This window comes from Centropristis striata, chromosome 16 (genome assembly GCF_030273125.1).
Source record: "Centropristis striata isolate RG_2023a ecotype Rhode Island chromosome 16, C.striata_1.0, whole genome shotgun sequence".
Taxonomy (NCBI): Eukaryota; Metazoa; Chordata; class Actinopteri; order Perciformes; family Serranidae; genus Centropristis; species Centropristis striata.
Window position 1 is genome coordinate 4,450,283 of NC_081532.1, and position 144,179 is coordinate 4,594,461.

The 144,179-nt window shown below is 38.5% G+C and overlaps 1 protein-coding gene across 1 annotated transcript; it reads right to left on the reverse strand.

Moving 5' to 3' along the window:
• Window positions 1-6,021: 6,021 nt before the first annotated feature.
• Window positions 6,022-109,403, reverse strand: dph6 (diphthamine biosynthesis 6). The gene is made up of 15 exons (XM_059353995.1): window positions 109,278-109,403; window positions 107,421-107,512; window positions 106,358-106,542; window positions 74,463-74,536; window positions 70,995-71,113; window positions 57,982-58,043; window positions 56,396-56,490; window positions 56,135-56,228; window positions 54,053-54,203; window positions 51,604-51,729; window positions 48,672-48,801; window positions 47,627-47,801; window positions 25,045-25,293; window positions 14,078-14,465; window positions 6,022-6,452 (listed from the first exon to the last, which is right to left on the reverse strand). Exons 1-15 carry the CDS (start codon window positions 109,298-109,300, stop codon window positions 6,334-6,336), a joined length of 2,082 nt encoding a protein of 693 aa, XP_059209978.1. The 5' UTR covers window positions 109,301-109,403; the 3' UTR covers window positions 6,022-6,333.
• Window positions 109,404-144,179: the final 34,776 nt, after the last annotated feature.

Here is a 144,179-nt window from a genome sequence, read left to right on the forward strand (position 1 = left end):
TGAGATGCACCTATATTGATTGATTGATTGATTGATTGATTGATTGATTGATTGTCTTTATTTCAAACATGCAAGCAAGTAAAAAAAAAACAAAAAAAAAAACAAGTTTAAACATTAATAGATGAATAAATAAAAAAACAAAACCAAAAAGCAAAAAAAAAATTGAGAAGACAGACACTTTCTGCAAGCTCGAAAGGGAGTAGGAAGAAATAAAAAAACTTATCGAGTCCTACCCCTTAACAGGTCTCTATATCTATATACATATATATATATATGAATAATCAATATAGTCATATATTAATGGAAATACTGAATAAATGGAATAGAAAACTTGTCATCTTTTAAAGTGCACTGTTTCTGTTGACCACTAGAGGGAGGCAGACACCACTCAATAGCTTATGATCACATGCCAGTTCAGCAGATAGAACAAGTTTCATGTAGTCAGTGCTTTGCCCATGCAAAGACATGCTTTCACAATACGTCAGGGGACGAAAACAATACATTATGAAACGAAAAGGACTGAAATATGCAAACAAACAAAACCACAGTCACTGAGGCAAACAGACCACAATGTCAGGAGGCGTCTCGTGCAGCGAGGCCGAGCCGGGCTCCCCTACTGTAGCCTAGCGCTGTGGGGAAAGAGAGTCACACACATCAGCCTGGTTAGCCTGGAGGGAGAAACACACAGTTAAAGTCCATGTGCAAGGCCACAATGACAAGAGCCGCAGGCCGGTACACTGCTCACAAAGGACAATGTTAGCCACAATCGCCGGTTTGTTTGCAGAGCGGTGCAGGTCAGCTTGGTAGAAAATGTACATTTGACAAAACACATGAGAAAACTAAATGTCACCCTGTCTTTATTCATTTTGTGAGAAAACACAGCAGTGGAGACACAAAGAAATGTGTCTGCCATAGGCCATCACGTCGGCCATGATGAGGGTGTGATGATATACTTGTGGCTTTATGTGTCTGTATGAAAACACGCCGCCGAAAGACAGAATGTAATGTTTACAGCGTGATCGACAAGTGGTTGGTGTGAGGTGAATTTTAGTGGCGGAGCAGCTCCTCTGTGTTTACTGAGATGTTGAGGCTTGTGTTTTTGTGACATATAGCATGCTTGTAATTTAACCGTTGTTCAACTGAGGTAAACAACAACAACAACAACAACACAAGCAGTCAAAGCTCAATACAGCAATGTATTGTAATTGTGGTATTTTAACCCTTTGATGCACAACATGGGTCTAAAGCAGGGGTATCAAACTCAAATTACCTGGGGGCCGCTGGAGGCAGTATCAAAATTACCTAAAAAAAGACACAAAATTACTAAAAAAAGACACAAAACTACTAAAAAAAGACACAAAATGACAGAAAAAAACCTAAATTACTTTAAAAAAGAAACAAAATGACCAAAAAAAGACACAAAATTACAAAAAAAAGACATTAAATTACTAAAAAACGGCACAAAATAACCAAAAAAGACATATATATAAATATTACATATAATATATAATATTACAAAAAGACACAAAATGATTAAAAAGGACACAAAATGACAGAAAATAACCCTAAATGACTTTAAAAAGAAACAAAATGACCAAAAAAAGACACAAAATTAATTTAAAAAGACACAAAACTACCAAAAAAAGACACAAAATTATTTAAAAAAGGCACAAAATTACCAAAAATAAGTGATTAAAGCGACTTAAAGTGCCATTCATATAAAACTCACATTTAACTTTCATATCAAGGCGGGAGCCACAAAATATCGTCATGAGGGCCGCAGTTGGCCCGCGGGCCGCGAGTTTGAGACCCATGGTGTAAAGTGACCCGACTAAGTTTTTATATTCTATATCTTTGCAATAGACTAATTTCATCATTTAGTATTCCAGGTTTTCCTCAATTAACTTGTTTTTGATCATCATACATCCTAAATTTTTGTTTTCATTTCTTGCTTTTTGAATAAAAACCCTTTTTGTATCACTACGCTTCTAATGCACAAGGTCATTTTTGACTCGTGTGTAAACTTGATGTAATAATACAAAAAATATTTTTCTTCATAAAGTATGACAGGAAAAATGGTTATAATGATCTGTTGTAATAAAAAAATGTTGTGCATTAGAAGGTGTTTATATGTTGTTTATATGCATCAAAGGGTTAATAATAAAGCTAATTCTAGTGCCTATTTATAACAGAAATACATTTCCATGGACTTGCGTGATGTGTTTCTTCATTTTTATTGCTGAATTTCAAAAAACGTCTTCCCAGCCGTCCCTGTAAACCATTGTTTGTTTGTTTGTTTTTTCAGGGAAATCTGCTGAACGTGCATGTTTGCTCAGCACAGTCTTGTTTTGCAACACCTTGCTTGGCATTCAGACAGACAGAAATGAAAGCAACCAAGAAAATCGACAAAATAAAAACATTTTTAGCAGAATGACCCTTCAGCTATTTAGGTCATTGCAAAAGCTATGGCTATTAAACTGCTACATTTATTAAAAACACTGAACTATAAGCAAATAAATGTGGATTTGTGGTGGTTTCTGTATTGAAGTGTTCAAGTATAGTGGAAAAAAAAGTTTTTTACTACTTTATCAAAGAATACCAAAATCTTTATTATTTATTGGACAGCTACGCCATTCAACAGTTCTGAATCTCCCCTGATGGGGCCCTTTAAAACCAAACAGGTGATAATGAACACACGCTGTATATTTATGGGACATTGGCTTGCTGGCTCTCATAAATAATTACTTGTCAGACCAATGTGAGGGAGAAGAACAATTTTCTTCATTTCTATGTGTAGAGTGGCATTTGCAGCCTCGAGCGCAGTTTCCAAATTTATTTTTGACACATTTTTCTCTCCCTCTACACTCTAGCGATGATGTCATCCACTCTAGCCTCTCCATAGGGTAACATTGGGGGGATTTTTTTGGTGTGTTTTTGCCGAATAATTTGAAAACCGTTATAGTATTTAGTGTGCTTTTGCAAGCACACTCAATTATTGGCTTACGTTCTGGGTTATGAAGTGGAATAAACACAATCAGCAGTGATAAACAGTCAATGTTAATGATATGTTATTGCTCTGCACAGTGTTTTTTGGCAACACCTTGCTTGGCATTCAGACACACAGAAATGAAAGGAACCAAGAAAATCGACAAAAAAACAACATTTTTAGCAGAATGACCCTTCAGCTATTTGTGCCATTGTCAAATCTATGGCTATTAAACTGCTACATTTATTAAAAACACTGAACTATAGGCAAATAAATGTGGATTGGTGGTGGTTTCTGGATCGAAATGTTCAAGTACAGTTGAAATGAAACTTATTTACTACTTCTCTACTCTATCAAAGAATACCAATATCTTATTTTCTGAATCTCCCCTGATGGGGCCCTTTAAAACCAAACAGGTGAAAATTAACACACACTGTAATAATTACTTGTCAGACCAATGTAAGGGAGAAGAACAATTTTCCTATGTTTCTATGTATAAATAATTTCTGTAGAGTGGCATTTGCAGCGTCGAGTGCAGTCTCCAAATTTATTTTTGTCAATTTTTTCGCTTCCTAGCGATGATGTCATCCACTCTAGCCTCTCCATAGGGTAACATTGGGGGGATTTTTTTGGCGTGTTTTTGCCGAATAATTTGAAAACCGTTTGTGCTTTGACTTTTCTAAGGGTTTCGGCACTTGTCATGGCCGAGCCGGTCAATTTGATACCTTTTTATCTTAACTTTAAGAAAAAAGCCCGGTGAATAAAAAAAACACTGAACTATAAGCAAATAAACGTGGATTTGTGGTGGTTTCGGGATTGAAATGTTCAAGTACAGCTGAAATAAAAGTTATTTACTACTTCTCTACTTTATCAAAGAATACCAATATCTTAGTGCTTATTGGACAGCTACGCCATTCAACAGTTCTGAATCTCCCCTGATGGGGCCCTTTAAAACCAAACAGGTGAAAATTAACACACGCTGTATATTTATGGGGCATTGGCTTGCTGGCTCTCATAAATAATTGCTTGTTTGTGTTTCTTTTTTTCCTTCTCAACCCTCAATAAAAATCTTCAGGCTCTATTGGCTGCCTCTATTGTTCAATTTTTGATAACAACAATCAAAACAACACTGTGGTGGGTGAAGATCAATAGCCCACTCCACTCTGCCGCCATCACAGGCGCGATGAAGAGAATAGCCGGAGTGAAGATGCATTCCAACTCAGATCATCAATACGGTTCATGATCTTTGAGAAAAGAAATGTTCCAGGAGCAATGGTTAATAGTGTTATTTTCTTCCCATATCGTCACCATGTCTATTGACAGCCCAACACACACACACACACACACATAGAGCACACTCCTGCCCTGCAGCTGTGTGTTGTAGTGTCCCTCTCCTATTAACCAGGTTGCCTTAGAATCAATAGAAAACATAAAGAGGCTTAATCTTTTCAGGTGCTTGGCGCTGATTGCCTATTACACAATAATAACACACCTTGAATCCCGTGGAGCATGAGAGGCAGAAACAGAGTCACCTCATGCGCACACATTACACACACTGCCACAAAGTCAAGTCACACAGTAAATCTATAGGTTTACAACTGAACAGATGGTGTCAGCAGTGGCGCGAGGTCTTTATGAGGGGTGTTAGCTAACGTGGTGAGAGAAATTCCAGCAGAAACAGTGGGATATCAGGGGATACAGTTTATCGCCTGGTGGAATGAGACACTGCCGGTGTCCCCTTTTGTAGACTAAGGTCTCCGGTCTTCTGGTATGCAGCTTTAGGTTATAGAAGTTCCATAAGAGTCTTCTCCGGGGCAGGATAACAGCTGCTGCAGTATACAACTCCTGTATTAGTTGTAAATGTTGAGTGTGCTTGACTCTGGCCCGTGACTCACAAACTCTTAGAGTACAATTTATTTCTTTGTTTCTTAATTTGAACTGTTTACGCCCAAACTCTGACGGCTTTAGCAGACCAGTAAGAAGTAAGTGAGTAAGAAGAACAATTTTCCTACGTTTCTATGTATAAATTATTCCTGCAGAGTGGTATCTGCGGCCTTTTTGACAAATTTTTCTCTCCCTCTTCACTCTAGCAATGATGTCATCCACTCTAGCCCCTCCATAGGGTAACATTGGGGGGATTTTTTTGGCGTGTTTTTGCAGAATAATTTGAAAACCGTTTACATTAGATTACAATTTGAACTGTTTACACCCACACTCTAACTCTGACAGCTTTAGCAGACGAATGTGAGGGAGAAGAACAATTTTCCTGCGTTTCTATGTATAAATTATTTCTGTAGAGTGGTATAGACGGCCTTGAGCGCAGTTTCCAAAAATCTATTTTTGACAATTTTTTCTCTTCCTCTGCACTCTAGCCTCTCCATAAGGTAACATTGGGGGGATTTTTTGGCGTGTTTTTGCCGAATAATTTGAAAACCGTTTGCTGAAACCCTTAGAAAAGTCACAACACACTTGTCATGGCTGAGCCGGTCAATTTTATACCTTTTTTAATGTCTGTGTGAACAAAACTCTGGGAGGAGTAGTCGACCGAAAAAAACCACAGAAGAAACGGAAGAATAAGAACTAGGAAATTTTTTTATACATTTTGAGTGTGCTTGACTCTGGCCCATGACTCTACCCATACATTAGATTACAATTTGAACTGTTTACACCCAAACTATAACTCTGACAGCTTTAGCAGACCAATGTGAGGAAGAAGAACAATTTTCCTAAGTTTCTATGTATAAATTATTTCTGTAGAGTGACATTTGCAGCCTCGAGCGCAGTTTCCAAATTTATTTTTGACAAATTTTTCTCTCCCTCTGCACTCCAGCGATGATGTCATCCACTCTAACCTCTCCATAGGGTAACATGGGGGGATTTTTTGGCGTTTTTGCCGAAACCCTTGCCGAAAGTCAGAGCACACTTGTCATGGCCAAGCAGGTCGATTTGATACCTTTTTAGAGTATGTGCCCAAAACTCTGCGAGGAGTAGTCGACTGAAAAAAAACACAGAAGAAACGGAAGAATAAGAAGAAGCCCGGTGAATAGTTTATAGTGTGCTTTTTCAATTGGCTTAAGTTCTGGGATATGAAGTGGAATAAACACATCCTCAAATACCACACATCATCAAAAAACCACTATGAGACAGAGAAAGCTTTACATTTCAACAATCAGCAGTGATAAACAGTCACGTTAATGAGCAGTTATACAGTTTTTATTTTCCACATTCACTGACGTCGTGCTGTAAGTCATTAGGTGTTGGGCTGTCAGTGTTGCTCTTCCAGAAAGCCCTGCTGAATTCCAGTGCTGTGGATGACTGGAGTCTGGTTGTTGACTCTGGCTGTGTTTCTATAAACTGAGCCAGCAGGACAGGTGGAGGATCTGGGAGTCAGCAAAGTCCAGGACTGGAACTAGGGCAACGGACGGACTGGACTCTCCCAGAGAGTTTCTTAAACTTTCTTCAAGTCCTGGCAGGTAGAGGTGGGGAGGGGGATAAAAGGGGTGAAGGCACCAAAAAAAAAGAAAAGAGGAGGTGTTAGTTTCAAGAGAAATTGGACATTCAGTTCTCATATAGCCACCCCCACTCACTGCAAAAAAAGCCAACTTGTATTTTTTGCCTAAAACAGTGATTTAAGTTGGTAAAACTTGGAAATATAAATTATTGACATTTAGGGCAATAATGTAAGTTAGCACAACAAAGGAAGGCATTTGTCTGCTCAAAAACAAGTTTGTGGGTTGTTGTTACTTATATCTTTAAGTTGGGGTTCACAACAAGGGACAATAGTTCTGATAACTCTTATTTCTCTGTTGTGAAATGCGGGAAAGCGGTGAAATTCGGTCATTAGCAAAAGCTAGCGGCTAACTGATGCTAGCGGCTAACTGATGCTAGCGGCTAACTGATGCTAGCGGCGCTGCTTGTTACAGCTACAAGAGTAGCCATTAGCGTATCAATGCTAACTCAAAATTGTGGTCACAACATTAGCTGACATTTCATAGCGGCGTTACAATCGTGCCAATTCAGCACATTGCAGAAGTTAGCAGAAGTAAGGATTAAAAGTTACTACAATTTAAAATTATAAGTTAAAAAATCTGAATTCAGAGTTGAGCAAACTCAAAAACTAAACTTAAAACATTTAGTTTAATTGTCCAACTTAAAATTTTATCAAAGTTTGTTGCCTTGAAGTTTTGAGTTCACCCAACTTTTCTTTTTTTGCAGTGCTGGGGCCGACCCAGGACAGAGGCTGCACTTAACCCTTCGACCAGGGAACACGGGGCCTATTTACAAATTATTGGCATTCTTAAATCCTTGGCAGATTGTAGCCCCCCTGATTCAACTCCCTGCAGTGCAGACATATGGTCAGCAAGGACTGAACTCTAAGCTACCCCTCCCAACCTCAAACACAGTCATATACAACCAAACACATACACACTGAAGGAAGGGAGGGGGCCGGCCCTGCCATGCCCTTTTGGACAATTGAGCAGCTTGTTGGGGGGATCTAGTGCAATGGATCCTCTGCTCCTGTTGTGTTGGGATGTTAGGAAGCTGTGTTGGGACTACCTCTCAGTTTTTACTGGAGCTGAGAGATGTTGTTAGTGTGTGTGTGTGTGTGTGTGTGTGGCCGGACTACAGACGGCCAGTGGACATGTGAGAATTCATTGAGCGTCTCAGAGCCTGCTCTTGATGACAGCCTGTCTATTTAGCAACTGCCCGCTGGGATGTTGCCCATTCCCTCCTCTGCTTCATGCACTAATTGGTCACAAGTGTTCCTGTCTCATGCTTGACTGTCCAGGCTTATAACTACTGATTTAAAAAGGTATATTGTGTCACTTTTAGGCATTAAAATATCTAAAAATGACTTGACCTATGTACATATTTTTTTGCTGAGTTGTGTACTTACACTGCAAATTATTTGGTTCTTACCAAGATAAAATAACTTAGATTTAGAAGTGTTAGATAAGTGATCTTGTTTTAAGAGTTAATTTATTTTTTTAAGCTTTCAACATGCTTATTTCTAGATTTAACAATCTTACTTCAAGAAATCTTGTCAAGTGAAATTAGCTGTCCATGCAGCAAGATAATTTCCCTCAGATTTAGTGTTTTTATCTGGTTTTAGACACATCTTTTTGTAGTGTACATTACCCAATCAAACCTAGATAAAACCTTTAATTGAGGTAGAAGTTAGTTAGCGCTCCATGGGGTCATATCCATTTTCTGCATGCATTAATGTGGTAGTTATCTGCTAGAAGCTGACAGACACTGTTTTTTTTATCCCTTTTTCAAGCTACGTTTTTACAATACACATCCCGAATCTTGGTCATTTTTAACTATATATTTTAACCTGATGAAGTTAGTCATTACATGTCTGGATTTAAGTTTAGCAAAAGTAAAACAAGTTACGTGAAACTGCTTTTTAATCAGTTTTGTTTGGGGTTTTACAGGATGATTAAACTCCCGGTATAAACCTGAACCTGAACAACAAACACTGTAGGAATCCAAACCAGGAGAAGCTGTCTAGAATAAAGCCAATGGTGGTGAAGACAACAACTCCCATGATCCTCTGCTCCTTTATAGCATCACCAAACTCTGTTATTAGTTATTGTTTTAATTAAGAGACCCCTAGTGGCAGAAAAACTACATATTGTGCCTTTAAAAGCATCCTGGATTGGACTTTATGGCAGTTATGGCATTGTGTCACTTTTGTACCATCACTACTGCAAATAAATCTTTTTGAACATATGTCTCATATAATGTCGAACTCCCTGCAGTAAAAAAAAAAAAAGATGTTGTCTAAAACGTAAATAAACAATATGATAAATTGCTAATCCGTCGTGACAAATATTCAACTAAAAATTGTATAAAACAGTATCATTTACAGTATGGTTAGTTCAAACTGATAAACTTTTGTTTATGTAACTATAGACTCTGTATATAATTCTGAATTTGATGCATTCTGTTTTTCATATACAGTTGCAAGAAAAAGTATGTGAACACTTTGAAATTTGTCATAAATCGTGATCTGATCTGCATCTAAGTCCCAAGTCACTATGAATGTTCAATAAAAACATGAAATATTATAATTGTTTGCATGGTATTAGGTTAAGCACATTGTATTTGTCTATACGTAGGACTTAGATGCAGATCGGATCACATTTTATGACAAATGAATGCAGAAAACTAGTACATTTCAAAGTGTTCACATACTTTTCGTGCAACTGTATGTTTATACAGCGTCCCAACTTCTTTGGAATCCGTGCTGTAATTCCTGATTGTTATCTTGTGTCTTGGTGGACGAACACAAACTAATGCTCTTTTAACAGCATCTGCTAGTGCTGCAGTACCACTTTATGACATTTATGTGAACTTGTGGAGAGAGGAATGAGGACAGAGAGGTTACGCGAGCAGTTCAGCACTATTTAATAAGCCTCGTTCTCTTTCATTTGAAGCACACGCAGCATGCCAAACATCCTTACAAAGAGCCCACACACCCTAATTAGCTAATATGCACTACAGCTTAAAATACCCCCACTGAACACAGGCCTTTTTTGGAGGGCATTAAAAGCCTAAATATGTGTTATCAGAGCATGTGGTGCACCCTGGGAAGCAGGATCCTCTGGAGATCCTCTGGAGATCACAGACAGGATGGTTTTATTAAGAGAAGAAACACACCCTTCATCACACCTTGCGCACTCAGCCTGTTTTATGTCGGGATGTTTTAATCTTTGTATTAACAGATAGGAAATAATTGTGCTCTCTCTGTGTACACAGACATGCCTGCTTATGCATGAATGAGAGACATGAGGGGGGTGAAGGTGACTTAAGTGACCAGGCAATTTTGTGTTCTTTTGTCTTTGTGAGTGGAAAAGTGAGCAAAGACACTCACTGCTTTGCTAAAAAACCCTATAAATGCTTCTCACACAGAATCCTATGAACACTCACACACTCAATCCCCGACCCCCGGTCTCTCAGCCCCTCTTTGGGCTTCACAGGGAGCCTCATTGAGAGGACCAGTGGACAGAGGCTGCAAGATTCAAAAAGCCATCACATTAGCAATGGGATGGAACTAAACCATCTCCCCAAGAGGAGCAGCCATTATTCTGCTTCACGGCAAACACACAGGGAGCTGAAAAGGTCTGCGTTTTCAAAACCAAGCCATTACTAATGCCCCCAACACCCTTTTATGCTAAACATCAATAGCCATTTTTGTTCAAAGTGATTAATATATAAATATTGTAAGGCTAAGTGAATTGAAGGATGGCTGTAAGTGAAATCGGTGGTGAAACGGAGAGAAAAGGGGGTTTCTGAGTGGGATGCTTGATGCCTGCTGGGCTTATGGGGCTTTTAAGCAGTGGCCAAGGCCCAGAGCCAGTGGTTTTTAGTTGTGCTACACTGACTTCCAAACTGGTCAAATTAACCGGTAAACGAGGTGGTAATTAGCGTGTGTTGGCTCATGAAAATTGTTGGTTTAGTCCAAGAAGAATGAGCAAGGAGTAAGAGGAGCTGCAGCAGAGTGACGGAGAAACAGAAAAAAGCCTGAATTAAATAAAAAAGCAGCTGTAATTTGTAATTTTATATCACCAACAAATCACACAGCCACTTGTATGTGAGAGGGTTGCTTGTAGTGATGAGCCTGAAGCTGAAGATGCACCTCCACATGTGTCAAATTCTGCAACTAAAACAGAAACACTGTAGACTACCTTGCCAACACCAAACAGACGGACATAGAAATGAACATTGTTGAGCATTTAGTCGCTAACGATAAATATATATTTTTCTCAGGAATTTGTGGTGACCACAACAGAACTAAAAGGTGGATGAGAATTGAACTAACATTGATCAGATTGACACAAACATAACTTCCAATGAATGCAAATGTTGCTCTGTTGGATGTGTAAATAAGCAACTGCTTGCAAACAAGTAACAATCTCAGCTGACATTGGGTGAGACAGACAATCAGGCTCTCATTCACTCCTATGGGCAATTTAGAGTCATCAATTAAACCTAAGCTGCATGTTTTTGGACTGTGGGAGGAAGTCGGGGTACCCCTTGAGAACCCACGCTGACATGCAGAGATCATGCAAACTCTACACAACCGCTCTTACTGTGAGGCAAGAGTGTTAACCACTACACCACCGTGTGGCCCCATACCTTATAATACTGCAGGTTTAAGTATTGGAGTATTAAAATGCAAAGACATCGGTAATACTTGGTCATGTTTCGGAAACAGAAATACTTGGTTATGTTTAGGGAACAGAAATACCTGGTTATGTTTAGGTCCTAAAACTACCTGGTTTTGTTTCAGTAACTTCAGTAATTTGATTTTGATATTTCCTGTGTAAAATAATGGATTCCCTTAAAAAAAAAAAAGACCTTTTTCATGCCCTTCTGTAAAAGTTGATGTTCTAGTTGAGTTGTTGGGGCCCATCTTGAAGAAAACCTTTCTATCGTAAGTAACAAGTTGAGACAAGATGTTTAAAGGTTTCATTTGGAGCATATGTCATGTCTATCAGCTGTGAATCCTAACGCAAGTAACCCAAGGGTGGGGTTGGGGGTTGGGGGTTGGGGTGGATGCAGTCACATTTTGCTCCAGTGTTGTTGTCTGTCTGCGCGCTGACAGCAGCAGTTGTGAGGCTGTGACTGCTAGCGCCAGAGGTGTTACTTTTCCTCCTTTGACTTTTTGGATTCATCACCCGATGAGCACAGGCTGTGACCCATAAAAACGCCCATGGGTGAGCTTCCAGGCCTTGACTGTGCGTGCAGGGTAAGGTAACGGATTCCAGCTCAATGATGAGTCAGTAAATGGTTTTAGGGGAGCAGTGTGTGCAGCCTATAATCAAAGAAACATGCATTTCGTGGGTGAAGATTGACGTTGATTGTGCTCCAGTAAACCATTGACCCAGTAACATGGTTAATGGTTTCTATAATTCACATACTTTCTATAGAGGAAGTAGTAAATTTGAATTTGAATGATGCTAAAATACATACATGTAGCATTTATTTGACACGTCGACACCAATTTTATTAAACTCTGCATTCAATTTTGCATATAAAATTGATGTTTGAAATATTTTAACAAGATTGCTCCTCATTGCAAAACCCTCTGACTCTCCCATTGTGGATAATGACAGACGAGATAGATGACATGCATCATATATCATGAAACAATGCTGAATAACAATTATATAATTAGGTAACAAAACAAATAGCACAGTTCATCTGTCATGCATATCAACACGTATTCGAAACGGATCAACCTTTTCCCCATTCATCACTGGTTACCATAATTTCACGTCCTCAAGAAGATGAGTTATGTCAAAGCTAAAAATGACAGTAAGATGGCTGGTTTGGCACAGATTCAAAAATGTTAATTGACTGCTTCAGCGATGACTTGACAACTGAGCCGGTGTGATCGATGTGCTCGTCGCCCTTTTCCCTCCGAGAGAACATCTCTCAGGATAAAACAAATACCGTTCCACATTTGCCTTGACGAGAACCCTGATTCCTGGGAGCAGGAGATGGCGGCGTATAAAAGTGTAATGATGACAAAAGAGTGTGCCAGCTGCTTGGGTTACTGTACACAGTGCAGGCACAACAAATGGCTTACAATAATTAAACACAGGAAGAAGTGGAGATCCTCTGGAGAGACTGCTTCCTAGAATATCTTATGGAGTTTACTTAACCAATGTCAGCTCAAACTTTCTTTGAAAAGAAAGTGCAGAGAGACAGGCTGTCACTTTGTTTCCATGAATACAATGATGTGGAGCTTAACCTGCGAGAACAGTGTTGCTTTCAACAGAACAGCGTATTTAGAATTAATCCTCTTGATGAGTGTAAATATTAGATCAATTTAAAGCTCATGTGTTGTGTCTTCAGTGAGATGTGCAGTGCATCACGTCCTCATAGCTAAATGACAGAATAGGTTGTCAATGACTCTCAAAACAATAAATAATGACCTTAAACTCTGCTTCCATATGATTTTTTTACTCTACACTGCACATGTACATACACCTTTTATTGTGTTTATTATTGTTACTGTTATGGTTATTGTTGTAAGTATATGTGGGTTTAATTTTACTTTTTATTGTCTATTTTTTTTTTTTTTATCATTTTGTGAAAAAGAAACACATAAAACAGCAGAAGAATTGTTATGAATGAATGTATGCATAATGGAAGCATGCATCATTTTGTCACTTTTCCCTTGTGAACAAACGCCCTGCCGACCAAAACAAAACAATCAAAAAAGAAAAAAAAGGTTAATATTAGTTTGTAGTATGCTACAATAAAAACTAAGTTTAAAAAAAAAGTATCAGTTCTATTTAAAGTTGGAAAAAACAGGTATCCGTTTTAAACATGTAAGACATCAAAGTTGTCATTAAACAATCATGTGGTTAATGTTGTGAAACAGAATTACTCAGTTATGTTTAGGCACTAAAACTACCTGGGGTTTTTTTGGCAACAGAACTACTTGGTTATGTTTAGGGAAAATACATATTCAGTTATGTTTAGGTATTAAAACAACCTGGTTTTGTTTCAGAAACTGAACTATGTGGTTCTGTTAAGGGAACATAAAGACTCAGTTATGTTTTGTTACTAAAACTACCTGGTTTAGTTTCGACGATAGAAATACTCGGTTATGTTTCGGAAACAGAAATACTCGGTTATGTTTAGGTAATAAAACTACCTGGTTTTGTTTTGACAATAGAACTACTTGGTTATGTTTAGGGAACAGAAATACTTGGTTATGTTAAGAAAGAGACATTGTGACAATGTTATGTCATGTGACATCATGTAATGTAACAACGTTGTGACCACATAACAAAACCGGTTAACGGTTAAGTTAAAATAACTACATATCGATTTTTCGTTGCACACATCACATAAACACTAGTCTCTTGGGTTAAAATCTTGTGTTTTCCTGACTCATCCAATCACCCAACTTCCTTCCTCTGCTGACACTTTTGCCTTTGTACCCGTTATAATAACTACAGCCACTAGAGGTCGCCACCGAACAACAAACGTAAATATTGGTTGTAAAAAGATGCTTGCACAGAAGATTTATTTTGTGGGTGAGGTCGTTCTGGTCCAGTGACATACCTGTAACAACCTGCTGAGCCAGGGCGTGGTTGCACTTGTAGAAGACTCTGGCACACAGCGGCACCAGCTCAGCATCCATCTTCTTCATGGTTTTCTTGAACGTTTCACCAACTGCTTCTGTTACGTCCTTAACACCGACCACCTCCAGGTCATCGCCGGGCGCAGCCAGGGAAAGTGAAAGCGAAGCACTGCTCATATCAGCAGACATTACAGTGTGGCACTCTATGGACCCGCACGCCACCTTTGTAGTCACGTGACAGGAAGTCCTTTGGGTGGGGTCGTCTTGAACTGCAGTCACATGAAGCTCAACAGCTGCACCCTTCGGTAGGGCCGGTACCACTACCACCAGTAATGGTGCAGGTTTGGTCTCAGGCTCCCACAACGAATCCTGCAATGCAGACAGATGGAATTCAAATTAACTGGCTGGAAAACGATATAGCATGCTGTGCTACACACTGCAATCAAATGTATGGCCCTCCTGCTGGGATGCACGCTGCGCTTTCTGACCACAAACACTACTCAATCAACATTAAACATTATTGTAAAGCGCATCGTAAAATTCTACCACACAGCACTAAGACAGGCTCTTTACTTGACAGGCTGACAGGCTATCAATTAACATGAGATTGTGAGGTGACCCTCGGTAATGATAGTGTGTACAAACAATTCACAAAGAATCCATAGTGCTTGCAGCCACAAAATGCACAAATGCATTCACTTTGAGCTGTTTGCTAACATGACAGGTCCTATCCAAGATGACTTCTCACCTTTCTGAGAAGATCACTCACAACATGTGTATGGCAGCTGCACCACAAACATTTAGCGGAAAGCTGCATCAATTTTATCTATAGAGCCAAAAACTCTTTATTTTTTTTCTCCTGTGGACTGAGGGCCATTAGCAGTAACAAAATGTCTTGGAGCAGTGCTACAATGTGGCCCTCTAATAATACTTGGCTGTGGCTTCATCTGCTAATGGGAGAGAAATGAGTGTTTTATATAACCGTCATTTCAGTCGGAGTCGATAGGGCAAAAACACTTAACCCCCTTTTCAATTTGCTGGATCAATTTTCATCCACTTACACCCCACTTCGTAAGTGCAGAATAATAACAGGTTACTTACATTTTATTTTGATATTCACTCACAAAAAAAGAGAAATCATTGACAAGAGCAGACGACGGCCTCTTTGTCCCTCCAACAGACGAACCCGTCATGACCCAATCAGCCAGATTCACTGAAGCAGCACTTACCTTCAGATTAAACTTTAGCAAACGCTTAATTGTGTATCAACAGCTAACCTCTTGCCTTGGGAGAGTGAGACCAGAAAAAAAAGCAAGTGTCCTGAATGAGTACGTGTGCAGAGGTTAAGATTTCTTCACTCTGCTGATTTTCGAAGAGAGCCTAGCTTTGCAGTGATCAACAATCACAAGAGCAGAGAACAATAGCCGTGTCAGCACGGACCTCTTAGCATGTCAGACAAAGTGACAGCACATATACGTGTCCTATGCTTTGATAAATGTTATATTAGCACTTCTGGCACGGGCTAGGTATTCTGCCTGGAGGGAAGTGCTCCTGCACTTGTCAATAGTGATTGAACATGGGACAGAGAGTGGGAACTGGGGAGAGAAGTGACAGGACAGGGGGTCCTGCTCAGCCAGGCTTAAAGGCCACCCTGCAGGCCTTGGGTGCTGAGTTACTATACACCCAACCGACCATCCACAAGGAGATCAGGGGACTTCAGCAGTGCAGCTCCAGCCTCTGGCACAACTTTACTGTGACGGCACAGTTGCTGAGTTTTTGTCAGAGCTGTCGCACAAGGTTACATCAGTGCTTTCTTTTCTTTTTTTATTAATGTAGCCGCAAAAATGTTACGTTAGGTGGGAAGTTTGTTCAGCGGTTCCATGGAGCTCATAGACTGTATATAAATAATGGACGTAGTCACTGTGATGTCACCCGTTGGTTTGTGGCCCGTTGGAAGCATCGAGTTCAGAGTTACAGTCGTCGCCATCTTGTTTCGGATACGGGGAGAAGACCATATTTGGCCTCTCTACACCTCAACCTGACTGAGAGAAGCTGCTGCTAATTCATGTTAGCATTAATTGGAGCATTAACTGGGATGTTAGTTTTGGCTAGCAAAAAAACAAACACAAAATGTACGTTACTGACCTCAGAAAAATGAACGACTCCTTGGAGTGTCTGTTAGTCCAACCAAACGCTGAACAAGACATTTACTGAACAAAACACTGTCATTAAGTGAAAATACAGTGAAAGGGTCAAAGTTATGAGACCAAATTGGTAAACGTCCTTTTTTATATCTATATAACGTTATATATAACTTTATTGACACATTGCCGTGGATGCAAATTCTTCTGCTTCTCTTCTGATGACGGCTCGCCTTGTTAGTGACCTGTCAATCAAAGGTAGCCCCGCCCAAAATCATACGATTCTTTATCCTCTATTTCCTTCTAAATGGGGCCATTATTAGAACTATTAACATCAAATTTTCTTGAAGAAGATTTTTTACTAGTGATTGAGACCATAGTCTTGTCCTAAAAAAAATTTCTGAGGTAATAAATCAAGTGAGAAGTTTTCTCATTTTGCATTGAAATGAATGGACAGAAATGTTTTTGCAGCCAAACTCAGTGCCCCCTGCTGGAATTTTGGGTAGAATGCAGCTTAAAGCACTTCCTGGTTTGCCTCCCTGCTCAGACCCGGAGGTTGCCGCCTGGTGGAGCTAAATGTGCATTATTGTGCATCCATTGTGTGTGTGTGTGTGTGTGTGTGTGTGTGTGTGTTTGAGGCTTCAGTGTGGTAAGAACTCGATTACCCTGCCAGAGGAATGAGAGGGGGAACACTGGCTGACATCCCTACCTGACCAGAGATCATTTATTAAATTAATCCAATAAAACACAAACTTTGATATATGGTGGTGCTGAGTGCTTGAGTGGCAAGCTGAGAGGGCAGGCAGGTGGCAGAATGAGTGTGTGTGTGTGTGTAGAGGGCTCTGTTCCGCTCTACACCAGCCACTTAACACAATCCATCTCATTACTTCATCCCACTTCAGTTACAGGGCATGCAGCCATTGCCCCAGTGCTCCCTCACTCTGTACACTCTAAGAAAAGATTCAGGAGGTTAGTTAGTATGACTTAAAAACATGAGCTTTTTCAGCATAAAAAATACAATTTGTTACATGTCCATTGTTTTTATTAAGTTGATAATTTATTTCAAAAAGTGGATCAAAATTAAAAATGAAGAAAGATGTCTTAACTCAGAAATGTATCGATTTTAGATAAGCATTTGTGCCTTCACTTAACAAGGGAAAGTATTAAGGTAATGAAACTTAATATTGTATTACAATATGTCTGACTTAAGTGAAATGAGTTACTTATACTCAATAAAATTGAGGTAACAATTTGCATGGACTTTGCTGAGTAGAAAAAAGTAAAATAAAGGAGTTATAGCAACTTAAATAGAGTAATTTGACCACTTACGACTTACCGTCGTTATGCACTTTATGTGTTTTTTATGCACACTGTTCATTGCACCTTATTGTTTCACGGCACCAACATTTTTATACTGTATATTCATATTTATTCTGCACTGGAATTCTACTCCTTGATACATACTCCTTCTTTAGACACTTTATTTTAAATAACATTTTATTGTATTTTTATTGTATTTTTATATTTTTAAGTATTTTTAAGTTTTATTTTAAGTATATCTATCTATCTATCTAAATTGGTTCAACATAATTAAACTTGTAGAGGACAAAACAAATCATGTTGGTTGTACTAGACTTATTGAGTTAGTTCAGCTATAAAAGTCTCATTGGAAATACTCAATAATGTCTTAGTTGGAATGACTTAAAAAGATAAATGCAAATTGTTACAACATTTTTTTTTAAGTTGAGCCAGTGTCATTTTTTTAGAGTGTATGCAGCAGGTAAAGGCATGAAGTCTACTGTAGATGTGCTGTGCTCAGCTCTCTACACTGATGGGGTGTGACCTGCCTCTCCTTATGTTTGTTTTCTTTCTCCCCACTTTCCTCCCTCTAACTCCGGTCCGTGCGCCTGGAGCGTGCGGTGGGTTGGAGGGCCGAGAGGCGTGAAAGCCGAACGGTAAACACGGTAATAAGGAAGTGGTGTAAAGGCGGGGAACAGCGGGGAGCTGATGGGACTGCGCTGCTTAGCCAGTTCCCCTACATTTCCTGCCCAGCGGGACGCCTTCAGCATGTGGCTCTATGTCTCAGCACTTACTGTAGTGCTGTCAGTCTGCTATAATATCCCCTCCCATTCACCGCCTCATTCGCTCTCTTTTCTTAAGATTCCACTCTGAAGCTCGTCAGACTGTTTGTGTAAATGAAACACACAGGGCCATGTCAGTGGGGTGAGGGAGAGTTTAAGGCTACGGGGCCATTATAAAACCATAGACGTCAGAAGTCCCGAGTAAGCAGGAGAGGAATCATTTAAAAAGGCTTATACTGTGGTGTGCAGGGGAGAAAGTCTCCACGCTGCATATTCTGCTCTATTAAATGGAATGACTCACCAATCAGAATTTTAGTAAAAAACAATTTCTTAGAAAAATGTTTTCTCACGTTTGTACGAATATTTTGGGAGAGAATATATCAATCAATCAGACTTTATTTGTATAGCACTTTTCATACAAGAGAAATGTAACACAGAGTGCTTCACATAAAAAAGGACTACTACTACTACTACTAATAATAATAATAATAATAATAAAACATAGAAACAAGCAAACACCCTCCATCTCATTAAAAACAAAGCACAGACATCTCAACGTGGAGCAGTGAGGAAACACTGGAGGCAGGTTAGAAATTAATTAGATAAAATAAATAAAAATAAAGTAAGGTAAGATCAAATAAAATAAAATAAAAAACAAAAGTAAATAAAAATAACAATAAAAAGTTTTAAAAAAGCTAGATAAGAAGATGAAAACAATAAATAAATAATTAAAACAGTAGAGCATGATATATATATATAAAGACTAATAAATAGTAGCAAAAAATAAATAAATCAATAAATAAATAATAGAGAAGATGTTGTAACACTAAGATGCATGAGCAGAAAAAAATGTTTTAAAATGGTTCAAGTAAAAGCCAAATTAAAAAGACAAGTCTTAAGTTTGCTCTTAAAATAAAATAAAAGTAAATCAGATAAATAAATCAGATTAAAAAGACCATTAAGAGAGTTAAAAATCAGTAATCGATTCTGAAGCACACAGGCAGCCAATGCAGAGACTTTAAAATAGGTGTAATATGAGCTCTCTTTCTGGTATATATAATATACAATATAATAATAATAATAATATATAAGAATGTTTTTTATTAGCCTTAATACCAAAAACAATATTCAAACCTTATTTTCTGACATGCTTCCTGATTCTGCTATTGCTACACAAAGAGACTGAGTCTGTTTAACATTTATTGACTTATCACATCAACATCTCCCTGTTCATCAAAGCCTTCGCACACACACAGACAAACAGGCTCTTTGTGGTTTAATGCACCGTAAATACAATTTCACACTTGTAGCGACTCCAGTATGCTCCCAATTAACCCTGCAAGCTTCTTCATCCACCTGATTAGAGAAATTATCAACGCACAACAACAACATGGCCCTGTGGCTTCACAGACACCCTATCATCTCACTTCACAGGTCTCCTGTCTGGAAATACACTCAATAGTAAACCACTTATATTTATGTATATAAAAGTGTAATACTGCATAATCCAACATTACACAACTGGATTTCAATCAGCGTAAATAACTTAACCACATATTACATGTTTTTTTTCCCATCAGGATTCATTATAAGAACAGATGCATTTGGGGATTTTTTCAACTAATTTCTACTAATTCTATTACAAATTTATTCTAAGCAAAATGCTGTTTTAAGTACTTAATATGTCATACTTAATTCGTTTTTTTTTTGTCAATATAAGGCAGGGATGGGCAACTTAAATGCTGCAGGGGGCCACAGTTTTTCATGTTCACTACCACAGGGCCACATATAGGACCGTGCACTTAACCAGATATGATGAAACTGCAATTTTAAATATGTTTACAGTGCAGTAACTTAACATATTTCATGCTCAAATGCATGTATAGCAGTATAAATAGGAATACAAAAGGTTTGAAGCAAATACAAAATAACCACTCACTGTGATTTATTTTTTTTTCAGTGCAAGAACAGCAGAACAACATTAATTGCAAGAAGTAATTTTGTGCTTTTTTACGCTGCACTTTTAAGATTTCATGCTCAAATGCATGTAGTTGTACTGAGGGCCACTTCAAGTGAGAGTGCGGGCCGTTTTTAGTTTGTTTATGAGCCAAAATGCAAAAATAGATTGAAGAATTGAATAATAGAAAACGCAAATGTATAGTTATCGGCCGATATTTGCGTTTTTTCTTGTATTGGAATCGACCGATATGTGCAAGCATTTGCCGATCAATTATCCCATTTCACTGAGCCAGCACCAGGCAAGGCTCGGTGCAACATCTGCCATTCTCTGGTGAGCTGCTGCTGATACCGGAAAAAAGAAAAACACATCAAATATGTGGATCATCTGAGGCGCCACCACCTCCAGGCCTAGAACAACATACACATTGTTTGCTATCCAACTGTTAATATGTTTTGTTTGTTTTGTTAATAAATGTTTATTTTTTGTTTAAATTGAGACTTGTGTAACATTTGTTATCATTGTGTCATTTTTATCATGTAAATGGAGGGAGAAAAGGCAATATCGGCTTCAAGAATCGCCCTAAAAAAAGTCGCAGCACATATCGGGGATTGGTTAAGACTGAGGTCAAAATAATCGGTATCGGCATTAAAAAAATCCGTATCAGTCGACCACTAGTTTACAAATTGTCTTGCCCGTCTTCTTTTCTTGGTAACACTTTACAATAACCATCATTTATAAGTGGTGCATAGATAGTTTATTAATGTTAAATCATCATATATAAATGGCAAATGGATAGTTTATTAATGTAAGTTAATAGTTACTTTACCATTAACAAACAATTCAATTCTAATTAATAATGTTCATCAATGGACTTTTTATTAATGGTTTATAGTTGCACTCATAACATTTTAAACACTATTTTAAGCATTTGTTAACGATTTCCAAATTATTTATATAACTTTAAGAAAATGGTTGTAAAACTTCTATAAAGATTAAATCTGTAGACCTAATTGTAGTACTTTGTAAATGGTTAATATTTGGTTTATTAACCATCTATAAACATAATTTAGATGGTTATTGTAAAGCAGGAGTGTCAAACTCAAATACACAATGGGCCAAAATTTAAAACTTGAATAAAATCGTGGGCCAACATTGAACAAATAAACCTTTTAATATATACCAAACATGTTTTGCTTTAACATTAAATATGGAACCAGCAACGCTTATAAACATACAATATATAACTAAATAGTGCAGACATGCAAAATCAAATTTAAAATAAAAAACACATCAATGTCATTAATTTACAATAATAATATAATAATTTGGTATTGCCTGACGGGCCAAATAAAATTACACTGGGGGCCAAATTTGGCCCGAGGGCCAGAGTTTGACACCCCTGTTGTAAAGTGTTACCCTTTTCTTTTCTCTCTTTCAGTGAAAAACTTTGGTAACACTTTACAATAACCATCATTTATAAACGGTAAACAGATAGTTTATTAATGTTTAATCATCATTTATAAACCATATATAGATCATTTAGAATGGTAAATACATAACTGTATTAATGTTTCACTAACTAAATCATTTAAAATGGCTAACAGAAGGTATATTAATGTAAGTTTATAGTGTCTTTACCATTAACAAACATTTAAATTATGATTAATAGTTCATTAATGGATTCAGTTGCACTCATTTTAACATTTTTAACACCATATTAAGTATGTTAATGATTTTGAAATGATTCATAAACCTTTAAGAAATTGGTTAAAAACATTTAAAGATTAAATATGTATAGCACTTTGTAAATGGTTAATAATTGGTTTATAAACCATCTATAAACAGTACTTAGTTGGTTATTGTAAAGTGTTACCAAAACTTTATAGCTTTTGTTTTGAAAATAGCTTCATAAATGAATCTAACTTATGGAGCCAGCACAGTTTTTGTAAATGTGAACTCTTTCTGCTGATGCCAGCTGGCGAAGTGCTTTCTGTAGTCTGTGGGAGTTGTGTTATCAGTGTTTGACCCGAGTTAAACATTCTAATTACAGTCAGTTCAAATGAGCAGCAGTGCTTTGTATAATCCCCACCCCAGGGAGAGAGCATTTCACCTAGTTTAGGATGAAACAGTAAACCCCCCCTCCCTCCCACAGCCACTCTCCCTATCTTTCCTTGAAGTGGAAGAGAGGAGAAAGTGTAAGGGCCAAGCTGGAAGTCTCACCAAGACGATCTGCCTCACAGGCAGAAAGAGCGAGAGGTGAAGCTGCTAACCTCCGTCTCAGCTGGCTCGATTCTTCAGGGGACAACTCACCTGTTTACATACGGAGCTGTCAATTAGAGCTGGGAATCAGGTTCCTGGTGGGAATCACTGGGTCAGCTAAATGAATATTTTTGATTGTTCTGACACGGAGGCACAACAGATGGACGCTGTTGTCCATCTTCAGTGACCTTTGACCCCAACCGAGCCCCGTCACCTCCCAAAGCTTTGCCCTTGGTTCGCCTTGTTATCTAACGACGCATTCTGCATGCTAAACTGATGATATACTGTCAACGCTTTAAGGATTTTTATTCCACTGTGAGCTACGATAAGTTAAATCAATTCACAAATATACACTACGGGCCAAAAGTTTGGAAACAACTTAAACCTTGTTCTTTTTTTATTTTTATGTTATATTAGGGAATCCGACTATTCAAGCCCCATGAGGGTTTTTTGGGTTTTCCTGGCATGTCTCTATTTTATTTCAATATGTATATGGAATATATAAATTGTATTATTGTTGTTGTTGTTATTATGTTATTTTCTTTCTTTGAAAACTGTGCCAAATAAATAAATCAAATAAATCAAAAGTTTCTGTTCACAATGGCCTTCTTAAAAACCAGTATGGATTATTTGGATTTTTTAATGTGTTTACTGCATGATCAGACTTTACCTTTATTGAACTGAACCATTTTCCTCAATTTACCTTTAGGTATAGACTGATGTTACCAGACCATTGCTGAATATATGTTAACAACAGGAAAGAAGGGCTTAGTTTTAGGGTTGAAAAGATTTGGAAGAGTCACAACTTCAGTGCAAAAGTAAAAAAAAAAACAAATCACAGTTTGCATTTTTCACTTTAGCTCTTTGACTTTTGAGAGTTTGGATACAAAAATCCCAATAAATCTTGACTGTGTTCATATCTCTGACAAAAGAAACAAGAGTTCAGATTTATACATTAAGGAAAGAAGGATACACAAAGTCTAAGCAATAAAAACCCAAACACCTGATAATTATAGTAAAGGTGTGTTCTAATAAGTGACTCTTTATATAATAATCACATTTATTTTGTTGCAAAGTATAGCAATGAAACTATGATCTTTTTTGTACAAATTTGATCTTGCTTCCAAACTTTTGGCCTGTAGTGTACAATAAGGCACAATAAGTTAAATCAATTCACAAATGTACTCTTGACTGAGAGAAGCTGAATGAATGTAAGACTTCAAAAATTATAATTTGAAAGCTTTGAGAATATGATTGCTAGCCTTCAATAACAGTCTGAGAATTTTTTATTTGCTTCAAACCTTTTGTATTCCTATTTATACTGTTAAACATGCATTTGAGCATGAAATATGTTAAGTTACTGCACTGTAAACATATTTAAAATAGCAGTTTCATCATATCTGATGAAGTGCACGGTCCTATATGTGGCCCTGTGGTAGTGAACATGAAAAACTGTGGCCCCCTGCAGCAGTTAAGTTGCCCATCCCTGGTCTGGAGGGATGATGCTACTCAGAGATCCGGAGTTATGTAAATAACCTAAAGTTCTGATGATATTCCAAATTTGATCTTGCTTCCAAACTTTTGGCCTGTAGTGTACAATAAGGCACAATAAGTTAAATAAATTCACAAATATACTCTTGACTGAGGGAAGCTGAATGAATGTATGACTTCAAAAATTATAATTTGAAAGCTTTGAGAATATGATTGCTAGCCTTCAATAACACTCTGAGAATATTATATATATAGTGCTAGAGTTTTGTGGAGCTGACACAAAGTTGACATGCTCTCTCTAGTGTTTAACTCCTCTCTCCACTGAGCAGAGCCACATGTTGGAGGTGGGCTCCTGCTTGCTCCCCAAGGCCCAATTCCCATGGCTAGACAGATTACTGTGGGAGGAGAAGGGCTGCCAGGGGAGCCTGGTGCCCCTATTAGACGTATGGAGCAGGGGTTGTAAGCCGGGGCGGTGGAATGGAGGGAAAGGATGGAGGGAGGTGGCAGGAAAGAGGGGTGGAGAGGGGGATAAGCTGCTCTGAGAGTTGAACGGAGCTCCAAAATGGTGTGTGGGGGCAAAGGATTAGGGAAGCTCTGAGGAAGACATCTGCTTCTGTGCCAAGCTCCACATTATCAAAGACACCAGCGTTTCCCACATCATCAACTTTTCATGAGCGCGCTCACTGGTAAATATCAGTCGCGGCGGCTTGTGTCTCAAGGGGGGCAGAGAGGGGCGAGGAACTTTCCCTTATTTCACAACTATAAAACACGATTCTGAAAAAAAAAAAGGCCTCTGTGAAAAACTTGGGATACCATATCAAGTTTCTCTTCTTTTACTTATTCATCGACACATGGATCCCACTGTCTTTTAATGCATTAAATATGTGTTCATTATATGTGGGAGTAGTATCGTATTATAAGTATGATCAATATTTCCTCTGCATCTATAATAAAACAGGCAGTCACAGCTCTTCTTCTTAACCGCTGGTGTATATTTCATCAACAAAAAGACTGACCTCGTGTTGGCCTGCGGCCCTCAGCGTGCTCTCCCAGACAGCCCTGATGGTGGGGATGTCCTGGTGTCTGCTGGTGTAGCAGTGGGCCTGGACAACATGAGCTAGAGTCAGGCTGCTGATCACAGCCTCCAGAACCTTCTTCACGTAGCTGAAGGACAGATGGGCCTGTGTGCTGCTGCCAGCCTTCACCAGCTGCATGGTGCAGGGGACCAGAGCGATTTGTCCAGCACAGAAAACGGCTTCGTCCACCTGGAGAGAAGAGGAGAGAAGAACAGCACAGACATGTTGGCTTTATTATGGCCAAACTAAGCAGATCAGTCTACGGCCAAACTAGCAGCTTGGTGAGGCTGCATTTAGTTTAGTGTTGTAGGATACTAATATTTGCTGATTGGCTCTAAACCATGGGTCTCAAACTCGCGGCCCGCGGGCGAATTGCAGCCCTCGTGACGATATTTTGTGGTCCCAACCTTGGTATGAAAGTTTAATGTGAGTTTTATATGAATGGCACTTTACCTAGTTGTGTGTGGAAGGTCCCTTTAATAACTTTTTTGTAATTTTGTATCTTTTTTGGTAATTTTGTGTCTTTTTTTAATAATTGTGAGTCTTTTTTAGGTCATTTTGTGTCTTTTTGGGGTCATTTTGTGTCTTTTTTAATAATTCTGTGCATTTTTTGGTCATTTTGTGTCTTTTTTGGTAATTCTGTGCATTTTTTGGTCATTTTGTGTCTTTTTAAACAATTTAGTGTTTTTTCAGTCATTTAGTGTCGTTTTTTGGTCATTTTTATACTGCCTCCAGCAGCCCCCAGTTAATTTGATTTTGAGACCCCTGGTCTAAAGCCAAACTAGCAGCTTGATGAGCACCTAGTTTAGTGTAGTAGGAAACTAATATTTGCTGATTGGCTCTAAACATAAAATACAGCTGAGGCTCATAGGAATATCATCATCACCTCCACCAAGGAGGTTATGATTTCTGTTTGGTTTGTTTGTTTGTCAGCAAGATTACTGAAAAAATAAAAGCCAAATTTTCATGAAAATTGGTGCAAGGGTGAAGACCTTCGGCGGAGGTCTGTACTTTCCGAAGTGCCCCTCTACCTTTGTGGTAGGTTATAAACACCAAAGTAGCGGACAGATTTTGACCTTAATTACTTCATTGTGAGGGGAACATGAATATATCTACCAAATTTCATGTCAACCCAACCAAAATACATATTTCACGCATATGCAAAAATCATGGTGAGGAAAAGTCAGGAGATCACCAAAGTCATTAGGATTCATACCAGACCATAAATGTCTGTACAAATTTAATGGCAGTCAATCCAAACGTTGTTGAGGTATTTTAGTCTTAACCCAAATGTCTAATAGACAGATCAATGTTAAAATCCCTTTAGTGCTAAAAACATAAGTAGGCTACAGTTTTCTTAGGGCATTGCAACCCTATACTTCAATGCACTACCTTATTTATATCATACATTTACAAAAACACACTAAAGGGCTAAAGTTTCTTCTTTACTAGTCTACTCGGAACTTAATTACAGTTTTTAGAGAACAGTTCTGGTCGAGTAATGTTTATTAGTGACAATATGCAAAAGGAATACAGACTTACTGTGAAACAAAATTATTTTTATTGGCTTTAGGGCCAGAGAGCATCAATCGGCGTCATAATTGCCAATTAAAATACACATTCATTTGGTGACTTTTTATACGTATATAAATAAATGTGTATATAACCCCAACTTTTGTAATGTTTGCCTTTACACTGAAAGCCAGTAAACAAAAGAAAAGAAAGAATATCTAATGAGCACATCTGTTCAACCAGAAAACTAGATGTAAGAAACAAGTCTAAGATGAGTTTAATAAAAAATAAAAAAAAGTATAATATTCGTTAATAATGAGGTGCTATAATCAAATTAACATTAATTCCAAGAGTGTCTAAATAGCGGTGCATTAATTAACAAGTTTCACCTCTTATCACCAACAATTCTCATTTCACAAGCAGGTATTCTGTGAGAAACCTGCCAATGCATCTCCGTTGCAAGAGTGTTATATATAACCATAATTACCCATGTGATAATAAGCTCAATTTTCTGTTAAATACCTCTGTTAGAATTAAGCTTTTTGTATAATGAAAGCTGGTAAAAAATCCATCTGTTTAATGCACAGAGATGAGGAGGGATGAGGAGTGGCATTAAGGAGGTCAGGTCTTTAGAGACCCTGTGGCTCGCCACTGTTTGAGGTTGGATGGCATTAGTGCTGGACACTAGCTGCTGGTCAATGCAAATAGCTGTTGGTGACATGTTGATAATTGCTGGCCGATGCAGGGACCCTGGAGCACACGCGGATCTCCGGGGAGGATTAAGAAGGCCTGAATCAATTGATACATGGCCCGAGACAAGGTCCTTCACTGATTAGCAAAGACACAGCCAGGGGTATCATGTTTCACAGCCAGATTAGCAGAGTTAGCGTTAGCACCAGAGGTATTACTTAAGATTTAGCACCCTCTCAAGCAAACTTCCTCTAAACAACACTGTTTTAGTCTTCACAGGCCTTCACAGATTGGTCATGACCAGGCGGCAACCTCCAGGTCTGAGCAGGGAGGCAAACCAGGAAGTGCCATAAGCTGCATTCTACCGTAAATTCCAGCAGGGGGCGCTAAGTGTGGCTGCAAAAACATTTCTGTCCATTCATTTCAATGCAAAATGAGAAAACTTCTCACTTGATTTATTACCTCGGAAAACATTATGGTCTCAATCGCTAGTAAAAAATCGTCATCTAGACAATTTCATGTTAATAGTTCTAATAATGGCCCCATTTAGAAGAAAATAGAAGATAAAGAATCGTATGATTTAGGGCGTGGCTACCTTTGATTGACAGGTCACTAACAAGGCGAGCCTTCATCAGGAGAGAAGCAGAACAATGCGTATCCATGGCAACGTGTCAATAAAGTTATATGTAACGTTATATAGATATAAAAAAGGACATTTAGCGGTTTGGTCTCATAACTTTGACCCTTTCACTGTATTTTCACTTAATGACAGTTTATTTGAACGTTTTGTTCAGTAAAAATGTCTTGTTCAGCGTTTGGTTGGACTAACAGACACTCCAAGGAGTCGCTGCTCAGTTTTCTGAGGTAAGTAACGTACATTTTGTTTTTTGCTAGCCAAAAGGAACATCCCAGTTAATGCTAACATGAATTAGCAGCAGCTTCTCTCAGTCAGGTTGAGGTGTAGTGAGGCTGTAGTCAGTGATCAGATCCCTCTCGCTCCTCCACAGTCCAAGTATGGTCTGCTTCCTGTATCGGAAACAAGATGGCGACGCAAGATGGCTACGAGTGGCTAAAACGGGCCACAAACCAACGGGTGACGTCACGGTGACTATGTTCATTATTTATATACAGTCTTTGGTCATGACACAACTTGTTAAAAGGAAGAATATTTCCCCCCTTTGTATGTTTTTAATGGGACACTAGCAGAACAAGATGCTAGCCGCTAACTGTTTAGCTAGAGGGCAAACATGGTCATGGTTATTTCCATAATCAGATGGGTTTGCCATGATCCCCAGCTCCTGGGTTCACTTGTCAACTTTGATGAATCTTCAGCTTCCATCTCTGCTGCTCCAAATTACCGGGACAGTGCGGGAGACAAGAGATGGAGGGAAGACGGGAAGAGGGGAGTGAGTGAGTGAGGGGGAAGAAAGGGAAGAGATAAGGCCCTCGCTGCTTTCAACCGCTTGGATCAATCACCGGATCATTTACCTGCAAGCACAATCTGCCCGAGCGCCGGCATTACTATGTCTGCTGAACATAAAAGAAAGATTCCCACACATCAACAACAAATTGTCATTGGCATTCCATTTATGAGCCATCAAATGCCATCATATCCACTCCGACAAAGAAGGGCTCCATCAGGTTGGACGGGTGGCCAGAATCTCTTAACAAGCTCGTCCCCATGAAAAGAGCTCGCTCCACTTTGAATTCATAAAGGCCGGCTACCATTTGTCGATTTGAATATCAAAAGGGGCTAGCATGGGGCCCCTTGACTGTTAAAGGCAGACTCCCATAGCTTCTACCAAGCAGGTGTGTGATGATCAATTATTAAGGATCCCGCTCTGGTTACTCTTAGTGGGAGGTGGAATTGGGGATTTGGGGGTTTGTGGTGGTGGGGGCACATCTTTCTGTGGTGAACCTGGATGGGGGAGAGACAGTGGAGAAGGCAGAGCGAATACTATTTACATAAAATTAACAGTTCAAAAGAATGAGTTCACACACCAATCAAACTTGTTAATTGACTGTCAATGGTGTGTCCCTGAATATACAACACAACTACATTATTCATCTTAGGCCTTGACAGGGAAGACAGTCCAATTTGCATGGGCGTTCTAAACGTGATCAACAACCACAATGCCACATGCATTTTTAATAGGCCAGAGATGGGATCCTTTAATATTCATAAGGGTCAAACAATTGCATATGACATTAAACTTTCTATAACAAGGTAAGTATTTTTCAAATGCTAGCCATCGCAGTCTAAATGGCCCACAGAGAAAAGCGTGAATCAATACTACATGTTCCTGTTGGTTTATGTCTGTTCTGCTGCTTCTTAATAAAATCTGATATTTCCTGGCATAACTTTAAAGGGTTTAGGGACATTTTAAGCTTTATTTGCTGTGTTGTGGAGCAAAAAAGAAACATTTTTATCATGTTGTAGATTAGTTTTTCCATCAGAAACAACTTATGGTGTCTATATTTGGCAATTTGTATAAAATCATATTAAGATAAATATCAAAATAGTATCTAATTTTCAATATTTGATGAGATTAAGTAAAGAAAAAGATTAAAGATGATTAAAAAGTTAACAATTTTGTTAATGTTCTGCTGCTTCTTAATAAAATCTGATATTTCCTGGCATAACTTTAAAGGGTTTTAAAGGGGAATTTTTAAGCTTTATTTGCTGTGTTTTGGAGCAAAAATGAAACATTTTTATCATTACATTACTTGTCATTTTTTACATTATTATCAACATTATCATGTTGTAGATCTGTTTTTCATCACAAACAACTTATCGTTGTGTAACAATTTAGTCAACTAGTCTTTTTTCTTTCACAATTAATAAAAGGAATAGTAATTAATGAAAACATTTTAATTGCAACAACATCATATTATCTTTCTGATAATTTTGTCACAATGCATATCACATTATAGAGCCAATAAAACAATAATACAGCATGATATAGCAGGTCTAACAGTCCAAAAAGGAGCGCAACACACTCTTTTCTACTTAGCATTAACAAAGCCCTTTTTTGTTCATGCCTTATCAACCTTAATTTAATAGCTAAAACGCCAACACTTTGCTAATAAACTCAATGACATGTCAAAAGGTCACCGTCCCCACAGACGAGCTCTGCCTCCATCCGTGTGAGCTGCAGACAGTAACATATATGTAAATGTGCTCAGGAAGCGCCTGGCTGTGTCCGCTCCCAGCCCTTAACAGTGTCTCCTTTCAGCCTGGTGTGTCTGAGGTGTTTCTAATTGCACTTTTTTTTTGTCAGAGAGCTTCCAGAGATGACCAGACAGTGCTAGACTATATTCACATTGGTGTTGGAGCCCTCTGGGCCCCCATCGTGTTGAAGACGTCTCCGAGTGTCATTAGCAGGGCTTTTGGAATGGTATGGATGAACTGGGCCGGCCTGGATAAAATGACCTGGTATTGACGAACAGTCAGGTTTTTCTGCCTGGTTCCAAGGACAGAGAGAGGTGGAAAACTGCTCCAGCGCTCCTATCAGATATGCTAATGGTCACATTTCTCCCCATTGAGACCTCATGCATAATTTAACCAGGAAAATGATAATACAAAATGTGTAAAATAGGTTAGATTAATATGGTGTAACTTTTCCCTTATGCAAGGACACATGTAACCAAGCTAAAAGGGTAATGGCAGCACCGTGTCAGCTACAGGGTGGATAATTAAATGCAAAATGTAATTAATATTTGTAATATATCCATTCATGGTGATGTTTCTACATCTTTTAAGCGTTGTTTACAGCCTCACCGTGGAGAAAAAAGGGAAATGAGTGCACCAGGCTTTCCAACCCAGAGCTAAAACTTTTCAAATATTATTAATTAATATTTAATAAATATTAAAGTTGCATGCCTTTATTGAATAGTTTATAGTGAAAAAGTTAACAATTTAGCCAACTAGTCTTTTTTTCTTTCACAATTAATGAAAGGAATTGTAATTACTGAAAACGTTTTAATTGCAACAACATCATATTATCTTTCTGATAATATTGTTACAATGCATGTCACATTATAGAGCCAATAAAACAATAATACAGCATGATCAAGCAGGTCTAACAGTCCAAAAAGGAGCGCAACACACTCTTTTCTATGGGTGGGCAATTTGTATAAAATCCTATCAAGATAAATATCAAAATAGTATCTAATATTCAATATTTGATGATAATTTGATTGATAAAAGGGTAATGGCAGCACCCAGTCAGCTACAGGGTGGATAATTAAATGCAAAATGTAATTAATATTTGTAATATATCCATTCATGGTGATGTTTCTACATCTTTTAAGCGTTGTTTACAGCTTCACCGTGGAGAAAAAAGGGAAATAAGTGCACCAGGCTTTCCAACCCAGAGCTAAAACTTTTCAGATATTATTTTTGAAAGTTGCATGCCTTTATTAAATAGTTTATAGTGAATTTAGACAAAATGTTAAATAAGTTTGACATGTGTGAGAAGCACTGGGACAGAGTCAAACTATGCTGCATTTAAATGGTTTGTTCCATTCAAAACTTGATTCGATATGTAAACTATCATTTATTTTAAATGGGAGATTCTTCGGTTCACTTTTAATCCCTTATGGAACGTTCTTAATATGTGACAAATTTCTAAATTTCTGTCTCGACTCCTCTTTTCACATTAGTAATTTTCCTCTTTTCTTGAATATTTTAGGGTTGGCAAATAGCTCAAAATAGTTCAAAATGTGGGGATCAAAAAAACTGAGGTTGAAGTTTTGTTGAATGTATTTAAGTGCATATATTATTTCTGCTTTTTTGGCGGGGATTTGATATGCAACGGCTGTTTAATCCTTGTGTGGTGGATGGCAGTTTGTCAGGGATGTGTGCTGTGATTTCATCTTGAACTGGCTTCAAGTCTGTGGGGCTCTTTCAGCATTAGTGCATTCAAAGCAGATCACGTCTGGGAGTGGGAAATGATAAGAGATGGGCTCATGTTGTGCTGCGCCCTGAGGAAATCCTGCCTCTTCTGACACCTCATTTCTACAAATACAAACCTTTCAGGAGAACCACAACCGTCTTCCCTCTACAGAATCTCTCCCCATGTTAGGCTTCTCATTTAAGACTTCACGGGAAGGGGGGGAGGGAGATATTTGCCTTTTTTATTCCCTCCTCATTTTTTCCACTATCTATTTTTTTTCTTCCTGTTTGTGCTCCAGTTTGAGCCTAACCCCTGTATGCTCAACTGTCACACAAAATCAGTGTTACTTAAACAGCGACATAAATAGCCGTATGAAGTGCACAAAGAAAGGCAAGTATAGGGCATTTCTGAACGCGTTCTCTCAGGTCGGAAACTGCACATTTACTCCGAAAACAAACCATAAGCATGCGTTCAAAACACGATATTATCACGGCGACAAATTTAGACGTATGCAAAAAAATTACACAATTATAATAAGCCGTTGTTGAGGCAACGTGTGGTCAGTCTCAGACAGGGACACTGGCCTTTCCCCAACCCCCACCTTCTCTAAGCTTATGTGTATTTTTCTGTTGTGCCTGTATGTCTGCCCTCGACATGCCCACTCCACAGACACTGAAGCGTGTGGAAGAGTAACACTGTCATGTCAGCTCTGGTCAACTTTATGGTGGTCAGGAGCTGCCGCTCAGTCCGATAACCAAGGTCAGGGGAGCCTGACTGCTGCATGCTCAGGGAGACACATCTGAATGCCAACAGGCATGAATAAACAAATAAATAAATAAATCTTCCCAGCATCAAAAAAATCTACAATTTCCTGCAAGATAAAACTAGTTTTGATACAATTCTGCCAGGCTTTTGTATTTTGTTTTTGTGCAAATTTACCGTTGCTGTAATGATAATAAAATGAAAGAAATAGGGTCAAATAAAAGTGAACAAATACTCAGTGCTGATGTAATAAAATCCTGTCTGTAGCACTGTGCTACAGCAGAGCCGGGCTGTGGATGGAGAGTGATGGAGGGGCATGGTTTTTCATTGCGTTAGGCAAAATGCCCTGCTGCCTTCAACTGTCCCGACCTCACATTTTTTGACAAATTGGTTGTGAGGCTTTTACGACTGATGCACATATCGCAAAAATCATTTCTGCCAAGCTTCCTCTATGACCTGCCCGTGGGACATGACAAGACCCTCCACGCATCGCTCTATCAAACCGAATCTTTCCAGGACAATGCAAATTATGACAAATTCCATCATCCTGCATTATGCGCTTTCCTGCTAATCTCCCTAATTCGAGAGAATCTGGGAGGGTCTCGCTGTTTCAGCTGAGGGGCATGTTGTCTGATTGAATGATGCTGAAACTGCAACCCTCAACCCCCGTTCTCTCTCCCTTCCCAGCTGTGACCACCTCGTCTCTGCTGTCTTTTCATATTTTTCCTCTTTTTGAAGCCGCATCTCTCGGTCTGGCTGGTAATGGAGGCACAAACTTAACCTGGGTACAAGAGAATTATGTCAACACAAAGTGGCACAGCCATTAAAGCGTAACTGTCAGCAGGGGTGAAGTTAAGTAAGTAAGCCTGTGTGTGTGTGTGTGTGTGTGTGTGTGTGTCACAGAGTGTGTGTGAGCGATATGTGAAGGATGGGACCACAGTGTGAAATGTCTATTCTGCATGAGACAGTGTGAATGTCAAAAACAAATCAGCTCCAGAGACATGAAGCTGCTGCTCCAGAGAGAAAAGTCCTCTGTGAAACACATCCATGACATCCAGTAACACACACACACACACACACACACACACACAGAGAAGCCTCTTTCCCTGCCCAGCTGCTGCTCCGTAGCTTGTAATGGACACAAAATGTCGTTCAGTATTCACAAATAAAATATGAACACGAGACGAACAAAAAAAAACATGAAAGACAGACTGAAGAAGACGGTGCAGAAATGCAATGGGGAGCGAGAGAGGGTGCAGTACCGCCTGGTCTCAACAGATGGCAGTATGGCTGCATTAAAAAGGCAGCCGGAGCTTCAACAAGGCCGTTCTCACTAAGTCCACTCAAGCCATGGACAGGCTGGCGAGACAGCAGCGAAGAAGGCTTCTTGGATTTTCTTCTTTTCCTTTTTTTTTTTTTTTTTTTGGTGGAAAAAGTCAAAATGTTCGCATTAATATGCCACAAATTCCACCAGTGAGATGCATGAATATGGATGGAGGAATTTTTGAGAAAAAAAAAGACAAAAAACAGTATACAAATTGTTTGCTGTTAGTTTTTCATTGCAATATGTACAGAAATGCTGTTCTATATTTATTTCTTATTATAAAATACTGAAGAAAAATCCAATAGCTGAAATGTGTCAATAAAAAGAATAAAATAATATCAATAAAATCTAAAAAGAGATTTTTTTTTCCAGCTAAGAAATCCTTTTTTTCTATCTACTTTGGAATTATTGTATTATAGTGTTGTTTTATTTACTGTAAATGTGCACCAGAAAAAATAATATTCTCACTATAGCAAACTGAGAAAACAGAATATCCTTAAAATGAACTGAATCCCCACTGAAAAATAGAGCAAGTATTAATATTTGTGTCAGAGCATCAAATTCGACTCAATAAAATTTGACATGTGGAAAATATTGTGTACTCTATATTATATTGAATGAACTCTTACACTGAGCATCTCAACTACATTACATTACCCAGACTTACGGGGCCTGACATCCCCTTACATATTAAATCCATAATATCAATAATAAATATATATTAAAAGTGAACATGCTGATATGTCCGCAGAAAAAACAGGAGGCTGTATATTATTCATCTGCAGCAGTTTTTACCTCAGTAAAGTGTTCTTTGATGACAATGGCATTTGAAAAATGAATGACCCGGGTTAAAAGTTACTACTCAGAAGAATTGCTCCATGAGAAATTTATGATGAAGCGAGTGGCCAAAAGCAAATGGAATGTAAGCGCGAGCTCTCGTCTGACTCATCTGTAGTACAGCAAGAAAAAAAAAAAAAGAAAAACGGTTAATAAATGAAGACAAAATGGCAATGCTCACACACTGTTGCATGTGAATGTAATAATCATTCCTAACCAGAGGCGCTGCCTGCCACTTTTAATGCGTGTGCAACTTATGGGATCGCAGAAACATAGGAGAGCATTATAATTATAGAAATTATCTATAATAGCATTTTCCTAAAATACACAAAGTACAGTGCAGCAGTCAGTGGGTGAATCTGCTGCAGTAACAAGCTGAAATATAAACTGTGTGTGTGTTGGTAACATATCAATCACACACATTGGATTTTTTTTATTTGTTCAGGCTTTTGATTAGTTGATTTGGGGCTGCTATGGTTGTTTAATTGTTGTTGTTTTATATATATATATATATATATATATATATATATATATACACACACATATATAGTAGGTATACCACTTAACCATCACCTGTGATGCCTCAAGATATACAGGTGCATCTCAATGAATTAGAATTTATGTCAGTAATTCAATTCAAAAAGTGGAAATAACACATTATATAGATCCATCACACAGAATGAAACATTTCATGTCGTAAATTATTTAATTTCTTCTTTATGTAGCTTTGATTTAAAAAAAAAAAAAAGCTGTTGTTTTGGTCTTTTAAAACTTGTATGTACTTGCATTTTTTATTTTAATGTTATTTTCTTTTATTTTCTTCTTTTTAACTTATTTACCCTCTGTTAATGTGAAGCACTTTGTGACTTCTGTCTGCGAAAAGTGCTATATAAATAAAGTTTACTTATTTACATCTATTAATAAAATGCTAGACGGATGTATTCGCTTTGGTTTACATCAAAAATATGAAAGAATAATGCCGTTTTATTGTGCAAAAGTTAAATAAAAAATGATCCTACTGATAGATTCCTCTCATATTTCTGCTCTACTTGTTTGGAATGAAATATCTTGGCTTCGAGTAAAATGTTGAAAACTTTCGGGGGATATATTTCTCCCTAACGCTGTTCCCTATTAGACCCTGTATGTCACCACTCTAGTCTGAGTGGGAATCATCTCCCGTATTGTTCTGTCTGTATTTGCCACACATGTGTATATTACACAAGGAGCATCTTGCAGACCCTCCCTATCTGTCTGTGTGTTCCTGTGTGTGTGTGTGTGTGTGTGTGTGTGTGTGCAGGGCCCTGTCAGCTATGCCCTCTCGTCACTGCAGGGGGAAGAAACACACCCGGGCAGCTCTGAATATAGTGGCTAGTTACCATAGTAATGGGATGGTCATACGTCTCTCCTCTCTCAGACAGTGATGGGAGTGGACAGGACACGCCGCTATGCTTTTTATCTATGCATTTGGTATTCAGTTATTTCATTCCGCAAATAAAAAGCCAAGCCACCGCACCTCTCCTTTCCTCCGTATTCAAATGGAGGGGGTAAAATGGGAAGTAAATAGTTGGATATGGGGTAATAATTCACACATGGGACTACAAATAATGATGTGTTTTGACTGAGTGTTTGTGATTGCAATTGTAATAGCGTGAGTGTCTTGGCAGATATCTGCTGTGGTGGGATCTTTACATGACGCTTTTCAGATGCCTTCTTGATGTCTCTGAACCGTTCACCCCTCCGCTGCTCATCAGCTGTGACAAAGTGAGAAGAAAACAAGCGCACGCACGCACACACACACACACACACACACACACGTGGCAAGTGGTGATCTCGAATTAAAAAGCAAGAGTCTAGCATCTATTAAATAAAATCAGATTTATACAACACAACTGATTACGTCAACCTACATTCCATTAAATGTTATTGTATATTCCAGTTGTATATTAATTCATTAATTAAATAGTGCTTTTTTACACATAAAGTAGTCATGTAATTCTTCAAATCTGTAAAGGTGAAAGACTTGACTGGGGAGACACAAGTGACCTGTGTCTCTCGAGTCTTCACAGGTATATATATATATATATATACATATATATATATATATAAAATTAGAATTAGAATATCATAGAAAAGTTTATTTATGTCAGTAATTCAATTCAAGAAATGGAAATAACACATTATATAGATCCATTACACACAGAATGAAACATTTCATGTCTTCATTTATTTAATTTCTTCTTTATGTAGCTGTGATTTAAAAAAGGGTACCCCTTTTGTGATACAGCATTTATGTTCAATTAAACAAACGGTTTCAATAAAACTACTTGTGACATGTCATATGTAGCTTTGACTTTGAACATTTACCCTTATTTTGAGAGGAAAATATCTGGATATATATCATGTATCGATATTCAGTCTAAATATATCAACTAGCCCTAATAGAAAAGTTTATTTATGTCAGTAATTCAATTCAAACAGTGGAAATAACACATTATATAGAACCCTTACACACGGAATGAAACATTTCATGTCTTAATTTATTTAATTTCTTCTAATTATAATGATTATGTCTTACATTTAATGAAGACCTACAATTCAGTGTCTCAAAAAAAATTTAATATTACAAAAAAGCAATTTTAAAAAGTATGTTTAATATGAAAATGTTGGTTTCTGAAAAGTATGTCCATCTATATGACTCAATACTTGGTTGGGGCTATTTGACTTGAACTACTGGAAATGGAGTATTAATGGAGTATATTCTAATTCATTGAGATGCACCTGTATATATAAATATATAAATATTTACATGTATATCTAGTATGTATTCATCTCCACATCAGTCACTATGTAAAAGAGGAAGTGGGACGCTGGCTGTGGCTATCCTGTCCCTACTTCCCATGGCTTGTTGACATGAACCAAGGCAGTCAGGCACCAATAATACATGAAGAGCTGTTCAAAGGCAATTAGGATCAGTTGTCAGGGCCGGGCCCATTAATGAGTGGGAGTGTGGCAGGGGCCGGGGCAGAGGCACAGCGCCGGCGTACGCGGCGGCGTGAGACTCGATGCACTCTGACAGATCCAGTCCTTCCCCTGTCCTCGCCTGGTACAAGCTGATACCAGTCTGTCCCCACGTGGTGCTGCAGCAGCAGCACTGGCGCAAGATAATGCATTAAAAAAAAGAATGCACTGACTCCTGAAAATGACCACCGCCACGGCGGGTCAGCGTCTACGCGGTCACAGCAGGAGAGAAAAGGAGGGGAAACACGGGGCGCGTGGGATTGGGCTGGGAGGAACATAATTACCTCCTCGGCCGTCTACCGCTTCCCATAAAACTGCCCCCTCATCAGATTAAAAACCTAGTCTGTTGTGACCTCTCACACCAACCTGGTCTCACAGGAATCCGTGAAATAGCCACGGATTTGCTTAACTCAAAATTTGTGGAATAGCCACGGAATCACTCAAATTTCCGTGAAACTGACACGGATTTCGCTACAATGCAAGTTAATGACAGTCATATCCCGTGGCTATTCCAACATACAAAGTGATTATGTACATTCACTGAGTGAATATTTAGAAAATAAAACATATATTTCTCGCTAGAAATGTGATCAAAATTTATGCAGAAACTAAGTCAAAATATTGATTTTTTTCACTAAAAATGAGAGAACTGTCCGCCATGTTTTTTGTTCTGACCGCCGGGACCTTGAAAGTCACGTGACTTGGAACAAACCAATAGGAAAAAATATCCATGGAATAGCCACGGGATATGACTGTCATTAACCTGCATTGTAGCGAAATCCGTGTCAGTTTCACGGAAATTTAAGTGATTCCGTGGCTATTCCACGGATTTTGAGTTAAGCGAATCCGTGGCTATTTCACGGATTCCTGTGAGACCAGGTTCCTCACACATATGTGGGCACATTTACAGACACAAGTGCCCTACCGCGGTCCAATAGCAAGATCCCAGGACGGAGATATGACAATGTGTTAGGGTTGTCAAAAGTATCGGTACTCAAAAAACTATTGATACTAAAACGTTGTATACGGATACGATACTCATTTTCAAAAGTATCGATACCCCCAGTATACACAGTGTCAGTATACATAAGCATAGAGTTAATAAGTTTACGTAAATGTTGTTGACTGAAAAGTGTTATTTTCCCAGAATGAAGCAGAGAAAAGTCGACCCGCAACCAAACAGCAACACACACAGCCGAAAATATTGTTATTGTTTATTGTATTTATTTATTTTTTGCACTACCTCAGACCTGAAGCTTTTTATCATAGTTGCAGTTTCTTTTTGCACAACTGTTTTTTTATTATAAATATTTAACCTGTGGTTCTGTTAATTTTTACATGTTGCATTTTTCTTGTTAATAAAAATATATTTCTGTTAAATTTTTGGGGTCTTTGTTTTTATCCTTGTGGTATCGAAAATGGTATCGAATATTTTCCTGAGTATCGGTATCGAGCTGAAAATGTTAGTATCGTGACAACCCTACAATGTGTCACCGCAGATGTGTCCTGGGATGCAGAGCTGTATTAGTAAAGGGGGAAGGAAGTCCCCATTTTGCACACAAGACAAGTTGAAGTGTATGCATACATGTTGTGGGTAAACAGCCCTGCACGCTTGCAAACATTTGCCAGGAAATGTTTAGGTGCTGATGCTTTGAGATAACGTGTGCACGCTCAATCACCTTTGTCTTTGCATACATCTTTATCTATTTGCATGTCAATCAAAGCCATTTGAGAGCTGAATGCCTGTCTTGTCAGTTACAGTGAGTCACCTGTGACACATTTTAATGACCAAACCAGTTTACCTTGTCATACAGCCAGGGCTTATCACAAAGAGCACACAGGTGTATATGTGTGTGTGTGTGCTTAAAATCTGGCCTCGGGGCATACAGCCGACATGCCACTGCGGTAAGGTCTTACCGGGTTTGATCAGTGTGTTTTGTGTGTGTCCGGTTCAAGCGAAGACAGTTGACCCCAGTGTTTGGGTAGGATGAGTAAAAGCCTACAGAGACAGACTCGGGTGATGTACAAAGACAGGAACTGAATCGATGCTCGCTGGGGGGAAAGGCTGTGAGGTGAAGCTCGACTGTCAGTCAAAAAAACCTTTCTGACTCTCCGCAGACAAAAGGTTCAACTCATTGCACACAATTCAGGCATTCAGGGAAGGAAACAAGCAGCCTATTCTGCTCGTGCCTTCAGCGAAATGAAAAGAAAAAACAAATCTGTGTTAACATCCTCCTCCTGCAACTAGGAGCAAGTAACTACAAGTGAAGAACAGTGTAGTTTTGAGGAGCCTTCAGTCTCATGACTGCTCAAACCGCTGAGCCTTCAAGACCTCGTTTTTCATCGACTCAATTACTCGACAACTGTTCCCCTCCTGGTCCCGCCCCCTTCCTCCCTGCCTCATCTCCCCCTCCCTCCTTGCTTGGAAGTGATCATTTGTTCTTTATTAAAGTTGATAACATCCCTTGCATTGTCTGAGAGCGTGCACGCCGGAGAGCCGCCCCTACTGTTCTAGCCTCCAGCGCTTCGTATTATTGGTGCATTATTTCACGCATGCCCTCCTCTTTTATCAAGCGCTTTTGAAGTAATGTTAATAGACTAGAAAATTGAGACATTTATGAAGTATGGGCCGTGTTTATGAAAAAATCCATAAAGTATGACAGGGGAGAGGTGAGATAAAAGCAAGGTTTTAATAGATTATGGCAAACAGGGGAGAGGCGTCAGATGCTGACAGGCACCTCCTCCGAGATCCCTCATATTTTATGGGATTAATTTTGTTGTATTAGAAATGAAGTTAAATGTCCTAATTAATCTGTTCGTGCTGCATGAATACCTCCCTGAACGCGGATGCACGCACACACACTGTTTTTGGGCTAATTACTCTTCTGTGGTAATTGAGGTAGATGTAGTCTCTAGATGTAGACTGAGGAAGTTTGGGGAGGTGGGGTGGGGGGTGTTTGATGGGATGTGATGGAGGGGGCTGCTGAATTGTGCATGTTGGCTCTTTTACTGTAGTCAAACATTCTGGGTGAGAACAACAAACCGTAAAACTAAAGCACTTAGCTTAATTTCTGCCATTCATCACGAAATTTTTTGCTTTCTCACTCACCAAACTAGCTCTTATTTAGCTGTCAGACCTTTGATTGTTCACTATAAAGCAGGGCTGCTGTCTTCACAAAGTCATTGTGTACTATGTGTTTCCCTACTTCAGTTCTAATGGAAACAACTGGAACACATTCAGATGTTTCTATTAAAACACATATAGGTTAAAGGTATAATGTGCAGGATTTTCCTATTTAAAAAAACCCAATATAGAAGTAATATATCTTAATGATACTGATGTTAGAATAACAACTTGGTTGATATCTGATCAGGCGGCAATCTCCGTGTCTGAGCATGGAGGCAAACCAGGAAGTGCCTTAAGCCTGCAATCCACTGAAAATTCCAGTAGGGTGCGCTAAGTTTGGCTGCAGAAAAAATCTGCCCATTCTTTTCAGTGCAAAATTTGAAAACTTCTCACATGATTTATTACCTCAGAACATTTTTTCAGGACAACACTATGGTCTCAATAGCTAGTAAAAAATCACCTTCAAGACAATTTGATGTCAATAGTTCTAATAATGGCCGCATTTAGAAGAAAATAGAAGATAAAGAATCATATGATTTGGGGCGTGGCTAGCTTTGATTAACAGGTCAATAACAAGGCGAGCCGTCATCAGGAGAGAAGCAGAACAATGCGTATCCACGGCAACGTGTCAATAAAGTTATATATAACGTTATATAGATAAAAAAGAGGACTTTTACCGATTTGGTCTCATAACTTTGACCCTTTCACTGTATTTTCACTTAATGACAGTTTATTTGAACGTTTTGTTCAGTAAAAATGTCTTGTTCAGCATTTGGTTGGACTAACAAACACTCAATAAAAATCAAAATGCGGCTTCCAACAAGCAGACGAAACTTCTACCTACGTGCTCCTTTAGTTGTTCTTGCATGCTCTTTCTGGCCCTACATGGGTGGCCCAACTTCACTGTGACTTCAGCCTGACCTCTGAACTTTCCATCAAGAGGCCCAGCCAAAGTTCAGCTCATTGTTTTTAGACGTTAAGACTCCTGTAAGCAGATTATTCAAATTCTACCACCCGCCACAGCACACTCCTCCCTTTGACGGTAATTGGCAACGTCAGATCCACTTCCCTCCTGATGCCTCACAGTCCACTTTGACAATTTTCAAAATCCAATGCAAATCCTATCGCGGGCTTGTGCAAGACGGTCTTCCACAATATTGACTGTCACTCACAATTAGGGGAATGAGGCAAGGGGTTAGTGTTCTCCAGCAACCTGAGGCTAGTGCAGTCGGCTCCCAAAACACACCCCGCAGAATCTGATCAGTGAGTATAATTTCCTAGCAAATATCCCAGGGGTGAGCCACTTACCTTAACAGGAAAGAGGAGATGTTTAACAGCCATTCAACTGATCGTCTCCCTATTCAGACCTGGTTTGACTATTGTGTTTGCCTCTGTAAATGTGGCTCCAAAGGGAATGTGATGGAACAGGCAGCAATAATCTACATAGATGTGGAAAAGGGTCCTGCAGTTTGAGTCTCCAGTTGTTAACTCTGAATTCAGTAAATGATAGGTCAATTTTTTCCATCTGGCAAGTCATATGCGTAATCGTCTGTTATTAGTACAAATGGATTTCTGTGTAAAAAAAGTGGAACATTGCTGGCTAAAGACACCCATGCTCTTTCCCTGCTATTACCTTAATGCAACAGAATTGTTTAAAAGCTCCTTTTAGGAGAAAAAAACTGACAGAAAACACTGTAATAACTTTGATTTCTTTTAAAAGCAAGCCATTACTTTTGCTTTTGTTGTCATGATAGAATTTGTTTTGATATTCTGCAGCAAAAATACTTGATGTCTGAGAGCCTCTTTTGTTTTCAGCGAATTGATTGATGCATTAAAACGGCTGAATTTCTTATATCTTAATTAGATTATGCAAATGGTGTCTAAACAGTGAAATTTAAATTAGATCTTTGATAAATAAGACCGGCAAAACAAAACAATTAGTGGCAAGAACTCTGATACGGCTGCACTCACAAATGATACGTTAGACTCCAAGTAATGCATATTATGGTGAAAACAACCTCTAAACACATGTCAGTCAGGTATAGAACAACATGAAAACAGTGTAAAAACGATGCATACATGAAATCACTGTTTTTGTCTTTATAGCTTGCGGCTTTAACCTAAACTACCGGCATATCATACATTAGCATACAATACACCAAGAGGCCCGCAGCTTTGACATCATAAAGGTTAACTAATTCTTTAAATCAAGTCAGATCTGAATCTGTCAGCTTGCCAGGCCAAGTCGACAGTCAGTCAGCTCGCCGTTCCCGAGAGCTGAAGCTGAGAGACATGACAAGCCAGGCAGATAGATGAATAGATGGATGGAATTTGAAGGTCCAGCATCCATCACATGCCAATCCTTAATGCCATTCCTCTTTACCTCCACCAGTACCAACCACCCATCAACGTGGAGACCTAACCCAGTCAAATCCTGCAGGGCCAGAGTGCCACGTTCTGTCAGTAGCCATGTGCTGTCCCTCAAACCACTGGACACTTGTCAAAAGAATAAACTGGTCCCAGTAGAGCTGGACATTGATCAGTTTATCTCCTTATTCAAACGGTTAGCATTGCTGCACTTTGTCAGATTAACAAGAAAATAAACAGTTTAGTCTCAATTTAATTTTTTTCCTCAATTAAGTCATCCCTTCCTTCAAATACCTCATCACAAAACAAAAAAACCAATTCATCCTTTAATCATTTCAAGTTCGACCCCCCTCTTTTCCAACGCCCATATATAGCGTAACTGTATCCCAAATCGGACCTCCTTCGGCTAAGATTCTATCAAAATTTCACATTAACTACAAATATAAATGATCATGTTATGCTTCCAATTAATTAAATGGAGTGAAACTAAAGTATAACTTCTTATCTTTCAACCTGTACATTGATTTAACAGTGTACGTTAGCCTCTGGTTTACCAGAGTCGGCTAAAGGATGCTAACGGCGGTGAATTAGCCGTGCGCTAACTGTATCCCAAATCAGACAATTCGGCTGAGATTCTATCAATATTTCACATTAACTACTAATATAAATGATCATGTTATCCTTCCAATTAATTAAGTGGTGTAAAACTAGAGTATAACTTCTTATCTTTCAAAATGTACATTGTTTTAACCGTGTATGTTAGCCTCTGGTTTACCAGAGTCGGCTAAAGGACGCTAACGCCGGTGAATTAGCCGTGCGCTAACTATATCCCAAATCGGACAATTCGGCTGCGATTTTATCAAAATTTCACATTAACTACGAATATGATCATGTTATGCTTCCAATTATTTAAATGGTGTGAATTTATTTTCTTTCAGACTGTATATCGTTTTAACGTTAGCCTTGGGTTTACCAGAGTCGGCTAAAGGACGCTAATGCCGGTGAATTAGCTGTGCGTTAACTGTATCCCAAATCAGACACTTGGGTCTCCTTGCTGTAAAACAATGGGGGCTGCTGAGTTTTTCGGGGAAAATTGGATGTTTCTGGGTAAGCCAAATAAATAACACAGTTATCAAGCATCGTTATCAACACACCCGGACCGTACTTCTGTCCTTCACAATAAAATATAGTACAGTAAATATAAAGGTGTACTTTTAAGATCGTGCCCGGGCGTTTTTACTGCTTTCTCTCATCAGAGTTACTTTGGTATTGTAATAAGACATTTAATCTCCATGTATGTAAATGAAATTTCACACGTAGATTGTTAAATATGTATAAATCAACTATACCTACACTGGTGGTGGCGATTTTATTCGAAATGACGGTGAAAACACCTGAAAGTGCGACATTGCAGATGTGTCCGATTTGGGCTACAGTCTCTATAGCTGGATCCTTCTTTTAATTAATTACTTATTCTACAGACAGTAAACGTAGAGGGCTCCAGGTTATTTGGTCTCAGACAGCAGCTTTTCTGTCTCTGTTGTTGCCAGAGCCCTGTCGCCATGGTGTCACACGGCAACAGTCACCAAGGAAAATTGTCATTAAGACGGGAGTCAACGCGCTGGTGAGAGGAGGGGTGGCACTGCACGCTTGCTCACAGCAAGGGGGTAATTGTATCAATATGTAAAAATCTCTTGCTGTACTGACGAGTTGTTAATACATTTTTGATCAAATTAAGTCACTGTAGCGTGGAAGAGGAGCAGACACACTGAGAGGCGACGCAGGGGTCGTGTGAAGCGTGAGCAAGCAAACTCCTCTCATTGTTTTCTCAAATTGCTTTGGATATGAATGATCATTAGAGGAATGAGAGATTACGCTGTTTTCCAGAGGCAATAGCACATGCCTGCAGCTGACTTCGATTTCATGTCTCAATGAGACTCCATTGAGGAAATCAAACACTGCTGGCATGTTAAAAGCAAACCTGACTCTGTAGGTTACATCCCAGGAATCCAAACTGCACACGATCCTCTGAGCTTCAGTGACACACTGGTGAGATATGCCGTCAGCCTCTAAATGAATGGCTAATCCACACATGTTCTCACTCACAGACGGATTTGGCTGCAGGATCAAGGACAGTGTGGAGGAGATGGACACTATCCTTGTTGACAGTACCTTGACAAGTGTAATCCCATATAATACACACTGGGTAAACAAAACACCAAGCCAACCGTGCAACCACGGCCCACACTTCCTCTGCTCTGCCTTTGAATTTGACATTCTTCCTGGGTTTGAAACAATATGAAAGAAGTTCTATTCGTAGCTTTACAAACAAGTGGAAACAAAAAAATGGATACACAGTGCCCACTATAATGGGCATACATATTTACATGTATACATAAAAGTAGTAATGAGAACAAACTATCACACGTAACAACAATCACATGCATCTGCACGCATGCATCTATACATAAACAGAGAAAACAGAGACAAACACACAGCGCTGCACGTAATCTGAGACACTTCAATTGCTTTGTGAGAGTCGAGAGCAACACAAAGCATCATAAGAATCACCAGAGAGATTCATAATTCATCCGAGTAATCCTCAGTATTCACCCATTGATCTGTTACTTACCTTCATAAAGTGATACTTTCAATTGCTTTGCTAACAGTGACGCAGAAGGAGAAGAATGTTCATTGTTTCTGGCTCAGACACTCAGGCGAGGATTAAGGCGTTCAGTTTCACCATCGTTTGCAATTAGTTGCCAAACGAGTTATGTGAAGAACAGGGAGGAAATGAGCGGAAAGTTGTGAAAAGATAATAAGAAAATGTAAATAACTGGGTTGCCTGCAAAGCATATCCTTTGACAAGAGAAAAATGCTGACATTATTAGCTTAATATCTGATTAAATTATTAGGAGTTTAGTTTGTAATTATAGTCTGTTAAATTGTGAATTAGGGCTGGCAATATGAGCAAAATCTTCCATCCTGATACAGGTAATTTTATATTTTGATAAAGATATATATCAAAATATAGCCTGTTATCTGGTAATTCAATAAATAAATTGATGATATGAAAGAATCACATGGGAAAGCTTACAGTCAAGGAAAAAATTATTAGATCATTGTTTTTTTCAATTTCTTGTTCATTTTAATGCCTTGTACAACTAAAGGTACATTTATTTGGACAAATACAATGATAACAACAACAATAGCTCATAATAATTTAATTTAAGCGCTGATATCTAGACATTCTCCATGGTTTTATTGATAATAACCAAAATCATTATCAATAAAACAATGTTAAATGTCTAGATATCAGCTCTTAAATTAAACTCTTATGAGCTATTTTGTTGTTATCATTATATTTGTCCAAAAAATTGCACCTTTAGATGTACCAGGCATTAAAATGAACAAGAAATTGAAGAAGAAGGGTGGCCTAATCTTTTTTTTTTCTATGACTGTATATCACAGTAAAGCCTATTATCTGGTATTTCAATAAATATATTGACGATTTGAAAAAATCACATGGGAAATGTAATCTACTACTTTTTTTTCCTGTAATTTATATTCACACCTTTTGCTGCTGTGACAAGTGAATTTCCCCGTTGTTGGACCAATAAAGTATATCTAATCCAGGGGTCTGCAACCTTTACTACCAAAAGAGCCATTGTTTGCCAAAAAAAGAGAAAATATGTCGGAAGGGAGCCGCAAACCTTATTTTGAGCCTTACAATGAAGATAAAACAGCCTATTCAGTCTAAATTAGTCTACCAACATTACTAATAAGTAATAACGATAAGATTTCATTCTCAAATGCATGTGGTTGTACTGAGGGCCACTTCAAGTGAGGGTGCGGGCCGTATGTGGCCCCCGGGCCTCCAGTTGCCCATCCCTGATATATAGCTACATATTGCCCAGCCCTACTGTCAGCTCTTTCCCCCACTACCAGGAACACCAGCTCTCCCTGTTGTGGACCTCGGAGTCTTACCCTGAGGGCCTGACTGTAGGGCCCGATGTTGGCTGGGGCCCAGTGGGACAGGCTCTGGACGTGCAGGGCCTCCCTCTGGTGGAAGCAGCCCTCCTCCAGGGGCTCGGTCCAGTCGTGGAGCAGGCAGTCCATCAGCAGCAGCTGAGCGGCAGGTAGAGGAGCCTGGACACACACCCTGCAAGGGAAAGAGGAGAGAGAGCGGTTTGAACAGTGACAAGATGTTCCCGAAGACAAGACAGTAGTTCTCAACCTTTTTGAGTCGCGACTCCCAATTTAACATGCATGTTGTCTCACTGAACAGAATCACACAGTTCAGATCATACAAACTCAGTTGATACGACAAATTTTGGATAAATAATGAAGCAGACAACAACTAAAACATCTCTCTGTCTGTGCATTTATATATATATTTTTATATTTTATTGCTACTTTTATTCTAAGTCCTTTGCTATAAGTTTAAAGGTCCATTCTGACCTCCTGAGTGTGTAACAGTCAGCTTCAAGCCAGAGACTCCTTGGAAAGTAACAACTTGATACTTTGGGATTTGTCAGAAAAGACACAAAATGACCAAAAAACAATCAAATTGACTACAAAATGACACAAAATGACCAAAAAATTACATAAAATTAAGCCAAAAAGTGCTCAAATTGACCAAAAAAAGACAAAAAACGACCACAAAGACACATATTGACCAAAAAGACACAAAATTACAAAAAAAGACACAAAATGACCAAAAAGGCACAAAATTACCAAAAAAAAGACACAAAATGACAAAAAAAAAACACAAAATTACCAAAAAGGCACAAAATGACCAAAAAAAAGACACAAAATGAAAAAAAACACAAAATGACCAAAAAGACTAAAACACATGAACACTTTAACACAGTGGAGACAGAGCTGACTTCCAAAATGATTTGGGGACCCCCAGAAATCATCTCACGACCCCAATTGGGGGTTGAGAATAGCTGCCCTTGGAGAGAGGAATAGCTGTGTGTGTGTGTGTGTGTGTGTGTGTGTGTGTGTGTGTGTTTGTGTGTGCTTTTACCTGGCAGGAGGGTTTAGGCCAAAGTGCTTCTTATAGACTGTGTTGAGTGAAACAAAGTCTTCCATGGACCTCACATACAGGTGAACCAGGACGATGTCCTTCATCTTCCAGCCTCTGCTGTCCAACTCACCTGGACACAGGCAACACATAACACTGTAGTGTAACATATAGTAACATAACTACCAAAACCTTATGCATTTCATTAATCCTTTTTTTACTTCTCGAGGAATCACTGAGGGCAACCCCATAATGAACAACAACAGACAAACACTTGAAAAACATCAAAAACAGTTACAGAGTTATTGGTTATCATGGTTTTAAACTGGTCCATAGTTATAATTGTGTTAAATTTGAGTGAATTTTGTAAGATGTTGCAGGTAGATGCAGCAGAAAAACTGAAAGCAGTGTGGGAGTCTGGGATAATTACAGGTGCATCTCAATAAACTAGAATATCATAGAAAAGTTTATTTATGTCAGTAATTCAATTCAAAAAGAGGAAATAACACATTATATAGATACATTACACACAGAATGAAACATTTCATGTCTTAATTTATTTAATTTATTCTAATTATAATGATTATGGCTTACATTTAATGAAGACCTAAAATTCAGTACGAATATTACAAAAGACTTATTTTAAAAAGGAAATGTTGGCCTCTGAAAATATGACTCAATACTTAGTTGGGGATATTTGGCTTGAACTACTGGAAATTGATTTTTCCATAAGATTCTAATGTATTGAGATGTAACTGTAAATGAAAAGAAACCAATGCATATCTCGTCACATAGATAAAGGTGCTCATCCCACCTTGTTAAATGTTGTTTTGTACCACAAATAAGTGCTATTTAGCAGCATACTCCATATAAAAGTCAGGGCAAATTCTGATTTCTGGCTAATTTACAGCCTGTCATGTGTTTTAACTCCACAACGCTATGAATTGTGGGTATTTTCTTCACGCAAAGTCTGCAGAAATACAGACTTATGGAAAGTGCACATAAAGGGCCCAAAGTGTCTGCACGGAAAGCCCTCACATACTTTGACGATTTGACAGTAGAAGAGCACTAAGACCTCTCAGACGTCCCAGGAATGTGCCTCAACGTCTGTGAGTCTGTGAGAGTGGACATTTGTCTTGGGCTGCAACACTGCATACAAATTCACCATGTTTATTTGATACAGTCTATGGTTTACACGGACAAAATGGTAGGCTTGTGACCAAAAAGAAGTGCTGAATTTGTCCGTGTGCATCTTTGTTTGAAAACTGGTCACCAATTTCATGCAACTGGTTCTTTGGGACTCATGTTTTTGGTTTACCTCTATAAACTTTTTCTTGTTCTAGTATTTCTTTTGACATCTTGTTTTGAGGAGGTTAAGAGTTGTATCTACTCCCACTGCAACAGACAAGCTTGCCAGTGAACAAACACTTGTGCAGCCTAAGTCAGTTTGCAGGCATTTACTGGTGTCAAAATGTCAGCGTTGTAGAATTCTTATTTTAAATCTACTGAAATTGCATTAAAGCGGTAATGGTATTTGTCCCCTTCTATAAAGAGCAGTGTATCACAGTGTGTGTGTGTGCACATCGTAGGCTTTGGATGCAAACACAGGCACCAGGGCTCAAAGCGAAGCCTTTCTCCCTACAATCATTTGAAAGAGCTTCAAGTTTGTTTTTCCTTTGCCAACACTAGCGTCTCAGACTACTTCGCCCTCATACAAAGAGGTTGTTCATTAAATATTAACTTGTTTAATATTGTCTCTGCACTGTGAAGGCTGTTCAGCCGAGCACCACGATAAACATTAAATATGCTTTTCATCTTTCGCTCCTCTTTCTCCATCAAAAAAGAGAAAGAGAAAAAAAAGACTTGTACACTGTAAAAGCGTGCACTTTTAAACTTCTGCAGGGCAAAAACGATAACCCACCCAACATGACTGCACTGTGTGTGTGTGTGTGTGTGAGAGTGAGTGTGTTCTAAAAGAGGCTTAGTTTGGGTTAATTTGAAGTCTTTGTCCTTGTTTGGTGGCCATCTCGCCGTCCCAGTCTTGTGACGGACGGAGTCTCTGACACACAGGGTTTTGCCTGCTGGGTTGACATGCACTTTTGAATAAGGAGCGACTTCTCCAGCTCTGCTTCACCTCCTGGTGTGACTTTAGCTAACGCAGCAAGGAGAAAGAAAGAAAGAAAGAAAGAAAGAAAGACACCCAAGGGACATAGAAGTTTTCCCTATATAGTACGGGGGTGTTGTACAGTAAGAATCTGTTTTACTGAGCCACTTAACCAGTGGTGGTTCTACACAGGGGCCTCCAGGGGCCACTGCCCCTGTGAAGAAGCCCTTTGCCCCTGCTGTGGCCCCTGTGTCAAATTAATAACAAAACAATCAATTAATAACGATGATCGACGGAACAATTCTTACCTATTTTTTGTTCAAACAATATCTCATTGTACACGAAAGGAACCCAGAATGTGTACATTGTGTAATAGTTTAATTTTGCAATAAAAGATAAATATAAAGATCGTTCTCACTGTACTGCACTTTAAAAAAATAAATAATAATAATTGTGCACAAAAATTGAGAAATGTCATTGTCATTGTACAAAAATAACTGTTGTTGGTAAGTCTCATTTTGGGTTAGGGTTAGTCATGGAAAAAAATGATTAGACCACCCTTGTTTTCTTTTGATTAGAAAAATTTGCAGTATCACAGCTAAAATTATTGCCAAAACAGAAGTGAAAAGTGACAAACATGGCTGAAAATGTCCCTAGTAGAATTTAAGTTTAGTTTACTTGTGAGTGTCGTTCTGTGGGCCTTTTGCTTCTCCGATTTAAGACGGAATAAGAAGCATTTTTCAAGTAGTTTTTCCTGAGTATGTCCAGAGCTCTGCTGCCACATCATGTTTTTTTTTTGTTCACCAAGTGTTGCTTAACACTTTCCCTTACTTTGCAGCTGTGTGAAAGCTGCGGATGTCTGGCTCTGGATCCCGGGATCTTTGCTCTGGAGGCCGTTGATGCCAGAGATCCACTGATAGCCTCTGGAGCTTCTTGGTGAGCAGGATGGAGGGAGATCTGCAGGAAGAGATACATGAAGAGGAAGAGGGTGAGCTGCACTGTATTTTTCCACAAGTTCTTTGTGCAGGCAGCACTGGTTGGTCCAATGTTTTTAATGCATTGGTACCAACCAGATCATGATATCTTGTCAGGAATGTGGTGAAATAATGCTAAAGTCAGGCTACATTTTAATGAGCCGAGAATTAAGTTGGATAAAGCTACAATTTGCAATAACAATTATAAAACACACAGAAATACAAGAGTATTAATTGGAGGAAAACTAGCTAACTGTATCAAACCTTTCTAGCATGAATAACTGAGTTGAATTTGATCCAAAACCTATTTACACACAAAACACATTTAAATACAAAGATCACTGCGAAAATGAACTTCGTGCTATCTTTTTAATAATTTTGTCTTTTTTTTTTTTAAGAATTTTGTGTCTTTTTTGGTAATTATGTGTCTTTTTTTAAGTAATTTTGTGTCTTTTTAAATAATTATGCCTTTTTTTGTAATTTTATGTCTTTTTTAAGTAATTTTGTGTCTTTTTTTAAATAATTTTGTGTCTTTTTTGGTAATTCTGTGTCTTTTTTTGGTCATTTTGTGTCTTTCTTGGTCATTTTGTGTATTTTTTGGTCATTTTGTATCTTTTTCTGTCATTTTGTACCTTTTTTTGGTCATTTTGTGTCTTGTTTAAGTAATTTTGTGTCTTTTTCTGTCATTTTGTGTCTTTTTTTGGTCATGTTGATACTGCCCCCAGCAGCCCCCAGGTAATTTGAGTTCGAGACCCCTGCTTTACAGTTTAATCTCAAGTGAGTTAGTTTTACGATCATCAGGAAGTCTCATTGCGTACCTTCAAAATAAAAGCGTCAGCTATCAAAACAGGCTTTTGCATAGCACATATATATATATATGTACGTATATATCTTTTATTTTGCCCATGTATGCATGTTTTAATAAATACTGTAGTATGTATTCAAGAAAACCTTCATGACTTCTTAGGGACACATTTAAGAAGAAACTTATGAAGATGCTGGTGAATGAGGCCCTATGCAATCTGCTTCATTTACAACCAGGACATATGCTGCATGGGAGGTAATTCATGCATAGGTGGTTTATGTCAAAGGAGAAATGAATTCAGAGACTGTCACCAATACACTGCTGAAATGACATCTCTTGTCAAACAATCACTCAAAAATACTAGCATCATGATGCCGGCCGCATGACACAGATTCAGGAGGCACACAACACACACAAATATCTTCTGACACACACACACACACACACACACACACACACACACACACACACACACACACACAACACACACACACATAAATACACACTCAAGCATGTAATTCTGTGTCTTTTTTTGGTAATTTTGTGTCTTTTTTAAATAATTTTGTGTCTTTTTTAAGTAATTTAGTTTTTTTCTGTCATTTTGTGTCTTCTTTTGGTCACTTTGTGTCTTTCTTTAGTCATTTTGTGTCTTTCTTTAGTCATTTTGTGTCTTTTTTTGTAATTTTGTGTCTTTCTTTAGTCATTTTGTGTCTTTTTTTGTAATTTTGTGTCTCTTTTGGTCATTTTGTGTCTTTTTTGTCATTTTGTGTCTTTCTTTAGTCATTTTGTGTCTTTTTTTTGTAATTTTGTGTCTCTTTTGGTCATTTTGTGTCTTTTTTGTCATTTTGTGTCTTTTTTTAGTCATTTTGTGTCTTTATTGGTCATTTTGTGTCTTTTTTGTCATTTTGTGTTGGTTTTTTTTTTTGTAATTTTGTGTCTTTTTTGGTCATTTTGTGTCTATTTTTAATCATTTTGTGTCTTCTTTTTGTAATTTTGTGTCTTTTTTGGTCATTTTGTGTCTTTTTTTGGTCATTTTGTGTCTTTTTCTTAGTAATTTTGTGTCTTTTTTGGTCATTTTGTGTCCTTTTTTGGTCATTTTGATACTGCCTCTAGCGGCCCCAAGGTAATTTGAGTTTGAGACCCCTGCTTTACAGTTTAATCTCACGTGTTAGTTTGACGAAACTTAGGAAGATGCTGGTGAATGAGGCCCTATGCAATTTGCTTCATTTACAACCAGGACATATGCTACATGAGAGGTAATTCATGCATAGGTGGTTTATGTCAAAGGAGAAATGAATTCAGAGACTGTCACCAATACACTGCTGAAATGACATCTCTTGTCAAACAATCACTCAAAAATACTAGCATCATGATGCCGGCCGCATGACACAGATTCAGGAGGCACACAACACACACAAATATCTTCTGACACACACACACATAAATACACACTCAAGCATGCATGTCAGCACGTGCATGTCTCGCCATAAATGAATCTCACCGTGGCCCCGCTGACAACTAAGGTCACAATTTGATGTAAATTCTTGCTGGTTGTCTTGAGCTTGATCAGCATATTCCACCTCCTCAGTCATCTTGTCAATGGCGCTCTGGCAAGGACAACTACCATGGGGCAAAGCTCTCGCCACCACATCCTGCAATAAAGCACCACAGGGAATACATCAGGCCAAACGCCCACCAAAGAGAGCTGAGGCTTTTGCAAAGACAGACAAAACGCTGTATAATTAGCCAACCTTTTCAAGTACCCCATGCAGCAGGCTGTGTGTGTCAGTCTTTCATGACAAGGGCCCAGACACACATAACTTCAAGGTGAATGAATATGAAACAACATGCTAACATATTCGTGGTTCAGGCGAGTAGGGAGTGGTGTTTTCTGATACTGTAGATTCAATCATGCTGCCTGTCAGTCAAAACTCAACACTGGATGTGTGAGACATGTTTTGGATTTCACCGTTCTTTTTCTTCCTCCCTTCTGTTTACTTATACTTTGTCTGCTACTTCTTTAAATAACAAATCATTATCATTCTCTAAGGCATACATATTACCTGCCAAATCCTGCTGGGGCGTCACGCATTTGAATACATATTTCATATTTCCCTCAACGCCCCCCCCTCCCCTTCACCCTTCCCAACACTCATTCACCCCCCTCATCTGCTGTCAACCACATTACGCCATATGATAATCAAATTAATTATACTTCAGCCCCTCTCTCCTGGCCAGCATGAAAAATAGCTTGACTAGCATTAACGGAGGGCAAATGATGGTGGTCCATCCCCACCCCCTGAGCTCGGTGCGGTTTCCTCTAGTGCTGGTGTCACCGCGGATCTGTCACCCTGACGAGAAGAGCTTCAGAAGGCTGAACCAGGGCAGGTTCTCCCCTGGTTGCCCCCCCCTCCCCTCCTCCCCTTGCAGGGCCCTGGATCTCCCTGCTCTTCCCCCAGCAACCTAGGGGGGGCTACAGGGGCTGTGCATGTGTGTGTGTGTGTGTGTGTTTGTGTGATGGGGGGTGGGAAGTGAAAAAATATATAGCTGTAGGGAGTGAGGCTGCAGGGTCATGGAGGTTGTGGGATGGGGGTATGTTTTCTGTCCATAACAGTCCCAGCCCCCCACCCAGCATGCACATACAAACACACAACTCTTGCACACAAACAAACACAAAATCACACACATTTTATCGTGTGGCGTGCAAAGAAACGCACGTGCAAATGGCATGCTTTACCCTGGAGACATGTGGAGCTACAGGCGTGCAGCATCCCCCAGTGTAACCCTTATACCTCGCTGCAGCAAACACAACAGCATGCAAGCAGCACTTCCTGTCACCAGGAACACTCATCAACTAGTAGGTGTCTTATCAAACCGGACAATTTCAACCACAGTAATTAAAGCTTCTCATAAATGAGGTCAGGGTCTCCGTCGCAGAATTCTCGGAAGTGATTTGAGGATGATAAACTTGTCTGTTCTTGCAGGGGGAAGTGAAATGTTTTTTTCAAGTGTCACCCTTCTTGTCTGCGAAAAAAGCCCCCGTTCGGCTCCTTCTAATATACCGAAAGCCAATTCCTACTGCCGCCCCGCAACCCCCGCCTGTGTCCGCTTAGCCAGCTACCTGAATGCAAAGCGCCTTAATGTGAGCGGACATGTTTATTAAGCTGGGCCTAGTTTCAGGCTGCAGTGAATATTGCAGACGTCAAAGTAGGCCATGTGGGGCTAGAGGAGAGAGAGAGCGAGGGATGAAGGGAGACACCGAGAGCAAGAGTGTGCAAAAGAGAGAGAAAGAAAGAGAGAGAGAGAGAGAGAGCGAGAGAGAGAGAGAGAGAGAGAGAGAGGCCCTCTGGAGGTTGATCTGAACCCTGCCCTACAGTGCTGTGTTTCTCTTCTGCTCGACAAAGTTATCAGACACCAAAAGGTTTTGTTCTTGTATTTGTTTTGCCCTCAGAGAGCTTTTGAAGTAATCAGCCCCACAGTGACTCAAACTTTTGTTGTGAAATGATTGATTCAGCATTGAACAACATTGATCCCATTTATGAAACGAGTTATACTCATGGATTCCCTCAGAAGTTTGACTCACGGCGTCTTTGTTCTCGGTGTGTAACTTGGAGAAGTGCAGGTAGCCAACTGGAGCAAAGGCATCTGCTGAGTGGATCACCGTCTCCGCTGCATCGCTGCACACACACACACACACATACACACACACACACACACACACACACACACACATACATGCATGCACAGGAAAAAACTTTTATGCACAGTAGTGCTGGCAAAGATAAAACATCACTTTCCAAACTTACCAAAAAAAAGTGGAGTAACTTTATATTTCTTTACTCACATAACTATTTTCTTTTTGAAGAGGGGGCAATCAAGGGTGAAGGTTTCATATTCGCCTCCTTCTCCACAAATATGAACTCCATACTTCTGGGAGAGCTAATCAGTGAAGCAAAACACCTCATTAAAATACTTCAAAACTCCTGTATTTCTTTTGAATCTTGGACTCTATAAAGACGAGGACGTAGCCACCATGACACCAGCCACTGGTTTGTGGATTACTGTTTTGATGTAATCATTTTGGCTGTTTTTTTTATACAATTAACTTTCATAAACTGAAAACAAACTCATTTTCTTGTAGACTTCTTTTTGCAGCCAGTAGAGTCGCCCCCTGCTGGCCACTAGAAAGAATGCAGGTTAATGGCAATTGGCTTCACTTTCCAAATTCAGAGGCTACGTCCACTTCTTTTATACAGTACAGTCATGGAAAAAATTACTAGACCACCCTTGTTTTCTTCAATTTCTTGTTCATTTTAATGCCTGGTACAACTAAAAGTACATTTGTTTGGACAAATATAATGATAACAAAAAAAATAGCTGATAAGAGCTTAATTTAAGAGCTGATATCTAGACATTTTTCATGGTTTTATTGATAATAACCAAAATCATTATCAAGAAAACCATGGAAAATGTCTAGATATCAGCTCTTAAATTAAACTCTAATCAGCTATTGTTGTCGTTATTATATTTGTCAAAAAAAAAATACTTTTAGTTGTACCAGGCATTAAAATGAACAAGAAATTGAAGAAAAAAATGGTCTAATATTTTTTTCCATGACTGTAAGTATGATTTGAACACCCTACATAATGTCATTTTACACTCGATTTCTGTAATTTTACCAAATATTTAAATTTATAGTCTTGAAAAACCACAGAATAGATTAACATCGTGCTACTAATATTAACAAGTGTCTAATGTTGAAGTTCAAAGTGCATCATTTTTGACATAAGTTCACAAAAGAAAAAAAACAGTGATTAAAAAAAAATAGCAATTGTACCAGAATATGATCTGTGTGACTGGGATATTATGTCAAAATAGACACAAAAAGCACTAAGAATATAATCATTCTAAAACTAAAAGTGAAAAGAGTGATTCAAGATTTTTGAAGACTTTGAACAACTTTGAATATGAACATCAGGTACCCTGACTATAAGCAAATACTGAACACATAGAAATACACTATAAAGTCTAACTGCAGGGTAAAACTGAGAAAAACTGTCCAGCCAATTGGGTTATATGTGGATAAGTGATATGACACTTATTTCTACATGTACTGATGATGTAATTTTTATGCTTGAGAATCATGATGATTTATTTGACCTTTGACCCCAAAAATGTAGTTACTGCACTCTGGTTTTGCTGTAAAAGCTTCTGATAGTGCAGTAACTACAATGTTGTTGTCTTCTTTCAGCTTTTATATTTTGTTTTCAGTGAATAAACATTTTCAAATTGGTTTTGGCTAGGTATCGATATTTTTGGAAATGAGTATCGTGTCCGGATACGACGTTTTAGTATCGATACTTTTTTGAGTATCGATATTTTTGACAACCCTAGTCAAGAGTGTAAACAGAGTATGTAGCAGTGTGTGACCTGTTTCAGATAGGGCTCCATGTCAGCCAGAGGTTTTCCTAAGTGCTTCTCTGGATCCAGGCCTGGCACCCATGTGGGAAACACACACAGGAGACATACGAACATACACACAGTGATACACAAAGACAGAAACACACACAAAAACACAATTTCACACAGACACACGTATGGAGAGAGAGAAAGGGAGAGAGAGAGAGAGAGGTCTGATCAGGAACAGAGAACAGTGATTGAAGATGACAGGCAGGGAGGTTTACGGGCAGTCGCACAAACACACACGTAAACCTGCACCCTGGATCTATTTGTTTGACTTTGCAAGTAGTGTACACAGATCTCTCCGGGTAAGGGCAACAGTTTTCAATTGCTGGCCGCAGACCCCCCACGCCCCCTCGCCCGCCGCCCCCTCATCTAGTTCCCTTTGAGAACATAAACTCTGGAAAGAGATCTTGTTTATTTGCCTTTTTCCCTCCCCTTCCCCTGAAATGGTGCATGGAAGTGACTCACAGGCATGGGAGAGAAAAGAAGGAGGAGAAACAAGGTTGGAGGAGAGCTTTTGTATGTGCCACACTCCAAAAATACAAACTCACTCCCCACACAAAAAAAACAAGTAAAACCAGCCGACGAACAAACCGAGCAGACCTCCAGAAAAAAAAGAAAAACAGCTTGTGTGTGCTATTATACCTTCCTGCTGTTTTAATAAGATATCTAAATCTAGACCATGACCTTACACAAAGATCAGGATTTGATCAGTCTTATTCAGGGATTATTGTACACTACAGGCCAAAAGTTTGGAAGTAAGATCAAATTTGTACAAAAAAAAAATTGTTTCATTGCTATACTTTGCAACAAAATAAACGTGATTATTATATAAAGAGTCACTTATTAGAACATATTTTTACTATAATCATCAAGTCTTTGGGTTTTTATTGCTTAGACTTTGTGTATCCTTCTTTCCTTAATGTATAAATCCAAACTGTTGTTTCTTTACTCAGCTGCTTCAGTTTGAGACATTTCTGTGGTAGTTTGTCAGAGATATGAACACAGCTGAGATTTATTGGGATTTTTGTATCCAAACTCTCAAAACCCACAGAGCTTAAGCAAATAATGCAAACTGTGATTTTTTTTTTCTTTTGAACTGAAGTTGTGACTCTTCTAAATCTTCTCAACCCTTAAACTCATCTCCTCTCCTGTCTCCTTGTCTCCTCTCTCATCTCCTCTCTTGTCTCCTCTCGTTTCCTCTCCTCGTCTCATCTCCTGTCTCGTCTCCTCTCCTGTCCCCCTGTCTCCACTCATCTCCTCTCTTGTCTCCTTGTCTCCTCTCATCTCCTCTCGTTTCCTCGCCTCTCCTTGTCTCCTCTCCGGTCTCCTCTCCGGTCTCCTTGTCTCTTCTCTCATATCCTCTCTTGTCTCCTTGTCTCCTCTCTTGTCTCCTCTCGTTTCCTCTCCTCTCCTGTCTCCTTGTCTCCTCTCCTTACCTTTGAACTGAATTTGTGACTCTTCCAAATCTTCTCAATCCTAAAACTAAGCCCTTCTGTTCTTTTCTTAACATTTGTTCAGCAATGGTCTGCTAACATCAGGAGGAAAATGGTTCAATTCAATAAAGGTAAAGTCTGATTATGTAGTAAACACATCCAAAATCCAAATAATCCATACTGGTTTTTAAGAAAGCTATCATTAAAAAGAAAATTTAAGTTGCTTCCAAACTTTTGGCCTGTAGTGTACATATTAACAGGAATAAAACAGTGTACTTTAACAGTAAACACATTACTCAGCTTGTTGGGCATTGAATGGTTTTACTCCTTTGTGACACTAAATCAATCTTTTGTATTTCAGACTCTTGTCCCTCATGCCACCGCTCTGACCCCCGACTCACCCATAAACAACTCCTGTCACAAAGAAAGTGCAGCCCGTTATTTCCAACTGTACATTCTCAACTGTTCCGACAAAAAACAAAAGCTCCCAGAACCAGGTGCTTTCTACAAAGAATAGAACAGTAAAAAAATAACAGGACATGAATGTAAAACGCTACATTTTAGGAAATTCCAAACCATGTAGCTGCCACTATGTTCAACGGAAACCCTGATCGTTATCTGAAAGATATGAGAGCAAAGTTACTGGAACCAAACAATTAAATCTTATTAGTCACTGACGATTGCTTGCCTTATTCTCCAATATTTCCCAATCCCTTGGGAAGGAGGCAAACCAGGAAGTGCCTTAAGCTTCATTCTACCGAAAATTCCAGCATGGGGCGCTAAGTTTGGCTGCAAAAACATTTCTGTGCATTTATTTCAATGCAAAATTAGAAAAACTTCTCACTTGATTTATTACCTCTTTTTGACAGTCTTTTTGTAAATTTGTGGTGGACTCTGCTAACACATCCATGTGCTCTTATTTTGAAAGCTACATGTGTTTGCTTTTATTTTGAAGGCGGGTCAGGAACACATTCCTACCATAACGCCTTATGGTGTGTTTAATTTACACTTAAAGTCGGAACTTGTAGTTCGGAACAACGTTGAAAATTCTGACATTCGTGTAGACCTTGCCACACCATTAGCTGTAGCACACGATTGCCTGCCTTATCCTCCAATATTTCCCAATCCCTTTTTCTGGAGCTGCCTCTTAATTGATTGACATAATCATTAACAAGTTACTGATGACCTATAAGGAGTGATGTGCAGTTGTGACAGTAATGTCATCGCAATCGAGGAAAAAAAATAGTTGAATTGTCCCTAATAATTTCTCTGAAAAGCCAATATAGCTGCTCTATTCTGCAGAAACATTCCTGTCCATTAATTTCAATGCAAAATTAGAAAATTTCTCACTTGATTTATTACCTCTTTTTGACAGTCTTCTTGTAAATTCTGTGGTGGACTCTGCTAACACATCCATGTGCTCTTATTTTGAAAGCTACATGTGTTTGCTTTTATTTTGAAGGCGGGTCTAACACGTTCCTACCGTAACGCCTTATGGTGTGTTTAATTTCCACTGAAAGTCGGAACTTGTAACGTCCAAAATACTGACATTCGTGTAGACCTTGAATGCACCATTAGCTGTAGCACACGATTGCTTGCCTTATTCTCCAATATTTCCCAATCCCTTGGGAAGGAGGCAAACAAGGAAGTGCCTTAAGCTGCATTCTACCAAAAATTCCTGCAGGGGGTACTGAGTTTGGCTGCAAAAACATTTCCATCTATTAATTTCAATGCAAAATTAGAAAACTTCTCACTTGATTTGTTACCTATTTTTGACAATCTGTGGTGGACTCTGCTAAAACATCCATGTGCTCTTATTTGGAAAGCTACATGTGTTTACTTTTATTTTGAAGTTCCTACCATAACGCCTTATGGTGTGTTGAATTTCCACTGAAAGTCGGAACTTGTAACGTCGAAAATTCTGACATTCGTGTAGAACTTGAACGCACCATTAACTGTAGCACACGATTGTTTGCCTTATTCTAATAATTTTGCTATTTTTAAGCAAAATACACCTAATTTATGTACTTTTTTTCTTGTTTTTGTGAGGTGGCTTTTTGCAGTGTTTTGCATTCGTGTAGACCTTGAACGCACCATTAGCTGTAGCACACGATTGCTTGCCTTATCCTCCAATATTTCCCAATCCCTTTTTCTGGAGCTGCCTCTTAATTGATTGACATAATCATTAACAAGTTACTGATGACCTATAAGGAGTGATGTGCAGTTGTGACAGTAATGTCATCGCAATTGAGAAAAAAAAAAAGTTGAATTGTCCCTAATAATTTCTCTGGAAAATCCAATATAGCTGCTCTATTCTGAGGTGTCACGTGATGGCGCTCATCGGCACGTTCATGTGTTTAATTAAAGGAAAGGAAAGTTAATCGTAATGTGAGAATCTCTCCTCTCTCATGGCCTGACAACCTCAAAGGTTAACGTGTCACGCGTGGCCCCCATGGGGAGCGATGGATGGGAGACAAGGGTGAGGGGACGAGGAGGAAGGACGCCGTATCCCATCCCGGGTTCATCTTAATCCCAGCTGTGTCTCTCCGCCGGGCCTCGGTGGTCCGGCACTGCGGGGGAGACACGGAGGGAGGGATGGAGGGTAGAGAGAAAGTGTGGAGGGAGAGAATGAGCAGGCCCTTATTCTCTTCCCAGGGGATCTGTGGTCTTAATTAGTGTGAGAATATCTAATCTCAACATCCTCTCATCTTAACCCTGCCACAAAGGTAATAAGGCAGGAGAGGAGAGAAAAAAAAAAAAAAGCATTAAAATTCAATCCCATTTAAATATCCTCTTTAATTAGTCATGCCTTTTAACAAATTTTAATAATTGGCTCCAAATTGCTGAGGGGATGCCACGTTTTTTAATATGTTCATTAACTTCCCCTGCTCTTAAATAATATATGATACATGATTTGATATTTACAAGGAGGGAAGAGGACGACGGGAATCTAGGAGGACAGGAGTGAGTGAAAAAATGATACCGAGACGGCATTAACGTGGAGGCATTTCTCCCAAGACCACTTAGCACTTGTATGAGTGTTTTCTTAATTGATGTTCCTGACTGACTTAAGGTTACCGAAACCGTTTGGAAACGAGGACAGGTGGAATGAGCTCGTACTCGTACAATACGCGCTCTGAGAAGTCTTTTGAGTAGCCACTGGTGTGAGCCTTCAGCGATCTAACACCACTCATTTACATGATCTTCACATCTCTGTCTCCTCTGAACCTGTTTTACAACTTGACCTAAACCCAATTACCTAACCTCATTATGCCACATTAAACCCAAATAAGCCCACTAGAAGCTGCCATTAGTCTGCCGCCAGAGACAGCAAGACCGCACTTTGGAGAGAGAGGAGCTTCCCTAAGAGAGACCGAGAGGAATGGCTCTCCTTTAAAAGGGCTTTTTACCTCGTATTATCCTATAAAACTCCAATTAAATTCAGTGAACTTTAAAACCAGGGAGCCCAGTAATGAGGGAGAGCATTTTTCAAAAACCTTGTTGACATTTAGGGCCTTGAAATTAGCCAAGAATAAAAAGTTTACTAGTAAACCAAGAAGCACTTAAGAATTGAGGCTAGTTTTTATATTGCAATATGAAAAACCGATGTTAAAAACATCATACAGTGCATAAAAAACACACAATGAGGGTTAACCATACTGCAGAAAGCTCACAATGACAAGTGAAAGCTGAAAAACCCTTTGATTCTGCCTAAAAACTTTTTAAAAGTCAGTTGTCGGACCAAAAGGGGAATCTTTCATATAAAAGATACTCTGATTCTTAACTTTACAGGAAATGCTGCTCTCATTTATACCTGAAGTTGTGACTCTTCCAAATCTTCTCAACCCTAAAACTCATCTCCTCTCCTGTCTCCTTGTCTTCTCTTCTGTCTCCTTGGTCTCCTCTCTTGTCTCCTCTCATTTCCTCTACTCTCATTGTCTCCTCTCCTCGTCTCCTGTCTCCTTGTCTCCTCTCCTCTTCTCCTCTCCTGTCCCCTTGTCTCCTCTCATCTCCTCTCTTGTCTCCTTGTGTCCTCTCGTCTCCTCTTGTTTCCTCTCCTCTCCTTGTCTCCTGTCTCCTCATCTCCTCTCCTCTCCTGTCCCCTTGTCTCCTCTCATCTCCTCTCTTGTCTCCTTGTGTCCTCTCGTCTCCTCTCGTTTCCTCTCCTCTCCTTGTCTCCTCTCCTCGTCTCCTGTCTCCTTGTCTCCTCTCCTCATCTCCTCTCCTCTCCTCTCCTGTCCCCTTGTCTCCTCTCATCTCCTCTCTTGTCTCCTTGTGTCCTCTCGTCTCCTCTTGTTTCCTCTCCTCGTCTCCTGTCTCCTCTCCTCATCTCCTCTCCTCTCCTCTCCTCTCCTCTCCTGTCCCCTTGTCTCCTCTCATCTCCTCTCTTGTCTCCTTGTGTCCTCTCGTCTCCTCTTGTTTCCTCTCCTCTCCATGTCTCCTCTCCTCGTCTCCTGTCTCCTCTCCTCATCTCCTCTCCTCTCCTCTCCTGTCCCTTGTCTCCTCTCATCTCCTCACTTGTCTCCTTGTGTCCTCTCGTCTTTTACTAGTAAACCAAGAAGCACTTAAGAATTGAGGCTAGTTTTTATATTGCAATATGAAAAAACGATTTTAAAAACATCATACAGTGCATAAAAACACACAATGTGGGTTAACCATACTGCAGAAAGCTCACAATGACAAGTGAAAGCTGAAAAACCCTTTGATTCTGCCTAAAAACTTTTTTTAAAGTCAGTTGTTGGACCAAAAGGGGAAGCTTTCATATAAAAAATACTCTGATTCTTAACTTTACAGGAAATGCTGCTCTCATTTATACCCTTATACAAGTCAATGGCAATTATTTCCAAAGCACACTTTTGCACTAATTCTTTTTAACGATCATGATCGGCCTTTTCCCACCTTGAAGAGGTTGATTCATGTAAACCCGCAGCAGTGAGTTGCCTATTTAATTGAAACTGCTTGTGATTTTGCTTACTGAGCCTAATGCTAAATTAAAAGCCGGGAGATTCTAGATACTGTCTGGGCTGAGCTGAGCGCAGTATCGCAGACATCCGCGGGTTGTCTTTAGATCTGGCGTGCCAGCTGACAGCTCGGCTTTAATCCCTGCCTTCAGAGAGAAAAGGCAGAGAAAATTGGATTCATGATGTGTAACATTTTAGCCTTTAAATGGATGAAATAAGCATCTCCTCCCTAGTAGGTGAGCTGCATCAGCCTTTAAACAAGGCTCTCAAAAGACCCGCGCCAAAACAATAGCTGTTCACTATCACCTAATCTTCGCAAGAGAGAGAGAAACACAGAACGGAAAGGAAGAAAGAAGGGGAGGGAGGCGGAAACGTACAAAGGATGATAAGATTAAGGTTATATGTGAAATTTGTCAGGCTCTTATCTGAAATTCAGCGTCAGTGAGCAGAATAATAGGCAGCATGAATTGTGTAGCAATCACATCGAGATGAAATCTTTTCAGTCCGACAAATCAAAAAGGAGAAACTGGGAGTACTTATAACCGTACAGAACTTAACCCGGACAAAATGAACCCCTGCAGATTAATAAATCAGTTTTTTTTTCTCCCTCCAGTTTAAGGAATTCACATGAAGATCCAATGTGGCAGGTTTTTTTAAGAAACAATTTTAAGCTTTTAAGCTTTCCATCATTCCATATCTATTTAAGGCTGCTTTGACCTCCATTCTAAATGTTCCAAAACATCAATTTGATTGAATTGGCAAGGAAAGGTCAGTCAGCTGCTAACAGGACACACAGGTGAAAAGGTTGTGAGGTTGTGTGATATTTTCTTATTAGTTGAGATTTTGAGACATTTTCATTTAAAGCAGGAGATAAGAGCAGGCGGCAACCTCCGGGTCTGAGCAGGGAGGCAAACCAGGAAGTGCGTTTAGCCTCATGTATCATGTTTCACAGCCAGATTATCAGAGTTAGCGTGCACCAGAGGTTTTTAGGTAATTTATGTTTTTATGTGGCTAATGAATGATTGATGCATGTATGTATGTAAGAATGATACTTGTTTGATTTATGTAAGATATGCTGCTACTTGCCCCTGTCTTCTGCCTTATAGGGACCACAATGGAAATAAGCCTTAGGGCTTTATTGTGTTATCCCTGACTATTTTTTATCTATTTATATTACGTATGACACAGGCTGCTGTTTCATATTTTTTATATCAAGAATGGTCAAATAAAATCAATCAATCAATCACTTCAGATTTAGCACCCTCTCAAGTAAACTTCCTCTTCTGTCCATTTCAAACAAGACAAAACAACACTGTTTTAGTTTGAGGCCTTCACAGGCGGCAACCTCCTGGTCTGAGCAAGGAGGCAAAACAGGAAGTGCCGTAAGCTGCATTCTACCAAAAATTCCAGCAGGGGGCGCTAAGTTTGGCTGCAAAAACAGTCTGTTTTGTTCACATCCATGTGCTCTTATTTTGAAAGCTACATGTAAATGGACCTGCACTTCTCATCGCTAGGCGGGGGGCGGCTGTTGCTCAGCTGGTAGAGTGGGTTGCCCCCCAACCGAAGGGTTGGTGGTTCGATCCCTGACTGTCCCAGCCTACATGTCGAAGTATCCTTGAGAAAGATACTGAACCCCAAATTGCTCCTGATGCTGTGTTGAATGAATTCCCAATGGTGGCAGGTGGCACTATTTAGGGTAGCCTCTGCCACCAGTATGAATATCGCTTTGAGTGGTCACAAATCGACTAGAGAAGCGCTATATAAGTGCAGGTCCATTTACCATTTACCATTTACCACTCAAAGCTCTTTACACTACAGACTGCGCTCATTCACCCATTCACACACACATTCATACTGGTGGCAGAGGCTACCCTAAACGGTGCCACCTGCCACCATTGGGAATTCATTCACACACCGATGAACGCAGCATCGTAGTCTGAAAGTCGGGACTTGTAGTTCGGAACAAAACGTCGAAAATTCTGACATTCGTGTAGACCTTGAACACACCATTAGCTGTAGCACACAAACGCCAGACTCTCTATGTGCGCTGTAATGTAAATTAGTCTTACTAACGGATCACTAATCCTCTGTTTTACCGGAGATGTTTGTCGCCTTATGTCGGGAAAGTGGGGGGGACGGGTCGGGATCACTATGAAACTGGGGGGGACATATGATAATAACAATTTTACCTCTTCACATACTTAAAACAAGCAGCCAGATGGAAATATTTGTAGCTACATCAAGAAAAGTACACTAGTTTTTAGTCTGAGAAATATAATGCATATCATTATGTCAAGATGATGGCTCGAGCATTTACTTAATTCAAGAATATATTTCAATATATTGAGAAAATAGGTCTTGTGTATTTCATTAGAATCAAGAAAAATGCACTTGCTATTTGTTAGAATACACTAATTCTAAGGTATTTTGGGTTCATTGAGATTAGATATTTTTGCTTGTTTTGGAAAGTCTTGACAAGCCAAATTTTCTTGTTCCATTGGCAGATAATTTTGCTATTTTCACCTAATTTTTGCACTTTTTTTGTTTTTACGAGGTGGCTTTTTGCAGTGTGTGACCCCTGTCAAACTACAGTAATAACATAAAATAGGAAAAGTCTATCATTCACTGTAAGTGCCTTTAAACCTCCTTAAATGTCTAAGTAGTGCCTCAGAGCTTAACTGTGGCACAGAAAACGTCAGCAACAGATAACATGAATTGATTGACTGAAATGACTAAAAGTTAATTTGGCCTGGGTTAGAGGACAGCACACTTAATTCCAGAAGCAAATTGCATCTTGTCTTTCTGCAGGGGCTGCTAATACAGTGTCTGATCACCATGCTTGTAAAAAAAAAAAAAAAATCTTCTGCCTGGTATTGTTTCTGTAAAAACATGTGTCATATCCATATGCCTTTGCACTAAAGCTCAAACATTCCTTTATATGAAACAGGTTTTATTTCATTCTTCAGATGACAGGAAGAATGCTATTTAAATTGCATATTCATTGCCTTCAACGCTAAAGAAATTTACATTTTCTTTAATGTCTTTGAAGATTAATTGTCTGCTAAGTATATATTAAATTATATTCCATGTCCTTAAGTGGGTGAGGTGATCAGTGAAAGCAAATTTGTGACATAAACTCCCCTTTTTCATAGCACAAAGGCTATGTTCGTGTGAAGGGGAAAAGATCATTCAGTGATAAAAGGTTTTCCGACAGATAGACCTTGATTTCACACATGCCAATTATCTCTGGAGCTGAGGACCAATTAACTCCTGAACCTGTGCCCTCATATACACCTGCACTAATCAATCAATTAAGTAATTACATGAATAATTAATCCTCGCTTTTGGGAATTGCCAATTACGATGGTTAGCTCAAGAGGAGATATTGCATTATAAAGAGACAGTTCCCCAACAAAAATCTGCGTTTCCCTTTGAGAGAAATGCTTTTTTTGCTCTCTTTTTTTTTTTTTTTTTTGCTAATTAGAGACATTTTCTGACATTCATAGGCTTAGACTCAGATAGTTGAACTTACTTCACTACATGCAATTTGGCATCTTCAAAGACTAAAATCCTCTTTCTCTCTTTTGTGGTTTTAGGCTGCCATCAGCACGCAAATGAACACTTCTGGAGAATTCACTTAGAGGATCATCCCGCATTTGGACAGCTGTCTTTTCACTGCAGGGATTTGTCATCAAGGAATATATCCTCCCTTAAGAAAGAAAGTCTTTTTTTCCTTCTTTATCCATTCACTGCTAATTTCCACCTGTCTTTCTGAGTGCCTAATGAAGGAAAATTAATCTTGAATGATTCCCCACTATTCAGCGTCCACAAAAAAAAAAAAAAAACCCATTTCATACGACCACAGATGATCATAAGCCGTTTTGGCTGTCAGTTCAGATGTAGACTTAACCTTTGCCCTGTGAGAGTTGTTTTTTTCTCCTCATGAGGTCTGCACCAGTAAATCCCTCCAAATCTCTTTCTCTTGCTCACACACACACACACACACACACACACAAACACCAAAGGCCACCAGGTACGCCCTTCTGTCACCCAATCTCCCCTAAACAGCACACCTCACTGCTCAGACCTGCTCCCACCAAAGCTGCAATTATGTGAGTGCTGCCTAAAATGCCCTGGGCGCTTGCACCCCTATTCAATTCTCTCCTTTCTAATTACCACTGCCTCGGGACAGGTGAGGAGTCAGGGCTGATAAGATCTTTTCTTTTTACCTGTAGCCAAAACACACAAGCACACACACTCACACAAACACCTACAGTGGGAGGCCAAGATACACACTCGAAGGCACCCGAGGTGATTTTCCTTTCTAATTATAATCTTCCAAAAAATGCAGAGCATTTGCTTTTAGACAAAGTTGTGTTTAGAGAAGAAGTCTTGGCAGAGGTGGCTGGGTTACAAGGTGACTGAGGTCTTCGAAATGTGTTTTTCTCTCCATGTGTTATTCCAGAGGGGTAATTTGCAGGAATGTGGCGATACTTCGGAAGACGGTTAATTAACGATACGAGTATGTGATGATTGAGATCAAGTGGGGTGAAAAACGAATTGTGATGCTCTTTTTTCAGCAGCAGAGGGCGATATTTACTTTTAACGTCCCTTGTTTGACGTCTTACGGCACCTGCGTCAGGAACCGTAAAAACATGGCGGACACAGGTGAAGGTTTCAACACAGCCGATGCACCATCCTTTGTGACATTATGGTTCTATATCGACGTAAAGAAACTTCTAAAACACAACGCGCCATTGTTGAGCAGCCGTGATTAGCTCAGGCGGCTATCTACAACAAGATAGTGAAATCCAGAGTCCAGTCAGACCAGCTTCTGCCTGAAAATGTAAGAATATAATATAATACAATGAGTAAATAAAATTAAAAAAAAAACATGTTAAATCTAACCTAGGAACAGAGGCCAAGCCTTAGTTTATTTATTTAAGAGGATTTTATTTATTTGTAATATTCCTTTTCTTAATTTGATATGGGATTTGTTGTAACATTCAGTTTGTTTGACAAAAGACATTTTCGGTTTCTTTTTCACAAAAAATTAAAACTTCCAATCAGTAAACCAGAAACCAACATGGATTAAAAAAAAAGTTTGCATCCGTACATTTATGTTAACATAAAATCGATTATATCAACTGATTTTTTGTGAATGAGGACGTATCAAGATTAGGTTACTTTCTCTCAAGAAAAAGAAACTCAATCTCGAGAAAATATCTAAAAATATAAAAGAAAAAATATTTTGCAGACTTTTGTTTGAGAAACATAGGAATATTTTCTTACTTGTAATTTGTAATCCATCTCATTTTGGTAAAAAAAAAAAAACGGTAAGAAAATCACTCATTACATCCCTACTAATTTGGCATTATGATTGATTAATTAATATGAAAATGCCAACTTATATTGCATCTGGTTACATGTGTAACAGAAATAAAAAATACATTGCAACTGGCAAATTATAATGATAAGATTAAAAAAAAACCCTGAAAAACATGGATTCTGACATCATCTCTCCTCTGACAGGCATCTGACAAGTCTTATTATTTATTACCAAAAAGTCCTTTATCATGAGACCATTAAAAGTGAGAAATGGGTCCAGCAAATAAAGTACCAAAGATAAATGGCTTGACAAGTGCATTCCACGAGAGGTTATTTGAGCAGCGTTGAGAGACATGCAGAATCTCTCCAACACGCCGCCCTGCTCTCCGGGTCATCAGTCAGCCGTGGACCCTTCTCGACTGATTGCTACCAAAGGTGACAACAAGCACTTAACAGCACGTAAACAGTGTCTACATGATGATCTATCGCCGTGAGTAGTTTGTGAGTAAAAAGAACCATTTGTAGCCGTAATTATCATTTATCACTGGCACCGTCAAAAGGGATCCGGCTGCACTGTCAAGTAGATACAGGTAGAGATCTCAGCGTCATGTACCAGAGAAAAGAAAAAGAACACTTTTTTTTTTTTTTTTTACTCTCTCCTGTTATTCAGTAATCTGATCTTCCTGTCCTCGGGCTCCAAAACAGGCAGGTAGAGAGCAGGTGATACCACATTAACCTCTTCCCTCAGTGCCGAAGCGGTTTGAAAAACGTAAATGAGAGATTTTAATCTTCGCTTCACGGACCATGTATTCTGAGCTATGCATAGGCGGAGAATGCAGAGTTTCTCTCGCACAATGGGGACATGCGTCGCTTATTGACAGGTTGCATTAATGTGAGGGGCAATCACCTGTGATTATTCCTCAACTGCACCAGCGTGCACTTCCCTCGCACCTCCTCCCCCCGTTTGCTTCTTATCTTTTCATATTGTTCTCTGCTTCAATGCCTTCGCCGCTGGCACAAGTCTCAACACCGCTGCTAAGCCACAGATTAATGATTGGGGCATTACTCTGCTTGTCTCTCGTTTTCTCTTTTGGTTCCACCTCCCCTTTTTCTCCTCCTCCCATCCCTCACTTATCCAAATTCGGTCCCTTTCTATCCCTGTGCCAAACACCACTTAACCAACGTGCATGTAAAAAAAGAGAGTGAGGAGAAAAAACAGCTGCCTGAGACACAAAAGAGTGAGACACAAACTCACCGAAGGCGGCCACTTTGATGAGGATAGCATGGAGGTCAGATGATATCATCTCAGAGAGCAGGGACTCCTGTTCTCGGCGCCACAGGTAGGCCAGGGGCTGCAGGGCTAGCCGCAGACATCTGGGGAGCAGGTGAGAGACAGAGAGGAGGGGAGCAGTAGGTTGTAGACAGAGAAGGATATGCAAAGCAGTTAATATTGAATATTTGCCAGCTTCAGAACAACTTCAAAGCCGACTGGGTAGGGCACCGTCTCCGTTTGCGGGAAGGCTGCCACCCTGATAGGCCCACAGGACAAGCTCCCACCTGCCACTGCCACTAGCTTTATACAAAGACTAAACAAAAACTTGTCTTTCTGAACTGAGGGTTGTATGAGGTACAGTACAGGCCAAAAGTTTGGACACACCTTCTCATTCAATGTTTTTCCTTTATTTTCATGACTATTGACATTGTAAATTCATCAAAACTATTAATGAACACATGTGGAATTATGTACTTAACAAAAAAAAATGTGAAATAACTGAAAACATGTCTTATATTCTAGTAAGCAAAGGGTGGTTACTTTGAGGAATCTAAAATACAAGACATGTTTTCAGTTATTTCACACTTTTTTTGTTAAGAACATAATTCCATATGTGTTCATTCATAGTTTTGATGCCTTCAGTGAGAATCTACAATGTAAATAGTCATGAAAATAAAGAAAAACGCATTGAATGAGATGGGTGTGTCCAAACTTTTGGCCTGTACTGTACTTATCCAAAGGCAGTGTATAGATGGCAGCCTGTGTCATTTATTTTAGTCATCCTAACCTAACCCACCTAACAAAACAATATCATTTTAGGTGTACACTATATTTAGAATATTTTCACCAATATACACTACAGGCCAAAAGTTTGGAAGCAACTTCAATTTTCTGTTTGCGATAGTTTTCTTAAAAACCAGTTTGGATTCTTTGGATCTTTGGATGTGTTTACTGCACAATCATACTTGACCTTTATTAAATTGAACCATTTTCCTCAATGTACCTTTAGGTATATACTGATGTTATCAGACCATTTCTGAATAAATGTTACCAAAAGAAAAGAAGGGCTTAGTTTTAGAGTCACAAGTTCAGTGCAAAAGTAAAAAACAAATCACAGTTTGCATTATTCGCTTTGGTTTTTGAGAGTTTGGATACAAAAATCCCAATAAATCTCAACTGTGTTCATATCTTTGACAAACTACCACAGAAATGTCTCAAATTGAAGCAGCTGAGTAAAGAAACAAGAGTTCAGATTTATACATTAAGGAAAGAAGGATACACAAAGTCTAAGCAATAAAAACCCAAAGACCTGATAATTAGAGTAGAAATGTGTTCTAATAAGTGACTCTTTATATAATAATCATGTTTATTTTGTTGCAAAGTCTTGATCTTTTCTGTAGATATTTGATCTTGCTTCCAAACTTTTGGCCTGTAGTGTACTATGCTGTCAGAAATTATGGTTTTGGGCTCAGTGGTTCAGTGTCAACTGTCAGCCATTTGTGTTTGGATTCACCAAAGTAACAACAAACAAACAAACAAACAACAAACAGCAGTACACCAGCAACTCCAGTGTTCTGCAGAGTAAAATTACTGTATTTTTTAAAGGAGTCTGGTGGCTTTAAATACGGCATAGATGGATATAACAGCTTTCTAGACAAGGTAAAACGTATGTTAGGGCCATTTTAAAGGTGCCTTAAGGATATTTTGCTGTAACCCCCGTAACCTCTAAACTGGAGGCATGCTGGCACCATCTACTGTAGTTTAAATACTGACTATAGATCAACAAGTTCTCGTGTGTCAGTACCACAAATTACGGCACATATGTACACTGAAAAAAGAAAATAGTTGAACCAACTTAATTGAATTGTTTCATTTGGTAACACCTAAATGAATTAAATTCTTTCAAATTAATTTAATAAGTTAGATTAACACAACTGATTTTAAATTCATTTGAAAGAACTTAATTCATTTAGGTGTTACCAAATGAAACAATTCAATTAAGTTGGTTCTTTTTTCAGTGTACGTATCGCGGCTCGCGATACATCGGCCCGTTCTAAAAATAGCACACACACGTATGGTGCGCGGTTGTAAAAAAGGCTGCAGTTTCTGTGGATTTAGGTTGTAAGAACACAGACCTAGGTTTAGGACAAAAAACTTCTGGTAAAGCGTTATAAAAGACAGTTTAAACTCTAAACGGATCACCTTCCATGTTCCCAGAGTCCTCACTGAGCCTTCTCTTACTTCGCCCCATAGTCTTGGAATAATCTGCAAACTGTGTTACATTAACAAACCTAGTATCCCTGGGAAAATTTAAAGCAACTCAAACGCTCCATGTTACTGAAAATTGCAGTTGTTTTACCTGAGTTGGATTCAGCACCTTTCTGTATGTATAATGTGTGTATTGCCTTTTTTCAGTTTCTGCTGTTTTTACTATATGTTCCCATGTTTTGTCAATTGTCATTTTAATCTGTAACTGGCACCAATCTTGGCCAGGTCTCCCTCGAAAAAGAGATTGCAATCTCAAGGGACTTCCTGGTAAAATAAAGGTAAATTTAAAAAAAATAAAATCACAGCGGCCGATGAAATACGGAGACATAGCTCATTTTTCGCTGCCTGTACCTACAACCTATATTGACGTTTTTGACAGGAGAACAGGCTGCAATGGATATGTACCTCACACAACCCCACTTTAAAAAAATCCAAACTGTCTCTTTAATCTGTGTCTTGCATAAACTCATGTAAAACATCCACAGCAGGTAACTGGAACCAAAAAGTCTGCACACAAACGTCTACTGCTGGAGAAATGCGTGAGATGTTTATATACACTATATGCATCTAGTGTGTATGAGGGGAAAGAAAACTTGATTGACGGCAGGATTTGTTAATAACAAGAGAGCTTTGTGCTGCAATGTGTCCAGTCTGTGTAAGTTTAGAACAAGAGAGAACAAAGCGAGACGATGGAGGGCAAAGAAAAACAAAGGCCGGAAGAATAAAACAAGAAGGAGACTAAGAAAGGCATATGGGTATCTGTGTCACGAGGAAACCATCTCGTCTTTCTGCGAGTGAGACTGTTATGTTTCAGCCATAATGGGAAAGCGCATTTTTTTCTATTAACAAAATTACATGATGATTATGAAACTATCAGATTCATTCCGTCTCTTGAAATCATTGCCCCATAAAAACAGAGCCTTGCTATAAAAAGCAAAGCTAGTCTAAATAAAATGGCATAAACAAAACTCAGTGTGTATATGTGTGTGTATGTGTTTAAACAAAAATGGGTCCAAGTTTTGGAACACACAGTGACTACAGAGGATGTACTCTTTTCCTTCAGCGGACCACAGAGTGTGTGCGTCATTGGAGTTCAGAGGCCTGAACACAGTGGGTGTACGTGTGTACTTTTAGTTAGAAAGTGTGTTGTGCGTCGGGAGTGTGCGTATGTGTTTGACTTACACATTTTCCACACGGACCCTCTGGTAATCGGAGAGAATGGCCCCTACAGACACTGCCTCGACACCCTCCTTTTCCTGTGGGGAGGGAAAGATGGAGGAAACTTAACCGCAAAAAGATTTCTCCCACTGTCCGGTATTTGTCAAGTCAAGTCAAGTCAAAGTTTATTTATAGAGCACATTTAAAAACAACCTCAGTTGACCAAAGTGCTGTACAGTTATTAAAATAGAATAAATCATACACAACTGGGTATAAATAAAAACAATAAAAAGAATAAAATACTAAAAACAGTAAAAACAATAGAATAAAATAGAATAAAATAGTATTAAAAACTCAATCCAAAACAGAGTTAGAGATACAAAAGACAAATAAAAAGAATAATCATTAGAAATACAATAGGGACCTCGCAGGTCGTTGCCTGCTCGGGCCCTAATAAAAGAGTAAAAAAGTAAAAAAAGAAAGCCAAGGATTCTTGCCTAGCTGGGACTGATTTGTGCAACGTGCATCGTCACGGCAACGTGATGTCACCGTTCCCCCGGGGCCAAATACTCCTCGCTCAACCTACAACGCTATCCCAAAGTGTTATCTTGAACAAAACCACGCAAACACATGCAACTATATACACACACAGAGGCCGAAACAGACAAAGAAAGCAGATTCCTGACGGCTCTTTCCTTTCATCGGACCGCAGGCCTGCGGGGATGTTTACACTCTGGTCGTATCAAGGCCTTTATGGTCCAGCCCATATCCCCCGGAGGGTGTGTGTACATGGCTCTGTGAGTGAACATGTGTGTTTGTGCGTACGTGTGGGTGTGTGATTGTAGGCACCGGCACCACTAAAGGCAGTTCCTGGACCTTATCAGCAGTCTAGTGTGAGCGGGAGATGAGTGTATCTGGCCGCAGCTTCCATCCTCCACACGCCCCGCTGCAAGACGGAACCGCGGTGACAAGTTGAAGTATCAGTGAAGCATTGTGCCTCTGAGTGGCATGTATCTTTAATATAGCTGAGGGCTAATCTAATTGCTTTTCATATCATATTCATATTTCACAAAAGGTTTGAAGCAAATAAAAAATTACCACTTACTGTGATTCCTTTTTGTTATCAGTGCAAGACCAACAACAGCAGACCAACATTAATTGCAAGAAGTAATTTTGTGCATTTTTACACTGCACTTTTAAGATTTCATGTTTTTGGTCATTTTGTGTCTTTTTTGATGATGTCATCACTCTAGCCTCTCCATTGGGAGCGTGTTTTTGTCTTTTTTTGTTCATTTTGTGTCTTTTTTGTTCATTTTGTGTCTTTTTTGGTGGTTTTGTCCCTTTTTTTGGTCATTTTGTGTCTTTTTATGTTCATTTTGCGTCTTTTTTGATGATGTCATCAATCTTGCCTCTCCATTGGGAGATTTTTTGGCGTGTTTTTGTCTTTTTTTGTTCATTTTGTGTCTTTTTTGTTCATTTTGTGTCTTTTTTGTTCATTTTGTGTCTTTTTTTTGGTGATTTTTTCCCTTTTTTTGGTCATTTTGTGTCTTTTCTTTTCTCGTATCAAGGCCTTTATGGTCCAGCCCATATCCCCCGGAGGGTGTGTGTACATGGCTCTGTGAGTGAACGTGTGTGTTTGTGCGTACGTGTGGGTGTGTGATTGTAGGCACCGGCACCACTAAAGGCAGTTCCTGGACCTTATCAGCAGTCTAGTGTGAGCGGGAGATGAGTGTATCTGGCCGCAGCTTCCATCCTCCACACGCCCCGCTGCAAGACGGAACCGCGGTGACAAGTTGAAGTATCAGTGAAGCATTGTGCCTCTGAGTGGCATGTATCTTTAATATAGCTGAGGGCTAATCTAATTGCTTTTCATATCATATTCATATTTCACAAAAGGTTTGAAGCAAATAAAAAATTACCACTTACTGTGATTCCTTTTTTTTATCAGTGCAAGACCAACAACAGCCGACCAACATTAATTGCAAGAAGTAATTTTGTGCATTTTTACACTGCACTTTTAAGATTTCATGTTTTTGGTGATTTTGTGTCTTTTTATGTTCATTTTGTGTCTTTTTTGATGATGTCATCACTCTAGCCTCTCCATTGGGAGTTTTTTTGGCGTGTTTTTGTCTTTTTTTGTTCATTTTGTGTCTTTTTTGTTCATTTTGTGTCTTTTTTTGGTGGTTTTGTGTCTTTTTTTGGTCATTTTGTGTCTTTTCTGGTCATTTTGTGTCTATTTGTTCATTTTGTGTTTTTTGGGTCATTTTGTGTCTATTTGTTTATTTTGTGTCTATTTGTTTACAGTGCAGTAACTTAACATATTTCATGCTCAAATGCATGTATAACAGTATAAATAGGAATACAAAAGGTTTGAAGCAAATAAAAAATTACCACTTACTGTGATTCTTTTTTTTTTTATCAGTGCAAGACCAACAACAGCAGACCAACATTCATTGCAAGAAGTAATTTTGTGCATTTTTACACTGCACTTTTAAGATTTCATGTTTTTGGTCATTTTGTGTCTTTTTATGTTCATTTTGTGTCTTTTTTGATGATGTCATCACTCTAGCCTCTCCATTGGGAGTTTTTTTGGCGTGTTTTTGTCTTTTTTTGTTCATTTTGTGTCTTTTTTTGGTGGTTTTGTGTCTTTTTTTGGTCATTTTGTGTCTTTTCTGGTCATTTTGTGTCTATTTGTTCATTTTGTGTTTTTTGGGTCATTTTGTGTCTATTTGTTTGTTTTGTGTCTATTTGTTTACAGTGCAGTAACTTAACATATTTCATGCTCAAATGCATGTATAACAGTATAAATAGGAATACAAAAGGTTTGAAGCAAATAAAAAATAACCACTTACTGTGATTTTTTTTTTTTATCAGTGCAAGAACAGCAGACCAACATTAATTGCAAGAAGTAATTTTGTGCATTTTTACACTGCACTTTTAAGATTTCATGTTTTTGGTCATTTTGTGTCTTTTTATGTTCATTTTGTGTCTTTTTTGATGATGTCATCACTCTAGCCTCTCCATTGGGAGTTTTTTTTGGCGTGTTTTTGTCTTTTTTTGTTCATTTTGTGTCTTTTTTTGTTCATTTTGTCCCTTTTTTTGGTCATTTCGTGTCTTTTCTTTTCTCGTATCAAGGCCTTTATGGTCCAGCCCATATCCCCCGGAGGGTGTGTGTACATGGCTCTGTGAGTTAACGTGTGTGTTTGTGCGTACGTGTGGGTGTGTGATTGTAGGCACCGGCACCACTAAAGGCAGTTCCTGGACCTTATCAGCAGTCTAGTGTGAGCGGGAGATGAGTGTATCTGGCCGCAGCTTCCATCCTCCACACGCCCCGCTGCAAGACGGAACCGCGGTGACAAGTTGAAGTATCAGTGAAGCATTGTGCCTCTGAGTGGCATGTATCTTTAATATAGCTGAGGGCTAATCTAATTGCTTTTCATATCATATTCATATTTCAGAAACTGCGAGACAACTATGCACTTGAGAGATACTGACACAGCCTTGAGATGCGTTCAATCTCCTCTCACCAAAACAGGCGTGATCCGGAGTGACACAAACAAACACACATAGGTGCAAACCAGCGAGCTAGCGAGCTAGCAAGTGGTGCATGCTTGCACACATACATGCATGCATACACAACCCCCCCACCCACCCACCCCCGTTTCCCCCCAACTTCATGCCCCTCCCCTGCAGACACACACCTGCAGATTCATTAGAACATTACATGGGCTGTAATTAGAATGAGAGGCGAGGGTAGAAGCAGTGGAGGGATGCACAAGTCTCCAGTAAATTACCTTGTAGCCATTATCAATTTCCCTGGCTACTGGTCCTTAAGATAACCCCCCACCCCTCCTTCTCCCTGTGGTCCCTTCCTGCAATTTTTCTCTGCCTGATAAACATGCTGATTAAAGCGAACAGCGTGTAAACCTTTGATACTTTCCTAAATGAAATCCATGCCCTGCCTGGGGCCCGACGCTGCGCTGCAACGCACTGTGCCTCACACACACACACACACACACAGCTCCACGTAGGCGTGCCAGCTAATCAGATAAAGGATGTGCATTGTGTGTGTGGCTCCGTGCATGTGTGTGTGTGTGTGTGTTTACGGTGCAGCAGAGGATGTGAGGTATAAAGCCGAAGTTAAACACATACAGACAAACAGAATTTAACTCTTTGACCTGAAGTTAAACACCGGGACATGCTAAGAACTTGGGATTCAGTACTCAGGTTTTAATATCTCTCCAATGTGTCCAACACTGGAATATACATTACAGTCAATTCCACTGGCCAGTGACAGTAATTAAGTCAGACTGATAACATTTCAGCCCAGCACAGAGCGAAGGGGGCTGCAGGCAGTGTCATGTAATTCTAGGTAAGCCTCAGGGCCAGCACTCTATTCTAATACAATGATAACCTTTTCCCTAAATACAACTGTCACTTCCTAAAGAGGCATATTAGGAGGTAAAGAGTAGGATAAGGAGAGACAGAGAAAAAGAGGAAAAGGGATAAGAATGGAAGTGTTGAAGGAGTGTGCTACATCAACACCAATTTGGTCCCTTGGCTTTAAACTTGGCAGGACCAGACTTGGCCTGACAGAATAACAAAGCATCAGAGCAAACAGCAAACAACATCCTCGTCTTGTGTTTCTGTCTTCTCCTCTAACTCTCCCTCCGTCTCCTTAGTACAGGGATGGGCAACTTAAATGCTGCAGGGGGCCACAGTTTTCATTGACACTACCACAGGGCCACATATAGGAGCGTGCACTTAACCAGATATGATGAAACTGCAATTTTAAATATGTTTACAGTGCAGTGACTTAACATATTTCATGCTCAAATGCATGTAGAACAGTATAAATAGGAATACAAAAGGTTTGAAGCAAATAAAAAATAACCACTTACTGTGATTTCTTTTTTTAAAATCAGTGCAATAACAGCAGACCAACATTAATTGCAAGAAGTAATTTCGTGCATTTTTACACTGCACTTTTAAGATTTCATGTTTTTGGTCATTTTGTGTCTTTTTATGTTCATTTTGTGTCTTTTTTGATGATGTCATCACTCTAGCCTCTCCATTGGGAGTTTTTTTGGCGTGTTTATGTCCTTTTTTGTTCATTTTGTGTCCTTTTTTGTTCATTTTGTGTCTTTTTTTGGTCATTTTGTGTCTTTTCTGGTCATTTTGTGTCCATTTGTTTATTTTGTGTCTATTTGCTTACAGTGCAGTAACTTAACATATTTCATGCTCAAATGCATGTATAACAGTATAAATAGGAATACAAAAGGTTTGGAGCAAATAAAAAATAACCACTTACTGTGATTTCTTTTTTTTAAGTGCAAGAACAGCAGACCAACATTAATTGCAAGAAGTAATTTTGTGCATTTTTACACTGCACTTTGAAGATTTCATGTTTTTGGTCATTTTGTGTCTTTTTATGTTCATTTTGTGTCTTTTTTGATGATGTCATCACTCTAGCCTCTCCATTGGGAGTTTTTTTTGGCGTGTTTTTGTCTTTTTTTGTTCATTTTGTGTCTTTTTTGTTCATTTTGTGTCTTTTCTGGTTATTTTGTGTCTATCTGTTCATTTTGTGGTTTTTTTGGTCATTTTGTGTCTATTTTTGTTCATTTTGTGTCTTTTTTTGGTGGTTTTGTGTCTTTTCTTGGTCATTTGGTGTCTTTTCTGGTCATTTTGTGTCTATTTGTTCATTTTGTGTTTCTTTTGGTCATTTTGTGTCTATTTGTTTATTTTGTGTCTATTTGTTTACAGTGCAGTAACTTAACGTATTTCCTGCTCAAATGCATGTATAACAGTATAAATAGGAACACAAAAGGTTTGAAGCAAATAAAAAAGAACCACTTACTGTGATTTCTTTTTTTTATCAGTGCAAGAACAGCAGAACAACATTAATTGCAAGAAGTAATTTTGTGCATTTTTACACTGCACTTTTAAGATTTCATGCTCAAATGCATGTAGTTGTACTGAGGGCCACTTCAAGTGAGGGTGCGGGCCGTTTGTGGCCCCCGGGCCTCCAGTTGCCCATCCCTGCCTCAGACTGTTGTAGGTACTCAGGCCTCTAAAGGTTCGACTCGACCAATTAAATGGCGTCTCTTTCCACTGGCTCTCATTACATTACATCATGCAGCCTTATAATACCCAGGCATGCTCGCGACTAATGATAACACAAGACAAATTTCTCACACATCCCCGTGTTTTCAATGGAGACTCCGGCTCGCAGACCTTTTGGCAAACGGCTTTGGAAAATGATTATTTTTGGATGCGGTTAATGTTTTTCGTCGCTATTATAGTGATCACCAGGAGACGGGCAGGAATGAGGGGGCAGCTCTGGACGCCGTGTTACACATTCTACACATTCTTTCTCATCCTCTGTGGGAAAGGTGGGATGAATTATTGCGAAGAAGAAATGCTATATGTATGTATAAATCTGAATTGATGGATATTATGGGAATTGTTCCATGTGTATTCATGATCCCATAAAAAAACACAAACTTTGATTTTTATGGCAGCTGAAAAATTCATCAAAATGGTTTATAGTGGGAATACCTGACAATGAGACAAGGTAGCTCATGAAGCACAGTATAATAATAAATAATAATAAAAATCTTTATGAGAGCTATCTGGCTAAACGATGTTTTGACTACATTAGAAGCTAACACGGCGATAAATCAAAGCGGAGGTCATCGGGACTCTTGTGACCCGCGAGCCACTTTTCTTTCTTCGTGACTGTTGGCACAAGATGTGAAGAAAGAAACTGCCCGCCCGCCCCGATTTCCATGTCACTTCGCTTTTTTTTTCCAACATTTAATGACCCCGGCTCATTAAAGGAAGCTTCACCTGATCCAGGACCCGAGGCCCTGCATTAACTCACGCCCAGAGCGGGACTAATTCTGGCGCGGCGTTGTGCAACAGTGCGACCCCGTAGCAGCCCCGTCAGAGGCAGACTAAACAAAGGCCTGGCCTGGCTTCCCCTGTCCTCTCCAGCAGGCAGAAAAGCTATTAATGAGGATCTATGGCCCAGAGCAATGGAAGCCCTCAGTCCCCCCAGCCATGTCCATCAGGGTACTTAGCCCCATGCAGTCATTAACTTCTGTTACTAATTGTCAAATTCATTAAACTAATCCTTCCCCCACATCCGGATGTCTCCCGTGGAAATGGATGGAGAGGACTGAGTTATTAAGATGTCAGCTGTGGGGAAGATTAAGGCCAGCAGACATGCTCCACAAAGAAACGTTACGGCCATTAAACTCTATATCAAGGTAGTGTGTGTGATATACTTTGTAATTATATATACATTCATCTTAGTAAGGGAGTAAAAGAGTGGTGCGAATGTATTCACAGTCACAGACATGCCTTCGGTCGAGATATGTATCTGCCCCAAAGATACATACGCGGCCGTCATAAAGCAAAGAATTCCCCTTTTGAGAATGCGTCTGTTTCATCAGCAGCTCTCAGCTTAAAGGTACTTACGCATGCCACACATTCAGTCCGGGTAATATTCAACAGTCAAAACCATTAACTGCAACCAAGGCAATTAGAAAGCCATAAAATATTAAAAATTCAATATTCATATTCATATGGAATACATCAGAACCCTCATTAGCTCTCTCTCTCAATGGCTGTCACAATGAGGCCTTAATTATACACCCTAACAATACAAAGCTCCATTTTTTGCAAAATGGTGGGTTTCCAAAATGCCTGCTTCAGCCTGTTCTGACAACTGGGAAGCCAGCGTTGGCAGATCTCGGCTATTACACACACGAGGCTGCATATTTCCATCACAAAATACTCTTTTTATCAAGTCCAAAGTTGTTGACACGTACTTTCTATTATATTACTGCCTCCTGTGTGTAATACGCTCATGTGTGATGTAGGGTTGTCAAAAGTGTCGATACTAAAACGTTGTATCCGGATACGATACTCATTTTCAAAAGTATCGATACCCACAGTATACACAGTGTCAAAACAACATGAGTAAAAACATTTTTAAAATACAGAGCTAAACAAGGACAAAAACAACAACATGTGATGTAATAAATAAGTATAAAAATAAATAAATGATTACTAGGGTTGTCAAAAGTATTGATACTCAAAAGTATCGATACTAAAACGTTGTATCCGGATACGATACTCATTTTCAAAAGTATCGATACCCCCAGTATACACAGTGTCAGTATACATAAGCATAGAGTTAATACGTTCACATAAATGTTGGTGACTGAAAAGTGTTATTTTCCCAGAATGAAGCAGAGAAAAGTCGACCCGCAACCAAACAGCAACACACACAGCCAAAAATATTGTTCTAGTTGTTATTGTTTATTGTATTTATTTATTTTTTGCACTACCTCAGACCTGAAGCTTTTTATCATGGTTGCAGTTTCTTTTTGCATAACTGTTTTTTATTATTAGTATTCAACCTGTGGTTCTGTTAATTTTTACATTTACATTTTTCTTGTTAATAAAAATATTTCTGTTAAATTTTGGGGTCATATCCCGTGGCTATCCCATGGATATTTTCTCCTATTGGTTTGTTCCAAGTCATGTGACTTTCAAGGTCCCGGCGGTCAGAACAAAAAAATGGCAGACATTTCTCTCATTTTAAGTGAAAAAAAATCAATATTTTGACTTAGTTTCTGCATAAAAATGGATTTTGATCACATTTCTAGCGAGAAATATATGTTTTATTTTCTAAATATTCACTCAGTGAATGTACATAATCACTTTGTATGTTGGAATAGCCACGGGATATGACTGTCATTAACTTGCATTGTAGCGAAATCCGTGTCAGTTTCACGGAAATTTGAGTGATTCCGTGGCTATTCCACGGATTTTGAGTTAAGCGAATCCGTGGTTATTTCACGGATTCCTGTGAGACCAGGTTGTTTTATTCCATATTGTACAGTAAAAAATAAAAGTTTTTTCCATCAAATAAAACGCTGTTTTTGAGAATTCAGAGCTGCATGACTCCAGTTAATTAGGACAACCACAGATTTCATTGTGCTTAGATGACAACCTGCTTAAAACTTTGATGTTATACATGTGTTTTTTCCAACATGGTCTCACAGGAATCCGTGAAATAGCCACGGATTTGCCTAACTCAAAATCCGTGGCTATTTCACGGATTCCTGTGAGACAATGTTGGAAAAAACACATGTATAACGTGGCTATTCCATTTTCCTATTGGTTTGTTCCAAGTCTGACTTTCAAGGTCCTGGAGGTCAGAACAAAAAACATGGCGGACAGTTCTCTCATTTTAAGTGGAAAAAATCAATATTTTGACTTAGTTTCTGCATAAAAATGGATTTTGATCACATTTCTAGCGAGAAATATATGTTTTATTTTCTAAATATTCACTCAGTGAATGTACATAATCACTTTGTATGTTGGAATAGCCACGGGATATGACTGTCATTAACTTGCATTGTAGCGAAATCCATGTCAGTTTCACGGAAATTTGAGTGATTCCGTGGCTATTCCACAGATTTTGAGTTAAGCGATTCCGTGGCTATTTCACGGATTCCTGTGAGACCAGGTTGGAAAAAACACATGTATAACATCAACAAGTTACATGTGATGGCAGGGAGGCGGGCAGGAAGACAAAATGGAAAAATTAATTAAAGTGCTTTGAATGACAGTTTGCTCAAGGGCACCGGGGAACCATCACAAGCTCCCAATGCCGCAACCGCCACCGTCACATCGACACCGCAGCCTCCCGTCCCTTCCCCCGTCTCTCAAACACTCCCTCTCCTCTCCATCCCTCTCTACCCATCAAGTAAGTGACTGGACGCGACATGGTTTTAATGTTCTCTCCATTAGATCAGCTTTGGGCCTGTTGTAATGTAATGGGATTGTTCTCTCCTGTTCCCCTGCACGGTGGGAACATGGGGAGGGGGTTGGACCTTGTTGTAGCAGCTCCAGTAGATGTGGTACAGAGGATATAGGGCCAGCTAGGGTCAAGCGATTGTGTTTAATGTAATGCGGACATAGTCCTGGGGCGTGTTGGGCTGTCCTGACAACTCAGACATGCCAAACTGACAGGAAGCTTAGTGTGAGCTTAGTAGGAGGAGACACTTGTTATTTGTTTTAAATCAGCTTCCTCATTACCATTCTGTACAGACAGTTACACAGCAAGGTGACTCCAGGAGTTGGTGAAGGAGTGATAGCATGCGGGAGAGGTGTGGAAGAGGCAAGGTTGTTATAGTTAACGAAAACGAAAGAAATAACGAAAAGTAGGATAATAATAAAAACAAGAGTTTCTAAAAAAACGGTAACTAACTGAAACTGTATCGTGTGGTTACAAAACTGACTAAAACTAACTAAAATTATAGTGGAAAGGGGTAACGCTTTATAATAAGGTCCTTAATAACCATTAATTAACAAGTAATAAGGCATTGTTCTCGCTTTAGATCCGGTAGTTGCAAAAAGCATAGTTAACTTATAATTAACTTATAATAGATGAGCGATAAAGTATATTTCAATATCAATAAGCAAACAAAATAAGATTAATAAAGGCATGGCAAAGACATAATGGGTGGGTCATGGGTGTTTGTAATGCCATTATTAACACTTATTTAAGCTTATAAACACACAACAATGTTAATAAGCATCTTGTAAGGACTTACAAGGGCCTTATTACTTGTTAATTAATGGTTGTTACAAGGAAATTAATATAAAGCATTACCTGAAAATGTCCTTTGTTTTAGTCTTTGTCAACTTTTTTCATCCGTAAACCTTTTTGGTTGATATGAAATCTATTTCATCTATCTGGTTTTATGACTTAATAAACTTATTGGGGCTGAGATGGATCAGACAAAGGAAATAAAGGAAACATTTATTGTGATCTTATTGAATCTGGCACCCAACAAATACCCCATTAGAAAAAAATCTAACACTTAAACTAATAAAAACTAAGCATTTTCCAAAAAATAAAAACTAGCAAACTCACCCTAAAAACTCATTTAAACTGACTGATTTTGAAAACAAAAATTGACAACAAAATTAAACTTATTGGGGCTGAGATGGATAATAAAAGGAAATAAAGGCAACATTTATTGTGACCTTATTGAATCTGGCACCCAACAAATACCCCATTAGAAAAAACTAACAGTAAAAATAATAAAAACTGAACTAAAACACAGCATTTTCAAAAACTAAAAACTAACTAAAACTAACTAAAATTAAAGTGAAAATGTCCTTCGTTTTCGTCTTTGTCAACTTTTTTCATACGTAAACCTTTTTGGTTGATATGAAATCTATTTCATCTATCTGGTTTTATGACTTAATAAACTTATCGGGGCTGAGATGGATCAGACAAAGGAAATAAAGGAAACATTTATTGTGACCTTATTGAATCTGACACCCAACAAATACCCCATTAGAAAAAAACTAACACTAAAACTAATAAAAACTAGACTAAAACTAAGCATTTTCCAAAAAATAAAAACTAGCAAACTCACCCTAAAAACTCATTTAAACTGACTGATTTTGAAAACAAAAAATTGACAATAAAATTAAACTTATTGGGGCTGAGATGGATCAGACAAAGGAAATAAAGACAACATTTACTGTGACCTTATTGAATCTGGCACCCAACAAATACCCCATTACAAAAAACTAACACTGAAACTAATAAAAACTGAAGTAAAATGCAGCATTTTCAAAAACTAAACTAAAACTGACAAACTCACTCCAAAAACTAACTAAAACTAACTGAATTTGAAAGCAAAAATTCCCAACTAAATTAAAACTAAAGACTAATAAAAAATCCCAAACTATTATAACCTTGGTACGAGGTGCAGGGTATAGCTTGGACCAATTATAACGTTATAAGTTACACCCAGATTACATGCTGCTTATATACACTGAGGCTAAAACACTGTGTACAATGTCTGATCCATCAAAATAAAGCAACAAATGGGCATGCAAGCTTAGCGAATGTCTTTGTAAAACAAACATCAGCCAAAAGCGTGTTCTAAAAGGCTTTCAGAGACATTCCCTTTGGTAAATTGGTGGGGCTGTCTGTTTGAAGCAGCTGTTGAAAGACTGGCTCTTCCTTTGTGCTCGTGGACGGGCTGGCGAGATGACTCACCACGTGTCAGTCCTCAACCATACAGAGTGGTGCAATAAGAAAAACAAACGGCTCACAAAGCCAGCTGCTCATAAAGCTAAATACCCCGACAGAGGTTCCTGAGATGATGCAGGTCAGAGCTGCAAGAAGGGCAGAAGACAGGAAGCAGAATAGGGGAAAGTATGATCGTCCTCTGAGGACAGCATGCAGGTGTGACCAGCCAACAGAGGAAGTGACACAAGACATTGTCTCATCAGCGCGATGAGTGAAGGACGCTTATCGGCACACAGAAATGTGACAAGTGACAGGCCGGTGTACACTGATTTGGGGCCCAAGAGGAACGGATATGTGCAATACAAATGATATGTGCAAGACAAACTATCAACCTCATCTATGATTTTTTAGCATTTTCAGCAGCCATTAGGGTTGTCACGATACTAAAATTTTCAATTCCATACCGATACTCAGGAAAATATTCGATACCCGATACCATTTTCGATACCACCAGGATAAAAAAAAAAAGACCCCCAAAATTTAACAGAAATATTGGTAACTCTTTATAATAAGGTCCTTAATAACCATTAATTAACAAGTAATAAGGCATTGTTCTTGCTTTAGATCCGGTAGTTGCAAAAAGCATAGTTAACTTATAGTTAACTTATAATAGATGAGCAATAAAGTATATTTTAATATCAATAAGCAAACAAAATAAGATTAATAAAGGCATGGCAAAGACATAATGGGTGGCTCATGGGTGTTTGTAATGCCATTATTAACACTTATATAAGCTTATAAACACACAATAATGTTAATAAGCATCTTGTAAGGACTTACAAGGGCCTACATGCAACATGTAAAAATTAACAGGACCACAGGTTAAATATTGAAAATAAAAAACAGTTGTGACAAAAAGAAACTGCAACTATGATAACGAGCTTCAGGTCTGAGGTAGTGCAAAAAATACAATAAACAATAACAATTAGAACAATATTTTCAGCTGTGTGTGTTGCTGTTTGGTTGCGGGTCGACTTTTCTCTGCTTCATTCTGGGAAAATAACACTTTTCAGTCACCAACATTAATGTAAACTTATTAACTCTATGCTTATGTATAGTGACACTGTGTATACTGGGGGTATCGATACTTTTGAAAATGAGTATCATATCTGGATACAACGTTTTAGTATCGATACTTTTTTGAGTATCGATACTTTTGACAACCCTAGCAGCCATTTATTTATTTTTAGACTTATTTATTACATCACATGTCCTTGTTTAGCTCGGTATTTTTTAAATGTTTTTACTCATGTTGTTTTGTGTTATGATTGTCATAACTATGCACCTTATGCAGTGGCACTTTCAATTCCATTGTATAGTTGCCTATATAATGACAATAATGACTATTTGACTTGATTTGATTGGGTTAGAACGAAAAAGAAACAGCAAATGTAATCCATGAAGGTACCACTGCAGCTTTTCATGGTTTGTATTTGTACAGTTTTCTAGCCTGAAGTTTACACACACACACATGCACGCACGCACGCACACACATGCACATACACACACACATACGCACACACACTCTTTACTCTTGGATAGTGATTCATTTACAATGACAGAGCTGTTTTCAGCGATAGAGCCTGAGCATAAATATGCCATGCCGCACAGCTGGAAAATGTAGAAATTCATCAGGGTTAAAAAGTAGAGAGATTAACGTTTCACGAGTTTCCTCTCAGATATATATGGTTACGTAAACAGTGGCCCAGCCAGTCGTCAGGCAGGGAGGGAAAGGGCCTTGGCCAAAGCAAGCACAAAGCCCTAGTTTCAGCAGGCCAAGGACAAGGAGGCTTTCCATATCTCCACGCATGGAAAACTAAATGTTGGGAAGCAGCGGGGAGACATAAGGTTGTTTATCGATGTGCTGTATGTCCATGAATACCTGTAAGTTCTACTGGCGCTTAATAAATGCAATATTTTAATGGCTGTTTTTCCATCCATCCATCCATTTTCCTCCAATGTGGCTGGGGAGAGGGACATCTTAAATGCCCTGCTTAACCTGCTGCCCCCGCGACCCGGCCCCGGATGGCTTTTTTTTTTTTTTATATTAAACAAATTGTCACTTTGTGGAATTTTTCTAAGATGACAAGAAATCGTGTAATTTCCCTCCAAAACATTTACAGTCTCGCCATTAAAAGAACAAGGTGTTCCAGTAAATACGCACCAGGAACAGTTCTCTACAGGGCATAAAACAAAGCCATAATCCCAGCTCTGTCATAGCAACATTCCCACTTGGCTGAGCTAAGAGTGTTTGAGTGTCTGAGACAGGAAGCTGCTTCCAGAAAGCGAGTAGGACAGAATCAAAGAAGGAGTCTCATGCCACAGAGAGGTAAACTATGTCAGTTGCTTTTCATGGTGCGTAACAACCACCTAGTCCGCAGGGTGTACGCACGCACATGTATTGACGTCCATGTGTATACACACTGTGGAGAAGCGGCCTGCTAACACACACACACGCACTCCAGAATGTAAATGTTTTTCTGGTGAGGTCAGGTTCCAGGCTCTTGGCATCTTGGCTCTCCTGTCCTCTATCCTCCAACAGACATCATGAAAACCCCCCGAAATCCTCCCCCTCTCCCCTCCCCAGAGAAAGACTTGAGGAAAATATAGCAGTGATGCTGGTTTAACCCGCTCTCCAGACTCCAGACGGTGTTTTTCTACGGCTGGTTATGACTTTAGCTGCGGGAGGTGATGGGGCCTGCCACAAATATTTCTTGAGGGGAATGGTTCACAAAACAAAACATAAAAGCCCTCTTAATTTTGGAGTAGATGAATGGCAGGGAGTTGAAAGGCTTAGCACTATTCCTCAGCTGTCTGTTCTGAGACAGGCGGTATTGGCCTTGACTAGCTGTTAGTACTGGTGAGTTTAAAAGGTTTTATTGCAAGTCCAACCTCCTCAGTGACTGGCTGAATTATCCTTAACGCTCTTATATGGGGCTGCAAAGTAAAAAAAACAACTGGCTGGAATCCAAACGGAGCAGTATAAGTTAGGCTTTGGAAACAATAATGCATCTATGTATCTAACTTTCAGAGTCACTTGAAAGTAGAAAAATATATATTTTCATCAAGGGCGACAGTGAAGAAGTAACAATAGATCTGTGATGATCAAAAGTACCAGTTGTTTTGACATCCAAAGGCATTTTGAAGAAAAAGTGACAAAACACACAATGACAAAAATGACAAAAAAGAAATCAAATTTGGTCAGCCGGGCTTAGAAAATGATCACAGCACTTCCCTTAATTTTTAATAAGAACGATAAAACAAAAGAGAAATTATAGCAATTCGCTTTCCATGATGGCGTATTTACATAAGTGCATAGAAAACATATTAGCCGATACATCTCAAATGCAAATGACCGGCAGATACATCTAAGAGTCATCCGGCTTCAAAATAAAATCAGAAGAAAGCGCCATAAACACACACACATTCTTCATTGGAACAATGTTCAACCAAGCAGTGGTAGTGGCTCATGCCCTTGGCAAGGCGAGATAAGGCTATCAGCTTCCATCATCGCTAAACAAGATTGAGCAAAGTACATTAAGCAGAAAAATACAAACAAATTACAAAGGCTTGAGGCTAGGCTCTTTATCTAATGTTTGTGGGGACTGTTAGCGTCAGTTGGAGGGAAATGGGCCTGCGTCTAATAGATCCTGTCCCACCACTTCCACACGGCCGGCGAACAATACACAGCGCCATTATCTCAGCGCTAATGCTATCCTTCCTCATGTGCAAAACAAGCCTGCAATCTCAACCCCACTGCCACTGTGTCGACCAACATAAATACAAGCAGTCTGAGACCAAAAGGAAAAGATAACAATGGCGATCACATCGAGAGGCGACACAGAGAGAGAGAGAGAGAGAGAGAGAGAGAGAGACAGCTGTTTGAAGGAATCTATACCGGTTGAAATATATATACACTGCTCTAAACTAACAGGCAAGTTTATTCATATAGCACAATTCAACACAAAGTGATTCAAAGTGCTTTACATTAGGGCTGGGCGATATATCAATAAAAAAATATATTGATATATTTTTAAATGTGATATGGAATTAGACCATACCGCATATATCGATATAGTTTAACTTGTTTTTCTTTCTTTATATATATATATATATATATATATATATATATATATATATATATATATATATATATATATATATATGTGTGTGTGTGTATTTAAGTTTTTGGCTTTCCTAGATATTTCTTAACAGATTGTTATATACTAGATGCACATAAACATTCTGCCCAACAAGTACCCCAAAATAAATGACATGTAAGGTTTTTGGTAACGCTTTATATTAAGGTCCTTGTAATAACCATTAATTAACAAGTAATAAGGCCCTTGTAAGTCCTTACAAGATGCTTATTAACATTATTGTGTGTTTATAAGCTTATATAAGTGTTAATAATGGCATTACAAACACCCATGATCTTAATCTTATTTTGTTTGCTTATTGATATTAAAATATACTTTTTTGCTCATCTATTATAAGTTCACTATAAGTTAACTATGCTTTTTGCAACTACCGGATCTAAAGCGAGAACAATGCCTTATTACTTGTTAATTAATGGTTATTAAGGACCTTATTATAAAGCGTTACCCATTTTTCATATAAATATATTTACTTCAGAAAAAGATTGGCCTATTTTATTTCATAGGCTATTTATTATCATTACATTATTGGTAAAAAAAAAAAAAAAAAGTGTATTACATTATTGGGAAATGCACTTTATTACATTATCGGGAAGTTATTACATTATCAGGTTTTATTACATTTTCAATGGACTCAAGTGCAGATTTTTATTACATTATCAGGGTTGTTACATTATCGGGAATTTATTACAATATCAGGTTCTACATGCCTCATAATAATACTAATAATAATAAAAGAAAACTTCCTACAAAGTGATTATCCATCGGTTTCAGACTTGCTTGTAAGCTGCTTCCAATAACACCATTTAGAGGTCTCTCTGCACCACAAACCTGCTGCAACAAGCTTTGCATTAGCTTTGTTATTGATCTGATCTCCTAAACCCTCGCTGTGACCCCAGAGGTCATGATTTATGTATTAAGCAGCTTTTTAAAGAAATCCATTTTCCTGTTGAGCCCCCAGTGTACCTCTAATGCTGCACCATGCCGGTAATCAGAGAAGGGTTGCGTGTTTGATTTTGACCCCCCCCCCCCCTTCCTTCATAGTTCACACCCCTCCTCGACGACTTGTCTCACAACACCTCGGCTCCCTAATCAATACCGCAGAGCTCCTGGTTTGACTGGAGATTCCTCCAGCCAGCCGGCCTGCCCTCCTCCTCCTCTTCTTCTCTGCTCCTTTCCTTCTCCTCTCCCTCCTTTCCTCGCAGCAGGATGCACCTCCATCAGGACACTTGCAACAACGCAGTGTCGGGCTTCTGAAGGGTCCGGATGAAAGTGCGACGACAACACAATGGAGACGAAGATGCCAGTGGAGGGAAGAAAGAAGGAGCGAGGGAGAGAGAGAATGAAAAAGAATGTTTGGACTTGTGGACAGACTGCCTCTGCAATCTCAGAGGGCCCCACTCCTGTCTGCTGATGTCGATAATGGAGTGGCGGTAGAGACGGAGGATGAGGGGGGAGTGTGTGTGTGTGTGTGTGTGTCTGTGTGTGTGTGTGTGTGTCCGTCCGTCCGTCCGTCCCTCCGTGTGTGTGTGTGTGTGTGTGTGTGTGTGTGTCTGTGTGTGTCTGTGTGTGTGTGTGTGTGTGTGTCCGTCCGTCCGTCCGTCCGTGTGTGTGTGTGTGTGTGTGTGTGTGTGTCTGTGTGTGTGTGTGTGTGTGTGTGTCTGTCTGTCTGTGTGTGTCTGTGTGTGTGTGTGTGTGTGTCTGTGTGTGTCTGTGTGTGTGTGTGTCTGTCTGTGTGTGTCTGTGTGTGTGTGTGTCTGTGTGTGTGTGTGTGTGTGTGTCTGTGTGTGTCTATGTGTGTCTATGTGTGTGTCTGTGTGTGTGTGTGTTTGTGTGTCTGTGTCTGTGTCTATGTGTGTGTGTGTGTGTGTGTGTGTGTGTGTGTGTCTGTCTGTGTGTGCCTGTGTGTGTGTGTGTCTGTGTGTGTGTGTCTGTGTGCGTGTGTGTGTGTGTCTGTGTGTGTGTCTGTGTGCGTGTGTGTGTGTGTGTGTGTGTGTGTGTGTCTGTGTGTGTGTGTGTGTGTGTCTGTGTGTGTGTGTGTGTCTGTCTGTCTGTCTGTCTGTCTGTCTGTCTTTCTGTGTGTGTGTGTGTGTGTGTGTGTCTGTGTGCGTGTGTGTGTGTGTCTGTGTGCGTGTGTGTGTGTGTGTGTGTGTGTGTGTGTGTGTGTGTGTCTGTCTGTGTGTGTCTGTGTGTGTGTGTGTGTGTCTGTGTGTGTCTGTGTGTGTGTGTGTCTGTCTGTGTGTGTGTGTGTGTGTGTGTGTCTGTGTCTGTGTGTGTGTGTGTGTCTGTGTGTGTCTATGTGTGTCTATGTGTGTGTCTGTGTGTGTGTGTGTGTGTGTCTGTGTGTGTGTCTGTGTCTATGTGTGTGTGTGTGTGTGTGTGTGTGTGTGTGTGTCTGTGTGCGTGTGTGTGTGTGTCTGTGTGCGTGTGTGTGTGTGTGTGTGTGTGTCTGTGTCTATGTGTGTGTGTGTGTGTGTGTGTGTGTGTGTGTCTGTGTGCGTGTGTGTGTGTGTCTGTCTGTGTGTGTGTGTGTGTGTGTGTGTGTGTGTCTGTGTGCGTGTGTGTGTGTGTGTGTGTGTGTGTGTGTGTGTGTGTGTCTGTCTGTCTGTCTGTCTGTCTGTCTTTCTGTGTGTGTGTGTGTGTGTGTGTGTGTGTGTGTGTCTGTGTGTGTGTGTGTGTGTGTCTGTCTGTCTGTCTGTCTGTCTGTGTGTGTGTGTGTGTGTGTGTGTGTCTATGTGTGTGTAATAAAGGTCAGGAGAATCTTGGAATGGGGGAGTGTTTGTGTGCAAGTTTAAGAAAAGGATTATCTCACTAAAAACTAAAAACAAGGTGTTTTAACACACACCAACAGAAGGGAATGTTTCATCTACAAAGGCCAGAGGTCTCAGCGCTCCTCTCCCAGACTTTTCCCAGACGTCTCCGAGAAAGGGAAAAAAAATGGTTTGATAAAAAAAAAAAAAAAAAAAGAGGGAGGGAGGGAGGAAGTTGGGTGTTAACTGACCCGCGATATCCAAAAAATAAAAGAAGCAGTGTTTCTGAGAAGTCGAACGCATTACAGGATAAGAAATTAGATTTGAAAGTAACATTTCCATCGTTCTCAAAGCCGGGTCTCAGTACGACAGAGATGTCACAGTGCTGCTAATTAGAGCTGGCAGAAAGGAACGTGTGCGTAGATATCATCTATTGTTCCTCATCACTCTAATGAGCTTAAATGTCTTTGTCTTTATTCATCAGCTCAAAGGTTGCAGAGTTGCTGCAATAGAGTCACTATCTTTTTATATATTATCTATTACTACATCAAGTGATTGAAGCTCTAGTTGCAGCTTCCAAAAACTCCCTGACACTCTACTGGCCCTATCGGTCTCGCTGTTGCTAAGTGTTCTATCGGCTGAAAAACATCCTGAAATACAAAATATCTTGTAAAAGAAGTTTTTAGAAAATAGATCTAGAGGAACTGGAGTGGAGGAATAAAGATAAATATTGTATTATTATTATAATAATGGCCTGAAAGAAATCAATAACGAAGAAATGGCTGAATTACTTTCAATTTAAGAACACAAAAAGAGGTATTTATTGAAAATTGGACATAATAAGATAGGATTTCAGGTAATCTCAGATTGGACTATAAGAATACTTTCATTTCTTTGTACCTTTCCCCCCTTTTTTTAATTAATTTATTTATTTTTGGGTGTTTTACAATCCCCTTCTGTACGCTTTTACTTTTCCCTTGATATTTTCTGTATTTGTCTATAGGTCTTCATGTTGATTGTTTGTTTGTTCATTTCAAAATCCAATAAAAAGTAAATGACAAAAACATAGATAAATAAATAAATAAAATGGTATGTTAAACGTATTATACAGTTGGCAGTAGGGCTGGACAATATGCAACATTTTCTGTCCTGATAGAGGCCATTTATATCACAATATAGCATGTTTTCTGGTAATTCAATAAATAAATCGTCCAATTGAAATAATCACATCGTAAAGCCTCTTTGGTTCACTTTAGTTTCACTCCTGTAAGGATCAGAACTGAATGTTTCCAGAAGAATAACGCAGTTCATTCATGAAAAAAAATATTATCCCACACTTGATTTCTATAGTTTCTTGTTCATTTTAATGCCTGGTACAACTAAAGGTACATTTGTTTAGACAAATATAACGATAACAACAAAAATAGCTCATAAGAGTTCATTTAAGAGCTGATATCTAGACATTTAACATGGTTTTCTTGATAATGATTTTGGTTATTATCAAGAAAACCATAGAAATGGTCTAGATATCAGCTCTCAAATTAAACTCTTATGAGTTATTTTTGTTGTTATCATTATATTTGTTCAAATAAATGTACCTTTAGTTGTACCAGGCATTAAAATGCATTGAAAAAAACAACAACAAATTGACCAAAAAAGATGTAAAATGACCATGAAAGATACAAATTGTCCAAAAAAAAGACACAAAAATAACAAAAAAGACGTATTATAACCAATAAAAAGACACAAAATTAACAAAAAAGACGTATTATAACCAATAAAAAGACACAAAATTAACAAAAAAGACATTATAACCAATAAAAAGACACAAAACTAAAAAAAAAAAAAAAAAACTAAAATGCCTTTAGTTGTACCTGGCATTTACATGAACAAGAAATTGAAGAAAAGGGTGGTCTAAAAATGTTTTCCACAACTGTAGAAAAATATATGCAATACACTATTTTTTATAAAGTTTTGATGCTATATATATATATATACATATATATATATATATATATATATATATATATATATGGTGATATCACCTAGACCTGGTTGGCAGAAAGATGAGAGTGTATGTGGATGAGAGCACCTTTTTTGTACCGCAGTGTTGAAAAAAGTCAAACTGGGGTAAAAAAAAAAAAAGCCAGGCAGGCCGAGGTGTGTAAGGAGAGCAGAGATAGAACTGTTATCATGTAACAGAGGCCCGGTTTGACCTGACCTTGAACACACCAGCGTGCACGTGGGTGTGCACGCACACACACACAAGCAGGGTCACGGGGCATAAAGAGCCACTGTGTCAGGTCACAGAGCACAGAGAGAAGGATAAAGGACTTGAGGGATGTGATATGACTAATATGAGGGGTTTTGCAGGCCTTCGGGGGGACTGGCGTTACAGCCAGGGGTGACTGACACTGCTGATCTGTATCACACATCAGAGCGGATCACAGCAGAGCAGAGCAGCACACACACACACATGAAGTATGGACACATAACCGACGAAGAACCTATTTCTAAATCCACACAAACGAGCGTAGTTTGACATGGAAGTGTGTTTAACCCTTGAAATACTCATTGAATACTTGCAAATTCCAAATTTCAACCCTAGAGAATATTGGAGGATATTACATATAGTCAGAATGTGTAAAAAACAACAACATACGGACCCGGGAGAGAAGGGGGTAATATTTTGAGAAAAAAATTCATGAGATTTAAGTGGCAAATCTACAAGAAAAAAATGTGCAGATTTATTAGATTTAAAGTGGTGAATCTGCCAGAAAAAAGTTTTTTTTTTTTCACTTTTTTCTCGTAAATCTGCAACTGTTTTCACGCAGATTTGCCACTTTAAATCTCTTAAATCTGCACATTTTTTTCTTGTAGATTTGCCACTTTAATCTAGTAAATTTGCAACTTTTTTCTCGAAATATAACATTGGAGGTCAAGGTCAATAAAGTTTATATTATTATATTATTATCATACTGATTGGTAGCCTGATCTTTGCTGATTAGCTGGAAGAAATCCATGTGATTCTATGACCTCACAGAGAGACATGGGGACCCCATTTTGGATATCCGCTGAAGTTACTAAATATAGTTCTTCGCCGATAAAGGGTTAACTTTATTGACCTTGACCTCCAATGTAAAAATAAAAAATTTAGAAAAAAAATATGCAACTTGAACTTGACTTTGACGGCATATAAAAGCCAAGTATGAATAAAAATAAAGATACAAACCCAGGGGGGAGTTTTGAGAAAAAAGTTGAAAATTTACTAGATTAAAGTGGCAAATCTACGAGAAAAAAATGGGCAGATTTAAGAGATTTAAAGTGGCAAATCTGCACGAAAAAGTCGCAGATTTACAAGAAAAAAGTGGAAAAAAAGCCATTTTTTTCTTGCAGATTCACCACTTTAAATCTCATAAATCTGCACATTTTTTTCTCGTAGATTCGCCACTTTAACCTCGTGAACTTTTTTCTCAAAATATTACCCCCCTTCCTTATTCTGTAGGGTTGAAATTTGGAATTTCCAAGTATTTCAATGAGATCCCTATTAAATAACAAGCTAAGAATCAAAACGTATCCAGTTATCTTTTTACATAACGTTCATATATTCTAGCCTGCCTTTGAAGCCTGGCAGAGGACACGAGGACGCCACCTATTCTATAAAAATATACCCTTACAGCCATAGATGTTCAAAAGTGAACGATTCCCTCCTCCCACCGCTGACAAAACTGTTATTTCTCCCCCTCAAAGAGCGGGTTCAAAGATCAGCACCTAGCAGGATGGGACGGGGACGCTGTGGCTCGCATATCTATCAGGTTACACACTTCAAAGACACACTGCCATACACAGCCAGCGATGAGAGCAGAGGGGCCAAGGATAGGGCCACATTGTCATTCTGCCATTATCACTACTGCCAGAGGATGGACGGCTCATTTTTTTCTATTATAATTGGGCTTTTTTTCCTCCATCAACAATGCTTCTGAAGAATATGATCTCTTCCTTTGAATCTTCTGAATGGCTCCAAACATTCTCCGAGAGGCCAGAGTGTACACAGAGCCTCTGGTTGGTCAGATTCTGGGAGCGATCCATAGATGGCACTGTTGGCTCATGCTACGGCTCCATTGCCAGCACTGCAAAAGGAGGAAGGAGGAAGGAGGAGGAAGAGGAGGAGGAGGAGGGAAGAATATCCACTTAAAACTCATCAACTCCGGATCTGAGAAAAAAAATTCTTTCATCTATGCTCAAGTGTCATTTGCCAAATATAATCTTGTAACTTCTAATTAATTCAAACTGCTAGAAAGAATCTTTCAAAATATCACACTTTCCAAACAGACCGCTTTTTTTTTTCATGCTAAAACTGTTCTTTTCCAGTAAGGGTGATTTAACAGCTCATTATCAAAAGAAGTGTTTTTTTCTCTCTCTCTCTCTCTCTCTCTCTCTCTCTCTTTCTCCCCCTCTATCATTTTCTTCACTAATCAACAACACCATAAACTTTCTATGGTGGAGAAAAAAAACAGAATTCACCTAGTAAACCTGGCATAATAGGGTTGTCAAAAGTATCGATACTTTTTTGGGTATCGATACTAAAACGTTGTATCCGGATACAATACTCATTTTCAAAAGTATCGAGTATCTGAAGCTTGTTACCATAGTTGCAGTTTCTTTTTGCATAACTGTTTTTTATTATAAATATTTAACCTGTGGTTCTGTTCATTTTTTAAATTTTTAAATTTTTATTTTTTATTATTAATTTAAACAAAACACAACATAAGTCACCAATGGACAAACACAGAAAAAAAGAAAAAAAGAAAGAAAAAGAACAACAGCAACAAAATCACAAAACCAACCTAAATAAATAAAACAAAAATAAATAAGAACTTAAAAAACGTTGTATACATACCGGATACGATACTCATTTTCAAAAGTATCGAGTAGCTTGTTACAATAGTTGCAGTTTGTTTTTGCACAACTGTTTCTTATTATAAATATTGGCAACGCTTTATAATAAGGTCCTTAATAACCATTAATTAACAAGTAATAAGGCATTGTTCTCGCTTTAGATCCGGTAGTTGCAAAAAGCATAGTTAACTTATAGTTAACTTATAATAGATGAGCAATAATGTATATTTTAATATCAAAAAGCAAACAAAATAAGATGAATAAAGGCATGGCAAAGACATAATGGGTGGGTCATGGGTGTTTGTAATGCCATTATTAACACTTATAGAAGCTTATAAACACACAATAATGTTAATAAGCATCTTGTAAGGATTTACAAGGGCCTTATTACTTGTTAATTAATGGTTATTACAAGGACCTTAATATAAAGCGTTACCTAAATATTTAACCTGTGGTTCTGTTCATTTTTACATGTTGCATTTTTCTTGTTGATAAAAATATTTCTGTTAAATTTTGGGGTCTTTGTTTTTATCCTTGTGGTATGGAAAATGGTATCGAGTATCGAGTTGAAAATTTTAGCATCGTGACAACCCTAGTTGAACATCAGTGTGACCGTGATCCATGACTTTTTAAGGGGAGATTTGCGATCCTCTGACAGAATTGTGTGAGTTTCTAATTACAAGGAAATGTGATGACTTGCATAAGTTTTTATCCTTCACAGTGTGGTACAAAATAATAATAATAACTTTATTTATATAGCACCTTTCAAAAACAAGTTACAAGGTGCTGTACAACAGAAATAAAACATATCAAACACAATTTACTGACAACAAGAAGAAATTACATTAAAAAAAAACTTTAAAAAAATGTCAAATGTAAAATTCAAAATCACCAATCACAACAAGGTAATCATACAACAGTAATAAAAGGAAATTAAGAGAAGGCCAATCGATAGAAGTGAGTTTTTAAAAGAGATTTAAAAGAAGCCACAGCAAAAGATACAAGTTATAAACCTACAGAAAGCCAAAAAAGTCGCTTCAGAGAGCAGTTAGTTGAAATTGGAGATAGGAAAGTTGTATTCTTATGGCTGACATCACTCAGAGAGAGAGGAAGCGTGTTGTTTATGGTGCAGGTCTGTTGATGACGGTGAGAAAGGGTAAACGGGGAGACGACTGGAGGTCTGCTGGCCCGTGGGGCCCCATGGGAGCCCCAGTGCCCTGATCTATGGCCCGCCTGACTGGTGAGGTCAGAGCAGAGAAGCCCTGGAAATGGGAAATTAGCAGCCCTTTGCAATTAGAGCCCTGACCACAGGCAGAGGTGGTATGTTGCATCACGTAGCAGAAAGATCCACTGTTTGACTGTGAATACTCACGAGAGCCCCAAAACATGACATTACATTACGTTACATGTCATTTAGCTGACGCTTTTGTCCAAAGCGACTTACAATAAGTGCATTCAACCTGAAGGTACTAGACTTAGACCACAGGAATCAAGTCAGTAGGGTTGTCACCATACTAAAATGTTCAACTCGATACCGATACTCAAGAAAATATTCGATACTCGGTACCATTTTTTCGATACCACAAGGATAAAAACAAAGACCCCAAAATTTAAGAGAAATATTTGTATTAACAAGGAAAATGCAACATGTAAAAATGAACAGAACAGAAAATTTTCTCTTAGGTTATTAAGTTTACTGACGACTGTATGTTTTATGTGGTAATTATGTTTGATGTTTGTTTGTGTCTAGTTTTAATGTTATTTAATGTGTTAAAGTTCTTATTTATTGTTGTTTTATTTATTTATTTAGGTTGGTTTTGTGATTTTGTTGTTGTTCTTTTTCTTTCTTTTTTTTTCTTTTTTACTGTGTTTGTCCATTGGTGACTTATGTTATGTTTTGTTTAAATTAATTAAATAATTAATAATTATATTTATATTATAATTATTTATTATTATAATTATAATTAATAATTAAATAAAAAAATAACAAAAATTAACAGAACCACAGGTTAAATATTTATAATAAAAAACAGTTTTGCAAAAAGAAACTGCAACTATGATAACAAGCTTCAGATACTCGATACTTTTGAAAATGAGTATTGTATCCGGATACAACGCTTTAGTATTGATACTTTTTTTGAGTATCGATACTTTTGACAACCTTACAAGTAAGTACATAACTTTAGGAGCCAACTGTCACCGCTACAGGAGTGCTATATGTTAAAGAAGAAAAGAAGAGAAGAAGAGAAAAGAAGAACAGCATTTTTTTTCTTTTCATTTTCCGATACCCAATTCGATACCACGGTAAAAAACAAAACAATAAATCTAATTTTTGACCACTGAAGACTGAAGTATGAAATAGCTGGAGGTTAATAAACACTGTCAGTCATCCAGAACTCACAGAACAACCTGGTCTCACAGGAATCCGTGAAATAGACACAGATTTGCTTAACTCAAAATCTGTGGAATAGCCACGGAATCACTCAAATTTCCGTGAAACTGACACGGATTTCGCTACAATGCAAGTTAATGACAGTCATATCCCGTGGCTATTCCAACATACAAAGTGATTATGTACATTCACTGAGTGAATATTTAGAAAATAAAACATATATTTCTCGCTAGAAATGTGATAAAAATCCATTTTATGCCGAAACTAAGTCAAAATATTGATTTTTTTCACTAAAAATGAGAGAACTGTCCGCCATGTTTTTTGTTCTGACCGCCGGGACCTTGAAAGTCATGTGACTTGGAACAAACCAATAGGAAAAAATATCCATGGAATAGCCATGGGATATGACTGTCATTAACTTGCATTGTACACTGTAAAACTTTTTACTGTAAAATTACAGTAAATTACTGGCAGCACTTTCGCCAGTAGGTTACTGTCAAATTTACTATTAAGGCTTTATTTTCCCGACATGCTCCGCCGAAAACAGTAAGTTCCTGTAAAAATATCATTTTGACCGTTGGAATGCCTGAGCAATCATGATAACTCCCACAATGCATTGCTTTCACAGCAATATACTGTACAATCATTATACAGCAAGTTACTGTTAGAATTTGACTGTAAATTTACAGCAAAGTCTTACAGTGTAGTGAAATCTGTGTCAGTTTCACGGAAATTTGAGTGATTCCGTGGCTATTCCACGGATTTTGAGTTAAGCAAATCCGTGGCTATTTCACGGATTCCTGTGAGACCAGGTTCAGGTTCCACAGAACTTTAGTTACATCCTCACTGCAAGTCTCCTTCTGTTTCATTCCTCCTGACGTCACCCAGGTATTTATTTATTTATTTATTTTAAATAACTGTCCAGAAAAAAAAAAGATTAGCTGTTGTTTTGTGCACGTGTGTGCTGCCATGGAAGTAATTGTTACTAAACTGCTACCGTTTCTCAACACTAACATTGTGATTAAAGCGGCAACCTTTAAATTTAGGTATGAGGACATGTTGATCTCCTGTGGCTACGTCCACTTCCTTTAGAACTTTACGGTCTATAATTGTGTTCAAGGTTCAGGTTCCACAGAACTTTAGTTACATCCTCACTGCAAGTCTCCTTCTGTTTCATTCCTCCTGACGTCACCCAGGTATTTTTTTATTTATATATATATTTTTTTAATAACTGTCCAGAAATTGGGCAATGTGTGCAAGAAAAACACACAAACAAGTGATTTCTCATGTAGCCGCCGCATGTGTAAAGCCTGCGATTTATACAGAAGACGACAAAGAAAGTCAGGCAGAGGGCGCGAAACGCCCCGAGGCAGGCTGACTGGCCCTTGCCACCCAGGCGGCGGTGTGCGGACATGCGAGGGGCCCCGGAGCGGCCCTCGGCTCCGGATGAACATGTCTCCACACAGACCTAAAGGAAGACCACAGCACCTCCTCCTCCTCCTCCTCCTCCTCTCTCATTTACACCACGTCAAGCCAACTCCCATCTCAACAACAAACTCCTATCCCGTAAGAAGCTCTTAAATTTTGATGCTGCAAGCTAAAATGAGAGCTTGTGTGGGGGTGCGGAGGGGGGGGGGGGGGTGTTACACGGGATCAATCCCACACCCTGTTTGCGCTGACAGCAGGGAGAGCTGTTGAAGTGTGTGTCCAGGTAGCTTCCTCATGGCTGCAGGCGGTCAGGTGTGTGCCAGCGGTGTGTTAAAACACACACGCCGTTGTCTCGGAGCTGTCAGTCAGCCACCCCGCGCCACATCAGACCACCGAGGTCTCATACATAATTTGGCATCAAATGAATATTTTCTCAACGTCCTGGCAAAAAAGTGGTATTTGATTAAATATTAATTGGGCGATTAATTTTCGCATCTGATCTTCTGTCGAGCGAGATAAAAAAAAGAATGGGCTTTTTCCTGTGAAGCCGGTTGTTGAAGGGCACCTCTCTGCAACTTCACACATGAAACTTTGATTAACCGATACAACCGGAGCACTATTTTCCAAGAGTAAAGATGAAAAGAAAACTTACTTTGAAAGTGGAATCAAGACTTAGTAAATGAGACAGGCTAAAAGCAGCTACATAGCTTTTTAATCTATGGAGCAGCTTGGTTGCACTTTACAATATAGGTGCTAAGGACTGTTAGCGTACAGAAGGCCAGATGGAAGGAGACAAGCAGGCTCTCTTTGAGACGCTGCTGATGGGCTACAAAGTGACTCTGAATTCACAGAGAATGACTTGTAAAACATCTCAACAGTGTGACATATGTCATGAACCTTAGCCGAGATGAGAAGTTTAGTAGTGCTCCGAGAGCTTGTTCACTAAAAAGCAGTGGAGCATGTGTCAGTGGTGGCAAGGAGTCAAAATGATGACTATTGTAAACGCCCGATGAGGCTCTGGAACCATGACTTCACATAATTATGCCGAATTATGTTATTATTCTGAATGGGATTTGTTAAGCCTCTTATATGATGTGTGAAATTAAAATTTGATTTTTTTTTTTTTTATTCCAGATTTATGCTAGGATGCTTTATTAATTAATTTAATTTGTTCACTTTGCTTTGAGTTTTTTTTTTAAGAAGTCTCTCAATCGATCACATTTTTTTATGATATACAGTACAGGCCAAAAGTTTGGACACACCTTCTCATTCAATGTGTTTCCTTTATTTTCATGACTATTTACATTGTAGATTCATCAAAACTATTAATGAACACATGTGGAATTATGTACTTAACAAAAAAGTGTGAAATAACTGAAAACATGTCTTATATTCTAGTAAGCAAAGGGTGGTTACTTTGAGGAATCTAAAATACAAGACATGTTTTCAGTTATTTCACACTTTTTTTGTTAAGTACATAATTCCATATGTGTTCATTCATAGTTTTGATGCCTTCAGTGAGAATCTACAATGTAAATAGTCATGAAAATAAAGAAAACGCATTGAATGAGAAGGTGTGTGTCCAAACTTTTGGCCTGTACTGTATATATAGATTAGGTTAGATTAGATATACTTTACTGATCCAACAACAGGGAAATCCACTTGTCATAGTAGAAAAAACAGGAGCAAAAGGTGTGAATATAAATTACAGGAGAAAAAAAAAGTAATAGATTAAATAAAAAATATAAATACAGATCAAGATTAAGTGTAATGATACGTACTAACATATGTGCATTTGTGCAATGGTAGGTTTGTGTTTATCTATGTGGATGTTTGAATGCATTTATTGTATGTTTTAAACTGAAATTACAGAGACGGATTATTCAATCTGATTATACTAGTAGTACAAGTACAAAATGGTAAAAAGCACACAATTTAATGACTTTTTATGAATCCAAACCAACCATTTAAAACACAAAAATCACATAATTACACAAACTACTTAACAGATCAGGGCAGCAGTAGAGCAGAAACTACCCTGTTTTATTCAAGGTAAAATCATGTTTTTGGCAAAGGAGTTTGGTGGCTTTGAAGAGAGCACAGATGGATACACAGCAAAATCTGTAGTGTTTTTTCAGTGTTAATAATTTTGAGTTGGTGAATGTTGATTTTGGAGTTGTTTTAACACTTGTAGTGATCAAAAAGCTCTTAGAGTTAGATTCACTTCAGTTGGAGTTGATTTTCACATTTTGTGACTTACTTTGTGAATGTATGTTCAGCTAAAGACAGAATGCACTTTTAATGTATCATAAAACAAAACAATGAATGTTAATTATCACATGAGTGAATGTAAATAACATGATTTTAGGGTTAAAAATACACTTTAATGTGTCAAAGTAACACAATGAATGTCAAAAATTAACACTCACAGTGAAAAGGAATGACACAATTTTGAGTTAAAAGCGCACTTATGTGGTGTCATAAAACAACACCAGGGGTGTGCCATTTAACACTATTAAAGAGTTAAAATATTAACACTTTTCAAAGAGTAATTTTAACTTTTTTTACCCTTTTATTTTTATTTTCTATCTCTAACTCTGTTTTTGGATTGAGTTTTTTTACTATTTCATTGTTTTACTGTTTTTAGTATTTTTTTGTTTTCATTGTTTTTATTTATAACTATTTGTGTATGATTTTATTCTATTTTAATAACTGTATAGCACTTTGGTCAACTGAGGTTGTTTTTAAATGTGCTCTATAAATAAACTTTGACTTGACTTGACCTGAGAACTATATAAACTCAGAAAAAGTATTACATTTAACACTGTGAGTTGAATTAACACTTTAGTTACCTGTTGAACAGGTCAGTCTGGTGAAAGGTAAAGCAGTGAATACGTGCTAATACACTGATTGTGGGTAAGTATCACATACAGCAAACTTAAAAAAACAAATCAAACTATCCCTTTAAGATTGTTCGGTGCCTGAATGAGGACAATGGTGAGTCAAATACTGATTTGTTTCTTCTGCATGTGCAAATAAAGTGAGTCAGTTGTTGTTGCGCTTATCAACAGTTGTTGCTACAACAAATGATTTGACCTTTTATGTTTAATATATAACACTTTGTACTTCTCTAATTGAATGATAAAATAAGATATGGCATCCTACAGTGTGTTTGATGTATTAGTGACTGTAACTGATGAAAGTATTACTTATCATGAAAATAAATAAACTAGTAAAAAATCTATGAGTGTGCGTGTAAAAAGGAGAGGGTGTGTTCCTCAGGGATTAAGGCCCTTTGGCCAGAGGATTTTGGGAACTGTACCGCCCTATAAAGTCTAACTGCAGTAACATTTTTGGTCAAAATTGAGTTTGAGTTATAAAAATGAACTCCTTGATGTCTGTTTTACAACGTTTTAGATTTCAATTTTGCTTTATTTCAGAGAAAGAGTATATAAGAATATATAGAATATAGAATATAATATATATATATATATATATATATATATAAGATATATATACATATATATAAGAAGAGTATATAAAAACCACAAAATTAAACTCAAAACCAAGCAGTAATTGCACTTACCACAGTCTGCTTTGGATATATATACTAATTTAAACGTAAAATTTATAGAAATTATAAGTTTATTTGAAAGGGAAATTATTATCTTAATAGTGATGAAGTAAAAAAGTGAGATAAAATTATATTAAGACTAAAATATAACATTTCTTTATAATATTAAGTCTAAAATAGGCACATTTTTAATAGAATTGTTACACACTTTTAAATACACTTAAAACAAAATAATTTTGAAAAAAAAAAAAGCTGAAAGAAGACAACAACATTGTAGTTACTGCACTCTGTTTGTGCATTACTAAGAGGACCTTTTACAGCAAAACCAGAGTGCATTAACTATGTTTTTGGGGTCAAAGGTCAAATAAATCATGATGATTTTTGGGCATAAAAATGACATCATCAATACATGTAGAAATAAGTGTCATAATATCACTTATCTTCATATAACCCATTTGGCTGGCCAGTTAAAAAAACATTAAAAAAAACTTTAAAGCAGTTTTTCTCAGTTTCACCTTTTGCGTAGTGACTGCAGTTAGTAGACCAATAATAAATGATTTATTCCTCACTCATGGTCAGGTCCTACCTTGACCAGGTGCAGCAGCTCATACAGGTCCTCCACCTCGTCTCCCTCCGTCACACTGTAGTTCCTGCTGGTGTCCAGACTGGAGCCCTGGATGGTGCGTCTGTACAGGGGCAGCTCCATGGCTTCACCATAGAGGTCTATGGCCTGGTGGCCCACTGTCTGGTACATGTAGCTGTCCAGCTCATCTGTGGCATGGAGGAAAGGATATTTAGGACAAAAAGTCATAGTGATTAATTATATTATATGTTATATGTTGCCATTTTGGGGAATTATTTAAGGGTGAATAAACCTCCAGAAGGTAATTCAAGATGTCAACAACATTATGTACAAACCGACAAATAGTGTTGATTAATGACCTGAGACTACAGGACGATGATTGTCACAATTCAATGTTAATGCCATGGAATAAACACTTGCTTGCAAAAGAATGCAGAGCTTTTTATAAATAAAAAATAAAAAATGAAAATAATATTTGGAAATACTGAATAACTACATTAAAACATAAATAAATCTAGACATTTTCCATGGTTTTCTTGATAATGTTTTTGGTTATTATCAACTACTACTCTCAGCCACTTTAATCTAGTAAATTTGCAACTTTTTTCCTCGAAATATTACCTGATTTTGACATCCACTGAAGTTACAGAATATAGTTCTACGCCCAATAAAGGGTTAAATTAAACACTTATCAGCTATTTTTGTTGTTATGGTTATATTTGTCCAAACAAATGTACCTTTAGTTGTACCAGGCATTAAAATGAACAAGAAAGCAAGGAGAAAACAAGGGTGGTCTAATATTTTTTTCCATGACTATCTATCTATCTATCTATCTATCTATCTATCTATCTATCTATCTAATTAATCACCTATTCTCTGCAGCTCTAACCCATGACATATCTGCTTGCCTGCTACAATCCTTCCCCCTCTACAGTACATAAAGTTCTGCAGTATTTTTATTGTGTACAGTCTTAGTTACTGTGTCCACAGAGCTGCAGCTGGCTGGCCCACATAGCCCATCGGGCCCCTGTAGATCACACAAACCCCAGCAGTGGATCCTCCTCACCTGTGTTAGCAGGACGCAGGTTGGCCAGAGCGACGATCCGGTGCCCAGCAGCCACACACTGCATCATGTTGTAGCAGCTGTCTTTGCCCCCACTGGAACACAGCGTGAGAAATAGGCACAACGGTGAAGCTGTGTTTATGCAAACCTATACATTATCAGGGATGTATGGCTGGTGATGCTGCAGCATTAATATCCAGTGATGAACAACCTGTTTGTGGCTGCACATACTGTACTGAGGATGCTGGAAAAAGTATTCAGATCCCTTACTTAAGTAAAAGTACTAATACCACACTGTGAAATTACTCCACTATCAGTAAAAGTCCTGCATTCAAAACTTACTTACTATCTAAACTTTAGATTTCCTCTTCAATACATGTCTGTCAGAATTTAGATGTGAAATGTGTCATTGCTTGCATCTCAGGTATCCGCATAGAAACACATTTCAGTCATGCTAAAAGAACCTTTAGTAGAATTGTCTGGTCTTTCTTTTGGCTTAGATCAGGGATGGGCAACTTAAATGCTGGAGGGGGCCACAATTTTTCATGGACACTACCACAGGGCCACATATAGGACCGTGCACTTAACCAGATATGATGAAACTGCAATTTTAAATATGTTTACAGTGCAGTAACTTAACATATTTCATGCTCAAATGCATGTATAACAGTATAAATAGGAATACAAAAGGTTTGAAGCAAATAAAAAAAACACTGTGATTTCTTTTTTTTTCAGTGCAAGAACAGCAGACCAATAGTAATTGCAAGAAGTAATTTTGTGTATTTTTACACTGGACTTTTAAGATTTCATGCTCAAATGCATGTAGTTGTACTGAGGGCCACTTCAAGTGAGGGTAAGGGCCGTATGCGGCCCCCGGGCCTCCAGTTGCCCAACCCTGGCTTAGATGCTAGTAAAAAAAAAAGATTAGCTGTTGTTTTGTGCACGTGTGCTCTGCCTTGGAAGTAACTGTTACTAAACTGCTACCGTTTCACAACACTAACATTGTGATTAAAGCGGCAACCTTTAAATTTAGGTATGATGCCATATTGATCTCCTGTGGCTACGTCCACTTCTTTTAGAATTTTGCGGTCTATAATTGTGTTCAATGGTGGAAAAAGCCACACTGCAGAATTACTCCACTACAAGTAAAAGTCCTGCATTAAAAACTTACTTAAGAAAGTAAAGTATCAGCACCAAAATCTAATTAAAGTATCAAAAGTAAAAGTGCTCATTGTGCAAATATTCCATTAATATTATTGGGTTATTATTACTGATGCATTTCTGTAAGCAGTATTTTACTGTTGTTAAGGTAGAGCTAATTTGAACTATTTAATATACTGTTATGAGGTTTAATTTATATTGAAAAAAATGTATTACTTTAAATATAATATATTTTTTATGTTAAATCTCAACCTGAAAAGTAACTAAAGCTGTCAGCAAAATGTAGTGGAGTAAAAAGTACAATATTCGAAGTAGAAAGTTAAATAAAATGGAAACACTCAAGTAAAGTACAAGTACATCAAAATTGTACTTAAGTACAGTACTTGAGTAAAAGTACTTAGTTACATTACACCACTGCCTGTTTGTGGATGCTCTAACTGTACTGAGGATGCTCTACTGTAAACCGTTTTAAACTTAGCTACTGTGTGGTTTTCAACACCCTTATAATTAATAACTATGCATTTTTACAAGTGATATAATATGTGCAGGCTTTAAACAAAGTCAGACTCAAACTACTAAACCTTACACATCATAAGAACAAGTTTTATAGCGTTTGTTTACATCATTCATTCAGTGTATCATGCTAGCAGGAAGCCTCAGAGACACAACTGAGACATTAGAGCAGAAACACGCAGTTACCTTATTAACGCGACCACTTTCATCTTCTTGTTTTTTCGCTCAGAAACTAATGACACCAAAAAGTATTCACTATAATAGTACACAACGTGATAACTGTGCTTAGCAACCGGTGCATGTACACAACAACATGTGAGAGCTAGACTTCCGGGTTATGAAGGACCCTTATATAGGAGGAGTTGTCCTCTAATGTGCCTGATGGAAAATCGGTCCCTGGCTTTTTTTTTTTCGATTTTGCTGAAATTGAAACGTTAGTTTTGTGCAACAGGCATGGCCATCATTAAGTATAGTCTTAATGAGCTGTTTGAAGTTAAAAATGCAAGTTTAATCATTTTGATTTTTAAATAAAAAGTGAATTTATTGTGTTCACATTGCAATTACTATAATGGAAAACACAAACCAGTGACAATTCACTACAAAATACAAAACTAAAATATAATAATAATAATAATAATGATAATAATAATAATAATAATAATAATAATAATAATAATAATAATAATAATAATAATAATAACAATAACAATAACAATAATAATAATAATATTTTTAGGCAAATCTGTAATTTGTGATTTTGGGCTATATAAATAAAATTGACTTGATTTATTATTATTATTATTAGTAGTAGTAGTAGTAGTAGTAGTAGTAGTATTATTAATAGTAATAATAATAATAATAATAATAAATATTATTATTACTGTTATTATTAATAATGATTATAATAGATACAAAATGTGTAGCATTTAAAATACTCAATGTAAAAAAAGATAAATAAATTTAAAAATGCATTATTTTTTATGAGCACAACAGCACAAACAATGCTCATGTTTGCAGATGTGCTTTATTTTTTTATTTTCATTTAACATATTAAATGTTAAAAACATGTAATACATCACTTTAAAGCCATAAAAACATTTCACACGGAGTACTACGTGAAACACATTTTAAGTATAACAATTAAGAAAACGTGTTTGCAATGTAACATTTCACATACGAAATATCTAAAAAAAAACACATTTTTATAATTTGTGACATGTAAAATGTGTTTTTTTTAGATAATTCGAATGTGAAATAAAGTAATTTTGATTTTGATTTGATTTGATTTGAAATGTTACATTATATTTTTCAGCTCTCATGTGTCTCATTTTAAGCAAATTAAATTTAACTTAATCTTTTTTTTAACTTTCTTTCTATCCAGCATTTACACAGTGTATATAATACACTGTACACAATGTATTTCTATCTGCTGCTGCCATCTGTGCTATAACATAATCAAAGTGGATACGTGCTGTAACTTTAATACTGACACTGACACACATCCTTTGCCTCCTGTGTCTCAAGAGAGGACCAAAAGTCCATGCACTAGTATTCACACACAGGTTGCGCTTTTCCTCTGAGGGAGCCCTATTTTGCTCAGAGGAAAGCCTTTGATGCTCTTTTTGCTCTCTGTTGTTGTGCCAGAGCAGAATAATTGCACTGCTTTTGTGAGCTTCCCTCACCTTCTACCCCCTAAGCAGGCTAAAGGCAACTGATTTTGTTTGAGCGTACAAAATTGAGAGAGACGTCTCTTCATCCCATCGCTTTTAACTAGGTTCTCTTTTTTGTTTTGTTTGTATTTTGTTTTATTCATCCTGAATATATGGCAAAATATACAACCTGCAGATGAGCATCGTTTGTGTTGTGGAGCAGGCTGGGATCACTTTTCTTATGGATGCATTTGCGCTTGATTAAGTGCACAAATGTTTTTTTTATTTCCTAAAAAAGGTGACTAAATAAATGATGAAATGTTCTAATCAGGGTTCTCAAACTCAAATTACCTGGGAGCCGCTGGAGGCAGTATTAAAAAAACGAAATTACTTAAAAAAGACACAAAATGACCAAAAAAAGACACAAAATGACAAAAAAAATACACAAAATGACCAAAAAAATACACAAAATTACATAAAAAGACACAAAATGACCAGAAAAATACACAAAATTACAAAAAAGACACAAAATTACAAAAAACCCTAAATTACTTAAAAAAAGACACAAAATAACCAAAACAAGACACAACATTACCAAAAAAATACACAAAATTATTTTAAAAAGACACAAAATTACAAAAAAATTACACAAAATTACCAAAATAAGACACAAAATTACCTAAAAAAGACACAAAATGACATTACATAACATTTCCACTTCTTGCGGTAACAACAACACGGCAGATAATAAACGCTCCGGTAGCAGCTGTTTTTCTTTTTGTTAACGTCGTCATAGAAACAAGTGAAACAAAGCTCCAGCTTGCTCAATAAACGGACCTTCCACACACAACACGGTCAAGTGCCATTCATATAAAACTCACATTAAACTTTCATATCAAGGTGGGGGCCACAAAATATTATCACGAGGGCCGCAATTGGCCCGCGGGCCGCAAGTTTGACACCCATGCTCTAAATCAAGTATTGCTTCCTTCTTTCCACATTGCATTACTGTATTATTAATTCTAGTTAATTTAACATGGAGCATTATTCTTTTATTATTTGATGTGGCTACAATAAAAATATAATCTCCTGATGTATTTTATTGAGATATCTTACTAGACAGGAACTATTCATCCTCAGTCCCTGGGTGGGTGAATCAAAAATATAACAACAAACAACTGCATATATATTATAAAATGAATATTTCAAGTGTTGGACATTTCATTTGACAGCATGAGTGATACAGTTTTCAAAATGCTATTTTGACATGTTGTTTTGAAAAATGTCCTTGTCTTGGAGAGAGCAGGACACGTCCCTCCGGGGTCTGCTTGTCCCTCAGTTTTGTAAACTTATTAATATATCACCTATGTTTTCCAATTTCATGGGCAATACTTTACAGCTTCACTGCCTCTGGTCATTTCCATTAAAGCCCAGGCCCGCAGGATATGACTCATGCAAATTTTGTCACTTATCAGTTTTAATTTATGTAGTTTATTACCCAGACAAATAAAGAGGTGTGTTGTTCCGGTTTTATTTGTGGCAGCATTTTGCTGACGTAAAAGAGCGTTTTATGTCCGTATTGTTGGTGCGATGGGGATAAAAAGTGTTGATGGATAGCCCAACCGAGACACAGCCAACGGACGTGAATATGAGACGCATAAATATGAAAGCAAGGCAGCAGGAATCAAATGACACCCTTGGCCTTTCCTTAAAGGAGCATGTGCATATGACAGGTGATTTACACGGACACACAAACTAATTTTTGTCGCGCAAGGACACAAAAACTTTGGGTGTAATGAGAAACTAAGGCCTCAAATCACACGACGATAAATTGAGTGTCAGAACGGGCCAGCCAAGGTTGCATGCTGAGTGGCCAGAATACAAACACACATACACACTGCATACACACCTCCAACAACATGACAAAGCAAGTATATGTGCTGCTGGAACACAGTGCTCCATGTGCATCATTTATGAAGAGGAGAGGTGGATTGTGGGTAACTGTTGGTAATGTCAGTGCAAAGTTTAAGTTTCATGATGATAAAAATGCTATTTATATTTAATGAATAGACATACAACATTAAACAGGTACCATTTAAAGAAAAAAGGTGGTTTTAAAATTTAAATATAAATGTTAAACCTGAAAAAGTAGCTAATTTCAAAAAGCTTATTTTTCGTTACGAGGCTAAGTTTAAACCCATTTAACAATTCTAATCTGTTAATAGGATGTCCTGTATTACATTTAACCCGATTAGAGTTTATTTGTTTTTATTTATTATTGATTTATTCTTATTTTGTTACTTAAAAACAAATCTGAAAAATATTTTTGGTCTAACAGCACTATTAATGTCACAGTTTTGATAAATGTTGTAGAGATGCAGAGAAAAAGGCAAATTTGTGTTTCTGTAAGCAGAAAAGGTGTCAAGTTTATTTATATTAAAATAAGAAATATTCTAAACATAAATACCATAACGTGACATATATGTCACATCACAGATCTTTGACATTTAGGGGTAGTATTTAAAAAAAACCTGCTGAGAATAACATCAGGGGTACTGAAATTGGGTGTTTTAACCCTCTGTTGTCACAAATCACACCAGCTTTATTAAATTACATGACTTTTTCATGACGTCACAATATAAAGAGGAAGCCCTGCCGTCAACTTCCCGTTAAAGTACTGTCTTGAAACTCAATGGCACTTTTTGTTTGATGATGATAGGCTGAGTAAAACCGGAGATAAGGTCAAATATATTGAGTATAAAAATATAGAACTAGATGTTTTCCTCATTTTATGTCTTATATGTTGTATTTACAACCTTTGTTCACATTTGCAACAGTTAAAATTCTTCATTGAGCATGGTTGTGTTTGAAAGTTAAAAAAAACAACAACATAATTTTCAAAATCAGATCTTTTTTGTGTGTTTTTTGTGTTTTGAAATGTTGATCCAGTAAGTCAAAGTGAAAAAATAATTATCAGGTCATATAGATGAGGTTGTGCTGAAAAAAAAAAAGGATACCAACATGGCATTATAAACATTTTTAAGTAAGTTGTATATACAGGCAGAATGAAAATGATTCAAAAGTGGACAAAATAGCCCAAGACTCCATATATATATATATATATATATATATATATATATATATATATATATATATATATATAATGTTCTACAATGCTTTATGTAAACTTCACACATAGTTTACAATTAATATATGTGTTTTCATGTAAAAAAAAAAAAAAAAAGCATGTCATATCATCAAAATATGAAAAAATACCTTTAAAACAGAGCCAATGCAGTAGCATCTTCCATATTCCATAGTTCACCATCCAATCAGATTCATAATAGATCCCCAAATATGTTTCCTTTTTACTTTTTAAAAATATTCTTTAATTGTCTTTCATGCTTACTCAGTCTACAGCAATCCTGTATGAAAATACTTCTGTCAAAGACATGTTAAATATTTATGATTTTGGAAAACATGTGACTGAACTCCAAACTAGTAAAAAAAAAAAATTATAAGATTTTATTCCATGAGAGCCGTTTTTTTTTTCCTCTATGACATACTAAATGTGAGCAGCAAACCTTGAGATAGTAATCCCAGTTTCCTCTTGTTAAAGTGAACATTAGTAACTAATGTCAAACAGAACCGTCTGCAACAACTCAAGCCAATACTCAATTCTTATTTTGACTTCATGCAGAAGACAAATTGGATTAGAATTTTACTGCAATTTGGATTAAAATGCAACTAAAAACCACAAACACGAAGCAGAGGACGCCGTATTAAACCTCTGACTGGAACATCTGGTAGTCCAGGTCCTGATTTTTTCCCCCTAGAATAGATCTCTCAATGTTAAACATCAATCCAAATGTCAGAGGTTTCTGTTACAGTGTAGTGAGCAGAACAGAAAGTCATGCTAACTATAGATGAAGTTCAATGAGGGCTGATGACAGCCAAATGTTATCTTAAGATAGTGATAAATTTGCTCTCAAGTGAGCAACGGTTGAAAGCAGTCCTGTGTATTCTTAACTCGACTCCACTCTGGTGTTGCCTCCATCAGGGGCTCATTTTCCAAAGAACTATCAACATAATGATACCTCTTTAGGGCCTAACCACATCCAAATCAGTTAGTAAACAACCCAAACGGGGATCTGTACACATTTTTACAGACAATTAACTGTTATCACGAGGGGCCCAAATGGATTAGTAGGCTCATTAATGTCTGAGGCTAATCGGTCCTTGATTGGAAATGTGAGAGAATGTGAAATAAAGTCGTGGTTTGATCCAAATTGTGTTTGATCACGGCATCGTCCTTAACAACAGCCCCAGTCTGCAAACAGTAATTGAGTTTTTTTTTTCCTTTTTCCTCTAAATCCCCCCATGAAAATCTGTCTTTTACCCTCCTTCCATTTGGCTTCTGTGCTACATAATAAAGCATTATCATGGATGAAAAAATGTTTTACCTCACAAGCTGCTGCTCTTTTGTAAAAAGCCCCAAGATCATTTTGATTATAACTGTTATTTAGTCTTCAAAATAATAAATATCTTTGCTCTAAAGTGCCTTTCAGAGCCATTTGGTAACGGTGCTCATCTAGTGTTACTGGTGCTTATATCTCATATTTTGAACCAACCTGAGTTGATGTGGCATCTATTTTATTAAGGGTGCTACAATATTTCTCATCTCTAATATATGATGATATGCATAATAAAAAGAAGATTCAAAATATGAACTACCAAAAACAAGAATGTGTTTTGTAGGCCAACCAAGTTCATACATTTTGATAACAAAGTATAAAAAAGTATATATACACTGTCAAAAAATGTGTGTAGAAATTACAGTAAAACACTGTCAAATTGCATGAGAAATAGGGCGTAAAAATTAAAAATTGCATATCACCGTAATAGAAACTTTTAATTACCGTAAATCAAGGAATAGTACAAAACTTTTGAAAAACTGTAGAAAACAGTTTTACTGTAAAAATATGAAATTTTCATATAAAATTAATGGAGAAATACCATATTGTCACAAGGACACAATTACCCTAAAAATAAAGGGACTTTTTAGTCTAAATTACAGTTGTTGCTGATATTTACATTTAAATTTACAGTAGAAAACCCACTCACTGTTATTTTTAGTGATAAAGAAGTGCTCATCTAGTGTTACTTGTGCTTATATCTCATATTTTGACCCAACCTAAGTTGATGTGGCATCTATTTTATTAAGGGTGCTACAATATTTCACATTTCTAATATATGATGATTAGCTGCCCTGTAAATCAAGGGAATGCTTTAATCTCATGTCAAATCTTGTATATACATTTTTCCCAACAGAAAATGTAGATTTTGACACCAAGATTGACCTTCTGAGTGGCTCGGAAGATATATTGGTTCTCATAGACTTTATATGGGTGCCATCTCCGATCCACAATCTTGATGAAGTTGCTCCTACCAAAAATTTAAACCTATAGTTATAGAGAGCATGTGGGAAAAATGTGGAGCTTTTGTCCAAAGTGTCCCCTTTATTCTTAAATCTGGTCCCAAGCCGCCTGACGAACATATTTGTGAGATCTTTTAATAAAACTTTCAGTTTGATATTTTAATCTGGAGATACAATTACACACAACAAACTTAAATCAGGCTTCCAACTTAATTTCCCTGTTGTGGGACTAATAAGGGAATCTAAATCTGAATCTAAATGTGAGTCTCAGAAAGGATTTTTGTATGAATCAGGATTTTCTCCTACCTATCCAACACTTCAGAAAAAAAAGAAACTTTCCAGCGCACAAACCAGCCAACCATCCTTAAGTACAAATGTAATTTCCTGAATATTTCTCCTTGATTTGAAATTGTCTTGCCCTGCTTCGAGTATTCCAGAATCAAATTATGGCTTCAGTGGTTGAGCCCTGTGAAGCTCCAGCCAAAAGGATGTGGTCCATTACAGTACGCCACCATTCCAGTAATTATGAAGCAGCCAAAGCAAACAGCAGGCATTGCTATCACCTGACCCTGCTGCCAAACACTGTTCTATACACAGGATCTTTAGTCTAATGGTTTACAGAGACACTGTCCTCCTGGAGCCTGGCTGCATGCAATAAAACCACACATATACCTGTCTCACTGGCCAAACCATGATTATAAGAATTACTAACACACAGTGACCACATTCCTTTCATAAAACCCTCAGATTGATATATTTGTTAATACGTAGATGGGAATTTTAAAATAAAACTTTAAAACGGTTTAAAACGGTGCTCATCTAGTGTTACTTGTGCTTATATCTCATATTTTGACCCATTCTGAGTTGATGTGGCATCTATTTTATTAAGGGTGCTACAATATTTCACATCTGTAATATATGATGATATGCATAATAAAAAGAAAACATTTTACATTTTGATAAAAAAAAGTATAAAAAAGTATATATACACTGTAAAAAAATGTGTGTAGAAATTACAGTAAAACGATGTCAAATTGCATGAGAAATAAGGAGCAAAATTAAAAAGTGCATATCACCATAGTAGACACTTTTAATTACCGTAAATCAAGGAATAACTTTTGAAAAATTGTAGAAAACAGTTTTACTGTAAAAATATAAAATTTTCATGTAAAATTAATGGAGAAATACCATATTGTCACAAGGACACAATTACCCTAAAAAATAAAGGGACTTTTTAGTTTAAATTACAGTTTTTGCTGATATTTAAATTAAAATTTACAGTAGAAAACCAACTCACTGTAATTTTTACGGTGAAGTTCTGGCAACCACAGCTGCTGGTATTTTACCTTAAATTAACCAGATTTTTTTTTTACAGTGTACAGTCATATCTATTTCATTTTATTTATTATTTTTTTTATTCTAACATGTTTTTTTTTACATATTGTGTGTGTGTGTATATGTGTGTGTGTGTGTGTGTGGGTGTGTGTGTGTGTACAGTGCAAATTCATCAGACCATCTGTCTGTTAAAATGAGAAAACATTAATATTTTAGATATCTTTCAAAAGCTAGTTTTAAACTAAAATATTATTGTTATTTATTTTGAAAATAACAAACCTTTTTATACCCAAATTAGCTGGGTACTGAAGGGAATTTCAAAATAAAAAATAAAACTTTGATTATGTAATTCCCTCAAAATGATAATTTCTGGTTTTGCTTACAGGAACTGATAATAAATATTGTAACTGAGCTGACTAAGTATTACAACATTGGTGAAAAAACACTTTTTAATCTGTAAATTGTCTGGTCGGTCGCCGTAATTAGCTCGTCTGCTCTCTGATATACAATCCTCAGACAGTTTTCCTCTCGGCCGACAAACACAATCCTAATCCAGGAAATAGCCTGCAATCAGAATATTGGAGTTGACATCAGAGGTAGCCACAGAGGCGATTCCCACACACCCCTCCCATAGCTTCAAAGGTCTTCCTGGGCCTGTTATGGGTTTCCCTCGTGATGAAGTGTGACACTCCACAAACACAAAAGCCCCAGCCCTCTCGTGGGTCCGCTTTGCTTTTCTTGGATCACTCCAGTCCGACCAATGCCAAGTCAACTTGGCGGTTGTCAAAACGGGCCCCATATCTCTGAAGAGTGTGTCTGTGTGGTGCTTGTGTGTGTGTGCGTGTGTTGATGTGTTGAGTGTGTGTAGATAGCTTGTCACAGTCTGCGTGTGAGTGCTGTCTGTGTGTGGGTACGTGTGTTTGTTTCCACCTTAAATGATGTAATGTGCACCCATAATCAAAGCCACCACCTGGTTGTCCGTGGGAGTTGCTGCTTTTCCAAAAAAACCCTCCATGTACGGATGGTCTCTGGAGACAAATGATTTAGTAATGTTCGGTTTTTTATCCCTGGTATTTGAAGATCAAACGTCATCCACATTGGTGCCACAGAAAAAGTATTAATGTTGTATGTTTAACCTTTTTATTTTTTGAAAATGCCATCCAAAGAAACTGGATTTAATCCTGTCTCCTCTTTCCTTTCATTTTCATCCATCGCTCACTCTTTTTTACTCTACCCCCACATTTTCTTTCATCTCTCCACTTACCCTCCTCAGCGGTCAGTTTTTTTTCCCCGCAGTAAGACGTCACCTGTGCTGAATAACTGGCCACAGCTGAGCCAGACCAGCAAACTCACTGCCAGAACACAGCGAGGCCGGGTCTGCCATTTGTCTTGTGGTTTTTGAGTTGGGGATATTTGTCTAACGTGCTGTCCAATGTCAACACTGGCTCTAAATACCCTCGCTGCTGCACGAAGTGGGCTTCCTTAGGGAGGATAAGGATTAATGCTGGGTTGGAGATGAAATAGAGGGAGAGGAGGAGGAGGAGGAGGAGGACAGGGGAGGGATGAGCATTGAGAAAAGGGATTGATCAAGGCAGGTAGTGCCATGTTGATGGCAAGCAGAGGAGGAGAAGGATGCATTCAGCATTGGATTTATGCAGTTATCCTATGCAATAAGGCAGGGATTCCCAAAGTGTGGTGCGTGGACCCCCAGGGGTGCGTAAGCTGCTGCTAGGGGGTGCAGGAGATGAAAAATGTAATGGCGATCTGATAATTGAACCAGGTCTCACAGGAATCAGTGAAATAGCCACGGATTTGCTTAACTCAAAATCTGTGGCCATATTTCATGGAATCACTCAAATTTCCATGAAACTGACACAGATTTCGCTACAATGCAAGTTAATGACAGTCATATCCCGTGGCTATTCCATGGATATTTTTTCCTATTGGTTTGTTCCAAGTCACGTGACTTTTAAGGTTAAGGTCAGAACAAAAAACATGGTGGACAGTTCTCTAATTTTTAGTGAAAAAAAATCTATATTTTGACTTAGTTTCTGCATAAAAATGGATTTTGATCACATTTCTAGCGAGAAATATATGTTTTATTTTCTAAATATTCACTCAGTGAATGTACATAATCACTTTGTATGTTGGAATAGCCACGGGATATGACTGTCATTAACTTGCATTGTAGCGAAATCCGTGTCAGTTTCACAGAAATTTGAGTGATTCCGTGGCTATTTCACGGTTTCCTGTGAGACCATGTTGGATAATTACACAATCACATTTTTCCCCCCCAACACAATAAAGACATGTAAATAAACATTTCCTTTGTAAAATAAACATTTCCTTTGTAAAATCGAAAATCAAAAACTGTAATATTAATTAATTAATAAATGCAGGCTATTCAAAATGCACTTCATCTTAAAATGAAGCGTAGAAGAAGTTATCTTCTTCCATTTTTCCAACCCGTGTTATGATGACGGGGTTCTGTTTGTTAGCTCCATGCTAATTTAAACTTGCTGCAATTTTTGTTCAACGCAGCTCAAAATATTATAACATCTTGCCAACTTTTTGCCTGCTTTCTGCCTCTGATCCTCTTTGCTCTTAAAAGTAGAAACTTGCGCATAACTTTGTTGCATTATATTGAAACTGTGTTTCAGATTTATTCAAATACGAGAGCTCATTGTTGTGATTGTGATTATTTTATTACATGTGTGTTCTGGTCATTTGAGCATGATTAAACATGCCGCCTTTAATATAGTTAAAAAAAAATAAAAAAAAGCTTATTGCATTTTGGGTTTTTTGAAGGTGTGGGGGATTGGGGGTGTGTCAACTCGGTTGGGACAAACAAGAGGGTGCGCGGCTCAAAAAGTTAGGGAACCGCTGCAATAAGGGATCATTTTGTATCTAAAAATGTGGAAAAAAAAGTTGCAAAAGATGTTTCCAGCTTGTAATTCTTCTGTTTTCCTACAGGACCTAGCACACAGGGGGTTAACCATTTAAGAGCTGTGACAGGCCCGGTGTGAAAGATAGCCTCCGATCATTCAGAACCATTTCTAAACCTGTGACTAACCATAAATAACAAACAAAATCCAAGGCCTCCCACCAGCATTAACACTGCATCGCCAGATGAGAAACTGTCGGCGAGATAGGAGATGGCCTCAAGTTTACGGCCTAAAACCTGTTGATCCTGAGCAATTGATTGTCACCCGTAAGAGAGAGCCTCCGTCTCCATCAATTCCCCCACCAGCGTCTCTGCAAGACCGAGATGAATTCTAGCCGCGATTCCGCCATGAGAAGCCCATCAGCGGCCTCTGCCTTTTCTTTTATGAGGAGAATTCCATACACTGAGCCCAATATTCCTGGTTACTGGAGTCTGGTGATTAAAGTGTATAAAAAAAGGGGGCAGCACCACTAAAAGGCAGTGATTTAGTGAGCTGTCACCCCAGTTCAGGCGGGGCGACAAGTTCAAGTCCCCGCAGGAGGGTTGTAATGAAAATGAAACAAGGAACGAGACGGTGTTAGGGAGGAGAGGTTGGAGGGTCGAAGGGCTGTGAAGGGGTAGGAGGTGTAAGTGGGACGGGGTCATCTGTAGGTTGGTGATGATGATGATGATGATGCATGGATTTTCAGCTGTAAATGCATATTTGTCGATACAGGCTATGTAGGTTTAAAAATTACATAGGTATTACTAAAGTACCAATCGATATCCAAAGTATGCATAAGTCAAAAATGGACTTCCTACCTTATAGTGAGTGGTTTAGATCCATGTATTACACTGCAGAATGACAATCAACAATCAATTTTATTCCATCAATACTTTCCCAGATTGTGTAATTTAAACATTGGCTGCCAAACAGCAACACAACACATGCTTTGAATTAAAAATTACCTTTCAAATTTTCTTTCCAAACATCCATAGTTACTATGTTTGTCTTCTGGGTTTGAGTTTCTGGCTGCATACTTAATTTATTACCTCAGTAAACATTTTCCTAATGAGTTTATGGTCTCAATCACTACTTTGAAGTCCTCTTTAATACAGCATGATGCTAATGTTGTTTTTGGTTAACCTCGAATCATGGAGGGAAACTTTGTTAACTTAGCAATGATTTTTCACGACATAACTAGAAGCCAGGTGCAGAAGAAAAACGGACAATTCTTCATTTTACAGGGAAATTTATGTGCAAGACTATTTTCAGAAAGTTGCCAAGCCAAGAAACAGTCCAGCACATAATCATCCATAAACCACAAATTTTCATTTTACAGCCTAGTTGTTGTTAGGATTCAACACACTAAATGTAACATGCTAAATAGTATAGCTTTTAATAGCTTTAATAGCTTTTAAGGTGCTGTAAGGCATATTGTTTTTTAACATTTAGACAGCTTCAGGCTAGCTGTTTCCTCCTATTTCCAGTCTTTATGCTACGCTAAGCTAAGCTACCTAGCTGCTGGTCAGCAACAGGCCTAAGCTACACATTTACTGTACAGGAGGGAGGGGGGGATTGGTCTTGTCATCTAACGCTTGGCAAGAAAACTTTTATGAATATTTCACAAATAGTTTTTTGTTTTAAGTCATCTAGGTCTTAACACATGTTAACTACAGTGTGTGGGTATTGGAGTGAAGGAGTTAACAGACATCCAATGTCCTATGCTAACATGCTAAACAGGAGGCTTTTAAGGTGCTGTAAGGCATATTGTTTCCTTACATTTAGACAGCTTCAAGCTAGCTGTTTCCTCCTATTTCCAGTCTTTATGCTAAGCTAAGCTAACCAGCTGCTGGTTAGCAACAGGCCTAAGCTACACATTTACTGTACAGGAGGGAGAAGAATTAGTCTTGTCATCTATGTCTTGGCAAGAAAACTTATATGAATATTTCACAAATGTTTTTTTTTTTGTTTTAAGTAATCTTAACATGTGTTTAAACTAGTGTGTGGGTATTGGAGTGAAGGAATTAACAGACATCCAATGTCCTATGCTAACATGCTAAACAGGAGGCTTTTAAGGTGCTGTAAGGCATTTTGTTTTCTTACATTTAGACAGCTTCAAGCTAGCTGTTTCCTCCTATTCCCAGGCTTTATGCTAAGCTAAGCTAACTAGCTGCTGGTTAGCAACAGGCCTAAGCTACACATTTACAGGAGGGAGAGGGATTGGCCTTGTTATCTAACTCTTGGCAAGAAAACTTAGCGGTATATGAATATTTCACAACTATTTTTTTGTTTTAAGTCATCTAGGTCTAAACACGTGTTTAAACTACAGTGTGAGGGTATTGGAGTGAAGGAGTTAACAGACATCCAATGTCCCAGACTAAAAAGGAGAGATTACTGGGTCCCTGGCCCTCCACTAACCTCGTCCTGACCTTGTAAAAACCCTGACCCCATCATTTCCACTCTTACAGGATTCATCTGCTGGCTGGACTGCCTGCCTCTCATCTGTGGGAGTGGGGTTTGATGCCTTCAAGTACCAGCCAGCTATAAAAGACACATCCTGATGGGCCTTCCTCTGTTGTGTTTAATAGCTGTCTCCCCCCTCTCCCCACCTCCCCCCATCCTGACCTCCGCCACCACACCCACCCTCAGCCTCTGCGCTGGCCCTTGGCTAACCCCTCATATTCAGGGTTCAGGGTCAGGGCAGCAGACTCCCAGCCAATTGGGCGGTTGCCCAGAGGAGCTGATGCAGCCGTGAGCAGCAGGAGAGACGTAAGAGACCCAGGGACCCCTCTGATGTTCCCGAGAGTTTCCAAAGAGGGCGAAGCTGCGGTGTGTTTACAACATCTTTAATTTAGGGAGGGAAGGAGCGACGCACAGGCTTACACAGAGCATGACGAAAGAGCGGTACAGTGTATAAATAAGTGTCACGTAAAAAGAAATGTGATTCTTTCACTGCAGTCAAACAGCTGAATGGAGGAAGATAAAAGAATGACATGTGCATTGATGCTTTCTTTGATGTAGATCAGGGACTCAAACACCTAATTTTCTTCTCTTTTTTAAAAACATGCTCACTATATTTCTCTGTAATGTCATTAGATCGCTCTTAAATCATAAACAATAAAAGACACAGAAGTGACTCTTCTTTATGATTAGAGGGCCAGTAGGGAAATAATAATTAAGAGAGAAATAAAGACAAAAAAAACAAGATGAGAAGAAGAAGAAAAATTAGAACAAGTTGCAACAATATGGAGTGTTTTGCAGAATGCATCTAAATTAGGGTGCACTACTTTCTATTTTAGGGTTAAGCTAATTCCATGGAAGTCTGTGCTCCACGGCTGCCCATTTCTACTTAAGGAAGTCTCTTCCGGCCTTGTGAGCACAGATTCAAGAGCCTGGTATCTGCTGCTTCCTGCCGCAGGACAAAGAGAACACCAACATTTATGCACACAAACTCCTCCAGCATTTTTAGATTTCTTGCGTGTGAATCTTTGACATTATCAATTTATGCCTGTACTTCTTTTGTTTCCTGCGGATATGAAATACCATTCAGCTGTTGTTCCCTCTTCTGGCCCACTTATTTCCTAAGCAACTATGATTGCACACAATGGATGTAACTCTGTTAAGGAATGTATTTCGTAGTAAAAGATACAAACAATAACACCCATAAAGCCTACTTCCTGAATTGGGTTCTTTGGGATAACAAATGTTGCCTGCTTATGGCTCTCTGATGGCTTCATTTTTCACTCGGTATAACTTGCTAATTTTTACTGCTCAATGTCCTCCACTCAGCCTGTGTCACTAAGTCATAAGCATGCTGCTCCTGGCTGATATATGGGTCTGCACGATGATGTCAGCGAAAAACACTTTCAATAATTGCTATGATTAATATTCTCAACCTTCCAACACCTTCCCTTCTCCATCCAGCCACATATCTGCAGCGAGGTTCATCTATCAGTCTGCTCTCAAACTGTTTAAGTCCTCCGAGTGATGCATGGCACACTGCCAACCCTGTGTTCCAATGCAAACTATTTACATTCATTCAAATTATGAGTCGATGAGCCTCTAGAGCATAAAATTACCACGAGTTAAAGAGGTAGAAGGAGCGAGAGGAACAGAATATTTACTATTTAATTGTTTCAACTTCATTGTGCAACCAAGAGGAATTTTCTTTGTGTCAGCTGAAATGATGACATCAAAACTTATTGTTTAAACTATTAATTATGGAGCGAATGAATGTGAAGTGTACAGAAAGATTCTTTCTCCATATTTACCCTGTCCATGATGTCCCACAGCTGGCTGCGCTGGCTGGAATGTGCTTAGAGCTCTCACAGGACGGGTTTCCTCTTGGCCTGCACAGTTAATTGTTTAGGAGGAAAAAGGTGAAACAGATATGTATAAACAGCGGAGGTCTTCCAGAAAGCCGGGAGAGGCCTAGAGGGCCTGGGACAGTAGCTGACCTGTCATATTCACCATTCACACTGAGGAGACAGGTCTGCCATATTCTGTCTAGTGGCGTCAGAAAAAATAAACCCTCACTTCCTCAATGTTGATGGACAAATTCATACTCCAGTGGGAAACATTTCTCATACACACGTCAGGCTGTCCAGAGTACAGTAATAGATCAGATAATACAGTAGGTTACACAATTGATTCACTAAATGAACTGTACAGTCAACATTAATGCCTAAAGTCATATAAATAATAAGTCTTTGTACTGTATGTGTCCAGTTACAAGACAATAGGAAGTATTAAAACAGGGGTCTCAAACTCAAATTACCTGGGGGCCGCTGGAGGCAGTATCAAAATAACCAAAAAAGACACAAAATTACAAAAGAAAGACACAAAATGACAGAAAAAAAACTAAATTAATGAAAAAAGACACAAAATGACCAAAAAAGACACAAATTGACCAAAAAAGACACAAAATTACCCCAAAAAGACACAGAATTATTAAAAAAAGACACAAAATTAACAAAAAAAGTAATTAAAGGGACCTTCCACACACAACACGGTAAAGTGCCATTCATATAAAACTCACATTAAACTTTCATATCAAGGTGGGGGCCACAAAATATAATCACGAGGGCCGCAATTGGTCCGCGGGCCGCGAGTTTGAGACCCATGTATTAAAAGAAGCCAATTATTTCACACATACTGATACAACCACAGAATTCACAAAAATAATGGACAGTGGCATCATCATAGCTAACTCTAGTGGTAGCTAACTGATTTTGATTTTGAATTGCAGGCAACCAAAATGTTACAATAAACTTTCATGAACTAAAAACACTGAAAGATCAAGGTTCAAAGACGAGACAGCAACATCACTGTGGTAGTGACTTGTCAATCCCAAAGTAGCCACATATTAGCGCTTACCCTGCTTTATTGTCTATTTTACACCAAATTCGACCATCATTTACAAATTAAACATCATGCTGTATCAAAGAAGACTTTTAACTAAAACTTGAGACCATAAACTATGTCTCAATTTTTGTTATTAGGAAAATATTAACTAAGATAATAAATCAAATGAGAAGTTGGGCCATTTTCTCATCAACTTCCATACAATCTGGCTTCTTTTTGCAACCAGTGGAGTCGCCCCCTGCTGGTCATTAGAAAGAATGCAGTAATAACGCACTTCCTCATTGGCTTCACTTTTCAGACCTGCAGGTTGATGCTTGGATACAACTTGCTGCTACGGTCTTTGAAGCTATAATAGGACAATCTCTAAATAATAACTTATCTTATGATTTGAGATTGAAAACTTTTAGCTATTGTCTATTCAATATTTGAACATTTTGTGTCGGTTGATTACAGCAGGACCATATCTGACCTGCCAAAAGAAACATTTAAATTCAAATTGTAAATTACACTTGGCCCTTTCACTTGTGTCCATAGAAATGTGATCAATATCAACTAACTTTAAACTCAACAGCAATAAATAAATATTTGTCCTATATTTAGACTATGCAGCTATGTATGTTGGATATGCATTTTCTCTGGCACTTTTCTCTGTTTTGTCCCTCACATCTATCTTTCTTTCTTGCACTGCTCTGGTTCATGCAGCACTTCATTGTCTTTGTGCATCCCAAAAGTGCTGATCATAAAAAAGAAATATGGTCATTGCGGGGAACATGCCTGCTGCCTGTATGAATGAGATCTGTAGACAGTGATGTTCAGTGTAACAAATTGATAGGAGTCAATTAAGCATCTATTATTAACCTCCTATGGTTCACTGTCAATTATCTGTCCCATTAACTCTGTAATACTGTACGCAGTATGTGTTTAACACTGAGGAGATCCAGCATGGCTCATATCTAATCTGCACTTATGAAAAAAGAGCCAGAAATAATGACTTTTAATGTCAATTCAATTTAATTAGATTTAATGAAATGGTTAAGGTCATTTATACCTCCGTTCCTCCGCTCTTAGATGATTTATAGTAATAATAAGGTACGCTTATATAGATTAGTCATAAATTCCCCACACTTGTTCTACAGTCTTAAAGTCAAGGCACAAAGGTGTTTTTTCTGCAATGATTACCATATTAAAGATAATATTACTGTCCACTTCAGAGATGGTAGGGAATTACTTACATCTATTTAAAGGCAGGAGCAAGAAAGACATTTCCTACAAATAAATTATTTTCCCTCTTCAGAAAATGACACATGCTGAAAAGCACCACCACTAGAAAAAGATAATCACCGCCACATGGAAATAACGGGTGCAAACATGCCCTTTCATTTCTTCCACGCCTGTGTTACGTGATGCCAATTCCAGCTGTGTCCCTCTTGATGTTCATCAGCAAACGATTGTGCTTGTAACAGGAAATCATTCTACTGCTGCACTAACTGGGTCGTATTTATACAAACTCCCCCAAAACACTTAAGACAGGATATTTGATTGTGAGAAGTCTTTTCCATGTTGTTTTCCCAGAGCTGGCCGTCACCCTGGGTTAAGCCCTAAACACATGAAACACACAACTCACAGCACTGCTTACATGGTTTAAAAAAACAGTAATAATAAAGCCCTGCTAGTCATTAGAGACGTCTGTGTTCCACAGCACTGATTTAGTCAGACTTTGTTTGATGCCATTGTTATTGTCTACAATGTTCTGAGTCAGTCATGTGTTCTACCTACTGTGTTGAGACACACTGCATCAAGCAAATGAGCTCAGGAAACAGATCACATTGTAAACTATTTGCAGCAGTTAGAATGCAGCACCAAACACAATGACATTCAGGGAGCATATTATGCCACAATGCAATTCTTCAGAGAGTTGGGAAGGAAACCATTCTAACCACAGAAATCCCAAATACCAGCTGGCTAGCTGCTGACATGAAAAGCAAGGCTGCCAAGCCAGACATGCTGTCATCTGACCCGGGTGAATGGACTCAAAGTCCATGCACTTGTGTCTCGAGTCAGTATCTGGACATCCTCTCAGTGTGAATGGACCAGCAGTGTCCCTGTGGCAGAGTCCCTGCCAGCCATTTTTGCTAATGGCTCTTCCCTGAGAGATTTACGATCCAGAGACACAGGACAATTAGAGAAAGGGAAACACAAAAGCCCGGAGCTCTCCAGAGAAAGATTTACGGTTTACAGAGGTGCTATTTTTGAAATTGAAAGTCTGATAAGAAAGTGCTGATGGTCTGATCCAGTAGTCACTTAACTGGTGGACTCATTACAGCCTCTCTGGTCCTGGTCGGTGCTGTGACACGTATGTCCTCTTTGTTTGTTCACTGTCATGTTTCTGCCATTCACATAGGCAGTTTTAATAAATGAGTCACAGTTAGATATATGGCATAAAGGCAGCTCGCTTAGTACAGAGTGTCTTAATCCTCTGGAGTCTCCAAAAGCTCCAAATCCAGACTTCTTCATCACATCCAGACTAGAAAACAAAGCAACGTGGAGCCCTACTGTAAATTTACCTCTAAAGTTCTGGCTGTAAACTCCATGAGGCCAGTTTCAGTTTGATGATGATATAACTGGAGATAAGGTCAAATATAATTTGTATAAAATTATAGAACTGGATGTAACCCTATATCTGCAGCCTTTGTTCACATTTGCAACATTTAAAATTTTTTATTGAGCATGATAGTCTTTTGAAAGTAAAAAAAAGTGAAAAGATTCAAAATCACATTTTATGTTGGACTAAAGGACTAAAAAAGACACAAAATGACAAAAAAAGACACAAAATGACACAAAATGACCAAAAAAGTCACAAAATGACCAAAAAAGACACAAAATGAGTAAAAAGACACAAAAAGACATACAAAGACACGAAAAGACATAAAAAGGATTCAAAAATGGACAAAACAGCCCAAGACTCCATAGAGTTAAATTATTACCACCAGCAGCAGCACATCCCCACTCAGGAAGTGAAAGAGGAAACACTTGTAGTCTTGATCCAAGATCGCAGGACACAAGGTACCTCGAGTCCTGTAACACAGAGAAAGGATATAAGACAGCACATCGGGGTGGAAAAATAAAGACAATGAGTCACTGAGGAAGATGAAAGGAAAGACAAAGAAAAAAACTGAGAAAATCAGAGTGAGTGCGGAGGTGTTCTATCAAAGAAATATCTTTGATTATTATATATAACGTCACACTGTTAAAATAATCGCCTAAGTCATTTTTTGTCAAAATTGTTTGTTTTTTTGCCTAAATCATCTCCTCATTGCCACCTATGGTAAAATCACCTACATCCTCAGTTGATCAGATCATGTGATTTTACCCCTTTAAGATAATGGCCTATGTCAAGTGTGTGACTTAAGCAGATTTATTATGCCTAAGTCAAAATAAAATGTGACTTGGGGCAATTTTTTGAACATGCCTTTGTGACTTAAGCAAGATATGGTAACACTTTATTTTGAAGGTGTCTACATAAGAGTGACATGAGCGTGTCATAAACATGACATGGGATGTGTCATGAGCATTAATGACACTTTGAAGTAACATTTATGCTCATGATACTTGTCATGTCATGTTTCTGACAGGCTTGTGTGACTCATGTAGTGAGTGTGTGTTCACTATAATTTTAGTAAGTTTTGTAACCTCACAATACAGTTTCAGTTAATAACTGTTGTTTTTTTTAAAACCTCGTTTTTATTTGTATTTAAGTTAACGGAAATGTTTTTTCAATTCTAGTTTTCGTTAACTATAATAACCTTATTACCGTAATGTGTTGCATTGCATTGCTCAGCTCCCAGTGCAACCTGGAAAAGGGCCAGATAACATAATAATAATAATAATAACAATACATTCAATTTTTATAGCGCTTTTAAAGATACTCAAAGTCGCTTAACATAACAGAAATTAGACACACACAAACACAAAATGCAGAACAAAACAGAACTAAACAGAGATGAGAGATTCGAATTCAGGTCTTGTAAGCTATTTTGAATAGGTGGGTTTTGAGTTGATTTTTGAAGGTGTGGAGGGAGTCGGAACATCTACTATATTCATCCTGCAGCATACATTATTTTACTGAAACACCACTGACCTTTGATCCTTAGCTAGGGTAAAAAAGTTCCTTCTAAAACCTCAACACTTGAATCTGATTGGCTACATGAATAGTTGAGACTACCGGGATTACTGTTATCCTTTAAAATCACTTCTTAAAATGTATTTGTATAAAAGGCGTCTTTACATTATCAACCTGCATGTGTTGGATCTTACGTACGCCATCAACCCCAATCAAGGATCATACAGATTCCTGTAATGACACTAAATCTACAGTAAGCCTGCACATCTCTCTCTCTGTGCACAACATATTGCTCAGTGATTGTGTTCTCTGATTGTCCGTGTTTAATGGCAGTCTCCATCTGCCAGCCCTGTGTGTCTGCAGGCTAGCGGCCCGCGGCGCCCCACATTAGGGCCTGTTGGCGCGGGCCCCAGGCGCATTCCGCTTCTGGAAGTGTGATTATTGAGGCCTGATTACAATGTCTGCAACCACGATAACAAACCAACCCTCACTGAGTGCTTGGCAATCTCATTGCAAAACAAAACGGCTGGAGAATTAATGACGCTTTAAACTTGGACAGGTTTTTTACTGCTGATAATCTGGATCCAGGGTAATTTGCAGCAATTGGTGGCATATGGTTTGGTTTTACACTCAGTGTCCAGCAACAGATATGAAATCTGTTGGACTGGACTGGTGATACGGCAGCACATAAACAGAGCCACTCAAGTTAGTTTGGAGGCAGTATCAAAATGACCAAAAAACGACACAAAATTACTAAAAAAAAAACTAAATTACTTAAAAAAGACACAAAATTACCAAAAAAAGACAAAATTACAAAAAATGACACAAAATTATTAAAAAAGGCACAAAATAACCCCAAAAAGACACAGAATTACCAAAAAAAACTAAATTACTTAAAAAAGACACAACATGATTTAAAAAAGACAAAATTATTAAAAAAAGACACAAAATGACAGAAAAAAAACTAAATTACTGAAAGAAAGAAACAAAATGACAAAAAAGGACACAGAATTACCAAAAAATGACACATTTTACGAGCCCCCGGCTCGTAGCCAGATCACCGGCATTACAATAGCGGGGCTAATAGCTACCGCTAACGGCGTAACGTTTGTGTAGCGCTACCGCTATTAGCCTCGCTACCGTAACACCGGTGATCTGGCTACGAGCCGGGGGACAGCGGAGCCGCCGAGAGACCTTTCGCCTTTCAACTTTCGCTCTAAACTATTTAAAACACCATCTACAGCTAAAGAGAGTTTCACGTCTGCTGCAGCCATGTTGGATCCGTAAGAAAACTACAAGCTTCCGTCTGCCGGGTAGTACGCGTCATCGTCTTGCCGTCCCTCCCCGCTCTGTGATTGGATCCCTAAAACAGGGCTAAGAAAGCTCTCTGGTTTCCAGACCCCTTGGCAGTTCGAAATGAAATCGAGCGTGCAAGGCAGTCTGGGTATTCCCAGGCTAAATAAAGACACAAAATTACCCAGAAAAAAGTAATTAAAGGGACCTTCCACACACAACTTGGTAAAGTGCCATTCATATAAAACTCACATTAAACTTGCATATCTAGGTGGGGGCCACAAAATATTGTCACGAGGGCCTCAATTGGCCCGCGGGCCGCGAGTTTGGGACCCATGGTTTAGAGTAACTGGATAAACAAAAAGATAATGGACAAAAATGGACAAAAAGTCAATAAGAATGTGATTTGAAGCACTGAAATGAAAACAAGGCAAGAAAATAAGAAAAAAAAGAGAGAAAAAAATTGGAGTTTACACAATCAAACAGCCATCAAAACAGCAGTTCAGCTGTCTGGTTTGAGTTTTCCATGGGATGTCCGTGGGGTGGCTAAAGCATGTCGCTGTGGAGAGGAGCCAGAGAACAAAGAGCATGCTGCTTAGTGTTTGACACACACCTGAAAGCCCCCATGTTCTCTCTCTGTAGAAGTGCCTGTGGTGGTCTCCAACTGCTGCTTGTTTTTGAGGGGTACTCATTGCCTCATCCCTGCCTCCAGGCAAAACTCCATCCCATCCCTACCTCCTCTCTTTTTCTATTCTCCTTCTCCCCTCACTCATCAACTCCCTCTTTTGCTCAATCTACTCTCACTCTCTCTCTCTTCTTCTCTCACTTCCTCCACCTCTCCGTCCCCTCAGGGCAGCAGGTTCGGCTAGAAGTCTATTGCGGCGATCAGAGCTGATAACCTGTATTCTGGACAGGCGTGCCACATGGGGCCACACCTTGCCCGAGGATAGGTCCATCCATGCTGGGGGCAACAGAGGCACAGGGGCCAGGGGGCTAAAGCCGGGGGCTAGGTCTAGAGTCGGGGCTCCGAGCTTGAACTGCAGCAGGAGCAGAGGGGGGAACGGCCCGTGTGCTGGGACAGCAGCTGCATGAGCCTGGAGGTGAGAGGCAGAGATATGGAGCCAGGAGGAGAGGAGAGGGTCAGGGCTAGTGACAGGGGTCTGCACGGTCCAGCTGAGGCTCTACTGATCCATGGTCGAGTGGAGCTGACAGGTGAGAGAACAGCACCACCCCTAATGATGGCATCCAAGGAAGGGATTGGGGGAGATGTTGGTGCAGGTTGGCGTGTGCTCCTGCACAGCGAGGTGAGTTTGATGGGGTTGTAGAGGGGTGAGGAGAGCGGAGGAGAGGGAGTGGGAGGTGGACTCAGAGCTGTGGAGAGTGATGGAGTCAGCCGTTAGAGCCTGCTGCTGCGTAGAAAGCTTTTGTTTATACTGATGTTTGGAATCAAAGATCAATCGGAGGCCGGAGCCTCGCTTTGTCTGCAGCCCGCCTGAACCACCATGTAATTATTCATCGGTGCAACTTCACCAAAATGCCTTTGATAGGCAAATGTATCTATGAAAGCAAGAAGCGTCTGTGTGTGTGTGTGTGTGTGTGTGTGTGTGTGTGTTCTTGTACTTCCTACATAGTGAGGACCGGAACATGTTTTTAACCAACAGAGTGAGGACATTTTTGCAAAGTGAGGACATTTCGGCCGTTCCTCACTTCTTTAAAGGCTTTTTTGAGATTTCAGACTTTATTTTAGGGTCAAAGGTTACAGTTAGGTTCATGTTAGGGTTAACGTAAAGGGCTAGGGAACAAGGTTATTATAGTATAATAATAACGAAAACTAGAATTGAAAAAACATTTTTGTTAACTGAAATAAAAATGAGTTTGAAAAAAAAAAGATAACTAACTGAATTTGAAAACAAAAATTCACAACAAAATTAAAACTAAAACTAATGACTAATGAAAAATTCACCTTTCCAATGAGGGCCCTCACAAAGATAGAAGTACAAGAATGTGTGTGTGTGTGTGTGTGTGTGTGTGTATGTGTGTGTCTAGGGCATATCTCGCTGACCGTTAGTAAGACTAACCTCAGATTTCGTATGTGGTTTGAGCATGGCACGAAGGTGTGCATCCTCGATTTTGAAGATTTTAAAAATTCATTTTAAAAAATATTATTTACGTATATGACGTGTTGCGGCATTGCACTGTTTCTGATCGGACACCTTTTAGGGGAGCTCCGCCCCATTGTGTGATAGGCCTACACCTGGTCAGTAACACAATTCACTCTGGATTTCCACCCTGACTCATCTCATCTGTAAGTCTATTTAGCCTACCTATCTTTAGGAGTTTTAAAGTGGCTACAAGGTTCGATTTTCCAATAATATTGAAATAGTTTCCAGCGAATATCAATGTTCAATGTGTATATGCTGGATGGTGTGCGTAGGCTACCTTATGAAAAGTAAGAGTTTTATGGAGTTGCAGACGTTGTAGTGGTCAGCAGGTAATGTGCAAATTCTGTTATTCAAGATTAGCATGCTAAGCTACGATTTAGCTCTATTCACTTCTTATGTTGCATCTCCCTCTATACGAATACAAACTTCCTAGGGGCACTGCACTAGTTTGTATTTGAAGTACAAAAATGTTAAAAGTCAAGTAATTCAAATGCTTCCATTTTCCACCTTTCACACAGTAATAATGCTGTTTTTATTCACCATGCTAGCTCCACAGTGTGTGACAGCGGGCCATGTGTTCTGCCTCCACTGCAGCGTTGGAAAACGGACTTCCTGTCACTTTAGTAAGAGGCCACAAGCCGGAGTAGTTGGTCAGAGGAACTATGGCAAGGTGCTGTGTGTAATCCTATTTGTGCATTTGCGCATGTCTCTCCGTGTTGATATGCATGTTTGAGGCAGGACTGTGTGGCAACGCTCCATCTGCCCGGATCGCCCTGTCTGTGCTGCCCTGATTCCATCACCTTCCATGGATCTGGAGGATGGTGGGAGTGGGGGTCGATTGGGGGAAGGAGCGGTGGCGGCGGGGAGTGTACACAAGAAGTCACCCTGAATCTGCCAGCTGATTAATCAAGGGTGATTCGGCGGCAAGCGCAGCCTACCCGCTCCTTCCTGGCTAGTCCGTGTGTATTTATTTAGAGTAACCCGTGGCCAGTCACGCCTGACCTCAAACCATCAGGAGCAGCCACAGTTGCGCCCAAGCATAAACAAAAAATGCGTAATGAAGGTAAGAGGACAGAGGACGGGGTGGGCATGGAGAGGAGGGAGGGGAGAGAGGGAGAGAGGGAGCAGGGCAGGCGCTTTTCCTTTCTCAGAGATAGGGATCTTGAGCTTCACAGCCCAGCTCATGGGTCCAGACATGGAGCTGAAATAGCTGCCTGTGTCCTGGTGTTTACTTCTCAGCTGACATGGGAAGGGAAATCATTGACCTCTGTCGGAACAGCCAGGGTCCATCCATCTTCCAGGCCAAAGGTAATTTTTGTTGGGTATCAAATAGCTGATGGTGCTGGGGAAACCTTTCTACATGCAACATGGTCTCACAGGAATCCGTGAAATAGCCACGGATTCGCTTAACTCAAAATCCGTGGAATAGCCACGGAATCACTCAAATTTCCGTGAAACTGACACGGATTTCGCTACAATGCAAGTTAATGACAGTCATATCCCGTGGCTATTACAACATACAAAGTGGTTATGTGCATTCACTGAGTGAATATTTAGAAAATAAAACAGATATTTCTCGCTAGAAATGTGATCAAAATCCATTTTTATGCAGAAACTAAGTCAAAATATTGATTTTTTTTTTTCACTAAAAGTGAGAGAACTGTCCACCATGTTTTTTGTTCTGACCGCCGGGACCTTGAAAGTCACGTGACTTGGAACAAACCAATAGGAACAAATATCCATGGAATAGCCACGGGATATGACGGCGGATATAACATGGCGGACAGTTCTCTCATTTTTAATGAAAAAAATCAATATTTTGACTTAGTTTCTGCATAAAAATGGATTTTGATCACATTTCTAGCGAGAAATATATGTTTTATTTTCTAAATATTCACTCAGTGAATGTACATAATCACTTTGTATGTTGGAATAGCCACGGGATATGACTGTCATTAACTTGCATTGTAGCGAAATCCGTGTCAGTTTCACGGAAATTTGAGTGATTCCGTGGCTATTCCACGGATTTTGAGTTAAGCAAATCTGTGGCTATTTCACGGATTCCTGTGAGACCAGGTTCCCACATGCATAAAGAGTTAATTGGAACCCCAGGCTACACAAGATCAATTTGAAGTGATTGGACTTTTTTTCAATTAAACCTCATAACAGTACATTAAGTCATTAAAATGAGCACTATATTTACAAAATCAAACGCTCCTAATATAAATGCATCTAGAGAAATAATCTACTAATATATTTGGAATATGTAAATCAATCTGAGTGGGTCCATTTTGCGCAACAAGTACTTTTACTTTTTGTACTTTAAGTACATTTTGATGCTTTGTACTTTTACATGAGTAAGTTTTGAATGCAGGACTTTTACTTTCAGTGGAGTAATTTCACAGCTAGGTATAAGTACTTTTACTTAAGTAAGGGAACTGAATACTTTTCCCACCACTGTTTTTCATAAGTCAGATAAGATAAAAGTAGCAACACATAACACAAAAGACTTGAAGCCATTCTAGTGTAAAATCTGCAACAGATCATTTTGGTTGTAAGTTAGTTTAATGCGTCATCATAAAATACTGTGCATAGGAACCAAAATTGATTGGGCAGCTCTACCACTGTGCAAAACTGTCAGATTCTTAATGAAGTGATTATTTATGATTTTATACGAGGGAAAATATGGCAAGGCAGCAGTTGTGAGTATGTTGAGACAAAAACACATGAACTACAGTTGGCAGCCAAGTTCAATTGAAGAAAAGAAAAAAAATCAGCTTTATTAATTTTTCGTTTCACTTGGTGGAAACCTACACACTCTTCTGCTCCGCTTTCTAAAACACTCAAGTTCATTTCGGGGTTAAAAGCATCAAGGTTGATCAATTTCATCATCTCGGCTGTGATGTAAGTAGCACGGCTAGCAGGAGAACAGAAACAAACAAACTCCAAAGATGGAGCCTCTATAGAGAGTTATTGATTGAACATGAAGGTTAGCCAGAAGTCTGAGAAGGTTGGCTCTCAGTGGTCCCACGTGGCACCGAGAGGCCCAACTCTCTCTGTCTTTAAGAGCACAAAACATGGGAAAGAACAAACACAGCGGATGAGGAGAGAGGAAGGGAAGAACAAGTATAACGCTCCCAGAAAGGCCGAGGATGTGTGTTTTGATGAACCACGTGGTTTAAGAGTCATTGTTGTAAAACTCTAGTAAAACTGTACGATAATAAAATGATTAAACCAAGACAGAAGAAGCAGCAATCAAAGGTGGAAATGTGCCGAGTCTGCATTTGCATTCTGAGTCCTCAAAGTTATTTTAAAGGCACAGATGGAGCAGAAGTCAGCTGTGACAAGATGCCTGTTTACCAACCTCTGTGTCCTACACACATGTCTGCCTCTTCGCCTTGTGTTGGTAAGTAATCTGCATGACACGTGGTGATGGTCCAGGAGAGGCACGGTGGCGTTTCAGGTGAGCAGGTGGAAACAGGCAACACGCCACCTGGAGCTGGGAGGAAAAGGGGGAAGATAAAGAGAGAGAAAGAGAGAGAGAACGAAAGAGCACAGCCTCCCAGCACAGCTTGTTGGGTTCTGACCCGCCACAGCCCTCAATCTCTATAAAACCCACCACCCACCCTCCTTTTTTCTTCCTCTGCCATCACATTCAGATCAGCCACACAGCGCCTGCTTGACTGAAGCAGGAAGGGGCCTGTCTCCCGTAGAGGCAGACAGAGGAGAGGAGGATGAAGGGAGGGCAGGAGAGAGGAGGAACATGGCGGTAAACAACGGCACCTTTTGTCCTGCATCTGTCTGAGCCGGCATCCTACGGCGTGTGACAGTTAGAGATGCATGTGGTACATTCAGCAATCCCCGACATGGATGTTGAGTCATCCCAGATGGCCATCACTTTCTCCTCCGCTCTACTTGTCTGTGTTTCTCTTTCACTCTCTCTCTATCTCTCCGTGGCTTTCACCACCTTCCAACAAAGGGCAGCCACTCTGGTGTGACTTTGACGATTGGGTACAAACAATTGGGCCAACAACACAGTGTCAGGCATATATATACAGTCAGGTATTTGGCCTGACTGTATTTTTTTTTTTTTTTTTATTGTATTCATGCATATTTTATTTTGTGCGGGCAGTACATTTTACATTTTATTTTATTTATTTTTATCCCATTTTTAATTTAGTTTATCTTATTGCATCTTACTGATCTATTGTTTACTACATCTCTTTGTATTGTGTTATGTATTTATTGTTTGTGCAGCACTTTGGAAACCTTGTGTTTGCTAAAATGGTGCTATATAAATAAAGGGGATTGGATTGGATTGGATGTATATATATATATTAATTGTAAAACCTTGTGCATCCTTAGGTATATTTTTTGACTCATTCCTTTTTTTTGGATCATTTTAGCTATGTTAATGCATTTACAGTACATTTTGGAAAGTCTTTTTTTGTTCAAAGTTTGAAATTTCAACTTCAGCTCCTATAATAAGTCAATAATAAACAGTGTAGTTCAAAAATGCAGACATTCGGACACTTCGGGGAAACATTTTTTCAATTAAAATCCATTAAAACCACAATTTTTGATCCCACAACCTTTGCACCCCTGGCTTCAAAACTGTATGCTGTATACTGTTTTCCACCACATTAAGCCATTTTCTTATGTTTGCCCTGTGGGGCAAATACATGCTGTTTTCCTGGTTTTCACTCAGGTTATTGCTGCTGGATTATGGAGCACTATGGTGTTTGATTTGGTGCATCAAAATCAATGTTTTTGCTAATCACTGACACATCCCAGACCTTACCCTACCAGAATTATGTATGTTGTCAATTCATTTTTGTTGATTTTTCATGTGAAAAATGTGTGGCATTATGTTAACAAGCTGGAAATCAAAGCATTAAAATTTTACAAAATTAATTCATATTTGGTAGTGATGATCAGGACTGGTTGCCTAGTAAGTTAAAAGTGGAAAATAATAATAATAAAAAATAGTATTTTTATAGCAATTTTACGAGGGGGACATTTTTATGCTTTAAGGTAACAAGGGACTTTAAAAAAAATCTCAGACAAGAAAAAAAAAAGAAATACATCAATATCAATGTAATTGCTAATCATTGACATATCCCAGACTTTGGAAAAAAAATCCTCCCAACTTTTAGTATAGATAAAATATTTTTTTTTCTTAAAAAAACGGGTGGGTGTTAAAGGATCCAAAATTCTGAAATGTATGGATATTTGGTAGTTATGATCATGACTGAAGTAAGGTCAAATAATTAACTAAGTGAAAGTGGAAAATAATATTAATATATAACTTTATTTTACATTGTCATTTTTGTCTTCTAAGGTAGCTGGGTTTTCTTTTAAGGGATGCACAAGATTTAATTAGTTAATTATAAGTTCTGATTGATATCTGTATCAGTTAATCCTCTTGAGTCTGTCAAAGCATTATTAGGTGCATTACTTCTTCATGACATCAGAACATAAAAAAACTTTCCTGCCCTCACCTTCCCTCTAAAGGACTGGCTTGAAACTCCAGGTTTTGTTTAATGATGATGGACCAAGTAAAACAGAGATAAGGTCAAATATATATAGTATAAAAATATAGAAATTACATATTATATTTTCAACCTGTAAACACATTTGCAACATTTAAAACTCATTGAGCGTTATTGTTTCAAAAGGGGAAAAAAAATCTTTTTTTAAAATCAGATTTTAATGTTCGTTTCTTTAAGGTTGAAAATGTTGATCCAGTAAGTCAAAGTGAAAAAATAATTATCAGGTTACATAAATGAGATTGTGCAAAAAATTTAAGTATGATAGCGATGTTAAATATGATAAATATGTTAAACATGCATGTTACACCGTTTTTTTTCCAAGTGGCAGAATGAAAAGTATCTAAAAAATGGACAAAATAGCCCATGACTCCAAAGGGTTAAGGCACATTGATGTAGAGTATACAAGATAAATACAAAAACAGCAGAGTAATTTGATGAAGCTGTGTTTACAAAAACCTAATGAAGAATTCAGTATCAGTGTTACTAATTAATGCAGTAACAGGATTTTTAGTTACTGCAGAAACTTTCCCTTTTCCACTGCTATTTCATTTCACCCGACTGAGAGAAATACTATTAAACAACCTGCACATTTCAAATCAGAGGGGACAAAGAATGATGATTAACCTTCTCTAATAAAACTTCTAACATAATTATGCACATGCCAACGGTAAAGAAGTGCTCCCTGTCAAAGTTAATACCCCCGACAGCTTCTCACTTCTCGTTGACAAAACAGGAAAAAAAGAGGTGCGTAACCCTTTGACTTTCGACAGTTTGGATGAAGAAGCCGACTTGACAGATGCTATGCTATTCCCTGCATCTTGAGATGGGGAAAAAATATGAAAATGCATTATTAATTTCACAATGTGGATAGCCAATATTCATAGAGTGCAGAGGAAGAACAGGCAGGCAGGCGAGCAGGCAGGCAGGCAGGCAGGGAGGCAGGCTGGCGGATGTGCCAGCCAACGAGTGAACGAGCAACTCTAACCTTGAGCTTTCACCATTGCTGGTTGACATCTCTGAAAACATGTTCTTTTTTTCCAAGTGTGGGTTGTCAGCGGTACTGTCACTGGCAGGGAGAGGCGACGTTAAGTATAGAAGGACACATGTGGCTCGGTGAGGAGGGGGGGTCTCTGTAAAGTCACTCACAGAGTTCCTGTCACGGTTAAGTAGACAGGTGCTTACTGTTAACACCCCACTAATATCTTTATGCATATTTATGAATCCCCCTCCCTTATAATACGTTGCTCGTTAATGTCACAGCTGCCAAATATTGACTATGACTTTCTTTTAAAAAGCGCATAAATAAAACTGCTTTTAAAGATTCTGACCTGCTTAAATACATCGCTTTTCCTGTCCCTTTGATCAGAAAGCTTTTCATTATTTAAGCCTCCATGCTTCTTTATATTCTGCCACCTCATCTGCTGCAAATATGCAATATATCTTTATTTAGAGTAGCTACCTATCCCTTCATCTACAGTACGTACCCACACTTAATCCTCCCACTTCTTCTTCTTGTGTCTAAGTGTGGTCAGGGACATCTAAGTGCTCTCATTATGGGAAAAGTTTGCAAGCAGGGCAAAACTTACTGCTGGGTCTCATCAGTGAGAAAGAGGGAAATGGCTCTATAGTCTCTGAGGATTTGTATGCTGATTGCTGCCTAATTCTGACTCGCGCTCTGTAACTTCGTCTTTCTTTTCCCATGAAAACTTGGCCAAGAAATGCAGAGTGCTGCACATGAGAGGAAGAGTTTTGAAAAGATGTATATAGAACTGGACAAGGTCCCACTCTGCTGTAAAATCTCAGTTATGGTTGGGGCAAATAGTCCCATCAGACAGATTTGCTATAAGTGGCCTCCAGACAGTATTTGTAAAGCTCAAATAAAGGCCTAAATGAGACAATCAGTGAAGCATATGTTTAATTTCAGATTTAATTTAGAACCTTGTGTTGTATATGTTCTAGTTCAAACTGTATTTTTACTGAATGAGAATAAAGAACACTGGATAGTTTGTATTTATCTTATTGGCAGTACTGATGGATGCAGCCTGGTGCAAACTGGAGAAACGGTCATAAAAACATCCCTCCTTAAGACTGCACTGCAAAAAAGGTGTGTCTAAAAACAAGATAAAAACACTTAGTCTGAGGGAAATGATCTCGCTGCATGGACAGATAATTTCACTTGACATGATTTCTTAAATTAAGATTGTAAATTATCTAACACTTCTAAATCTAAAGTTGTTTTTATCTTGGTAAGAAAAAAATAGTTTGCAGTGTGACAACTCTGACTTTACATCAGTAAAGGGCTTTGGCATTATGAAATGCATGACAAATACATAATTGAGTCTGAGGATTACAATCTGAACTAAAATCGTGTTAGCAGATCAAATTTTGTTCTTTTTATGTATGACTTTATCAAGCTTATTGCACACTTTGGAATGGGCTCATGTTGCAAAAGACACCACAAAAATCTGAAGTAGGATTATTCACTTAAGTAATGATTTGGTCTACAAACGTGTTCTCAGTCCCAACTTGACACATATGGACTCTTAGTTAGCAACCCTACGAGTCAAGTTATGAGGCTCTATGTAGCTTTCTAGCATTGGTTTTGCATGTGTAATCAGGTGATATGGTATAAAGAGTGAAAAAGTCCACATAGTGAGATGGATGGATGGATGGATGGATGGATGGATAGATGATGGGTGAATGGATGGATGGATGGATGGATGGGTGATTGAATGGGTGAATGGATGGATGGATGGATGGATGGATAATTGGGAGGATGGATGGATGGATGGATAAATGGATGGATAGATGATGGATGGATGATGGATGGATGGATGGATGGATGGGTGGATGGATGGATGGATGGATGGATGGATGGATGGTTAAATGGATGGATGGATGGATGGATGGATGGTTAAATGGATGGATGGATGGATGGATGGATGGATGGATGGATGATGGATGGCTGGATGGGTGAATGGATGAATGGATGGGTGGATGGATGGATGGTTAAATGGGTGAATGGATGAATGGATGGATGGATGGGTGAATGGATGAATGGATGGATGGATGGATGGATGGATGGATGGATGGATGTGTCAAACAAACAGAGGATTTTACCTAGGACACTGCTGTTTGTGTCCCATGTTAAACCAGAAGTGAAGTTGGACTTAATGTACTCAACTTACGTAACATACGTCACATTCTTAACTTACAACAACATATGCTACACAGCAATTGTACTCACTTTAACCAAAGCCATTATCTTTTCCTAAACCTAACCATGTAGCTGTGTTGCCTAAACCAGCAAAATGTGTCTCCTGGTGTCTATTTAAGATATTATGGACTACCTTGCACATTAAAAAAAATAAAAATTATGCTAAAGAGGTACACAATGCATTTAAAAAGTGATGCCACTGGGTTCTGACCAAATGCCTGTACATGATGAGTTGGAAGTGAGAAAATGTCTACATATCAGTTACATTAAACATTTAAATAGGTATGACAAAACCTCTGTAACTGCAAGACCAAAATGATAAGCAAACCCGCCCGATTCCAACACAGACAAAAAGCCTGTATGTATGTGTAGGAACAGGAAAAGCACAATGATCAGACATACAGCACAAACAGTATATTAACATGTACAAAATGCTCAAATTCAAATGTTTAAAGCTTTTGCATTCTGGTGGGATTTTGCTCTGTCCCTTCCTGTCTCTGGGAGTAAACAAATTAGCCCTGTGGAGCCATGGGTGGGGTCAGAGGTCAAGCCTGACACAGGGAGGCATGGTGTGACAGGCTTAGGCCACTTGGACTTCTCGCCCAAGGAACAGATGTTAGCGCCGGCAGTGTGATTATCGCCACGGCGACCGAGGAACAGGAGCAACGGCCCTTGGATGGATGCTGGTAATTACCCAGGCTCCCCTGGGAAGGAGATGACACGTGCCCGCCACTCTTGGAGATCACAGGGGCGTAATTAAAGCTGCAGTAACAGTTGTTAATAGGGCAGCAAATAAAGGTAGCAGGGGATGAAGGCAGAGAGAAAGCAAGGGAGGGAAGGAAGTAAGGGGGGCATAATGGAGGATTGTCTCTTCTTTGTCCTCTCTCTTGTTTGTTTTGCACACTGTGACCTTCCTGCAGGGCAATGGATTCTAATGAAGGGCAGTTCATTTGAGTTAACTTTACAAAAATGTAATTTCTTGCCGCATAAAAAAGTACAGTACTTACTTTCTGTGACCAATCAGTGTTCACACTAGAGGAGCAATAATGTAAAGTGCTGAAATGTGTAAAAATATACTTTATTGGTGTGTATGTGTGTGTGTGTAGATAGATAGATAGATAGATAGATAGATAGATAGATAGATAGATAGATAGATAGATAGATAGATAGATAGATAGATAGATAGATATACACAGTCTTTCCATGAAATTATTGTGAAAATGTGATTTATTATTGACAAACAAAGTGTATATTTTCTTAAAACTTTATTAATCAATCTCCTCCAAACATATCACAATAAAAATAAAACCACAATTAACAGTAAAACCACAATTAACACGTGTATATACACACACACCCACACACACACACACGGCCGCCCATAAAGTTGGAATAATTTTGTTGTTTGTTGATTAATAAAGTTAAAGTTTTAAGAAAATATACACTTTATTTGTCAATAATAAATCACATTTTCACAATAATTTCACAGAAAGGCTATCTATCTATCTATCTATCTATCTATCTATCTATCTATCTATCTATCTATCTATCTATCTATCTATCTATCTATCTATCTATCTATTACATTTACTAAGCCAAAGCTTTATGTAGATTTCTCAACTGCAAGACAACTTCAACTCAGCAGATTCACTCTTTTTTCAGAGGATCTATAAAAACAAACTTCTCAGCACATGAAAAACTAAGACTTCAATGTCCAGCAGCTGTAACAGCAGCAACAACAAAAAGCTTTACTGTACAACAAAAATGTCACAAAGTCACCTCAAGACCTCTGCTGGCATGAAATCAGCTTGGAATCTCTTTAAGTGCAGCGGTAGTGTTTGCCAGTGACAGGTATGTTTTTGTCTTGCTCGGCAGTGTGTGATGCAGAGAGTGCCCATGCAGAGCTCTTAAAAGCACCATACAAGACCCCAAGTGTCAGAGCACATCACCACAGCCTTTTAGAGCCACAAAACCCTCTGACAGCACCAAAATGGCTTCTGTTGCTTTTTTTGTGCTCCAGTCGGCTTCTTAT

Excerpts from the sequence above, each read along its gene's own strand:
- dph6 (XM_059353995.1), bottom strand. The coding sequence starts at position 109,300 with ATGAAAGTGGTCGCGTTAATAAG. Across the intron at positions 54,204-56,134 it reads ACACCGAGAACAAAGACGCC|GATGTGGTGGCGAGAGCTTT; the intron begins GTGAGTCAAACT and ends GCTTTATTGCAG. Across the intron at positions 25,294-47,626 it reads CCTACAGTCAGGCCCTCAGG|GTGGACGAAGCCGTTTTCTG; the intron begins GTAAGACTCCGA and ends TCTTCTCTCCAG.